At 38.5% G+C, this 144,179-nt stretch overlaps 5 protein-coding genes and 1 long non-coding RNA gene across 16 annotated transcripts in view; 2 read left to right on the top strand and 4 right to left on the bottom strand.

The window, feature by feature from the left end:
* The window catches only part of SLC16A8 (solute carrier family 16 member 8), a 12,107-nt gene extending 3,276 nt beyond the window's left edge, over positions 1 to 8,831 (bottom strand). The window contains exons 1-4 of one of the 2 annotated variants that reach the window (XM_026703408.2): positions 8,751 to 8,831; positions 4,566 to 4,816; positions 2,598 to 2,741; positions 380 to 1,246 (exon numbers count right to left, since the gene is read on the bottom strand). In XM_026703408.2, the coding sequence (XP_026559193.2) occupies positions 380 to 1,246; positions 2,598 to 2,741; positions 4,566 to 4,794 (1,240 nt within the window). In that variant the 5' untranslated portion in view covers positions 4,795 to 4,816; positions 8,751 to 8,831. Of the gene's footprint in view, positions 1 to 379; positions 1,247 to 2,597; positions 2,742 to 4,565; positions 4,817 to 6,718; positions 6,808 to 8,750 lie in introns of those variants that run through there. The other variant, XM_087934806.1, reaches the window with a different exon arrangement.
* An 11,289-nt stretch (positions 8,832 to 20,120) lies between these two features.
* On the bottom strand, positions 20,121 to 40,727 carry BAIAP2L2 (BAR/IMD domain containing adaptor protein 2 like 2). Of its 2 annotated transcripts, XM_026700987.2 has the most exons (14): positions 40,599 to 40,727; positions 38,064 to 38,139; positions 37,227 to 37,313; positions 35,863 to 35,924; positions 34,528 to 34,599; positions 34,079 to 34,195; positions 33,020 to 33,166; positions 31,902 to 32,042; positions 29,226 to 29,355; positions 28,310 to 28,547; positions 27,419 to 27,472; positions 26,651 to 26,837; positions 22,572 to 22,612; positions 20,121 to 20,334 (listed from the first exon to the last, which is right to left on the bottom strand). In XM_026700987.2, exons 1-14 carry the CDS (start codon positions 40,635 to 40,637, stop codon positions 20,262 to 20,264), a joined length of 1,464 nt encoding a protein of 487 aa, XP_026556772.1. In that variant the 5' UTR covers positions 40,638 to 40,727; the 3' UTR covers positions 20,121 to 20,261. The 2 variants fall into 2 exon arrangements, with proteins under 2 accessions (XP_026556772.1, XP_087790931.1); XM_087934805.1 differs by lacking the exons at positions 20,121 to 20,334; positions 22,572 to 22,612 and adding an exon at positions 24,831 to 25,000.
* A 2,366-nt stretch (positions 40,728 to 43,093) lies between these two features.
* Positions 43,094 to 68,515, bottom strand: PLA2G6 (phospholipase A2 group VI). 4 transcript variants are annotated; one of them, XM_026696142.2, is made up of 17 exons: positions 68,398 to 68,515; positions 65,374 to 65,621; positions 64,487 to 64,702; positions 62,450 to 62,633; positions 61,144 to 61,331; positions 55,934 to 56,030; positions 54,884 to 55,066; positions 53,905 to 54,013; positions 53,365 to 53,502; positions 52,616 to 52,706; positions 52,164 to 52,327; positions 50,556 to 50,706; positions 50,009 to 50,145; positions 48,775 to 48,929; positions 47,276 to 47,443; positions 45,686 to 45,759; positions 43,094 to 44,437 (listed from the first exon to the last, which is right to left on the bottom strand). In XM_026696142.2, the coding sequence occupies exons 2-17, from the start codon at positions 65,580 to 65,582 to the stop codon at positions 44,293 to 44,295; spliced, it is 2,409 nt and encodes an 802-aa protein (XP_026551927.1). In that variant the 5' UTR covers positions 65,583 to 65,621; positions 68,398 to 68,515; the 3' UTR covers positions 43,094 to 44,292. The 4 variants fall into 4 exon arrangements, with proteins under 4 accessions (XP_026551927.1, XP_087790927.1, XP_087790928.1 ...); XM_087934801.1 differs by lacking the exon at positions 68,398 to 68,515 and adding an exon at positions 65,861 to 65,910; XM_087934802.1 differs by lacking the exon at positions 68,398 to 68,515 and adding an exon at positions 65,757 to 65,776.
* LOC113433530 (uncharacterized) lies at positions 65,174 to 68,810 on the top strand. Its single transcript, XR_015743882.1, has 2 exons — positions 65,174 to 65,333; positions 68,284 to 68,810. It is a non-coding gene; the product is annotated as an uncharacterized LOC113433530 (long non-coding RNA).
* A 6,817-nt stretch (positions 68,811 to 75,627) lies between these two features.
* On the top strand, positions 75,628 to 95,161 carry MAFF (MAF bZIP transcription factor F). 4 transcript variants are annotated; one of them, XM_026696169.2, is made up of 4 exons: positions 75,628 to 75,812; positions 78,320 to 78,385; positions 89,233 to 89,304; positions 92,243 to 95,161. In XM_026696169.2, the coding sequence occupies exons 3-4, from the start codon at positions 89,269 to 89,271 to the stop codon at positions 92,654 to 92,656; spliced, it is 450 nt and encodes a 149-aa protein (XP_026551954.1). In that variant the 5' UTR covers positions 75,628 to 75,812; positions 78,320 to 78,385; positions 89,233 to 89,268; the 3' UTR covers positions 92,657 to 95,161. The 4 variants fall into 4 exon arrangements, with proteins under 4 accessions (XP_026551954.1, XP_026551943.1, XP_087790926.1 ...); XM_087934800.1 differs by lacking the exon at positions 75,628 to 75,812 and adding an exon at positions 76,213 to 76,548; XM_026696162.2 differs by lacking the exon at positions 75,628 to 75,812 and adding an exon at positions 76,213 to 77,169.
* Positions 95,162 to 108,135: 12,974 nt separating this feature from the next.
* On the bottom strand, positions 108,136 to 143,894 carry TMEM184B (transmembrane protein 184B). 3 transcript variants are annotated; one of them, XM_087934798.1, is made up of 10 exons: positions 143,571 to 143,888; positions 137,646 to 137,874; positions 132,648 to 132,813; positions 124,459 to 124,549; positions 123,843 to 123,918; positions 119,301 to 119,392; positions 117,725 to 117,894; positions 115,301 to 115,489; positions 113,134 to 113,157; positions 108,136 to 111,755 (listed from the first exon to the last, which is right to left on the bottom strand). In XM_087934798.1, the coding sequence occupies exons 2-10, from the start codon at positions 137,847 to 137,849 to the stop codon at positions 111,514 to 111,516; spliced, it is 1,254 nt and encodes a 417-aa protein (XP_087790924.1). In that variant the 5' UTR covers positions 137,850 to 137,874; positions 143,571 to 143,888; the 3' UTR covers positions 108,136 to 111,513. The 3 variants fall into 3 exon arrangements, with proteins under 3 accessions (XP_087790924.1, XP_087790925.1, XP_026552028.1); XM_087934799.1 differs by having other exon boundaries at positions 143,584 to 143,721; XM_026696243.2 differs by lacking the exon at positions 113,134 to 113,157 and having other exon boundaries at positions 143,571 to 143,894.
* Between the last annotated feature and the right edge of the window lie 285 nt (positions 143,895 to 144,179).

Raw genomic sequence — 144,179 nt, 5'->3', positions numbered from 1 at the left:
TAGACTTCCTGTCTCAGGAACTTCTCTGGAGTTTTCCCCCCCTCCTTTGCTAGTACTTTGCTTGTGTGGAGTGACCATTCAAAGTTACAATGGCACTGAAAAAAGTGACTTATGACCATTTTTCACACTTACGACTGTTGCAGCATCCCCACAGTCATGAGAGGCCAGGCGAGGAAATGCGTGCCTCGATGTGAGTGATATTGAGTTGGACACACCCAGCCAATAACATGACCACCAAGCCATGTCCACACAGTCACATGACCACCAAGCCACATCCACCACCTAAGCCACGCCCACAGAACCAGTTGTTAAAAATTTCAAATCCCATCCCTGCCCTACCTCAAAGGAAGCTCTACACAAGAAAGGTGGTTAAACTTACCTGCGGAAGGTGGTCCAATGAGAATAGCAACAGCCTCAATGAGTAAGTTAATCCCAATTGCACTGGAGAATTTCTGTGACCCAACAATAGTCATGAGGACTTCAAACTGCAGAGCTCCCACCATGCCATAGGAAACACCAAAGAAAATGCAGAAGATGACAAGGGAGGTGTAGGTGTTGGCCCTGGCACTAAAGATATCTGTCAGGCCATTGAACAGCATTGCAAAACTGAATAAGTAGGTTACATGGGGTCGTACCCTCTTCATCCCAGCAAGCATCCCACAGGACGGACGGGCGAAAATATCTATGAAGCCAATGATGGACAAAAGAAAGGCTGCCTCCTTGTCAGGTATTCCTGTATCTTTGGCATAGTTGACTAACAGAATTGTGGGCACAAAGAGGCCCAGAACCATGATGAACTTGGCGATGGTGTAAATGATAAAACCCCGGATTTTGAAGATCGAAAAATTTAATAAGCTTTTCGTTTTCTTGTCCTTTTTCTTCTTGAGTTTCTTGGGTTTCTTAACATTGTCCAAGGTGCCACCCGCCTCGTCCGCTCTCCCTCCCATTGGCAGCATCTCTTTAGTTTCATAATTGTCCATGACTTTCTCCCTCGTCTTCTTCATGCCAACTGCCAAGGGTCTCATGAGCGCCCCACATGTGCAGCAGTTCAGGAGGAGCCCCCCCATGATGAGGAATCCCCCTCGCCAGCCAAACTTTTCCAGGAGGATTTGACCCAGCGGAGAAAGTGCTGAGAGGAAGACCGGGCTCCCAGCTGCAGCTAGCCCATTGGCCAGTGGCCTGCGCTTGTCGAAGTAGGATCCTAACATAATCAAGGAAGGCTGGAAATTCAGAGCCATTCCTAAACCTGGAAAAAAAGATTGCAAGAGGAACAATTGATGGAAAGGCATCAGCTCTCAGCCGATGGAAAGGTCTAAAACTCACTGTATTTGAAGGAAAAGTTCCCCCCCACCCACAAAATATGCTATTTAATTTAACTTAATCAATGCAAGTTGTCCTGTATCATGCGGTGATCTAGAAGTGAAGCTCTCACCTCACAATCAGGAGGCTGTGAGTTCGATCCTAGGTAGAGGCAGACATTCTCTGGGCACAAGGAAAATATATCTGCTGAACAAAGCTCCACACTGGCGACAGGAAGAGCATCTGGCCAGTAAACACTCAGCTCCATTCAGTTGCCCAGACTCCACCCCCCGCAAGGGATTATGGGGCCATTAAAAGAAGATGATGAGAAAAGAAGATGACTGCAAGTTGTCTTTTAACACAAGGAATAAAAAACTACAGGTAGTCCTTGACTTATGACCATAATTGAGCCCAAAATTTTTGTTGCTAAATGAGACATTTTGTTAAGTAAATTTTGCACCATTTCATGACCTTTCTGGCCACCATTAAGTGAATCACTGCAGTTGTGAAGTTAGTAATATGGTTGGTAAATGAATCTGGCTTTCCCATTGACTTTCCTTGTCAGAAGGTTACAAAAGAGGATCATGTGACCTCAGGGCATGGCAGTTATCAGAATTATGAATCAGTTGCCAAGCATCTGAATTTTGAACATGTAACCATGGGGATGCTGCAGTAGTTGTACATGTGAAAACGGTCATCAGTCACTTTTTTCAGTGAGGTTGTAACTTTGAACAGTCACTAAGTGAAGTCAAGGACTATCTGCATAGCCCAGTGTATGTTGATGAATTCCAATTCTCAGAATCATTTTTCACTGATCATACTGAGTCTTCTGAGAACTGAGAACTAGAAATACCTAGGGAACCGTAAGGCCCCATGACTGCTTTCCACACTTATTTAAAGCAACATTTTCATTTTTAAATTTTGCCTTTTTTAAAATCAAATATTGGGAATAAAATGAATCAGCCTTTACAAATGTCTTCCTTGGGCAGTAAAATTCATACTCATCTTTGAAAATATATTGGTTGTCCAGACTACAAGTTCAATCTGGCTAATCTTTACAATAAATAGTAGCATATATGAGCTTCTCTCAAACATCGAACCTGAAGTGTAAATATTAAAGCAGAGGTCTCCAAACTTGGCAACTTTAAGACTTGTGGACTTCAACTCCCAGAATTCTCCAGCCGGCTATGCTGGTTGATGGCATACATCATCCTGACAATATTTCAACAATATCATGTTAATCTATCATTTTCTGAAGTAGACTTGCACAACGGGGCTTCTTTCCATGTTACACTCACCTGTCAGCACTCCAGCAGACAAATACAGTTCAATTATGTTGGTGGTGAAGGAGGCCAGGATCATTCCAGAGGAAGCAAGGAGCCCCCCAACAAGCATCACAGGCCGACATCCAAACTGGTTCACCATAATGCTGCTCAGAGGTCCTGCAGGACACCCAAGAAATCAAAAAAGGGCCAAGACCACAATAATATGAAAATAATGCAAAACCTCAGCAATTGCTTCATGCCAAACAGCAGAAGATCTTAAGCTGGCTTGGATTTGTTGAGTAGTGAATGTACCTTTGCCATTAGATGTTTTGGGTGGAGATTGAGAAATTTAAGCTTTGCGTATATAGTGTCAGGAGCGAGGGGGAATGACATAACTGTGGAACACATACAGATTTTTGCTTTCATGATTACCTTCTTACCTTCAATGATTGAAGGTAAGAGTTTTCCCCAGTCAGGTGTTGCTAGATGGATTCTAAGTCCCAGCTGCCTGGGCATTGCAGACTGGCATTATTATTGCAGGTCAGTCTGTTCAGGAAGAGTGAAAAACTGGAAGCCTTAAAATGTAGTTATAGCAATAGTACTTAGACTTATATACTGCTTTATAGTGCTTTACATCCCTCTCTAAGCGGTTTACAGAGTCAGCATCTTGCCCCCAACAATTCCGGTCCTCATTTTACCCACCTAGGAAGGATTGGAAGGCTGAGTCAACCTTGAACCTGGTGGGATTTGAACTGCCAAATTATAGGCAGCCAGCTGCAGAAGTAGCTTGCAGTACTACACTCTAACCACTGCACCACAGAGGCTCCTTATGCTAAAATATTAAAAAGTAAGATTTTTTGGAGAACTGCAAAATTGTCTAATTTATTGCAGAGCTTCCTGGAGTGTTAGATGGTATTTTATCCATCTTATTGGGTATATTTAAAGTGTAATAAAGATTGTTAATTTTGGTTGTCATGGACTGCATTCAAACAGGAAAAATTGTTGGGAGCTGTGTTGTGTGTAGCAATGGGTGCAGTCACCTAAACTCTTATGTCACACTTTTTCCCCCCCACTCTATTTTGCTGACATAGTCTTCCGTTTATTTTTTTTTCTACTTATACAGAAATCTGTGTAGGACTCTAGGGAAAGGACAATATGGTTTTGCTATAGCTTTGATTGTAGCGTTCATAAATAATTTTTTTTAATTAGGTAAAGCTTGCAAGCAAGGAAGATAAAGGCTCCAGCTTTAATGTTTGGCCTGGAATAAGGCTTTCTCTGCTCAACTTTTCAAAATTGCAAGGAAGCCCTGCAGGGTAATTATTAAGAACATAACATGACACGTCTAAGAGGCATGGTTAGGGAAGCTATTTTTAGTTTGTGGGGTTCATTATTTGTGTGTACTTGTGTGTGCACTGCACGCGCCGTAGAGAATGAATAGACTTGAACTTTTCAACTTTTTAAAAAAATATGTATTTGCATGTTGGTGGGTGTAGGGGTTTTCTTTCTGAATATTTCCCACATCTCCCCCCCCCCACAAAAATAAATCAATATTGGGATTGAAGACTTTTAAAAAGCTCAATGAATACCATAGGTCCCTGCCAAGCTTAAGTTAGTGAAAGCAATGGCTTGTGAATTGAAATGAAGGAAGACAGATGGAAAGGGCTGAGTTTTGCATAGCCATTCTCAATAAATAGCTATATCTTTGACATTATTGTGGCTGTATGCAGTTTTGCTCTAAAGATATGGGGATATTTTGCTGTCCGAATTCATGGAGGCCTAACCCTAACCTTAAGTGGCTTTACCTCCACTTTATCCCCTTTGGGATTTTTCCATGTATTACCAGGAAATGTAGATAAGGCTGACTCAAAATGTCAGTGCCCTCCTAAACATACACATGTGCTCCAAATTTGTTGGCAATGTCCATTTTGCTGTCCAAATTCAAGGAGGCCTAACCCCAAGTGCATTTACCCCCAATGGGATTTTCCCATGCGGAATTCTTACCCGTTCCATACAGCATGGCCAGCATGATGGATGAGATCCAAGCTGTGTCACTGTATCCCACATGGAAATCATGCATCAGGTCCTTGAAATAAATGCTCACTGCCTTGGGAAACCCGTAAGAAAAGCCAGTGATGACGAAGCAGCCCAGTAAGATGATCCAGCCCCAGCCACCATCAGGAGGCTTTGTTTTCTCAGGCAGTTGGCCTTGTTCCACGTCATCTCTGCCCATGGCCCAGACAAGCAGAAGGAGCCTGAAAGCAAGTGGAGCACAGATTGTAGCAAAGACAGAACAAGAATGGTCACAGGGGCAGAAGGCAGAGATGGCCAACAGTCCATCTGTTGCTATGGGCATCCTCCTTCTTTTTTTTGTCCATGTATATCATTTTCTTGCCCCTTAAATTTAGAAGGGTATTTTCCAACCTGGTGCTCACCAGAGATGTTGCATCATATTAGTATTATTAACTGATAACATAGTTGTTGTTTTAAAAAGCAGAGGATAAACAAAATATTTTCATTTCTAAATTGTGCTTTTTTAAAAACCAAATATTGGGAATAAAATGAATCAGCCTTTACAAATTCCTCAGTAAAATTCATACTCATCTTTGAAAATATACTGGTTCTTCCAAACTACTAGTTCAATCTGGCTAATCTTCATCATTATGGAGGACAAGAACCCACTGAGCTAAAATGATAGCCACCAAACAAGTTTTCTGGCCTTATCCTTCCATGCCGTAGCATGTGCAAATACAAGTTGTGGATGTGGCTGCAGGTTTTGGGTTTGGCTAGTCTAAAGAAAAGAAGAATTAGGGGTGAGATGATAGCAATATTCCAGGATTTGAGAAGCTGCCACAAAGAAGAGGGAGTCAAGCTATTCTCCAAAGCACCAGAAGGCAGGACAAGAAACAATGGTTGGAAACTAATCAAAGAGAGAAGCAACCTGGAATTAAGGAGAAACTTCTTAACAGAACAATTGGAACAGCTTGCCATCAGAAGTTGTGGGTGCTTCATCACTGAAGGTTTTTAAGAAGAGACTGGACAGCCACTTGTCTGAGATAGTATAGGTTTTCCTGCTTCAGCCAGTGGTGGACTAGAAGATCTCCAAGGTCACTTCCTGCTCTGTTCTATTCTGTTTTTTTAAAAAAAGGACCTTACCTGTAAAATATCATGTAAATGGAAGAGAGCAACCTCGAAGCTTTCTCTGCCACTATCACCAATGTAACAGCAGGCCCAGTCAATGGGCTTGAAGGCAAAGATATTTACCTTAATCCTTTTATTGTTCATGCTCTGGTTATCAATATGAAATTCCAAAATACTCCAGCTGAGGGGCTTTATATATGTGTCATTGCCCAAAACAAACCTCTTGGAGGTTTCAGAATCTTTTCTTCAGATTACCTGTCTCTACTTAGGCATGAAGACTAATGAGGGGTTCCGTGGACTGTATGACTCACAGAATGTTGACTTTGTGTCAGCCTTCCAGCGCCAAGTAGAGAGGCTTAAAAGTGACTTTAGCTTAGAGTGATTTTTCCATCTGAACGATCCACTTGGTCAACTGAACTTGACTGCTTGTTTTCTGCTGATCAGTTGACTTAGAAGAGACCCACAGATTACTCACCAGTCTTTTAAATAAACTGACATGGTCAATGTATTCCATATCTTAGAAATAAGGAAACCACTGGGAAAATTAACCCTCTGTATCTAGTTAAGTTATCATCACAAACCTTGCTGGCCACTATCAATATTATTCTACAGGTAGTCCTTGACTTAACAACTATTTGATTAGTGATTGTTCAAAGTTACTGTACAATGGTACTGAAAAAAAGTGGCTTCTGTTTTTTACACTCATGATGGTTGCAACGTCCCCATGGTCACATGATCAAAATTTGGACACTTGGCAACTGGCATGTATTTATGATGGTTGCAATGTCCCTGAGTTATGTCATCACCTTTTGTGATTTTCTGACAAGCAAAGTCAATGGGGAAGCCAGATTCACTTAATAGCCATGTTACTAACTTAACAATTGCAGTGATTCACTTAACAACCATGACAAAAAGGTTGTAAAATGGGGCAAAATTCACTTAATTGTCTTGCTTAGCAACATAAATTTTGGACTCAATTGTGGACATAAGTCGAGTGTTATCCATAGAACAGTTACCTGATAGTTTTGCTGTTGGGCTGTTGTTTTGCCTGCTTGCTTATTTTCTCTCTTTTTTATTGTGTTTTTTTTCTTTTTCCTGTCTAAATAAAGACCAACAGACTGAAAAAATACACATAAAAATCAAATTAGTAATGCTACCCATGGTAAAGATAGAAACTTCACAGTGATCGCCTGTCTCTCATGGAAATTGGCCTTGAGAAACGTTCCTGGCTCAGCTAATAGCTCTTTTAAACAGCCCTTGGGGTTTTTTCTTTTCTTTTCATGTTTGATGTTCAGATCTTCAAACTTGATTCCCAGCCACTTTGAAGTATTAAGTGGCTCCAATACTTATGGAGCTGAGCCTGAAGACAAAATGCTATCAGGGCATAGTCTTTTTTAAACAGGACAGTATCTGGAGAACAGATGCAGCAGATGCAGCAGCAATTAACCTCTGGGTTGGTTTGTTCGTTTGTTTGTTTGCCTTCTGTTGTGGATGCCTGCAATGAATTTCTATTCACCTTGATATTTTGTTTATCAAATTTATATAACCACTGATCTCACAGGCTTGACTCTGGGTGAATACACATTAAGCAAACAGTTGACTTCCCCATTGATTTTGCTTGTCAGAAGGTCCCAAAAGCTGATCACATGACTCCAGACATTGCAATGGTCATAAACATGAACCCATTGCAAAGCATCCAAATTTTGATCACATGATCATGGGGATGCTGCAATGGTCATAAATATGAAAAATGATCATAAGTATTTTTTTTCAGTGCCATTGTAACTTTGAATGGTCATTAAATGAACAGTTGTAAGTCAAGGAGTACTGAATAAATAATACCGTGGGAGATTGCTCTATATGCAGGAATGTACCTTGATTGTTAGCCATGCATTCTCAAAAAACCAGATCTCATTATACAAACCCATTTGTCCATCTATTTCTCAATAATCTTTTTCAATATTTACTGTCTGGGAATAGGTAGATATATGTTCCTTCCCTATATCATCTTTCCAAACAAGTATACACAAACACACACATCTGCTTCTTTTTCAGTTTGCAAGTTGTATATTTCAATAACTTTAAATATCAGCACACAGAGAGTTTTTTTTTCACTGTTAAACCTGTTACTGTATAAAACAAACTAAAGACAAATATCAGAAAAAATGATTATCCCTGAATAAGTAGATGAAGAAGATTCTTAGATTAGTGACATTAATTAATTCAGAACAACAGGATTAATTGATGGGCACAAAGCTATAGTTTTAGAGTATGCATGAAGTTTGCATGCCTTCTCTTTGCTGCTGGCATATATGTATGTATGTATGTATGTATGTGTGTATGTATATATGTATTTGTGTGTGTGTGTGTATACACAGTAGATATATATGTATGGCATTCGGCTTTGTTCGGGTATTTTCCCACGTCATTGTAGTTGTGCTTTTAAAGTTGTAGCAACGTTTCGGCAGAATCTCATCTGCCATCATCAGGCTTCTGGGAGGTGGCAGATGAGATTCTGATGGCAGATGAGATTCTGCCGAAACATTGCTACAACTTTAAAAGCACAACTACAATGACGTGGAAAATACTCCAACAAAGCGAATGCCATACATGTAAGTACCGATGAAAATATATATATATATATATATATATATATATATATATATATATATATATACACACACACACACACACACACACACACACACACCCTAGATAGATAGACAGACAGACAGACAGACAGATGATAGATAGATAGATAGATAGATAGATAGATAGATAGATAGATAGATAGATAGATAGATAGAGATAGAGATAGAGAAGGCTAAATGGTCTAAAATGAATGGATTCAAGAGTTAGAGAATTTATTCTCAGACCAATAAATCGTATATGTACACATTTCTATACACCAACAACAACTAGATTCAAAGCTTGACACCAACTTGATGACACATAATCATTTTTTTTAATCAAAATTTTAACGACAACAGATAAGTACATTCATCTTATATTGAAATAATGCAATTTTGCCAACATAAATATACAGACCTGGATACTCTGTGGCTTTCCTTTCCAAAGAGCCCAACACCTTCAAGAATCCTCTCTTTTGGCCAGGTATAGTTTGCCGGGGGGAGAAAGGGATATTTCTTTAACAGGCTTAGACCATGACAATATAACTCTCGGAAGAAGCCTTCTGTTTACAGTTTTCTAGCCAGCAAAACTTTTTCTTCAAGCTGGTATTTTAAAGTTTCAATGGCCAAAAGTAGTAATCATCTAAATGGCTTCTAACCTGCCTCCTCCAGATTGCCCTGGAGTTCAAGGACCAAGCTGTTCAGAGTGCATGGATGTGGGTAGGAAACTGCTTATGTTGGGAAAATGCTAAAGAAGCAGAAGTTGCTTTTAGCAGAAAGAAACTACTTCATTATTTTTAAGAGGATTTCCCAGCCAACGGGAACGAAAAGATTTAAAATTAGGCCAGAATCCTCTGAGGAATTCTGTTTTTCCCCAAAAAGAGGAAACAGGAGAAGGTGCAAGGACTCATTAAGGATTTCTGCTCTAGAAGATTTCCTACAATATTTGAGGAAGGGAATTGGTTAGTGTCGTATATCTCATACGAACAAAGGACGCGAGTCAGTGACTTGGTTCAGCTCATTTATTAGGGTAAAACACAAGTGGGGAAAGTGGGGAAGAAACGCGGCTTAAAAGCACTTTCTGCCGAGTGCTGCGGTTAATCGGGTCGCGTTTTGAATCGCCTGCGATCGGCTCAGCCAATCGCGGTCGATTCCAAACGACCAATCAGTGCCGCGCACTCAGCCAATCCGGTGGCCGTGCGCTTTAGCCAATCCGGGCTGCCGGATTTCGAGTATGCAAATGTCTGTACAGAACACCCCTCCTCTTGGTTTGGTCCCACGTGACGTAGTCCCGTAAGTAGGCGGGCCCGTATTTTCCGACTGGACTTGCGCTGGTCAGTTGTCTCCTGGCTGTCGGCCGGTTCGGGTGGGACTCCTGTCGCTCTCCGCCTCGTTGATGGAACCGCCTGGAAGGGTGAGTCAGGCCTCGCCGCGGCTCCCTCCTGGTCTCCCCGGGTTGGTCGAGCTGCTGGCTTCGCCGCTCCCGCTCGGCTTTTCCGGGCTGGTTGAGCTGGCTTGGCTGCTCCCGCTCGGGCTTCCGGGGCCGGTTGAGCTGGCTCGGCTGCTCCTTCCAGGTGAGGCTTCGAGTGGGTCGCCTCCGGTTCTTCAGGTGGTGAGTACTGCTGGTTTCTTTTTGGGTGGGTTTGTTCTTTTTGTTCTTTGGGGCCTTCCTCCCCTCTTGGTTGGTGTTTTGCCGGTTCCTTTCAGTGTCTGGTGTTTGCGTGTCGGTTGTATTTCCCGCGGTGGTTCTTGATCTCAATTGGTCGATGTGGCGTTTCCACGCTCGTCCGTTGGTAGTTTGAAGGCGGTACGAGTGTGGGCCTGTTGCTTGGGTGATCGTTGCCGGTATCCAGAGGGGGTCCCCGGTAAGGTTTTTGCGTGAGACCCTGTCTCCCGGTGCGTAATGTTCTGTGTTTGCTGGTGGAGTCAGGGGTCTTTCCGGGTTGTATGTGGGTGCAAGCGGTCGAGCGGTGATCGCAATTTCCTCCCCATTAGTAGCTCCGCTGGGCTCTTGTTCGTCGTAGTGCTCGGGTTATGTGCTGAATTAGTAGCATCCGGTTTATTTTGTCTTGTATGTCCCCGGTTTCGATTTTTTGGATGGTCTTTTTGTGAATTGACCATTTTCTCCGCCCTTCCGTTTGCCGCCGGGTGCGCCGGTGCTGTTAATGCGTGTCGGATCCCTCGTTCTGCCAAGAATTTCTCGAAGGGTAGTGCGGTGAACTGGGGCCCGTTGTCTGACACGATGACATCGGAAGGCCGTGGGTTGCGAAGAGCTTGCTGAGTTCTCTGATGACGGCGCCTGTGGTAGTTGTCTTCATGTTGCTTACCTCCAGCCAGTTGGAGTAAGCGTCTCACGGTTACCAGGAAGGTGTGTCCTCTGGTTGGTCCCGCGAAATCTACGTGGATCCGGGACCATGGCCCCGAGGGGTTTCCCATTCCAGGATCGGGCAGCGGGGGTTGGTCTTGATTCCTGGCACTGTTTGCAGGAGGCCACCCAGGCTTCGATCTCCTTGTCCATCCCCGGCCACCAGGCGTGACTTCTGGCCAGGGCTTTTGTCCTAACGATGCCGGGTGCCCTTCGTGCAGCATGTTCAGGACTTCTTTTTGCAATTTTTCTGGGACTATGACTCTGTCCCCCACAGTAGACAGCCTTTCTGCATTGATAGCTCAGTTTGTCGGTTCCGGTAAGCTTTGAACTCGTTGTCCACGTCCCTTCTCCTCGGCCACCCTTTTCCCACCCATCTTAGGACCTGCGCCAGGCATTTGTCTTTATTGGTTGCTAGGGCAATGTCTGACGCGGTCACGGGTAGGTTGGGTAAGGTCTCATGCTCAGGGTGGATGTGGTGGGTGCTGGGTCAGCGTCCAGGGTGGGCAATGGTGTGCGGCTGAGGGCATCCGTGTGCGGGATTGACTTACCGGGCGGTGGATTAGCCGGTAATTGTAGGCGGCGAGAAATTCGACCACCTTGTCATCCTTGGGGATAGTATGATTGGGGTGGCCCGGTCTCCTGCCAGTATTCCCAGCAGCGGTTTGTGGTCCGTGATTATGGAGAAGGTCCTGCCGTAAAGGTATTCGTGGAATTTCTTTACGGCTGCGACGTATTGCTAGAGCCTCTTTGTCCAATTGGCTGTAGTTTCTTTCGGGTTTTGAAAGGATCCTTGAGAAAAAGGCGATGGGTGCTTCTTTCCGGTCGGCGAGGTGTGGCTGAGGACGGCCCTACGCCCGAAGGGTGATGCGTCGCACGTTACCGTGATGGGGAGTGTCTCGCTGTACTGGATGAGGACAGCGCTGATGTGAAGGTCCTTGGTTTTGTTGAAAGCGTCCTCTTCTCGCCTCCCCACGTCCAGGTGGCTGCCTTGTCGAGCAGCCTATGCAACGGTTCCGCCACGGTCGCCTTTTGGGGCAGGAAAACATTGTAGAAATTAATCAACCCCAGGAATGCTTGTAACTCAGTTTTGTTTCTGGGTTTTGGGGCTTCTTTGACGGCTTTTATTTTGCCCTCGGTGGGGTGGATTCCGTGCTGGTCTAGTAGGTACCCAGAATTCAACCGTGCCGTGCGCAGTTGGCATTTCTCCTCTTAACTTTTAGTCCTGCACTTTGGAATCTTTGCAGTACTTCCCTTAGCGGCCCTCCAATTGTTTCTGGTCGGCCGTGGCTACCAGCACGTCGTCAAAATAGGGTACTACCCTTTTATGCCCCGGAGGAGCCTCTCCATTAGGCTTTGAAATACCCCGGGCTACACTGACTCAATTGGAGCCTCTTGCAGCGGAATGCCCCTCGTGTGTGTGACTATAGTCTGCGCTTCTGCGGTTTCCTCGCGACCGGCAGTTGCTGATAGGCTTGGGCCAGGTCGAGTTTGGCGAAACCCTGCCCCCCCAGTGAGTGTAGAAGGTGTTGCACTACTGGGACGGGTAGGCGCTTTGTTGTAGCGCACGGTTCAGGGTGGCCTTATAGTCCCCGCAGATTCTCACCGACCCATCTGGCTTTATCGGGTGACTATAGGGGTCTCCCATCGGGCATGGTCCGTTGGCTCGAGACTCCCTGCTTGATGAGCTTATTTAGTTGCTCATCGATTTTGGGGCGGAGGGCAAAAGGCACTCGCCGGGGTTTGAGGCGGATAGGGGCAATGGTGGGGTCAAGGCTGAATGATATTGGGGCCCCGCACTTGCCTAGGTTTCCATCGAAGACCTCTTGAACTCGCGACGAGCTGCTCCTCCCAGTCCGCCTCGGGCGACGTGGTTGGTGCCGGTCACTTAGTCCCAACGGCGCGAACCATTGAAGTCCCAGGAGGCTGGGGCGGTCTCTGCTCGACGATGGTTAGGGTAGTATTTCGTGCGCCTTTAAATGTGACCTTGAAGTGCCCGGTCCCTACCACGGGATGCGATTCCCCTGGTAGTCTTTGAGGATGAGCTTCTGGCTCTCCAGCTCGTGCCGCTTCATGGAGGGTACTAGCCGCTTAATTTCCCGCCACGCGACCATGGATAGGTAAGATCCGGAGTCGACTTCCATTTTGCAGGGGCGGTCTTCGATGGCGACCTCCATGTGGACCTTCCGGCCATCCCAGTTGGAGGAATGGCCAACGATGACCATCTGGTGTGTTTCCTCGCGCTGGCGGTTTTCGCTTGAAACGGCAGCTCTCGCTTCCCGGCCCAACGGCTCTCGCTATCCCGGCTCGCGGTTCCTTGGGGGTGTTGTTGCGTCTGGTATTGTCGCACCTCCGTGGGCTGCCGTCTCGGTGGCGGGGGCTGTGGTTCCGTTGAAACGGCAGACCTTGGCGATGTGGCCCCGCTTGTCGCAATGCCGGCATATGGCATCAAAGAACCGGCATTCCGACTGCTGGTGTTCGCCGCCGCAGCCGGCGCATTGGAACTTTGATTTTCGGTTCCGCTTGTTCGCGCGCCGGTCGCGTCCCGCCTGCAGTCGGTGGATGTCCTCCTCGTCATCTTCTGAGTCGGAGGGGGATTCGAGATCGCCGTGATGTGGAGGCGGCTGCTCGATGGTCGAATCTGACTGGTTCCTCGGGCGGTCGCTTCGTCATGGCGGGTCGCTCGGTTCCGCCTTGCCGCACTGGGCCACTGATTTTCGGGTCGCTTCTGCTGCGGTGGCTTCGCAAGGGCGTCGGCGAGGAGATGTCGCCCTTTGCCATGATCCAGCTCTGCAGGACGGGGTCCCGGAGGCCGAGGGACGCACGCGGTCCCGCAGGGCTTCATCGAGATCGGTGAACCCGCACAGGCCCCGAGGGTCTCTGAGGTCGGCCACAAAGTTGCTGACGCTGTCCCCTTGCTTCTGATTGCGGCGGTAGAATTCGTGCCGGGCGGATGAGGGTGGGCACGCGGGTGCGTAGTGGCTCCTCAGCAGCGGTTCGAGATCAGCCCAGTCCATGGCCTTTACGTTCGAGCGGCTTGGCGAGGGCTTTTGCCATTTTAAACACTGCGGGCCCGCGAGTGTGTGAGGAAGACGGCCCTTTTCCTCTGCCCGTTCGCGTCCTTGAGGTTGCTGCTCTCTAGGAACATGAGGAATCGGTCTATGCACGATTCCCAATCTTCCGTAGCTTGGTTGAAGGGAGCGGGGCACGTTGCCGCTGGCCATGCTGCCGGTTGCGTTCCGTGGCCACGTGCGGTGTGGGACTTGTTTTAAGATCCCACCTTCGCCGCCAGTGTCGTATATCTCATAATACGAACAAAGGACGCGAGTCAGTGACTTGGTTCAGCTCATTTATTAGGTAAAACACAAGTGGGGAAAGTGGGGAAGAAACGCGGCTTAAAAGCACTTTCTGCCGAGTGCTGCGGCCATGGAACGTTTTGAATCGCCCACGATCGGCTCAGCCAATCGCGTCGATTCCAAACGACCAATCAGTGCCGCGCACTCAGCCAATCCGGTGGCCGTGCGCTTTAGCCAATCCGGGCTGCCGGATTTCGAGTATGCAAATGTCTGTACAGAACAGTTAGGATAAATTAATAAAATATAATGAAGATGCACTAGTGCTGCTAATATGATACAGTAAAGTAGTATAGTCCTGAGAGGAAACAACAAGCTATAAATCCAGAGTAATAAAGGCAGGTTATAGGAAGCATCAGATAAGCACTCCAAGGCACAACTCCACTTCCATACCATTTTAACACTTGGATTAATTTCCTTCCTCCCCCACTCCTGCAAATAGAAGACAGATAAATAAAATAGTAATTCCAAACATTTTATCTGATTTTCCCTATTTAACTAAAGGCTAAAGCCAAGATAAGTAATGATTCTACCAACACATAAACTCTTTCATATTATTTGTCAGTGCACCTTGCTATGCTAGAATATTAAATGTGCTTAAGGATCCGATTAATAAAAGAAATTCATGAGAAATTTATAAGACTGATAAGAAATTTAGAAATTTAGAAAATTTTAAAATTTATTTAGCCTCAAGCATAGTAGTCATGCTTGACTTTTGAGGATTGCTGAACCTGAAATTTATTTTTTCCTTCCTTCCTTCCTTCCTTCCTTCCTTCCTTCCTTCCTTCCTTCCTTCCTTCCTTCCTTCCTTCCTTCCTTCTTTCTTTCTTTCTTTCTTTCTTCCTTCCATTATTTATATGATCATTAAGAGTTGATACCAATTCGATGATATATAATCAATTGATGCAACAGGAGGGAAAGCTCTATCCTTAAAGTAAATACTTCGGAAAGGATTCTGTGGCACAATATTAAAAGAGAAAAGTAGTTGAAAAGTAAGTGGAAGTGAGACTAGATCCCTCCTATAAACTGGCACTCCTGGCACCAGTGAGCCCAGAGACTTTTAATACCTACCCTCCCAGAAGTGAAAGGTCTTGGCTTTTAAGCTGCTAAGCTTCTTAACTTCATTCTCACCTTCACCCCCTTCCTTTATCCAAACATTCCTGTCATAGAAAAGGACTAAAGGCCCAGGTAGGGAAGGCAGCCTGAAAACTGGGCTTAATTTCTTTTAATAAGGCTAATCGGCTGAAAGAGCCACAACAGGTCTCTCTGCTTCCCCTCTTCCCTCCCACCAATGCAAGCTCCTGAAACAATGCCGCATTTATGTGGAGGCCCACATGAGGCCTTGAGATGTAGGCTTTTCTGGGGAAGGCAAAACAAGCTTTCCTGATCAAAACGAGCAACCTGACCATGAAAGCCAGGCATATTTTCAATTAAACTAGGTTTAAAGGGTGACTGACAGGTGTTTTACCCTACTCAACTGAAGTAGAAACCGAACTCCATACAGGTGGATGGACAAGGGACATGCTTGTGTGACAAGAGAGAGGGCAAAGGGAGGTAAATGCTATCTGTCTGTCTGTGTCTACCTGCCTGCCTCACCACCACCCCCACACACACACATCTATCTATCTGTCTGTCTGTTTATTTATCCATCTTTCTATCTGTCTATCTAACTAATCTATCTCAATTATTTATTTATCCATTATCTGTCTGTCTGTCTATCTATCTATCTATCTATCTATCTATCTATCTATCTATCTATCTATCATTGATCGATAGATCTATCATCTGTCTGTCTATCTAATCTACCTTAACCATCTATCTCTTCATTATTTATCTACTATCTACATCTGTCTGTCTATCTAATCTAGCTCAAGCATTTATCATCTATCTCTCTTTCTATCCATTATCTATCTATAATCTATCTATCATATATCTATCTAACCATTATCTATCATCTAGCTAGCTAGCTATCCTATCCATTTATCTATCTATCATCTATCTATATCTATCTAATCTATCTCTATTTATCATCTATATCAACTATCATCTATTTATTTACATATCTGGTTATTTTTCTCATTTTAATATAGCATTTTTGAGCATCAGCCTTTGAGAAATGGTGGCCTCTGAAATATTGGAAATAATATTTGGAATCATTGCTCTGTGGTTTCCAACTGTCTTTTCAGATTAAAATAGCTTTGGTGTCCCTATCACAGTCTCTTCTAATGTAGCATATTGGGAATATGTTTGGAGTATTCACCATCTGAACTGTCGATTTGGATATTGTGGTCCCACTACAGTGGAAGAATAGGAAAATACACTTCAGCTGACGCTGCTGGATCTTTTAGCAATTTCCAGTCCTTTCAGTTATTAAATACTTTTGAACTTTTCCTCCAGCTAGAACCTGGAGGGTGATGTTTCTAGTGATTCCTATTATTTCTGGAAGGGCAGCTTCGTGCAATGGGACTGGAGGGTTTCATGTGTCATGTCTCAAAGTTCCATCATGTCTTGCTTGCTTTAGTTTTAGTATCTATGATATTGCTTGGAAGACAAGCATAGCCCCTTCTCTGCTTGCAATTAATAGAGAACAGTGACAATTCTGTAGCAGGAGTTTGGATGGATCACAATTGGGACCAGAATTTCCATCACTAAGCAAGGCAGTTAAGTGAGTGATTTTATAACCTTTTTTGCTGTGCTTAAGTGAATCACTGCAGTTGATAATTAAACCACATGGACATTAAGTGGATCCAGCCTCCCCCATTGACTTTGTTTGTCAGAAGCTGGCTAGGAAGGTCACAAAAAGCAATTACATAACCCTGGCATGCTGCAACCATTGTAAATACATGCTGGTTGCCAATACTAATGCAATCCTATCATAACAGCACTTGGAAGAGAGACACTCCATCAGCCCTTTACTTTTTTCCCCCCAAATTTGTTGTCTCCGTGTGGCATTGTAGACACTTTAGTAAGAAAGACAAAATTATGAGGCTGTTATCTAGGCGAAAGGGACTGAAACATTTTTTAAGTCCAGAGCAATGAAATAACAGACGGAAGAGGCAGAATGTTTGTATCTCTCTCTCCTCTCTGAAGCTATTTCTGCCCAAGGTCTTCTCATATCTTTACTTAGTTCACATTATTTTAACTTGGGAGGTGCCCAACTGGATGTTTGAGCCTAGGAAACTCCAAGCAGAGGCCATAAAGTCAGACTCTCTTATTTCTTGCAACAGTGTTTTCCCTGCTGATGGTGCTGTGCTGATGCTGTGCTGAAGATGAATAGCAGCAAAACTGGAGGAGAAAATTCACCACCTCTCTTAACCAGTGGCACATGGCAACCATATGTGGCAATGATTTGGAGATAGGACAAGAATTAGCAAGAGATATAACAAATAGGTGAGGATTGTCTTGTGGACAGAAGATGCAATGGCACTTGTATATCAGAGAAAGGCCAATAGTTATTTTAACTCAAGAGTCTGACCTGACTCAAGGCAATATTCTAGGGCTAATCATATTACAGTTGCCAACTCATCCATTCCAACAATGGGCTCAGGCAGGATATTTACCAAAAAAATCCATGGCTTCAAGACCCTTTGACTGCTAGCCTCTGCTGCCACCTGGTGGCTGTTAGCTTATACACCAGACAAGGAACCTGGAAGTCAACTCTGCTAGGCCGTGGTGAGATATGGCACCTGTTTCCTAAAGATACACCAATATTATTGTCATTAAAATTATTATGACTGATTAAATTTTCAAATATTGGGTGACATTTTCAACAGTTCTTCCATGGAAAAATGCTCTCATTTTTCATATTCGTACAAACCTTGGAGTTGTACCACAATTACCTTTCCTTGTGTGTGTGGATGGTGTAATATTAGTTATAGTCACACAAGCATGGAAAATATGAATTGACAATACAGAATTAAATTATGGTGAAATGAAAATCACTAGTAAGATGTGTCTGTTGTTTTGGCAAATAGGTTTTTATCCCATGCATTTTGCACAATTTTGGTTCTCTGGGTATCTTTAAAACATAAATCAAATTATTTCCAGTCTTCAGAAGGGCCAAGCTTCCGCATAGCAACATATAGACAGGAAGTCCACAGCACCTTCTGGAAAGATTCATCACCAATCAGAAAGGACCATCTTCTGTAACGTCTTGGCAAGATCCATCCACATGGGGATTTAAGTGATCTCAAAAGTGCATCAGTCCATTGGATTCCCACATTAGCACCAGGTTGAGCAACCAAGTCAGGTTCCTTCAGCTTCACTAAACAAAGTTATAACAAAACATTTATTTTGCATTGGAGATGCAAGAGTTCCTTGAAACTTGGGTGTGGCCTAGTTTCTTGTTGATTAAAACTCTCACCAACCCATGTTTCCCAGTTCCTCAGCTCTCCTCCCACTCCTGGAGCTGGTTATCCTTTCATTAGTTTAGGATGGCTCCTGATCGCCTTTAAGGACAGGAGGTGGGAGCAGTGAGGGTGGGGATGAGTATTGGCTACTCACTCCTTGTTCAGCTGGAGGAACTGCTGCTTTGAGGTAACCGTGTTGCGTTGTAAAATTGAATCTAATGGGTTGGGAATGTAAACTGTGGTGTGTAAAATGCCTTCAGTTATTTCCCCTTGTACTAATCCTTAAGTAGATTTGCAAGTTGGAGTATCAAATTTGGGAAAGTGCCAGATTGGGAATGACTGAAGAAATTATATCAACATGGCCTGTTTTGTCTTGAAAGAAAAATGCAACTCAAAATAATAGAGGTAATGAAAAGAAGGGTTAGGGTGGATTGATCTGACAGTGTCTCCTGTTATATAGTTCTCATATCAGTTTTATGAAATATAGCTATTCAGCAACCAGTGTCCAGTATGATTTTTAAAAACTATGTCAATTTATTTTTACTGAAAAAAAACCCTCTTTGGTTGATATTTATCGATACAAACTGAAAAAAAATGCCTAATAATATTCCAGAATTATTCCTAGTTGTTATCAAGACAAATATTTGATTATGGCATTTAGATGAATGGATTGATAGATCCATAAAACATGGATACACATGCAATAGGACTTGAAACTGTATGGATTGCATGAAAGAGGGAAATGTTGCATAGACCAATGATTTCCTAGTGGCAAAACTATCCCCATATAGATTTGTTAGGAATAACATAGGTTACCTAACGTAGTTTGGGTAAAATAATATATATAAACTATGATTGTAAGTTTAAGTGTGTGTCACTTTAAACTGCAAAGCATGTAATTTTGGGTGCGGTGTGAAACCACCATAAGAGGGAGCAAGAGAACCTGACGATTCCCTGACAATTACTGGATTGCATGGATTGATGGTTTGTTAACTGCGTGTTTCCTACTGCTGAGTTGCTGAAGGAAGAAAGGAGTTTTTGACTTCTTCATATCTCTACTGCGAGGAGATATATTACTGGACTGATATTTGTAAGTTTACTGACCTCTCTTTTTCGACACTGGAATTTGCAACTGAATAATCCCTGGACGGACTGAATTAGTGAATGATATATGGACTGTTTGACTATGCTATAACTCTTACTGGAATAAACTATTTAATTAGCACTGTGTATCTGTTTTACTGAGTGTAAGCTACAAAAAAGTTTATCTCACATATTTTGCCTGCCTGCCTGACTGCCGTGCAGATTCTGCTAGGGTGTATCCCTAACAAGATTGTTTGTCATCACTGAGTAAATATGAACATTTCTTTAAAAAAAATAATTTGAACAGGTAATTTTACCTATAGCCATATTGTACTGTACTTGGCTTCTCTTAAGTCCTCAATTGTACCTATACCCGTTCTTCCTCCACACGAGGGTTCATCAGTAGGTAACAGAAGAGCTGCTTCCTATCTAATAATTCAGAGAATATCTTCACACATTACACAGCAACAAGCAAGTTTCCACCAAGTACAAGCTCAACAGAAAAGCCATAGGTAATATCAGCTTTTGGTTTAAGGTATCTTATATGTCATATACAGTAGATGTAAAAAGCCTGCACACCCTTGTTAAAATGCCACGTTTTTGAAATGTAAAAAGAAAATCAGACTAAGAGAAATCACTTCAGAATTTTTTTCATTTTTAATAAAAGATATAAGCTGTACAAGTCAACTGAAAAACACACTGGAATCTTTTAGAAGGGAAAAACAAACAATAAAAACATACAACAACATGGTTGAATAAGTGTTATGACATTATTTTCATCAGACGATTGGTGCTGATCGATCATTGGTCACGGTTGGACGTAGCTTGACAGTGGCAAATGGGTTGGTACCTCTAAATGGATGAAAATGAAATGAAATGAAAGAGTTCAATCATTGGAACAGAAGATAATGTTGTATCTTCAAGTTGTCAAGTTTGAAAAATGCTGCGCTGAAGTGTAAGAAATGTATCAGTGACCCAGTCCTCTGGGAGATCCCTGTGGCATTAAAGCCAGCTGGCTGTAAAATGCTCATAACTGTTCACTGTTTTTCTTGTGCATATTTAGAGTAAAATAACAGAGTTGAAAGCGACCTTGGAGGTCTTCTAGTCCAACCCCCTGCTCAAGCAGGACCTTATGCTATTTCAGGCAAACGTTGTCTTAAAAACTTCCAGGGATGGAGCCCCTATAACTCCTGAAGGCAAGCCATTCCACCAGTGATGGGATTAAAATTGTTTTACCACTGGTTCAGTGGGCGTGGCTTGGTGGGCGTGCTTTGCGTAATGCCAGTGCGCAGCTTTCCTCACACCAGCTGATACCTGCAGCGCCAATCAGCTGAGAGGTTAAAGAAGAGAAAAGTGCAGGGGCAGCTAGGAGGGCCGATCCTGCGCTTTTCTCTTCTTTTTCCTCTCACCTGATTGTGGAGGATTTTTTCCCTCCTCTCAGCTGATTGTCGGCTTTTTTTTTTTACTACCAGTTTGAACTTGTCCAAACCGGTAGCAAACCACCACTGCATTCCACTGATTAATTGTTCTCACTGATAGGAAATTTATCCTTATTTCTAGGTTGGATCTCTCTGGGTTAAGCTTCCATCTGCTGCTATCTGTTGTTTTGCCTTCAGGTGCTTTGGAGAATAGATGGACCCCCTCTTCTTTGTGGCAGCCTCTCTGCTATCGTGTCAACCATCTCTTTTTAACACCCTGAAGTTCTCAGATTAGGGAATGATCTAACAGCAACCGAGCAAGTCTCAAGTCATATAATAAATGACAATTGTTTAGAAAACAGGTGAAAGTGATTCTGCTCATTTGAAAAAAAAAAATCCCACAACATAAAATTATAGCACACATATACAAAACAATGGTACATTTGATCTTGCCTATTCTTTCAAGGGAGTGAAAAACATGAGATGTAAATATTTTACAATGCAATCCTACAGCCATGGTACAGTACCCTTCATCCAGCAGCTTCCAAGAGAGTGAACAAATATAATAATTATGCCAAGAAGCATTAATATCACAAGCAAAACCGCAACCTTAATAGGACAGAAGATAAAAATATACAGCAGGCTAAACCATTTAACCTGATTTAAAGAAACTAACTTTTTAAAAAAAGCCTTAATCCAATCCAAAAAGGCTGAAAGTGTGGCTAGGAGACTTATGTTTAAAGAGGGTGATCCCTAAATTAAATATTAAGCTAATTGGTTTGCTGCAGGGCACTTTCATTTTAGAAGGAACTTGGAGACGATCTTCAGTGGAAGAGGATGAACAGGGTGATACAGGGAGAGGGGCTCCATGAAGGAAATGGATCTTATGGAAAGTTAAGAGTGATAGTGTTATAAGGCTGGGACACAGCCAGCTCTCTCATTAGGTAAGTTAAGGAAGCTATTTCAATCAGCAGGATATAGGTGCTTCCAGCTACCAATGAGCTAGACAGCCACAAGGTGGCAGAAGAGAATTGCAGAAAAAGTTGGCTTCATTCTAATAGCCATCCAGATTTTAGCACTCCAGAGCAGCTGACCCTTACTTAAAAGACACAATTTTTGTGAGATTTTTATTTAAAATGTTGTTGCTAGATGAAGGGAGAAAGACATGTAGGAATTTTAATTTTAATTTTTATTTTTTACCTCTTGGCTGCTTCAGATCAAAACCCCATCTTTTGCTTCACCTTTAAATAGCAGAATGGCTTGGGCCTGTCAAGCACTGAAATAATTCATAGAAACTAACATAAAATTACTTTGCAAAATGAAGCTATGGTTGTTGTTTTTTTATTAAATGGACATTGGTGCAATTTGGGTGACCTGAACAAGTCTTCTGCGTGTATACTCTACCTCTCCATTCCTCCCTTTTTGAAACAAGCCAAGATATTAAACTGACTTTAAATTATTTAAATAAATGATAATTTAGAATGATCTAAATCCTGGTTTACTTCAAAGTGATTGCACTGGCAATAGTATGAAGGCAGAAATTTTAGCCATCATCAAACAAATATAAAAAGTGTATCTAGAAAGATGGTTTTTGTTATTTCAGAGTCTTAATAAAAGACTCAAGAAAAAATGGACAGCTTTGATTCAAGCTCAGATTTAAAGAAAATGTACCTGGGGAAGAGCTCTGGAGGATGATCCCATCTTGCTGGCTTCTGCAATAAATCAAAAGCATGTTAAAGCTGGAAGGAAATCCCCTTATAAATATTCAGAAAGGAAAAAGGCATGAACACAGCAAATAAATACACGCATATGACTCCAGAACTGTTTTTCTATGAGGCCAGTCTATTTTTGGCTCAAGGAATCCGCAATAGGACTTTGTCCCTGGCATGATTTAATCATGCACTTTACTCAAGCCCTCTTCATTCCCAGCTGTCTAGCAAATGAACACCCCACCTCTGCTTCATTTCACCGTATGCAGGTACAGGTAGTCCAGAGATACATCCCCAGTCCACCTTAAGCCCCAGCGGAAGGACCATATGACCTTTCTCAAGTAGAAAGGTGATCATTCTCATCTTTAGAAAGATGTAGAGCATTTTTTAAAGGAAGGAGGAAACTGGTCTTTAAATTTTCTAAGGCCACTTCTGTACCATTGTGGCTTGCATTCCTCAATCAGTGAAAAACAGTTTTGAAGATTGTTCTCAGTTTCCTTCAGAAGCAGTGAATTACAATCCTGCCCAAAGCTGCTGGAGGTTCTAGAGGAATAACATTTTCCCCACACTATGGAAGAAGGAAATAAAATGAATTGCTTGGACTCACATATCCCTGCCCGATCCATGTTCTTGTTTTGTGTACATCTGGCTGATCATGTGCAAAAACAAATGAAAAACCCAGCTGTTCTTACAACAGGAAGGAGCCTTTCTCCTTGAAAGATGTGAAGACAGGAGGATGGGACATAATAAAGCAGGAATTTCTGGACTGTGTGCAAAGTTTGTATGGGCTCAGCATTTTTAAAATGACATTGAATTAAGGATGGTTTCATATATGATACAGATGAGCCAGAAATATTGGCTTTTCGTGTGGAGAGATTTGGTTATTGTGAGCAACTTCCTTCTTGTTTCACTTTGTTGAGATGCATATACACACTTCAAAAAACACTCACTGCACCCAAGCATATGTTCACATGAACAGCACTGGATACTTTTGCAACGGCTATTCCAATATGTGCACTGGAGATTTTGGGCTTCTTTCAATTTTATACAATATACATAACGTATGTAATGTAATATTTTTTTTGTGCTTTTTGTGCTTTAGTATGTTATGGACCATTCCAGAAGAATGGGTGACTTTTTAATCAAGATTGCTCCTCCTTGGGGGACTGCTCTCCAAGTCTTACAGCTGCTGTGTTTTCCAGCTTTGCTGTTGGCATGTTTTTTAATAGATATGCCTTGGCTGGATAAAGAAAAATAAATCCTCTTTTCAGAACTTGCAAAGTTTTAAAATGTATTTGCTGTGATGTTTGCTGTGATGAGCAGAAAAGATGACATTTTCGTTTTTCAGAAAAAAGCACCTCTCTATGGAGAGTTCACATATGTTAAAGATGGAAACAGAAAACTTGGGTGTGTTCCTCCCCACCATACATGTTAGGTGAAGTTATCTGAAGAAATCACAGAATTCTTTTAATGAGCAGATGAGCATATTCGTGGGGTCAAATTGCACGTCTAAATGCATCACTTCAGATCCATGGATCAGTGTTGAATTCTAAACAGCAGGTGTGAAGATGGTGCAAACATGATGGGTGAGGCGTGGCCTTCCTTGTGATCCCAAGAAAAATTACCTACAAAAGCACTTTCAAGTCCTGGAGAAAAGCACAATGTGGGCAATGCAAACTCCTCTTTTAAATGAAAAAGTGAATCCCCAGACTGTGAGGAGCCAGGATGCATTTTAAGATCACATCCTAGGTGGAGTGTTTACTTTGCCTGTTTACAAAGTAGCCGTCAGTTGGGTCAGTCATAAACTGTTTTCCAGAAGGAAAAGCACTGAGGATACTTCCTGTCAATATCTCAGTTTTTCTCAACTTTGGCAATTTGAAGATGTATGGACTCCAATTCCCAGAATACTGGGAGTTGAAATCTCTACATCTTCAAGCTGCCTAAGCTGAGAAATATTACTCTAGTCCACCAACAAACTTTCTACTCTCTGTGGCTTTCAGAAACAAAGGAGTGTCAAATAGGTAATTCAAATGTCCTCATGCCAGAGTTAAAGAACATTGGAGCACATTTTTAAACCCTTCATGTGAACACAGCCTAATTCTCAATCCACAGCAAACAATAACAGCCTGTTTTTCACTTCTAGAGGCAGGTACCACCATAATACTAGCATTCTTTTATAAATCAAACCCCTTTGGAAGAGGTACTCCAAAGTGCCCAATCCAGAAAGAATCCCGAGGAAGGCATCTCCCCAGCTGACCCAATCCCATCATCACCATCCCAGTCCATGTGCACCACTCAAGGGTCCTACTGTTAGCAGAAAGAGCTGCTGCCCCGGAGCCACCAGAAATCAGGCTGGGATGTCATGGAGAAGAGGAGAGAACTGAAGGGACCCTAAGAAGGGAAAGAGAAGTGACTGAGACTCTCCTGGTGGGGCAGAAGAGCAGAGGACCAAAATTGATAGGGATGAGGGGGGACTGGAGAGAAGCAAGGGAGGACAGGTTGTTATGCTCTACACAAAAAAGGAAGGAGAATGACAGCTCCAAAAAAAGATTGAAAACTTCCTCATAGTAGGGACTGTAAATCAATACATCAAGAGGAATTGGAGAAGTTGTGGGAGACTATGGTGAGACTATGACAGACAGAGTTCACTGGGTATGAAAAGGGAAATTCCTTAACCATCTGGGGTCAAACTAGGTGTGATTTTGGGAACACAACTAACACACAAGATTTGTCCCTTTATGGAAACAGCTGCTTTAAGGGAGCGATTTTCATTTTAGGTCGTAGCAAGGAGTAACTAATGAACTCTACCTTCCTATCTCATGCAAGCCTGCTACATCTTGTGGGAAGGGTATGTGCGGGGGTCTTCTCCCTGCAAGTACTAATTGTGTTTTCAATAAGTGCCCATGTTTATTGTCTTCAGTGCAATGGGCATTTTATGCAATGGGTCCAATAAAAAGTTCATATTAAAGTATTATTTTAAGGCAGTTGCTCTCTTTGCCTCAACTGGTGGGGTTCACAATCTAATTGGCTATCATATAATGTATCCCATAGCAGTATCCCTCCCAAGCCTGATATTCAGTTTAATTGCAGGTATGCAACTGAGGAAATGATGTAACACTATTTTACAATCTTTGGGATATGATCAAGCATAACTTGCTGCACCCTCAAATTCTGGAAGTACCTTATCCTGAACTGGATGCTTAGTTACTGTCCCACTTTCACTCCAGGGCAGACTGGCATGCCACGTACAGTAGATGAGTAATTATTTTTGTACACCAAACTCTACTAAATGTGCAACTATATCCTTTGATACATGGCCTAATTGCTATTTGTGCACCTCTAATCTCTAATAAGAAACATCTAACATCTCCAATAAGAAAACTAATATGGTATGATCAGGAGATGTTAGATCTACCTTACCCACCAGCTTCTTCCTGTAGGTGAACACAAGGAAGGGCCACTAAAAACATTTCCTATCATAAGCTGTTTGTCCCCAGTGGGGGAGAACATTCTTGGTCACAAGGTCTCCCTCATAATCAGCATCAAGCTACCTGCAGAGGTATTTGCTGCTGGAGGGAGAAGTAAACAATAGGAGGCTAATTTTTACAATATAGTGGTTGCCAAAAAATGCCTACTCCTACTTAGACCAATTCAAAAATGTTGGCCAGACTGTGTTTGCTTTTATACTTTTGTGCTCTAATTAAAAAAAATATGGGTGACCATATGATTGTCCTTATTTACAATGCAACTGCGGCTAGATTGGTTCTAGCACATTTTTAGTAAACATAGGAAATCATATGATCTGAAGGCAAGCCAAACCTTCTACTGTACCAAACAATGTAAGAAAGGCATCTATAGAATAAGGTTCTCCAACCTGGTGTTGGGGCCCAAACTATCAGAGTTTCCAACCAGGATTACATTCCTAAGGCTGTGTTGAGGATGTCTGCTGCAAGCTATCATCCATCCAAATTTACTGATCTGTGAATAAATCTGGAATCCTGAAAAGATCTTCAAATACTACTAATTAATATACAACTTTACCTTGGTCCCCATGCTGGGAGTTGCAGAATTAGACATGCTGTTTGGAAGGGTGCCTGCTCCCACCGAAGATGGAGAAGAAACTGGAGACTGAGGCCTACTGGATTTCGGCCAATAATTATCTGGTGCTGAAGCAGTAGATTGACCTAGAAGATTGTCCACACTACGACTGCTTCTCAGGGGGAAACCTCTAAGAAAGAAAGAAGAAAAAAGGTGACCAGGAAATTAGTAAATATACTGTTTTCTATGGTCTTAATCTCCAAACGTCCTGCCATTAACTGTAGCATAAATATTTTTCTTCCCTCATTCCCTTGCTGTATCATCACAAAAATTTTGTACAAGTTAATATGCAGTAATTTGCAATTGGAAATAGTTTTAAGACCAAGGGGAGATTTGAACCTGAACACTCCCAGTATAGTGTTAGTCTATGATAATTCCATAATACTCTATGCTGGTCAAACCCTTTCCAGTTTACCCCCTTTCCCACACTACACTTTAGCCAAGATTTGAAGCTTACAGTCTTGTCTCATTCTAGAGTGAATGTCAGTTTGAATTTGCACAGGCTGGCATCTGAAATGGGCTTGGTTACAAATTCCATTTTGTGTCAAGTCAACACAATGGAAACTTCAGACTGAAATGGTACAGCAATACATGAGAGGAGATAAGATGGCTACACGTTCAAGTTCATTAGCCATGTTTTCTTAATCTAGAAATTAAATTAGTGTCTCCTAAACTTCGTCACATACACAATTCAGGTTTGGAGCACTGTACCTGGGGGGTGACTCCTCCAAAGTCTTTACAAAAGCTTCAGGAAACCAGCCACTCCTGAAATCAAAGACACAAGGCAGGAGTCACTTTTGATGTGGAACCAGGGAAAAATTTGGACATAAAGTTACATTTAATTAAAATTGAATTACAAAAACAAACAATATATATTCTTCTTTATGTCTTATACAATGCTGAAATAGCAAATCCTGTATTACCTATATGATTTTTAAAGCAAAATTTTGATTTAGGCTTTTCTTAACAGAGGGCAAGAGGAATAACTTTCGAGCAAAGCTTTTGAAAATTTTTATGATATAAAATTGCAGAATGTTTGAAAATATAATTTGAGTCACCATTGTTTTACATATAAAAACACTAATTGTTTTAATAAAGCAGAATAACAGAATAAGAGAATTGGAAGGGATCTTGGAGATCTCCACTGCTGAAGCAGGAAATCCTATACCATTTCAGACAAATGGTTTTCCAATCTCTTTTGAAACCTTCCAGTGCTGGAGCATCCCCAGCTTCTGGAGGCAAGTCATTCCACTGATTAATTGTTCTAAATGTTAGGAAATTTATCCTTAGTTCTAGGTTGGTTCTCACCTTGATTAGTTTCCATCCATTGCTTCCTGACCTGCCTAAAGGTGCCTTGGAGACTAGACTGAACCCCTCTTCTTTGTGGTAGCCCCTTGGATATTGGGACACTGCTATCAAATCACCCCTGATCCTTCTATTCATTAAGGAACAAATAAAATATAATATAATTATATTTAATAATTTCAGCCTTCTGTCCCATTATCGATTATTGCATTATGGGAAGATCTGGGAGTTGCATCAAAGTTTACAGGTCCACCATCTGCCATCCAACCCCATTTGACAGAAATAAATCTGACTTACATTGATGTGCCTTCTAACTTGCCATACAGCCAGCCATTCTGAGCTTCTGGTAGGAGGACAGTAACCACATCTCCAATGCCAAATGGCAAAAGAGTCTGGTTTGAACCCCTGACATGAGGCACAACTGCTTGCACTTTGAGCAGATGGCTGCTGTTCCCCTCTTTATTGCCAGCCTCTGCCCTCTGTGCTGCTTGTTCTCCGAAGGAGTTGGAGCGAGAAAGACCAGGAGAAGCAGAGCCTGTGATATATGAGAGACCAAAACTTTTCATGAACTTACACTGCTGTTCCAAAAGAGATCCAAACTCCATAATGGTTCATAAGATGTGCCACCTGAGGCAAAACTGTCTGGAGTCTGTCCTCCTTACTTTCTCTCCAGAAGTTAAATGAGTTCCATTTCTGTTAATGTCCAGGAAATTCTCAAGACTTGGTTATGCCAACAGACTTGGGGAATCCCAGAGAACCAGAGATATTTTAGGTGGCTCCCCTATTTTAAGTGATTTGTGGTTGTTATATTTACTCTCTGTCTCTCTTTGTAGTTTTTATACTCTATTTTTAAATGATAATGATTGTACATAATTTTATAATGATTGTTTTTGTGATTGATTTTATATTGTTGCTTTATTTGATTATTGTGTGACATCCAGAATCATCTGGTGAGATGGGTAACTACTGTATATAAATTTGATTAATAAGTACAATTCATTTGTTATAATTGCTTTCATTATATTCATTTTATGTAATCCCAAATTGCTTCATATGATCCTCACAATAATGTTTTAAAGTAATTTAAATCCCAACAGACTGGTTGAAATTAACAAAATGTCCATATTTCACTCACAACAGGGTTCTCTACCAAATGTGTCTTAGCAGAGATTCTCAATCTCTTAATCCCTACATTATCCCTGTACAATCTTACCAAGTGAAGGAGTTCTTGGCATTGTTTTCCTTTTTGTTTCTGGCTGAGAGGATGGCACCATCTGTCCAGTCTCCTGGGGGAAGCTCTGTCCTGCCATAATTGGACCAAAATCGCTTGGAAACCTTGGGAGCTATACAAAAAGAAGGGTGGCAAGAATGAATCCTTCAAGAAAAGTATTCAAGGAGGCAAGTTCCATTGAAGTGATTGAGATATTCTTACACCCAAAATTGCCATATCTTCTGTTGGTCCAGACTAGGAGGTTTAGGCCCACTATTTCCTTTATGTTCTTCAATTATTTTAAAGATATTTAAATTATAATTTAAAATTAAGTTATTATTAATTAATTTAATTATTATATAATTTAAATTAAATTATGCATATATTTCTCAATTAGTGCTGGAAAAATAAATTCCCTATTTTTTTTTAACAATTCTACAACTTAGACAAGTACCAAAATAGAAAATCAAGATGCAGAGTCATATACAACAAGCAAGGTTTAGAAAGTGGACCAATGAGGAAACCGGATATAAACATTATTATTTCTTTCAGTACAGGAAACTTGTAACTCTTCTAGGATATGGCCAAATCTAGCACAGTATCACCAAGTGACAAACTACAAAATGATTTTACTCACCCCTTTATTGCTACAGAAGCAGTTGTTACTTGGTTGTCTAAGTATCATCTAAGTAAGATGACCTTATACAATACTTATAAATTTATGATTTAATAATTACCATGGTTATGTATACAAAAAGGTACTATAATCCACTTGTATGTCTAAAAGCTATATTTTTAAATTATATGTTTTTGGGAATGAACCAAGAAGCCCAGGAGCATGAATAGAATAGAACAGAACAGAACAGAACAGAATAGAAACAGGAACAGGAACAGGAACAAGAATAGAATAGAATAGAATAGAATAGAATAGAATAGAATAGAATAGAATAGAATAGAATTTTTTATTGGCCAAGTGTGATTGGGAATCTGTCTTTGGTGCATATGCTCTCAGTGTACATAAAGAAAAAAATAAAATACATTCATCGAGAATCATAAAATACAACAATTGGTGATAGTCATAGGTTAAGATTTCTATGTGTGCATTATGTACCTCTCTCCCTATTATATACCAATGAAAGAAACTATAATGATCATTAAAATGTATATGTGATGAGAGCAATGGGCATATAACTCTTGCCTCATTAGTTTCTCTACATATTTCTGTCTCATTGTCAATTGAATTCTTCTGCAACAATCTGAGTGGTTAAAAAAAATACTGAAAAGCAGGAAAAGTTTCATTTCTCACCACCATCCCCATTTGCTTTGTATCTAATATCCTACAAAAATAATTTAGTGTTAGTAGAGTTCAGTTTTTCAGATGTTGCAGAGTTACCAGTATTATTCTTAACCATTTTTGGTTGAGGCTGAGAAAAGCAATAATCTAAGAAAAGAACCTACAATTAGATATAGATTCTTCAGGACAGCATAAATGAAGTTTTAAAGCTGGCTCCCTCCTTGCTGGATAAGAGGTGCATCCATAGCCCCCACCCTCAGAGAACCTTACTTCCCTGGACACCTGACATCCTGTTCCCCTTGAATCAACTGTCAATCAACTTATACTTTCAGGAGCAAAGGAGCAAAAATTCTGAATATCTACACCAACCATAACTTCACTTATCATGCTTTCCCCAAACCATCATTTCTATTTTCTATATCTGAAACATCCAAAGCATTTATATTAATCCAGTGAACATTTGGTTACTAAGTTTGTCTTCTTTCAAAAACTTTTTAAAATGTGCTAATAAAATTGCACATACTGTAATATCCTGAAGATTTTGATAGCTATAGCCTACTTTTTAATTCCGACCAATGCATGTCTCCAAATACAAAAGAGCTATACAATTCAGTTATCTTCAGAGATGATGATTCCTCGGCACTTCCACCACATGTGAATGTGCACAGTTTCTATATCCAAAGGCCCCTGATTTCTGACTGGGTTCGCCATCTCTTCTATTTCATAACTCATGCTTCTCTCAGTCCCAGCCTAACCTGGCAATAAGTCTTCAAGTAGCGTTGTAGTACTATGAAAGCCGCCATGCAACTTTTTGCAGGCATTGATGAACTTTTGCATCAGGAAATGAAGCAGATATAATTTCCCAAAACAATCTGCCTAACTGCACTCACAAAATGCATAAACATAGATATGCAGGATAAATTCAGAGATGCAAGACAGATGAATGCTTGAAGTTCTTTTTGCCTTTCCTTAAGCTTTGGGTTGTCTTTTTGTTATTTATCATTTCACAGAAAGTGGGGAGAACACTGACAAGCATCATATTTAAAAGAGAAAGAATGAGGACTGGTTGGCTGATTCTCCCATAGTTTCTCTGTCTTCTAGTGGCTAAATTGAACTGAGTATTAATTGGATGAGGGTGCTGTCTATGAATTGCAGCCATACTGGTACCTGGATAAAAAAAAGGTCCAGGTGCCCCCAAACTGCAGAAGGTGAAGAGAATTGGAGTGAAAGTTGATGCACAAAAAGTTGAGATATAGAGTTTTGGGAATCCATATTGATGTGGTAGAGGAGACTGATCTCCACTCCTTGCTAATTCTATTCTAAAAGTCATTCATTTGAAGCCTCCTCCCTTCCTGGAGCTTCTGTGTTCCTCCACTTTCTCTTACATTTTCAAGGTGAGTAGGAGTGAGGCGGCCAGAGGAGCGTCTCTGGCTGGGTGGGGAGTTGAGCACATTCTGCACAGGATTGTGAGAGGCCTCCAATTCCTCTTTCCACAGTGGCGCCTTGTTCAGGATGATGGTCCGAGCCTTCAGAAGCAAATTAATTAAAACATTAGTTCATCTGAAGAAAGGTAAGAGAAAGGAGTCACCAGTTGCACAGTTTTAGCAGGGCTAATAAAAAAAGAGATTTCATCCTCAATATTACTGTAAAAAGCTGTAGAAGATTTAAAATATTCCAAAATACTTTACTAAAAGAAAACACTTGAAATGCTCTCTTGTTCCCTTAAAGTGTGCAGAGATTCTCCAGGAAGGAGTAAAGGGAGATTAAAAGGTTGAGGGTTATGGCCCTCTTGATTTTTATTTTTTTTAATCTGTCTGCAGACCCCTTTCAAAGTGCTCCAGTCTTGAGTGCCCCAGGGAACAGAATGGCAGATATAAATACTCTCAAGTATAAAAATAAATAATATTAGACAATCAAGAATGTTAACCTTGTGGTTTGTAGGCATCTTTAGTTTTATTTTGCACTAGCAGTGTTTTTTCCTTCTTTTCTTTGCAATTCATTTACCAGGATTCAAAAAAAAAATTGATGTTACACAGGTTGAACCTCAACAATTCTGGTAAGGAACAAGCACCAAAAAGGGGCTGGAACTTTTTTGGGGAGGGGGGATTTTTTAAAAAAGTCTGCACTATTTGGCCATGGGGTTCTCTCCTTCAGTTTTTAAATCTTAAGCCATTTCACTCTTCCCTGACACGTTTCAAAGAGAACTAGAAGATCAACATCATTTAAATATATGGGCTTGAGGTTCTGTCCTGTTAAGGTATCATCATATCTTCATTCATGGTATAAACATTCCATGCTTGTATTTAACTTGTGGTGGTTGACAGAGAGAAGTAAACAGCATATATTAAGATCCTTGCTCCTTCTGTCTCCCTACCAGAAAATACCATACCCAGAACCTTGTAAGATCAAAATAAAGGTATCTCACATAAAAACCAAGCTATGCCAATGCACATATTGGTCTCCATCTCTTCCCCATGTTACATTTGCCTCTCCCACTCCTCACTTTGTTGTAGAACTGGAGAAGAGTATTGGACAATAACTGGTGCTTCTCAGCCAGAAAGCGATAGCGGCGTTTCTCCTCCACCTCAGCAGCCTGTTGGCTTTCACTGGCAAAAACTTGCAGCTCACTACGCAAGTGAATTATCTTCTCCTGGAGGTAAGGAAAAAGTGGGTGGGGAGAAAAAAAATTCCTGTCAACTAGATTCTCCAATAGGGAAGGTCATCTCAGGATCCCAGATGTTGAGTTTTTAGAATTGACTGGGCCTACACAGCAGTCATTGAATCATTGCAGTGCATGGTCCATTCCCTTCTGAGATACTTTATCCACCCCCATCCCTCCTTTGGACTCAGATTTATTTATCTGATCACTGTCTAGGCCACAGCTCTTCTTCCTGTCTCCCAAGGTTATTCTCACAGTCCATTACGTTGCCTGATGTTTGCTCCCTACAGAATAACTTTAGGATTACAGAATAGTAACATCCATAGTGAGTGTGTCCAAAGTCAAGATGATGATTATGAATAACACACCTGTAAAAGTGATAATACACTTGCAGTTGCCATTTTGATTTATTTTTTTAAGCTCTCCTTGGATCCTCTGGTAGGAATTATGTATGACCCATCTTTGTGGGAAACTGGAGACAGGTTTAGACCAGTGGTGGGATTCAAAATTTTTTACTCCGGTTCTGTGGGTGTGGCTGGTGGGAGTGGCAGGGGAAGGATACTGTAAAATCTCCAGGAAGAGGTGGTATTTGCTGTTTCTCTGAACAACTCACAATTTCCACTACCGGTTCTCCAGAACTGGTCAGAACAACTCAAGGCAACTAACATGATCCTTTATTTTTATTTTTTTATTTTGAAAAAGAACTCCTCTCAGGAAACAAATTTAGCTTTAAAAAAATCATTAAAGTTCCCTGTAAAGATACATCCATCCAGGACATTTTATGGATGTGGAGATTTAATCCAAAGTCTCTCCATTGTAATCCAACATTCCGGGATTACTCCACTGTTTTTCATCTCTAGTCTTCCTCCGCTTCCCACCGAACCCAGACAGCCTGCTGCCTACCTTCAGCTCCCAGACATTCTTATCTCGACGACCCTCCATTCTCCGCAGGTCCATCATGGATTTATCTATACTGGCTACTCTATGCCGGTATTCCTTCTCATATTGTTGGCAACTATCCTGCAAGTGAACATGTTTAAAATAAATAAAATCTTTACTCTGAATTCAAGGGGGGAAATGAACAAGTTAATATAAATATGGTGGTAGCTACAAAGACTGTAGGTATGGCTAGTTAGATTATCTGGGCATCTAACATCAAGTACGAGCCATTATGTACACAGCTGCGTGGTTCATGAACAATGAATTGTTTGCCCAGCCCAGCCCAACCATTAATATAGCACTTGTAAAAGACAAGCTTAATTCAAGGGACATAGCACCTACAGTGGTGGTTCAGTAGAGAATAAGGAGAGAAAGCTAAGAAGAAGCAGGCAAAGGATCAATCTGATTCTTACATTAATAAACTGTACATCCAGCTTGGTGTTTTTTTCCATGTGCTGCAACAAATCTACGTGGAAGGTCTCTGCCTATTCAAAAAAGAAGGCATTGTCAGAAATCATGTCTTACTCGTATAGTATACCTGAGCATTAAATGGGGATGAGACCATCATTCAATAGTAGAGGACATACTGTATCTTTTGTATCAGGCATCTCCAGCTCCTTAATTAGAGTCATATAGCAAGCATCTTTCTGCCTAATATTAATCAAGGCATAGAACAGCAGCAACCCAGGAACCACATTTGCAATTATGATCAAATAGCATATGTAGGGCACTGAAAAATCTTTGACTAATGTTGCCTACAAAAATCAGCAGTGTTGCATATGAATGTTCTGGATTTTTTGAGCAATCATCTCTTAAATTGCCTGCAGCCTCCTTGGCTTCCTATTTTCCAGTTAAATTTCAAGGAAAGGTACGGAGGCAGGGGGATTCTCATGGGCCTTTTTCAGTAATAGTGCTGTTATTACAATTCTATCGTTTAGAGAGTTTTTTTCTTCATTTTGAAAAATATGGAGAAATCATTCAATTTTTCATTTCAGTAGAGCAGAGGTCTCCAAACTTGGCAACTTTAAGACTTGTGGACTTCAACTCCCAGAATTCTCCAGCCAGCTATGATGTGGAGAATTCTGGGAAGAATAGCAATGATGAAATGATTGGAATGAAACTGAAGCGACGGAACATTCGGTAGTTCAACACTGAGTGGTAAGTAATATAAGGATATGTGCATTTTCCTTGATTATTGACTGCATTTATGGACAAATGAGTAAGGAATCCTTGCCGGGGTGTTAGAGGTATATTGGATGGAAACATGAATTTGAGTGTACTGTACTGTATTCAGGCAATGACATGTTGTTGGCTGAGAATCTCTGCATAACCATGTTCAGAACTTTGTGGAAATTAAAAAGCCTAAATATATTTAGTTAGGAATGGAAAGCATTTATTTTCCACTCTTCTTCATAAAAGGCTGCTAGACTGGCCTTTAAAATAATAAAGAAGAAGATAAGAATCAACCTTTCACACCTAATATTATTTCCTGTTTTTTTAAATTGTGTGTGTTGTATGTCTGTAAATTGTCAACCTTTGGCCATTAGTCATGCTAGATGGGGATTAAGTGATCTGAAATGCAACATATCTAGAGGCAAACAGGTTGAGAATACTGTACATAATGCAGGACACAGATATATGACCAAGCTATAATAGAGGTATACTACAACTGACAGAACTTTTTATCATAGTTCTCCTGACAAAGTAGCAATAGTAGCATATTAGTAGCATATCTCCAAGATACCTACAACTATTTCCAAGTTGCGGTTCAGGTGCATTTGGGTTTCCGACATCTGTATCAAAATTTCACCTTTAGGAGGTAAAGAAAAACCATTTAATTATTTTTCTTCTGGCAATGGCTGGGAATTCTAAAAGATGTAGCACTTCCAAACACATCCAGCATTATTGTTCATCAAGAATTGTGATTTATTGATTTATAGGGGGAGGAAATTGGAAAAGTGGTATTTTTCCAGATGTCAAGGAATGATCATCAGAATATGTGTGATGTGTTTGGAAAAAAGCAATACTGTACTTTCCACTAATGAAAGGATGCAGCAATGTGGCTATGATACTTACAATAATATCTCGCATTATTTATATTATAGTAGTGAATTCATTGTTAAACCAACTATTAAAAAATGTTTTTTCTGTATTTTTGTTTTCTCCTTTTAATGGTTTGAAAATTTTAAATGTTTTTAAGATTAAAGATTGTTTTGTTGCAAAGATATACATATTAAATAATAATTGTAAAAGAAGTTGTAAAAATAATTGTAAAAATATTACTAATTTGATCTGCATTACCTGAACAAGAGGTAAATTATCTAGATTTCATGCTTCTCCAAATGTCATAATAGCATAATAGCACTTAGATTTACAGCCCTCTCTAAGCAGTTTACAGAGTCAGCATAGTGCCCCCAACAATCTGGGTCCTCATTTTATCAACCTTGGACGGATGGAAGGCTGAGTCAACCTTGAGCTGGTCAAAATCGGATTTCTGGCAGTGAGCAGTAAATTAACCTACAGTACTGCATTCTTACCATTATGCCACTACGGCTCGCGCAGTTCTCAATTCAAAGTACACATCTGAATGCATTTGACCACAGATTTTAAGAAAAATAATTAAAAATGAATAAAAATTAAGAAATAAAATACATTATGTGTATTTTGTCAGACAAGTTTTTTTAAAAATAGGGACTTTAAAAACTTGCACATGAAAGCAGAACTGAGTCAGATGACCATGTTTGAACTGGTCCAAAATAGAAAGTAAATTGATCAGCCTATACAAATTCATAATTATGTTTTTACTTATACCTATTATCTTGTAAGCAACTGACAAAAATAAAAATAAACAAGTTCGCATTCTAGCTCAGCTACACAGTCCTTGCATAAGACTGAATTATATCAGTTTGAAACATGAGTGTACTGTGAAAAGGATGGATCAATGTCTAGATATAAACTCACAAAATATCTTTGCATGCTGAACCCAGTGGAATGATGAGCAAGCATAGTATAATTTAGCCCCTTATATTGCATAGTAATTTATGTTGTTGTTGTTGTTGTTGTTGTTACCAACTGACAATTGTATATCATCTCAGGGAAACCCATATCTTACCCAGAATTTGTGAAGTAGAACTCTGAAGAGCTTGTTCTCCAATCTTCTGAACTGCTGTAAAATATACATCTGCAGCCTCAGATAATGCTGCAGGGTTTTTTTAAAAGAAGAAAATTAGAATGCATTTCTGGCTGAGAATTTTCTTTCTCTTTTTAAAATTTATTTTTCTAAGAATTGTTCTTCAATTATTAAAACATTTTTAAATAATTCATTCCTTGGGTTTTCCTCTGCCAAAGATTCATGTCAGCTTCCAAACTGCCTCTCTGCAAATCTTTTACAGTTTGTGTTGGGCAAAGAAAAGAATAGGACTGCTTGGAATTTCCATTTGTTTCATGTTATCCACAAGTGGAGCATTGAAAGCTGTGCATTTCTTATACGTGTTATACAGTATGCACAGTACTGATTGTGGTGCATCTATTATACAGATGGATTTGTCTGCACACTGGTATTCTTCTCTATCAATGAATGGTGAGAAAGATCACCTCCTTTCTCAAGTATGTATGAAATTCTACCAAATTAAACACGAGTTAATGCAGTTGTTATTTGCTACATTATGTCTGCCCAACTCCAAATGATTATGGATAACTTATTTTATTTTAAAAGCCAGAAACAATAAGAAATAAGGAAACAAATCATGCAAGTGAAAAAGAGAGGACGTTATATAATATATAGCATCAAAAAAGAATAACTTAATGGGCTATCAAGCCTATTCCAAGTCCAAAAACAACCAGTTTTTCAAGGAATCTTGGATATCAGCAAGGTGTGCATGTGCTACACTGTCAGAAAGAATGGTCCAGACTGTAAGCAAGTAGACATATACCTAGCTGTGTTACTTACCATAAAAAGCCTGCAGATACTTGTTGCCCAGATATATCAGCTTCTCCAAAGCTGGATTAAACTGTTCCAGGATGCTCTGTTATCCATCCAGATGAAGAAAAAAATAAATAATAAAATCTTACATACAGCATCTGGGTCTCTTTAAAAAAAAAAAACTTACTGTAGACCAGGAATTATTGCTATCTATACTCTAGACAATCTATCAAGTGGGCCATCCATAAGGTTTAAAAGTATGTTATGCTGAAAATACCTTAACCATAGTTACTGGCCGAAATTTGGAAGACAATTGGTGCCAGACAATATAAAGTGGTGTTATGGACCCAATGTTGGGACCCAATGTTAACAGTGAGCAAAATGAGGGTAGATACAACACTTTCTTCCCTTCCCCCTCCCCCAGAGTTAATCAAGGTCATTAATTATGCTTAGTTAGCTATCTTCCATGGCTAGTAGTATGTATCATCTAGTAAAATTTATGTTTGGGTGCGTTTTTTCCTTAAGGATTGTTTATTGCGTTAATATGATCCCATTTTACACCATTTTTCTCCAACTTTGGTGATCTTCCCTTCACCTAGGAACTTTTTACCGTCTCAGCCATCCTGGATCAGGCTATTCTTCAGCAGCCAGAACTGCCTAAATACAACTTAGTTTGCCAACCATCTTCTATTCTGCTTTTCCAACTCCAATGCAACTCTGTCTTCCTGCAAATTCCTTAGCCAAATTCCTTTCTCACACACACACACACACACACACCAAACAAGAGTCTCTCTATATATGTGGAGGGGAAAAAACACCATTTCATCATTTATTCTTCTTACCTTCCAAGTTGCTATCTTCCATATGCTGTGGCCATTATCTGAAGGGCCCATAGCTATTGACCTCTGCTGTCCTGTGTGGCTTTTGTCAATTGAAGCTTGTACGTAACACTTTTGTATACTTTCTAGTCTAAAAGGTATAGCTTAGGTTGTCAGCCACAGTTATACCTCTCCATGTGCATATTCTGCCGAATGGTAACAATAGTACGAGTAGGTTTGGGTAGAGTTAACCATGTTGGATAAACACTGCCTTGTTAGGTTTACTTAGATAAGTAATAGAAATCAATGAGCTTGCTGTTGAGTAAGGGTGCAAAAGATGTCAACCTTTGTGTGTGCTGGACAGCCAACTATAGTTTCAATTTCATCTAGCAGTTAGTTTTCATTGCATATTGGATTACCTTCTTGGTACTTCTGAGTTGAACCTTTTGGCCTCTCAATAGTTTTTCAGCTTAGCTAGGCCAAGCATGAGGTTAAACCAGATGTCATCCAAGATTTACATTCTATAATTCTATGAAATGCAAAACTTTGGGGGAATCAAAGAATGGGAAAAATGGAAATCACATGCTTATTACAATTCCAGTTGGGAACAACCTACTAATTTCTACGTTTTGCCCTTACCTTCAACTATTTCATTTCTAATGCTCTTCAAACTTGTCAGTTGGTCCAAAATCAATATCCCTGCTTTCATCCAATTTTTCTACATCACTATTTTCCCTCAATTTTAAATGTTGAATTTCCCTGTAAAGTCAATTTAGCATTCAAAAAAGATCAAATCTATTTTTATGAGATGTTCCATTCCATAGCTTTCTAACAGATGCAATTATTTCCAGAGATACTAGAGTTCTGTTGTATTTGGATCCTAATTCTCTCCATCCAACTAAAGGTTCTATATACATATTACAAAATTGCCCAAATCAGAAAATTAAAACTAATTTATAAGGGTATGTATATCATTTATACAAAATACAATAGGCTAAAAGATATGGTATACATGTGCATTAGAAATGAATGTATGTGTGTGTATATAAAATGTATGTTTGTGTGTGTCTGTATGTTTGCATTAAATAATTATATAGAGAGTTATAACTGTTTACTGGATCATATTATACTTAATATTTTGGCTTTTTTCTATTGTATTTTTCATTTATTTTTGAGCACTCATTATGCATTTTTATATTTTTGGATTTCATACCTTTTGTTTTTTCTTTTTCTATTATTTTAAAAAGCAACAAAAATATTTTAAAAATACAAAAGGTCCTACCACGATATATGAATCTGGTCTTTATTGGGAACAATGGTGCCTCTACTACAAATGGCTGCACGATCTGATAATATAAAACAAACTATCTGGGTACAAACACAATTCTGGCATGTAATGTGAATAAATTATTTCCGTACTTTTAAATGTGTAACTAAAGCAGACTGAGATTCAAAAAATTAGGTTCCTTGGTTAGTCTAAGTATCTCACAACTTAAAACAGAGATTATTAAGTTATTCAAGTTTTTAAAGCTATAGCACTTAGAAGCTATACTATTAAGCAATCTGGATCACAGGTTTTAGTAATCAAACAGTTTTCCTCCATTTATATTTTAACAACTTCTTTCTACCTCCATTTTGTCTCTTGCAGAATCCATTATTAAGGAAAGTCCTCTTAAGCCACGTTTTTCTTGGCCAATCAAGAAAGGCTGTTACAATCCAGGGAACAAAGAAAACTAAGTCTCACCTTATAAATAGTGATTGTCGATCTGTAGGATTGCTCCATCCTCAAATATTTTAAGACCCAAGAACCCCTTCTCCAGGAATGGAAGTGAGAAGATATGCTGGCTTGTTTTGAAAAAGAAGAACACCACTGCCAGAGAGTTTAATAATTAATTCTCATATCGTGCTGTTGGAACTTGATCTTTAGGTGTAATCAGATATCAGGTAGGGCGGAATCTTGTGACAGTTATGGGGGTCATATGATCTTTACTCTTAATTATGTATTGCAGTTTCCATATATGGTTCTTTGTGGAACATTGTTCCATCAAACTATCTTGACTGAAATAATTATGATGAGTTGAGCACCTTGAACAACTTATCTCCCGTTTGGCTTAAAGGGCTTTTTCCACTTCTTCCTAACCAGGCAATACACACACAGGTTGTATCTTTTTTTCTGCTATGTCTTCATGACATGTTCTTTATCTTACCTTCAGTCCATGAGTGGAACAAGCTTATTGCCCTTAGTTGTCCCAGTGTTGAAGTAATGTTTTCCCTTTTATTCTAATACCACCACTTGGTCGGCCATGGATAGAAATATAAAGTTGGATATCATCAGCCTATGTCACTCCATGGCTTCATGTAGATGTTAAACAGGAGTGAAAAGACTGCCAAGCTCTATGAAACTCCATAAAAAGGGACCATGATTAGACCTTTCTCCCCTATCAATATTGACTGGAACAGCCCCAAAGTAAGAGAACCAGTGTAACATTATCTGCTTACTCTCAATCTCCAAGAAGACATTCCAAAGATACCATGATTAATGATACCAAAAGCCACTGAGTGGTCAAGAAGAGCAAAGATTGGAGCACAAACACCATCCCACTTCCACCAATGTAATCAATGCCATTTTATCCTGTACCCAGGTCATAATCCCTACTGAAAGAAACCCAGATAATCCAATTTCCCCAAGGTTTCTGGAGCTGCCATATAACCAGGTTGGATATTAGCTGAAATTTGTTCAGCATGGTTGGGGCCAGCAAGTGGTAGACAAAATATCACCTTTGTAAGGGACAGAGGAATCACCCCTTTCAAAGAATTCACCATCATCAGAACTTAGCCACATGTCACCTCCCACAACATCTTAGCAAACTGGAAGGGACATGGATCTAAAATATAGGTACTTGAATGTGTAGCCCCAAGGACCCTGTCTTTGTTATTAGGGCCAAATGGATCAAACTCTTCGCAGAGAACCAAGCCAGTCTAAGCCTTGATCACCTCCATAGGACCTGCAAGAGTTCAATTTGGAATGAATCTAAGTGACTTTATCTGATAGGTGCCTAGTGTCTCCCCACAGCAAGTAAACCTCTGAGTCAGCTCTTGTAAGAAGGGCTCAATTTACATTAACCAAAGCCACCAAGTGGTTACCCACAGACACATTCCAAACAGACACAGGATCACAGCCTGAAACAAACACACACACACCCTTATAAAGGCTCACCACTATTAATTATTAAGTACTGGTTGCCAGTGAAGTACGGCAGTCTTTCATAAAATTGCTCCCCATCTGCACAAACAGACAGCAACTGAAGGAAAAACCTTACTAAGAGGAGGCCTAATTAGGCACAATTGGGTTGACATTAGGCTTTAGTAAGTAAAAGGGTTTTAGTTAATGCAGCTAGGTTGAGAGTTTTATAGAAAGCACATGCCACATTTGGCACAAAAGGGAACTACTTCATCCAATGACCAAGGAAAAAATCAAGGATTTCTCTTTTAGATAAACACCATGCCCAAGTCATATAGAACAGTGTCACAGGTTACTTAGTTCCCTCTTCAGTTCCCATGTCATCAACGCGTGATCAGTATTGCTCCCAAATGAAAAGCAAGAACGTAAGTTTTTTTCTGTTTTATAATGATCTAAATAAGGCCCTGCTGTAATAATATTGATGTAATATTGGCATAGCTTACAGTGGCATGAAGTTTTGTTATAGATATTAAATGCCTCCAAAATGGAAGAGGGCCAGCATCTTTAGCTCCTTTTGACTATGACTGTTCTGATCACACCTGGTGGGATTTAGAAATATTCAGATATACTGCTTGTAGCTAATATAAAAAACGTTGAACGTTTATTTACTTCCACCGATCACCTCCTCCTTCTATCATTTACTTGCTGAATGCAAAATGATACACATGCATTCACTCACTCACAGGGACTTATTTGGGGGTAAACCCCACCACCACCCATCTTTCTTTAAGTTAAATACAGCAATTCTCACAGCACAAAATATTTTTAAAAATTTCACTTATGTCATACAGAGCAGCCTTTCTCTGTCAGGTGACTTCCAGATATTGGCTAAGAATTGCTAAAGTTGATCCTATGCATTTTGAATTTCCAGTTTTTAAGAGGTTACTTTTTAATAAGCTTCTCAGTTTGCAATAAAAGGAAGCTAAAATGCATCTCTGACATTGAAATTTGTATTAGGACATCTTAAATGAAAAGAATCAAGACAGAGAAAGGTCAGATTTCAGAAAATAGTGGTCTTTATTTAATGCTCACTTTTGGGGGGGAAAGGGACTTTTTAACATCAACATAATTTTCATCGGAATTTGAAATAGCTTATGAAAATAATGGGAGAGTGGAGTATTTCCTGTTAGTTTCACTTTATCAGTTTTTCAACAATTCCAGTGCATCCTATTAAGTCAGTTAAAACTTAGAAAAATAGTATGTTTTTGTTAAACATCAGTACACCTCATATTTTTTGTTTAAACCAAACAGCAAATACAGCATTCATGAGTAGAAAAATTAATGAAGTAAGGAAGATAGTATGAGAAAGCAGAAAAACCAAACATAAAACCATGGGCCCGTCTACTGACTTGGTCAATCAATGGTCTCCTTATTTGATGTGTGCCCATTCCTACATTTTTCACCCTTATTCAGAAATGTCTTTGTTTGGGCACTATTTGAAGAACTATTGTCCAAGGCTACCTCCTGAAAGAAAGTACTATCCTCCATTCTTCCAGGACTCTTTTGTGCCACTCATAGCAAAGTGGGTGAGAGGACTCAGAGAAAAGGAGTCTGAAGTAAGGAAGCAAGCATTTAGGAAGGGCTTTGGTCAAGAACAGGGGTCTCCAACCTTAGCAACTTTAAGCCTGGTGGACTTCAACTTCAGTTGAAGTCCACCAGGCTTAAAGTTGCCAAGGCTGGAGACCCCTGCTCTAGAATGAGCAAAGGAGTTTGCCTAGTACCAATAATGTTGAAAGGGAATGGTAGGTTTTCTCATGTGGAAAAAAAATCTCCTTCCACATATAAGAAGAAACTCGAGAAATGACTTGTAAACAAGGAGAAAAGAGCAATTTCAGTTGTTCAAGTCCTCATGTACAAGTCCTCTTAGATACAAAGATATAAGTAATTAGTTCACAGCACACAACCAGTCTTAGATTCCACTTAGGAATAATCTCTGATCAATAAGCAAAGTGAAATGACTTAAACCCTGAAGGTTATTGGTATAGCAGCACATTGAGGTGGGGAGGGAGGCAGTCACAGGACCTAGAACAGCTGATGGATGTTTTGATAGAAGCAATCCTCACATTCTTCCACTTGATTTTTCTGGTACGAAGATAAGGGGCAAGCCACTGGCCAGCAGAAACTGCTACTTCTCACTGATAATCCAAGCTGCAGCTCAAGGCAGGCATTATTTGTACCAAAAATCCTCACAAAAGCTCTATTTGATTAGGAGTTGCTCTACCAGCTGCTCAAATTTATCCCAGTGTTGATAAATGTAGATCTGAGTGTCCCAGAGCATGTTTACCAGGATTGTATTGCTCACTTCATCCAGCATGATGTCTGTCTCCAAAGAGGGATTGAATCTGTGGGCATCATGAAGATGTTAACAACAACAGCAGTTTTGTGCATAGGCTGCAACTGAAGATATGAATGTAGGGCAAAGAAGTGTTCAACAGAGGAGAGCACAACAGAGAAAACAAAATGCAAGGGGAGCAATGTGGTGCAACAGGAGCATCCTAGGACCTTCACTTTTAGTTTCCAAAAGCCCAGCCCACAAATGTTTTCTAAATATTGCTGATAGAACCTGGTGACAGAAAAAAGCCAACACAAATAGTGCACATTGTGTGGACTACAATTTTATTTTGCCTTATTTTGCATCATTGATGCAGCCATTAGGTATGTTGCACCCAGTTTGACAACTTTTTGCTGTGGTTGTTAAGTGAATCACATAACTATTGTGAAAATCCAGTTTCCCTCATTAATTTTGCTTGTTGGAAGATCACAAATGGCCATCATGTGATCTCCAGGATGCTGCAACTGTTGTAAATACATGTTGGTTGCCAAGCACGTGAATGTTTATTACATGACCATGGGAACATTGCGGTGGTTGTAAGCATATGGACCTATCATAAGTCACATTTTCCAGCACCGTTGTAACTTTAAACAGTTGTTTGGACATAAAGTCAAGGACATAAGTCAAGGACTATCTCTACGGTTTTCATCTTCCATATAAATCTTTGAGCTCTTCCCTACTTTTGAGTCTACAAAAGTTCTCTACAGCAAGGACTGAGCCATTGCCTCATCTAAGCTTTGTTTCCTGTTCTTGCATCATCCTGTGTTACAGTCCTGTCTTCTTAGATAAAACTAATCTGGCTTCATATTAAAACATTCTGTCTGTAGCTCAGACATTGGGTAATTGGTTAATATTTCCCTACTTCTCTGCTGAATCCCACCCCATTATAATGTTGTGAGGGCCTCTTATATAAAATACCTGAAAAGCAGAAAGTAACCTAGAAAATGACTATTTATCAGGATGGCAAACTTGTGACCTTGAAATGTTGCTAAACTCAGCAGCCACCGCAAACATGACCAACGATGCTGGAAACTCAGCAACATATTGAGATTTAGAGCTTGCTCAACTCTGCCAACAAAAGCTGCCAAAACACATAATAATCTTCAGCTATAAATCCGCTTTGCTCTCAAGTAAAGTGACTGATAGAGCCCCTGTATGGTGATCCTTGTTTACTATATAAGTTCATATTCTGAAATCACATTCACAAGTTCAAGCTCTGATTTCTCTGACACAGTATTCTAGTAGCCATGGCTTATACCTGAAATAATGGGCATCTATCATCTCGCACCAGGCGGCTGCACGGTCAACACATGGTCCATCTGGATCTGTGCACTGCAAAAATAAAACAAATGAATTTAACGTTATTCAAGGCATGCCAGTTTTTCTACAGAACAAATTTCCAGTACAAATTAAGAAAACCTCAAAAGAAAAATAAATAAGAAGGTTATTAATGTGGACAAGCACACATTAGATTATTTAATTTTAAGGACGACATAAACATGGAACATAACAATGCAGAGTTTTTCTGAGAATGAGACCAAATTTTAAGACCTCTTTTTGAGTAACAAAGCAACTGTTAATAGTTATTCTGTGTTACCAGTGGGCTAAACGGATGACAGTACATTATTGGCATTTGGGATTTGCTCGTGTCCTTTATAGCTTTATAAGAAAGAATCAAGTAGCTGAAAGTCATATTAAAGTTGCTTGAAAATATGCTATCATATATGCATTTGTGTAGGGGGAAGCTAGAATAAAAGTAAGGTGATATTTTGCCCTTAACTTTTTACCAATTCCTGCAAGTGAAAACTACTAACCATCTAGTTCTATACCTGGACTTATTTGCATATTGGATTCAAGTAGAATATAAATAGTCTTAATTTTGAAAATGCCCAGGAAAATCCAGTATGACAAAGGAGGCACAGTTTGTTATTGTGGATAGGTGGGGATGTTGAACAGTAGATTGAATGTGACACTAAAGATTGGCTACCTGATTACTGGAGTTTGGCTACTTGATTACTGGAGTCTGAGAAAGTTGGAGAAATAAAAAAATTTATAGCAGTCTTGAAGTAAAAAAGATTTCCCTACTAAATAAGATAAAAAAGAAATGAAAAGGGGGAAAAATTATACATAATAAAGGAGAGTATTTGGTTCTTGATAAAAATGGTCACTTCTGTAAGACACAGTACATAAATCAAACTAAAAAGACTAAAACACCTCCCACCAGCAGCTAACACCCAGATGATTGAAGATTAACACCAAGATTAATACCAGATCATCAATCAAGAAGTAAGTAATACCCTCATCAAGGAACTGTCAAACAAGCTAACAATAAATAGGCCAAAGAAAGAACCTCTAAAACCACTCCTACCAACATTGACAGGGCAAGCCACTAGAATATAAAATGAGAGCAAATCCCACTCCTTACTAGCACTGATGATGTTGCCTACTTTGGGTGATGAAACATCTGCAAGAAAACAACCAAGCCCAGAGAGCACCAAGGACCCTTCATTTCAAACCCGGGCTGCAAATAATCTCCTCAGTACATCTAATCACAGAAGCAAAGAAGTAGCTCAGAAAGCAGCAATGTTAATTTTAAACAACAGTAAGATATGGGCAAGAGTGGATTAGGCAAAAATATTGAAGCATACGTATGAAAGAAACTTAGATAAGCATCTCATTTCCCTCAACATTTGCTAGTATCTCCCTGGGGAAAGTATTTTCTTCACCTTTATTGGGCTTTTGAATTGCTATATTCTAAACTATCCAAAACATTCCTTTTATACGCCAAATGCAGAAATCTTCACCTTGGATCAGGTATCATGATGCCTACTTTCTATCTCATACTCACACAGTCCACCACCAGCTTGCCTAGTTCTTTAGCCCCATAGACAGTCTTGGCCAGTTCCCATGGGTTAGAGGGACGAAAGACATCCACAGAGCTCACAGGCACTTTTGGTGCTCTGCCAGTTCCAAGAGAGACGACAAGTCCCAACTTCTTCACTTTGTCACCTTGCCCCTGGAGAGATGGGAAGAAAATTAAGCAAGGACTTCATGCTTTCAAGGATGAAGGGGATAGGAGTCTTACCAACATCTTCATATATGTTGCTTGAATTTAGCACAAAAGAAGCATGTTCACAGTCCACATGAAATAGGTTTTTGGAATATTATTCTGGTTTACTTTTTTCCATTCTTCGAAGAGGTATGGAGATTTAGCAAGCAAGTTGTTTTAAATTTGTTCACAAAACTGATTGGTAGCTCTTTAAGTCCTTGATGTCTTACACATTTATTCTGACATAAATTTACACAAAGCTTGAAAGCTTATTTAGTTACAAATCAGGGTTTGATACTTGCGTTGCCTTGGCATTATGAAAAGAAAAGTTATGGTGCAAATCCCACTAAACTTTCAGGAAACCTTTTCTTTCCCTGTATCATATGATGGTACTTGCTAGTCCATTTTGGGGGTAAATTCTTGCTTTTGGCAATCTTTAGTTTAGTCAGTTTGCTTTAATTAGTTTAGCTGAACAGCTTAATGCAAAATGCTCTGGCTAGTTTTGCAGACATTTTTGAAACTCCAGCTGCTCCAAAGTACCACAATCAAAGTTTCATGCCATGTATCACAAATCAAAGCACATAACTTTTCTTACAATGTGGAAAAAGCCCTAAGAAGCTTAGGAACATATATTCTTAGGAATTGTTTGTTTTCATGCAAAAGTTCTATCAGAGCAAAATACAAGAGGTACGCTGGTACTTGATTATGTTTCCAATTAGAACATGTCACTCTCTCCATAATGTTTTGCCAGAAATTGACCTGCAGGCTTTTAATTTTGCATACTTATTTTTTCCTTTTGCCTAATTACCATCTTTCTTTACTTGAATCAAAGTTTAAAACAAAAGATAAATAACAACAAAAAAGAGAGCAGTGAAACTAAAGTGCCGGCTATATGATGTGCCTTCTGTTAGAAATTGGCTGATGCAGCTTGCTCTGGGGGGCTTTGATGAAAATGTTTATTGATTATGTTGTTTGCCAGATACTTTTAGATCCCATTAATGAATTTGAGCACCCACAAATTACATTGCCAAATTGGTAGCAAAACACCTAATTTCCAGCAGTGCTCCTTTATGCTCTTCTTGCCCCACAGCTAAACAAAACCAACTGAAACATTTCACGTTTTAGTCACCCAGGGACATTCATTAGGTTCTGAATTCCTTCAAAATCTGTTTTTTTTTAAAGAAAAAAATACTATCTCTGTGGAGGGATAAATGGTTCAACCTTAAGACATTTTAGAAAATTGCATGTGCAGATTAGAATGTGTCTTTAATGAGTATTCTTGCAGAATAAAGCCATACTTTCTGGATTAAAGACTTATTATATTCATTGATCTCGGTTATGGCATCCAAAGTGGGGTTGTTGGCTAGCAGCCCTCCATCCAGAAACCGCCCTACAGGTCGAAAATATGTTGGAGCAGCTCCACTGGAACGGGCAGCCTGCCATACCAGTTGATCTATAAGGAGCAAACAAAAAGCAGTGACTTATCAGCAAGAATGTATATCAATATTATAATACACTACAAAGCAAGACTATCGGGCTATCTGCCTTTCAGGGAAATGGAAATAAACACAAGAAAATTCAAATCAAGGAAAAATTTGGAGGTAGTAGGGAAGCCAAAAGAAGATCTCCTTACATTATTTTGATTACACTTTAATTCTGAAGAAGAAAAAATATAATGCTGCCTTTGGAGATTGTGGAGGCTGGTAGCAGCGATGAAGAGGTCCATGAGGAGCCCACACGTGTGCTGGGATGCTCGAAGGAAAGAGCAGCTGCAGCAGCATGGGTGACTCGGGCGTAAGGTTGCAAGGTAGTGGCCCCTCCCTGAGGTGATAAAAGCCAGCTGAGAAACCGCAGTTCTTTGCAGAAGGCAAAGAAGTTTTACATTTGAGCCTGGTAGATGTTAGGAATATCTGAGTTGGTGTATGGAGACTCTTTGTGTTAGAGTTATTGCTTAGTAATTTTATCTGGTGTTCTTGGCAGCCTTGCAAAACCTTGACAAGGCTCTTTCTTATCGGAGCTAATTGGTTTGAAGCAGCTTTTTACCCGTAAAGGAACGGGATTCATTAAGAAACATTATAAGGTTGTGCTGTCTCATGTTTGCTTCCTTGGAACCAGGTTTGGGTCAGAACAAGTGTATGATTATTTTGTTTCATCCAATTCTCCACAAGGGGGTGAATGAGGCAGAGTTATGTATTCCTTACACGGTCCTCCCACCACTCCCGCCTCCCACTGCAACTTATATCCCTGGTCTGTGGGAATAGGTAGAGATAATCCTCAACTTACAACAGTTCATTTAGTGACTGTTCAAAGTTACAACAGCATTAAAGAGTGACTTATGACTATTTTTCACACTTATGATCTTCGCAGCTATAGTCACGTGATCAAAATTCGGATGCTTGACAACTGATTCATATTTATGATGATTGCAGTGTCCCAGGGTTACATCATCACCTTTTGCAACCTTCTGATAAGCAGGACAAAAGAAATTTTGAGCTCAATTGTGGACCTAAGTCAAGAACTACCTGTATTTACCTTCCGGCTTGGTCATTGGTTGAAATGAGCCCATCATTCTGAAACGGGATTTGTTTCTTCCTTCTGGCGGATTGTAATTCCTGAACAAATGGAGTTCAGCAGGCTGTCGGTCACATAATGTTGCTGTCAACATGACTCTGCAAAAGGTTGAACAAGACAAAATTTCAACTTGATTGTAAGGCATAGACCACAGCGCAGTACCAATACTTTATGCTCTCCAGACAGAAAGTAAATGACTCAAACTGCTAGTTAAAGGAGATCAGGTAATCCTTGATGAAAAAACTGTTTTTTTAATGAAAAATACTTTTACTAGAAAGAAGTAAGAAAAATGGATCATTCCCCTGACCAGGACAGCTTAGTGTGTGTTATCATTCTTCTATGGGTCATAAAGTGGTATTATAACTTTGCTAGGCAATTTACTATTTAGGTACTGATGAGATGCCAAAACTACTTTGAATAAGGGAAGGTATATTAATGACCAGCAGAGTTAATTAAGGGAGAATAGAGGGTTCAGGAAGCCACCCTAATGGTTTTTATTTTGGCTTACTTGGGACTCTTGATATCTGTCATTTTGGTATGTTCTCCAAACTCCTTTTTCAGGAAATTCTCAAGAGGCTCCGATTCATAGGGCCGTGACCCTCGAAAGACCTCATCTTTCATGCGGAAGTACACACAGCGCATGTAGTCCATGGGCTTCCCTAAGAAGAACAGCAGCGTTATTGGTTTCCCAGAGAATGGGCCACACCGTTTATGGATTGTAATCTTAGTATAGTTAGACCATGTATAATTGGCAGACTGGATTTTATTATAGGTTTTAGTTGTTGTTTATTGTTTTATACTAGAATTTTTAATTGTACATTTACTGAGCGTTTTTATTTGTTCTGGTCTGTGGTCTAAGACTGTAATAAACTGATGGATTGATTGACGGTTTCCTGGAGAACACCTTTGGTTCCAATCCAGCTGATAGAAACAGGCAGGAAGTTATCTAAACATCTTGATGAAAGTATGGAAATCCATGTTTTGTGCAATGAGTGAAATCACCAAATGTGTAACAGAAGTTCAATAGCGGGAAAGAATACATAAGACTACGTCAGATACAAGAATGCAATGTAGATGAGCCATTCTGTGTAAAGGATCCATATACTGCATGCTTTGGATGCAATGGATCCCTCATTCAATCTCTTGCTATCTGTTCTCAAAGAGAGACTGGCTGAAAAACTAGAAAAACACGTGGTCATTTTAAATATAGACCAGGGTGTCAAACTCTATTTCTTTGAGGGTCGCATCGGGGTTGTATTTGACCTCATGGGGCAGGGGTGAGTGTGGCCAGCTTGATGTCACTCATGTCGGGGGCGCCTGTGGCAGCCTGAGTGCTCTGCCAGCAAAAACGGGCTCTCCTTTTGCTGGCAGAGGGTTGCAGGAGATCGCTGCAGCCAGAAATGGAGCTTGGAAGCCCATTTTTGCTGGCAAAGGGCCAGTCCTTCATTGTTTTCAGGGTAGCCCCACAAGCCAGATCCAAGTATCCTATGGGCCAGATCTGGCCTGCAGGTTTTGAGTTTGACACTCCTGATATAGACCATGAGGACTAATGATTACATGATAAAATATGGCAGCTTCTGATGAATAGTGGTAAAGAACAATTGAAGAATTGTTTGACGGGCAGATACAAAATATATCTGGATGAGACATTACCTACAGTAATGGGGGTGATACAATATAAACTAGGGTTGTCTTCTACCTATCTCCAGCAATGGAAGCATTAAACTGAATCTCCATTTCTGGATCAGGAACCCTTAGTTCTTTCACCTAATCAATAAAAAAGCTTTTTATAGCCCTCTTCTAGACTGAATGCATGTTTATTGCTTAAAGATTAGAAATAAAAATTAACTAGAAAGGAACTGAGCTTATGAGCTTACCGATTTACAGATGTAGCAAAAAATAAAAATAAAAATGGCAAAGCCAACACAGCAATGTGAATGATTTGGGCACAACGAGCTATATAATGTGGCAGTTTGACAAGAAATCGGGAACCCAATTCAGGTTTTAAAGAGCAACCCCACCACCACCACCATTTTCTTCCCAATTCAGTGACCATTCCCATCCCACACTGAGTCATTTCCACATGGGATTACTTGCTATTCACATCACTTCTTACCATGTATAATAGCCAGGGCCAGAATTCCCCCTGTACTAGTCCCCGCCACCCAGTCAAAGAGCTCTTTGACGGGACGCCCTGCAGCTTTCTCTATAGCGATGAGAAACTGGATGAGTACAATGCCCCGGACACCCCCACCGTCCAGACTCAGGAGGCGGTCCTGGCTAGAGAAGGGGAACAGAGAAAACAAGGGAAGTGTCAGCCCCAGAAGTAACTCGCCTTGTTCTTCACATTCAGATGACTCAGGGAGATAGTTAAATGTTTATATGCATTATATAATACATCTAATGTACCAAAGTAATTGTTCCTAAGAGTACAACTGAGCCACAGAAAAGAGAAACAGTAGGCAAGGAAGCCTTTCTTTCCAGGAATTTAATGCATCTTTACTACATCTTCCCCACGCAAGGACATCTAAAGCACCTATGTCACTCTCACCGACCCTACTTGCTTACTTTCTCCTCTTCTCAGGGGCAGAGTCCACCACATCTGGTGTCTTCAGCAAGTTGCCAAGAGCTGCTGAAACATGGATGATGTCTTGGTAGTCTAGAAAAACACAGAGCAATGAACATAACATAAAATTTCTCATTTTCTGGACAGCGCAGGCACGGGTTAAAACTGAGAGTTTAAGATGTATTTCTTCAGTCACTGTGGTATCCAGATTCAATAGAATCTGAGGTTTCTATTTCTCAAGGCATTGCTCAGAAGGAAATGATGGGATAGGCATATCTGTCCAGAGTCACCATAATCAGTGACAGTAAATCATGCCTGTTAACTCACTTCCCTGTATGCAATGCTTATAAGAGCCCTGTCTACAGTGAATATAGCAAGCTTATCTGCTAATTTAAGAGCTACTTATTAATCTGTCTCTTTTAAAATATTATATTATTATAGCTGTAAGAATATGAAGGAAAAGTCATTGGGATTATAATAGGGTAAATTACAATAGAACGTGGTAGAAAGTCACAAGACTGGTTGTCCTGATTGCTCCGATGCAATGATCACTTTTCTAGCACATCCACACAGTATTGGAAATCTGTAACCAACAGAACTGATTAGAGTAGCAATATGGATGTGTACACTGGCATTCATTTTAACATAAGATTTCTTATTCTAAGCGCAACCCCATCTTGGAAATCTTCAGATGTGAAAGTGGTCCAAGAGAGTGAAAAGAAGAAAGGCGCAGAGCTAGGTAGTAGGTTACCTAAGCCAGAACTCCGTGGGGCTGATGATCTTTCTGGGAGGGCGGAAGTGGATGTTGATGAGGTAGATATGCCAGGTGGAAGGAAGCGCTCAATCCCTATAATTTTCAGCAGATCTAAAAGAACCTTCCGGTTGGCACCTTGCATAAGTGAGGCAGGAATCACATGCATTAAACAGAAAATTATTAAAACAAATAAAAAAAACAGTCACTATTGAAAGCTCTGAGCCAACTTATTTCTTGTACCCGGGAAGAGCTTGTATCTGAAAGTGAACATGCTTGTCAAGAGCAATGGAGAGAAATTTTAATGAGGTAGCTCTAGGGCCTAATTCTTAATGCTCCCCTCCATTGTTGGTTATTTATCTGATTCTAAATTTCTATTCCATAGCAGACCTTCACTGGGAAGTACTGATTTACGCCCTAAACCTCAAGATCCAGGGCTTAAGTACACATGGATTCTGTTCACAGTGTAAACAGAACCCAGCTGGGTAGACCAAGATCAACCCTCCCACCATCCTGCTTCTATTCAAAAGTTCTTCCTACCTTTGCTTGTTCTGGCTGCCACCAATCCAGGTGTCTCCCCTAAATCATTGGGGATATCCACATCTGCTCCAAACACAATAAGGGCCTTGATCATTTCTATGTGGTCTTGCTATTGGGAAGAAAGGAAGTTGTTAATGGAAACTTATTGTCCTAGTTCTCTCCATCTATCTAGTCTATTTTGGAATACCCACCCATTTTACCGTCTGTTTTGTGTATCTATGCCACTAGGTTTTCTGTAGAACTAAAGCTGCTTAAAGAATATCAAACCTTGGGTTAAAAACACTGCATCATTCTGATCAACATCACATGGCAATGCCATTCCTCGAGGGTAGGCTAAACTTCCACCTCCTCAAAAGCCCTCTTGAATAACGAGATCTTTATGGATCTCCAGAAGCCCAATAAAGTGGAGAGGCCTAGGTATAGATTTTTCACAATACAAACTGCCAGTTGGCTTATCAGATCAGGATCTCCAACCTTCTTTTGGTAGAATAGCTGGTTTATCTAGATTAGAATGGTGGTGGTGATGAGATAAATAAATATAAAAACGTATTGGATCAAGTGACGGGTGATATATATAATAAAATTGGAAAGTATGCTCACTGCAAAGATGAGCATAGCTTATATTTGTTGGCTCTATCTTCTTTTTTACAAAAACACTGAACTCTGCCGACTGGAAATTGGTATAAAAGACATACAGACAGGTTTAAAGAAGCTTGAAACCAAAGATAGGTTTTAAGTTATGAGAATGTAATTTACTTTTTCTTTCACACATGCAAAGCAAGCTTCCTTTGTTAAAGCCAAGGAGGACACATTGTTAGTTCTGTTGCTAGAAAACTTTAGTGAAAAATTTAGGTTGCTTGCTGCAAAAGAGTCAAAGGTCTTGCAGAAGTACCTTGTGTCCACCCTCTGCTCTGTGCATTTTAGAAAGAAAGCACCTCTCTCATCTGCTAGAAAAACATCCAAATGATGAAAGGCCCACCTGCATGGCCAGATGAAGTGGTGTGTTGCCATTCTTCTCTTTAGTGTTTGGCATAGCTCCATGCGTCAACAACACCATTGTGCAATCAAAACGCCCACGCCGCACAGCGATATGAAGGGCTGATTCCCCTGATGCACTGAGGGCATTCACTTCACAGCCATACTCAATAAGCATCCGAGTCATCTAGAGTCAGAGAGGGAGAAACCACAAATAGGAATTGCAGCATGTGCCCTTTTCTTCCAAGAGCTTCTTCTATGATTATTTTTCATGATTTAAATATTTGCAGCTCTTTAAAAACAATTTTATTTTAGTTACGAAACCATTCTCCTTTACAGATAGTCCTCAAGTTATGACCATTCATTCAGCAACCATTCAGTTATGACTGCACTAAACAAATGGTAGTTGTACCTGGTCCCCAAAGTTATGGCTGCTGCAGCTGCTCCTCTGCAGTCACATATCAACATTTGAACAAGACAACTACTATCTAGACTGGCTGGAGAATTCTGGGAGTTGAAGTCCACAAGTCTTAAAGTTGGCAAGTTTGGAAACCTCTGATCTAGACTTATTTACGTAACAAGAAAGCACCTCAAAATGTATTTCAGTCAATCTACAAAATACAATTCTTCTTGAAGGTTCCAATAACCTTTTCTCTCATACTTTGTTTTCTAGGGTTTAGTGTGTAAAAATGAAAAACAGAGCTGACCATAACAGCAGCTTTTTAAAATATTCTGAGAGAGGCCCAACCTTTATTTTTGCCATTTTCTGACAACAAGAACCAAAGACACTGCTCTTATACCTTCAATAACTAAATTAACTAGGGGTTTTAATTTTGTTTTTTTAACCAGAATTCTAATACTACCCTTTTGAATTATGGCACCAAAGACATACCTTTAATGAATTCTATGCCTTTTTGTCTTGGTTCATAGACAATGAAATGTTAGCAATGGATTGGGGAAAAGAATTATTCCCAGGAGAATAAGGCTCCTGGGTAGTAAAAACAAAATTAAAAATAAATGATTTATCATCTCTAATGATATTGTACATTTTCACCTCTGCATTTCTGGCCCAATGAAGGGGTGTAGCACCATATCGTGGGTCCAGAAACTGAATCTGGTTGATTTCTTTATCAAGTAGGATTTCTGCACATCTGGAAGAAAAAGGAAGGAGAAATAAACAAAAGATCCCATACAGATGCCCTAGTCAGCTTTATAAATATTTGCATTTTCACTAAGAATGGAATCATTTTTCAGTGGTCCAACAGCAAGCACATAAAGTATGTATGTTATAAGCCTTAAGATTCCTATTGGGAATGCAGAAAGCCAATTTCAAAATATAATTAAGCAACTTTGAAATACCTTTGAATTATTCTATCCTCAGATTTCATTGCATTATCACTCGTGTTCACTCATGTGTCCCCTCTTGCCCTTCCTGCCTTTCTTATACTGTCTGCTGCACGGTTATCTTGACTGTGGAACTTCCCGGCTTTTGCCAGCCTTCGCCTTCTGCCACAATCTGCTGGAGTCCACTGAGCATCTTACAAGAGTTTTATTAAAACCTTTGGACCGGAGGTATATTTCAGTATGCTTTCTATGGAGGCAATTCTTCCCACTAACATACACATACTCCTGTAACCCAACTGATGGGACTATAGATAACAGAATTATTTATTTTATTTTTATTTATTTGATTTGTCAATTGCTTACAAGATAATAAGTATAAGTATAAACACAGTTATGAATACATGAAATGGATACATGTAAGAAAAATAAAAGAAACAATAGGACAGGGACGGTAGGCACCTTGGTGCACTTATGCACGCCCCCTACAGACCTCTTAGGAAAGGGGTGAGGTCAATAGTAGACAGTCTAAGGCAGAGGTGGGCAACTATGGCCCCTTTATAACTTGTGGACTTCAACTCCCAAAATTCCTGAGCTAGCATGGCTTGCTCAGGAATTCTGGGAGTTGAAGTCCATAATTCATAAAAGGGCCATAGTTGCCCACCCCTGGTCTAAGGTTAAAGTTTTTGGGGTTTGGGGAGAAACCACAGAGTCAGGTAGAATATTCCAGACATTGACCACTTTGTTGCTGAAGTCGTATTTCCTGCAATCAAGTTTGGTGCGGTTAACCTTGAGTTTGTATCTATTGTGTGCTCTTGTGTTGTTATGGTTGAAGCTGAAGTATTCATTAACAGGTAGGACATTGCAATGTATGATTTTATATACCATACTTAAGATCGGACCGAAGATGGTGTAATTCAAGGTTTTCTAGGTCTAGAATTTCAAGTCTGGTGGCATAAGGTATTTTACGAGTAGAGGAGTGGAGAACTCTTCTTGTGAAATATTTCTGGACTTTCTCAACTGTATTAATATCCGATATGTAATGTGGGTTCCAGATTGATGAGCTGTATTCGAGTATTGGTCTAGCAAATGTTTTGTATGCTTTAGTTAGTAGTGTGATATTACCAGAGAAAAAGCTACGTAGGATTAGGTTAACAACTCTTAATGCCTTTTAGGCTATGTAGTTACAGTGGGCTCTAGCACTTTGATCATTAGAGATGAGTATTCCAAGGTCCTTTACAGAGCTTGGATCATCAACAAGATCTTGACTATTCAGCTTGTATTTTATTTTCTGATTTTTTTGCCAATATATAAGACAGAGCATTTATTTGTTGAGATTTGAAGTTGCCATTTGTTTGACCATTCTGATACATAGTCAAGATCTTTTTTGAAGGGTAGCAGTATTGTCTGTGGTACTGAACAGCTTTACATCATCAGCGAAAAGAACGCAGTTGCTCTTAATATGATCACAGAGGTCATTTATGTAGAGTATGAAGAGAGTTGGTCCTAGAACATTGCCTTGGGGGACACCACTATTGACAGGTACAGAATTTGATAGGACACTCCCAATTTTGACCATTTGTTGTCTGTTCGACAGGAATGCTTCTATCCAGTTATGCAGTTGTCCAGAGATACCATAAGATTTTAGCTTTAGGAGTAGTTTGCCGTGTACCACTGAATCAAAGGCTTTACAGAAGTCTATGTAGATTGCATCTATTGCTTTGCCCTGATCGAGTTGTGTAGTCCATATGTGTTTGCAGTGTAAGAGTTGCAGATTACAGGATAGCTTTTTCCTGAAACCAAATTGTTTATTAGAGAGTAGGTTGTTTGTCTCTAAGTGGAGGATAATGGATTGGTTAATAATTGATTCCATGACTTTACAGGTGACGCAGCATAAAGAGATTGGTCTGTAATTTTCAAATAGGCTGGGGTCTCCCTTTTTGAAGATGGGGATGACCGTGGCTTGTGACCATAGGTTAGGCAAGGAGCTGGTCCTGAAAGATTTTTCAAAGATTATGCTTAGAGGTTCGGCTATGGCAGTGGATAGCTTTTTAAAGAAGTAGGCACATATTCCATCCGGTCCAACAGATAGAGATGGTTTTAGATTGCGTAGTGCTTTTTCAACATTGTCTTCTGTAAAATCAATAAGTATTAGATCATTGTAGTTGTCTGTGGTTCGGCTAGGAAATACTGGGCATGATCCATTGCTGTTTACAAATACACCTGTCCAGGGTGACTTTCAGCTCCTAAGAGCCTCAGGGCTTTCTCCTCCCTCGTTTCTCCCTGCCAGCTGTCCGATGTGGCTCCGGGGAAACTGTATGGGGGATATTAATGGAAACACATTGTCTGGCGTGGAAGATACTTCTATCAGGTGTGTGAGGGATTTAAATGAAGGTACGTTGTTTGCACTCCGCTGGCTCCAAGTGATTCAGTTCAAGAGCTCCACCAGTGTGGTTAATAGGGCTCGATGGAAAGAGCTTCACTTCTCTGGAGAAGGAGAGGAAGGCTCCGGATCAGTTAGCAGGAGTCTGCCAGCATTATTAGGGCTCCACGGCTTCAGAATCTAGCGTTTTTGGGCTTGTTTTGGGGGCTCTGGTTTAATCATGGTTACTGGTGCAGGCAGCAGCTTTAAAAGTGATTTCTGGTTTTGGCACGCCTCTCTCCTCCCCCCACCCCACCCCTGTTCAAGCTGGTATGTTATACAGCAGTCTTTTAGAACAATCATGGAATTTCCCCACTTACTTAATTGTGAAGGGATACTCCCAGCACTCTTGTGTGTTCTGCCATCTTGTAGCCACATTCAGCACAAAAGTGGGTATGAGATCAGCATTCTACAAAGCACCACTTTTAATTCAGACAAGCAAATTACTGCCAGTTTGGTGGGAGTGAAAGATGCGTACTTTGAGGAAACTTCCATGCAAGAATTTTGGGTACCACTAAGCGTAGTACACAAAATTATCTGCTACAATGTCCTACCAGTCAATGACTACTTCAACTGCAACTGCAACAATACAAGAGCACACAACAGATCCAAAGTCAATGTAAACCACTCCAAACTTGATTGCAGAAAATACGACTTCAGCAACAGAGTGGTCAATGCCTGGAATGCACTACCTGACTCTGTTGTTACATCCTCTAACCCCCACTCCTTTAACCTCAAACTAACCACTATTGACCTCACCCCACTCCTAAGAGATCTGTAAGGGGCGTGCATAAGTGCACAATCATGCCTACCATCTATGTCCTATTGTCTCAATTTACTCATACCTATTTCCTGTATTCATACTCATGTTTATTCTTATACCTATTATCTTGTAAGCGATCAACAATCAAATAAATAAAGAACCTTTCCCAGTTTGAAATCATGTTTGGAAGCATGCATGACTTAGGTTTGATTGAAGAGCTTTGGATTTTTCATATCTTTGAAACCGGAGAAAATCTCTTTTCTAGGCGAGGGTGTCCCTCTGCTGACTTTGTAGACAGCTCATTTCCCCATTTGTAACTCTTATCTCAGCCTGCATCTTGCCTTTGGGATTTCAGTTGGCCTACCAGATATTTCAACAGAAAAGGTGGTCGGATGGTTTTGAGGCTTTCAATGAATCACTCAGGGGTTGGGAGAAATGCTCTCAGCAGCAAATAAAGACATGGATTTGAAGCTGGAGAGGGAAAACAGTCAAACATTTTACTTCCATTTCATATTGAGTGGGAAAGAGAAATAATTTTTCTTTCATCAGGACCCACGGAGTAAAGTGTGCAGTGGCCCTCTGTTCCTTGTTTTTAGCATGGCATTTCTTTTCTAAGGTCTTAGTTGATGGAAACTGAAGGTAACAGTATAACAGGGTTGGAAGAGACCTTAGACAACAACCTGCTCAAACAAGAGGTCCTATACCTGGGGTCCCCAAACCTCAGTCTGTGGACTGGCATTGGGCCGCAGCAGCATGGTATGCCAGAAACCGGGCCATGCAAACAAGTAAAGCCCCATCTGCAGAATGCAAGTGGCAGAAACCTCTGTCCATGGAACCAGTCCCTGGTGCCCAAAAGATTGGAGGCTGCTGCCCTGTACCATTTTGGACAACTGGCTATCCAATCACTTTTTTTAAAAAACCCAGTGATGGATCATCCACAACTTCTGGAGGGAAGCCATTCCACTGATTAATTGTTCTCACTGTCAGGAAATTTCCCCTTAGTTCTAAGTTGGAACTGTCTTCTGTAAGTTTCCATCCGTTACTTCTTGTCTGCCCTCAGGAACTTTGGAGATTAGGTTGATTCCCCTCCTTTTTGTGGCAGCAAATACTGGAAGATTATCAAGTCATCCTTAGTCCTTCCCTTCGTTAGACTAGACATGCCCAGCTTCAGCAACCATTCATTGTATGTTTTATCCTCCAGTCTCCTAATAATCTTTGTAGCGCTTCTCTGCAATCTTTCTAGAGTCTCAACATCTTTTTTGTAACGTGCTCACCAAAACTGGACACAGTATTCCAAGTGTGGTCTTATCAGTGCAGTATAAGGCAGTACTAAGACTTCATGTGATCTTGATACTATCCTTCTGTTGATGCAACTTGGGACTGCATTGGCTTTTTTGGCAGTTGCAGTACACTGGTGTCTCATATTTAAGTGGCTGTCCAATGAGTGACCAGCCAGGTAGATGATGAATAAGTATAAATGATATTTGAAATAATCATTCTTCTCAATATACAGTCCATATTGGGGAATCTAATTAAGATCAGCCTCAAAAAATATCGAGGTACGCATGATCTGGAAGGAATATCACATAGATGAGTTACGTTACTTGAATACAGATATACCTGGTTTGACCATAAAATAAAGGGGAACAAGTGCATTCAGTACAGTTGGTTAACATATAGGATTTTCTATTTACAGAATTCCTTATATTCTGGTCTCAACAAAGCTAGGCAAAGTTACCTTTTCTGAGAATGCTTCATAGCAGTGTGGATGGGATAACCCAATGCGCCCAAGTTATTGCACTTGGCATGAACCTTAAGAAGAGAGTAGACTGCATCTTCTTTGCCCAACTGGCAGGCCAGGTGCAATGGACTCTGCCCCTCATCATTCAGATGGTCCAAAGCAACAGTTGCTTTCTTGCCTAGGAGCTGAACAATGAAACAAGTTCACTTGTGACTTTCAATTCCTCCTTCAAGATGTGTTCTCCCCAGTTTCCCAGTCAATATTTTATTTTTATATAAGGAAATGCTTTAGCATTTCTCAGACTCATTTCAAACCTCTTGATATGTATATAAAAGAGAATTTATTTAGATATGGATGTTGCCAATTTTTAAGAAGAGAAATGAATCAACTAATGTGCATTCTTTACAGTAGGATATACTTCTGTGTTTACAGTTCTTGAAACAGTCTGGTGGTATATTCTTCTTAGGTATGTAGAGCATTATTATCCTTTCCATGTTTTATTTTTGCTCATTAATCTATATGTATGTTATAAATCCCTTCATTGAATAATTCAAAATGATACAGATGATTGCTATTCTAAGAACATTTGTAATTATCAAATGGTAGACTGATTTCTCCTTCAAGGTTTATGTTAATACTTCATTTTTCAGATTTCCACTTTAATGCTAAATATTTTTTACTGTGTATTCTATTATCCATCAAAAATAGGGTAGAAGGTCTCTTAAAGTCTTATATGATTATAAAAGTATTATTAGTTCTTCATCTGTAAATAAATTAATTTTGAAAATAATTTTCATTTTCATTTATTCTGCCCTGTGACTTGGAAAGATTTTTTGGTAGTTGCAAATATTGATGGACAACTTTGGTTCAAATATATTTAATACCTGGTTTTAACCACTTTAGCTTCAAATGAACTGTGTTTTTTCAACCATATCAAAGACCTAAATGTTCATGTTATATCCAAAAAGAAAATAATCTGCAAATAATCAAATTCCTATCATCATCCAAACAGTTGCTACTTACTTTTCTTCAGTGTTCAAATTGACACATTATTTCTGCAAAGAGGCCCTCAAAACCATTGTGGGAATTTGGGGGAGAAGGAAATTGATGGACAGAAGGATACGTTAGATACATGAGGGAAGCATTAAACATTTTCTCTAAAGAGTGCATATATGTGCCCATATCTAGAGAATGCATATATAGATAGATGCATGGATGCAAACTTCTGCTTCTCCTGTACTCCTAGGAAGAGTTAAGAGACAAAGAGACTTTATTACAAGTGGGAGACTCCTTAAAGCCTCACCTCTATAATCTTTGGGTTGCTCCCTCGAACAGCATAGTGAAAGACAGTTTCTCCATTTTTGTCTGTCAGGTCAACACGGGCATGGCACTCCTCCATCAGCTCCTTCAGACATTCAAAATCACCTTTTTGGCAGGCTAAGTGAAGTGGGGTGCATTCATTGTCAGAACTGTTGCTATTTATGCAGCTAAAACAAAGATAGAGTAATGCTAGGTATGCAGTCTTATGTACAAGCTGGCCTACCCAACAGATTTTTTTTTTCAAAAGTTGCGGCATTATCTGATTTTTTTCAATTCTGCTGGCTCTTCTATTTATTGTGATTCAGGCCACATTGCAAAATTACTTGTTATACATTTGTAAAGTATTTTGTTTCCACTACAATTTTCAGTAAGTTAGAAAAATCCTTTAAAAATTACAGCCTTTTTATTTAAGAGCTAAAACACAAGAGTCTAGATCTTTGTTGCTGAAATACCTTGAACCACACATAAGTGGAAGACACATTGTTATTTAGCAGTAAGCTTCTGAATAATCTGCAATAGGTCAAAAATTGGAAATTTGCGATTTCTCTCAGCAATTTTTAGATCTTAATTCTATTGTGTTCTATAATAATTCAGATTTGTCTTCTGATAATAGTATAAGGTACTGTTTTAATAAACCAGTATAAAGTATTAGGTTATGGATTCAAACACATAACTAGTTTGCTATGTTTTGTGGGCTAGCTTATTTCATTAAAGAAAAAAAAAAGATCTTTAAAGTCTATCTGAAACAACTGGGTTCACACTTCATGCTAAACTACTCTTTATTAAAAGCACAGCCAACTGGTTCATACAATAGACTGAGCCAAAGAAAAACAAGGGACCTACTAGGTCAAGTCAATAGTCCATCCAGTCCAGCATTCTCTGTCACATGCTGCCTAAGCATATTCATTCACTAAGTTAAGAGACATGCGCAGGAGGAGGTTGGAAGCCTTTTCCACCATTGCTTCTTAGCAGTTGGCACTGAAGGTAACCACGCTGTCCATGGTTATGAAGATAGTAAACAGCCATCAAACCTACTACTGTAATCACCGAAAGCCCATTCTTGCCTGTCCCCTCCCTTGTTAAAACCACCTGAATTGGTGGCCATCAGTACAACTCGTAGCAGCAAATTCCATATTTTAATTATAATTATTAAGTCAATTCATAATACTTTTGATTAGGCTTGAATCTCCATATATTTAACTTAATGAATGAGCCTGAGTTTTAAGGTTAAAAGGGAGGGAGAAAAATATTTCTTTCTCCAAGCATAGTTTTATAGAATTCTGTGAGGACTCTGCTGACCTATCTTTGCTTAAGGAGGAAAAAAAATTCAAACTCTGTGGCTTTTTCTTGGAGAGGAGCTACTCTAACTACTTATATTTTAGGGTTTTGTTTTGTTTTTTTGCAGATTTATATATTGGCTGTTTTATTTTCAGTTCCCTTACCAATGATTCCAACATGAATATCTTTTGTTTTCCCAGTACAGGTAGTCACTAAACATACAGGTACGTTTAGTGACTGTTCAAAGTTACAATGGCCCTGAAAAAAGTGACTTATGACACTTTTTCATACTTACATCCCCTGCAGCATCTCCATGGTTACACGATCAAAATTCAGACATTAGCAACTGATTCATATTTATGATGGTTGCAATGTTCTGGGCTCATGGGATCCCCTTTTGCAACCTTCTAACAAGCCAAGTCAATGCGGAAGCCAGATTTACTTAACAGCCATGTTACTAACTTAACAACTTCAGCAATTCACTTAACAATTGTGGCAAGAAAGGTCATAAAATGGGACAAAATTCACCAATGCCTCACTTAGCAACAGAAATGTTGGGCTCAATTGTGGTTATAAGTTGAGGACTACCTGTAGTTGTGTGCTCATTGACATTATCACCATGTTATAAACCAAGATCTCTCCTGATCTCTCCAGCTCAGATTTGATTACGCCACAGGTGATGCTTGGTGGGGTTGTGCCCATGTCAATCAATGAGGTACAAAAGATCCATTCCACATCATACCTTAGAATGAGATTGTGTCGGAAGCTTCCCAAAAGTCCAGACTCTACAGCTATGTGTGCTATTGACCAGCTGGGGTGGCTTCGCAAACAGTCCGTCAGCTGTTGCACAGTTTCCAGAGGCAAAGGATCACGATAGCTCTCATAGAAGGGACGCAACTGCTTTGCGTACAGATCAAAATATTCACGTGCACTTGGTTCACTGTCAACTTGAAAAAGCCTACAAAGGAAATGGTTTTAGAACTTTTATAACATTTTATAACCTTTCTATGGTTTTAATAAACTGGAAGTCAATGCATCTGCTACAAAACAAGAAGAAAATCACCCCAAATCTTGAAATTTGAGAGAACAGAAATCGGGGCACCTCACAATCTTTTTCATATAGACTTTATTACAAAGAGATGATTATAAGCATAAAGAATACAGGGAAGCTGAACAATCATTCACAAATATAAAGAGAAAATTACATGCCAACAGAAGTTTAAATGTTTTCTTTTTTTATTCTTTCACAACATATAGCCCTACTAAAGGATAGAAAAAAAAGTTTTCTATATACATAATCCCAAAGTTATTGGGCTGCAAATTTATGTAATACCTCACTAAGAAACTAGTAGTGTGAAGCACATATTAATTTCTTTGTAAGTTTGCAAAGAACAAACCACCTTTTATCAAACAGGTAAGAACAAATCCAGTTCTTTTTGTTTCTGCGCCAGCTGCAGACAAAGCCAATTCCCTCACTCACTTACAGCAACCAGAAACAGGAAGCAAGCATATTTCTGTTCCTTTACATGCCTTCCAAGCCATCATTCACATCATTGTTCAGAGGACTTGAGAACTTCCATACTTCTCAGGTAAAATATTTTTTAAAAAAAATAAAAAACTGTTACTTACCGTAAGGCAGAACTTTGATTCTGAGGATTAATAAGCAGACAGTCCCAGGATCGAGCTGAACTGTTTTCATACAGGATTATCCTATCGTCTTGTTTAACCATGTTCCGAGAAGTATATTCTGTCAGAGATACCTCCTTTACTCGGTAAGGGTTTGTGAACAAGTTGGTGACATTGTTCAGAGTATGGACAAGTCGTCCAAAGAACTGCATGCCTCAAAAATATATCCTAAACAATCTTGTTTCAATACTCTGGTAACAAAGAAAAAAATCTTTACTCCTACAATATCATGGACATTCACTAACTCTGATCTAGTATAACCATTTCCTTATTCTCTCTCCATCAGTTACTGCAGTGTGTAATGATGGGAAATGGATCAACCTTACTTGTCTGGAGCCCACTACTTATGTTCACTGGATTGGGGAGCCAGCCTGGTTTAGTGGTTAAGTCACCAGGCTAGAAGCCAGGAAACTGTGAGTTCTAATCCTACCATAGGCAAGAAAGCCAGCTGAGTGACTTTGGGCCAGTCACTCTCTCTTAGCCCAACTCAACTCACAGGGTTGTTGTTGTGGGGAAAATAGGAGAAAAAGGAGTACTGTGTGTGTTCATCACCTTGAGTTATTTACAAAAAGTAAACAGATAAAATAAATAGGCAAACAAACAAGCAGACTCTGGTTAGAAATATCTACTATGAAATCCATCTAATGTTGAAGCAACTAAATAGCCAAAACAAGAGGACCAGAAATCAATAGGCTGAAAAATGGTCTTTTATCACTAGTCTTCTTAAATGAACACGATACTTTGGCTTGTAACTCTATTTCCACATTACAAGTCTACACTGAATAGAATTTACTTGAAAAGAAAACTTTACTTAATACCTATGCATGTGTTACAGATTTAAGAGTTTGGTTCCAAAGGCAAACTCCTATTAAGACAGGGTTAATAGATTGATTTTAAAATGGAAAATATTGAATACAATGTAAGTAATCCGTAATTCAAACTACATTGGATAGATTTAATATTTTCCAGTTACAAGTGATTTATTGCACTGGCTAGTTGCGATGAAAACATCAGTACTGAGATTTGAGGGCTGTTTTAGCTTTGGAGGATTTAGTTCATAGAAAACATGTCTGTTCTACTTGCATTATACACTACAGAATCATTCTGCCATTCAACTGGTGAAGGTCTTCCTTTCTCACTTCCATGCAGGCAGCTTTCCACAAAATTAACTCTCCAGTGCAATGATTTTTATCAGTGCATTTTGTGGCATGGCACAGTTCTTCATTAAGGAAAGGTAGAAAGTATACGGTAGATTCTACTATTTAAGAGACATAATTTGAGTCCTTTCTTAAAATAAATTTTGAACCAAAAACATTCTACAGATTATATTCTATCTGAAATAATGTCAGATAGATTAGGTTGCAGTAGTTTCTATTTGTATAATTATGTTCTACTTCTATTAATTTTCATAAATATTTTTGTAAGAAAAAATGGCAAATAATGTTGATTTATATATAATTACATTTCCTTGGCATGCAAAAATTGGGAAGCCATATACAATCTCTAGTATATTTGAACAAATTCAGCACTGTATATTTATTTGCAATGTACAACATAACATATTCTATGCTGGACTTGTATGCTTTTTTAATGATTCTATGTCAAGGATTCATACTACAGATTTGCTTTGAGTATACAAATCAATGACAAAAACAAATGTGCCTATTTTTTATTCAGACTTCTTTATTTTTATGGCTTTACTTTCACAAGACCAAGAAAAAATATAGCAGTCTTCTATTCACTCTATAAAAATATACATGGGAAAAGGAGAAGTGAAATCTAATTCAACAATATTTAAAAAAACAGCAGTCTTTGAAAGCTAGGAATTTTTAGAGTAGCATTTGTTGTTTCTTTATTAATCAATCTTGCATCTTTCTAGGGGAAGATTATTATTGCATCACAATGGAACAAGAGAAAGCATTTAAGGAACATTATGATAAAGCATTTTTGACATCACAAATATTTCCATTTGTCTTTATTTCCATGTTTTTGAATTATATCCATGCTTTTATTATGGTAACTCAGAAAATTGCTCTTCATGTTAAAAGGATTACCATGGAACAAACAGAAAACTTTCCACATCAGGATAGCTATATTTCCTTACTATTGAATTTAGTGGTACTCTGTACCATTATGCAAAATCTTTTTTTTTTTTCAAATTAAGGCTAAAGCTCTTTCAGAACCAGTTGCTTTTCAAAAAGAAAGTTCTTATAAATTTCCTCAAGATGATATAAATTATCTAACTCTTGTTTAATGTAGCAAATGCACACGTTCCTAAATTTTGAAAAGTGGTATTATCAGTGTAAAAATTTAATTATTCTGTCAGGTGCTTTTTACAATACTTTTTGCCTTTTAAACAAAGGAACGGGAAATACTAAGCTTTGTTTTCCTCTAATTAAGTGACCTGTGCTTAACGTTGAAATGATTGAAGTCACTTAAAAGCTCTTGAAAGAATGTGTTGTTTATTCAAAAAACAATTAAACTCATGTACCTCACCAAGCCAACCAAATAAACTAATTTCTAGCTAACCACAATATAATGCAATCGTTGCAGTTTTATGTAGGAACCATCCTTTTTCTTGGCATGATTCCTTTTCCTTTAAGATTTTGCAGGAGATAAAAAATTTGCACTTCAAAAGCTTTCGTTGTGGTTAAACTGGAAGTCCCCATCTCCAGAGTGGCTGCCGATTGTAACATAACAAAGAAGCAACCCTGTAGGAAATTAAGGATTATATCGAAGTATTATAATTCTCCAACCCCAGAATCAAATAACGGATTGGAGGTATATCGGAATCTATAGAGGCATCTTTAGATAATCTGCAATAGATTAACACAATTTTCTTTTTCTTAACAGCAAAAGGCCTTCTCTGGAGGATTTTAAAAAGGAAAGTTGGAAGGAAAACCATGAATAATATGCGAAAACTCGTCTGAGTTCCTACTTTGCGCTGCAGGGTTCAGAGATACTCACCTCCCACTTAGCTATTATTCACCCAGCTATTTCCGCCAACAAAGTCCCAGTTGCTTCACGTGGTCGCACCTCTACCAATCACGAACTGCCGCCTCATTGTTGACTCACAGGATCTTCTTAAGAGGGCGACGTGATTACGCGCGAACGACCATTACGCTTCGACATAGAAGGAGGCAGATCAACCATCTTTCTGCCGGGCGGATGTTAGTTTAATACTGTAGAACCGAAGCCGCCATGTTTGTAAAGGTGGGGGGTGGGGTTAGGGCGTAGAGTACTGCTTCCATCTTATCGGGTGTTCGTGTTTGTTGAGTCGACAGCAAATAATAAGCGCATTCAGGACTAGAAGCATGGGAGAAAATGTATACAGAGGATCACAATGGGAGGATGCAAAATAAAGACTCAGAATGAAAGACGGGATATAGATAAAAAAAAATAAGTTTTCTGATTTGGTGCGAACGTTGCAAAGCCTAAATTCCACTGAATGCAATACCTGCTAGCACTTCTAAGGGGAGACTGACACACAGGCTAAAATTGATTTCGGTTTAAAGGCATTGTAGGCTCTTTTATGTGTAGTACAGATAGTCCTCGACTTACAAGTTTATTTAGTGACCTTTCAAAGTTACAACGCACTGAAAAAAGTGACATGATGATTTTTCACACTTAAGACTTGCAGCATCCTCACGAACAACTGTGGCAAGAAAGGTCATAAAATGGCTATAATGTTTTACTCAGCAACAAAAAAATTGGGTTCTAAGTCAAGGATAACCTGTAAAAAAATAACTGACAAAAAACGCTTCTAAATGCTGCAGAGCAAAATATATGGATAGAAGTTGAGCCAAATCCAAGGGTTTGTTCAGTTTTGATAAATGGATACCCTCCTGAAAATAATTTATCCACAGTCAAATGAAGTATCAGTTACTAATGGCCATATACTGTTGAGTATGGTGTGCTCAAAAGGAGGCTTTTGAATTTATAATCTTTTATTAAGTTTTCTGAAAGCATCTTGTGTTGCTGGTAGGGAAGAAAATGGTTGTCTTGATTAAATTTTAGTCTAATCAATTGGGGGACTTTTAATCACACTATTGCTGAACTATTACAGCCATACTTCAGAAATATTGCAGATTTTGTTTCAGACTCCTACAATAAAGTCAATATCATAATAAAGTCATGCTATCTTTTTATTTTCCAGTGCATATAAAGGTGATATCTATATTATTGAGTCTATAAAGTGTTCACTATAAAAAAGATGTAGATTTCGTAATTTAAAATATTGCTAATAAATGGTAATCATCAGCTGAGCCTTCAGTGAGTTATAATCTTTTTGCTGTTGGAAGGTCTTGTAAAAAAAATCTGCAAAGTGCATTAAAATGAAGTGTAGTAAAACATTTGTAAATTAACTTTTAGTAGATTTCTTTTTCAAAAACCTGATCTGAAGAGCACCTGAGTTTATACTTCTAATTGTCTTGATGTGATAAAGATTGGAAAATTAAAAATAAGTGTACAGTATTTTGCCTTCTCTGCATCATGAAACTGGTATATTGGAGGATAAACAAAGTATCTTTAAACTATCTCATTACATTAACTCATGAATAGCTGCACTTGCAATTGAATATTGCAAAAAAAAAAACCTAATGAAAGTCTGTGATTGATATTGGTAAGAACCTCACATTTATTAAGGGTACGATTATCAAATGTGCCTATATATTTCTAAAATCAAAGGTTATATTTTAGAACACATTAATGCACGATAATGAAGTCATAGTTCGTTGAACTGATTAGTTTGGTTGAGGTCTCTTGATAAAATATCCAATCACCTTTCAGAGTAGAATGTTTTGTAAACCCAGTTCCAATTGTTAAGATTGTTGAACAAGAATCTAATTCCCACAGGAATTGGTTGTCTACTGTAGTAGGTAAACCATTGTCACCAATTTAGCAGAGATGTCATTATATCCTTATCACTGTAATTATCAATGATTGTGTTTAAATTCTACAATTTTGAATACTTTGTTACAAAAACATTAATCCAGCAACATTGTTAAAGATTTAGCTTGGGTTCACTCAGTATAGTATGATACAACTTAATTTGTGTTGTGTTATGCACCCAAACATTGTGATATAATGTATGTGTATATATAAATATTACATGATGTCTCGATGTAGCTTTACATTTGTGTTTTAACAAACTGTGTTTAAAAATCATGCAGTATATATTTAATATTTTATTCAATTTAGTACCAATGGGCACCATTTAGGTACCCTTAGTTTGTTCTGTTAATCAGTGTGATAAAAGGTGTGATAAAAATAAGTGTGATAAAACATGAATTTCCTACACACGGATGATTCTGTATTGCATAAGTATATATGGTATGGTGATTCTTACTCATTTTAGTGACTATTGTTAGTCATGAAAATTACAGCATCTCCAGCTTTTAATACATTACAGCTAAAGAGTTGTAACCTCGCCTTCATCCTTTTAAAAAGTCAGAGTTTCCTTGCACATATTCCTATCTTTAACTTTATGTTGCTGTTATGTAAGGATGAAGCTGAGCATTTGAAAAACAAAACAAAGTTGTTTGGTTTGGTATGAAGAAATAGAACCTGTTGGTTGAGTTTAAATAGCAACATTTTCTTAGCCATGTCTAGAGGTGAGTCAGGTCTGGGTGCAAATTTGGAATGTTAGATGTTTACCTACACAATATTCCTGTTCTTGCTTTGTGACATTGAATGTTGTTTCTGAGGCTATGAAAGACAACGGACCTTTTAAAGGAAATTGTAAAGCATTGCATGATGGGCATGCTAGCTACAGATATACTGTACTCCAACACTAGAAAAGATAAACTCAAACAGATCTATCCAAGTGCCAAGCCTTGAGCTATTCAAACATTTTTAGAGGAAGCAATATAAGCCCTGTAGAAGTAAATTGCAGTGCTTTGGAAAACAGCCCATTCATTCTGAAAACATGTGATTGTTGAAACAGTTTCCCATAACCTGCTTTAAAAGATGAAGTTCCAACACTGCAATCTGATATATTTTGGAATTTAGTAGTAATACAAATCTAATCTATCTATATGCTACCAGAATTCTCATCATGACGTTTAACTGGGTGAAATGGAGCACCAGAAGGCAACTGTTGAAATAAGATTATCTAAAATGGATTAATTTACAGAAAGTGTCTAAATTCTGGGATCCATGATTCCTGAGAGAATGAAATTTGGGGAAATTGTGGCTTCTTCAATGCTACTGGCTGCTGTTGCAGTCAGGTCATCTTTGTTTTCAGGGTTCTATAACAGTTTTCCAGCAAGTCTTCCAATCCCTTGCACTTTCCTCCATCTCCAGCAGACCCTTAGCTGCCTGCTAGAAAGGGAAGATTTCTGATGCTCCCTGCAGAATTCCCATGAAGAAACTCAGTGGGGAAGCTGGCAGGAAATCACACCTGCTCCCACTTCTTTTTTTGCCTATCCTTGGTCATCCCATGCCTCTGTTTAGGAAATTCTGTATCTCTTAAATGGTGACCCAGTAGGGTAGTTGTCATACCAATATTAATTGATTATAATTATTTGGTTATATTATATAATTATATTATTCAATTATAATTAATTGATTATAAGTAAAGGTACTCCATTTTATACTGTAGAAATATTTGTTCTGAAGCAAGACATTTGAAGCTATACTTATTGTTTTGAGATAAACATTGGTCCAGTCTTTTGCTGCTGTAGACTTCGTTACATTACTTTGGGATTTTATTTTCTCTAGGGTGCTGGATACAGTTTGGTGTAATGATTTTGGCCTTTAAAACCATTAGCATTTTGGCCCTACCATGTCCTTGTCATCTTTCAGCTATCATGAAGCTATGAACTACAGACATGACTTCTTCATTTTTAAGTAGTAACTTCTTGTTAGAATACTCAGATACCTTACTTCACCAAAAGACTTTGATGTGCCTCAGAAGAATCTCTCCATCTTCTAGGACTGCTGAACTCAAATCTCGTTCAAAGAAAATCAGGTGAAGAGCAAGGACTTTTCATTGTATTGAACAGATGATACAACAACAGCCCCTGGACATACACAAATTAACTGATACAACATTCACCTCATTACAGCTTTCTCTGTTGTAGTCAGACATACTACAGTATATTACTATTGAAATAGTAATTGTATATATTATTTTTATTTGGTTACTTATTAGATTAATTTGTTATTAAATGTAACTTCTGAGCTTTTGTGAACATTAGAGGTGACATTTTAAATGTATGTATAGATTATATTATACATTCCACCTTTCTTCCTTGAGCTCTCAAAGCACTTCAGCCCCTGTGAATGCACCTGAAATCTGTTTTTATTTTCTACTCACAACCACTGTGCAAGTACTTGAACTGAGGGATGAACTTAGTAAGTTTTCATGACTGAGAGTGAAAAGTGGAATTTCCCAGCCCTAGTCCAATGCTGTTGCACACTGCATCATGCTCACGTGCATTTTTAATTAAAAATCTGTATTAGAATTTTATTATGCATTCCTCCCCCACCCGATCCCCGTTCCGTTTTTTTGTTTTGCTGATGCTCACATGGCCACTTTAACTGTGAATAGTTAGATCAGCAAAAAGTATATAACAAATTGTTCTTGAAAATTAAAGGACAATCGCCTCTATTAATTCATGGAAGTGTGAACAGAATTCAGGGAAGCCAGTAAAACTTCTTTTCCAAATGGGCATGCTATGCAAATTGCATTGTGCAGATGTGACCTTAATCTAAAAAGTTTTTCATCTGCATTGTGTGCATTCTTTCACTATCATTATTGTAATTTCAACTCCACAGGATGTTTGACAAGGTAGTCTTAAGCATATTTATACAGTCTAAAATCTATTTTCTTTTAGTAATTTTGAATTCATCTATACATATCCATTCAAATGGCTGTATCTTTTTAACAAGAATTAAAAATGTTTCAAATAATTGTAGAGATTCTGTTTCAGGCCTCAGTATTAATGTGGTGAATGAATGCTGTAGTTTCTACGTCCAATGAATTTCAGAATTCACATAACATTCTCATCTTACTCTTCAGCTTTTTCTAGTTTACTTTCAAGCACATTAGGTTTCATATATCTGGTATTGTTTTTTTCAGTTCACACCAGTCAGACACAGCAAATTACCCCCGGCCACCCAGAGATCTGGAAATTGATTTTCTTGCTTTCTCAGAACAGTGATAGTGCCTCTAGCAAATGCTAATTGAATACAGGGAGTCCTTAACCAAGATCACAATTGGAATCAGAATTTTCACTGTTAAACAAGACAGTTGTTAAGTGAATCAAGCCTGATTTTATTATCTTTTTTGCCACAATTGTTAAACGAATAACTGCATATGTTAAGTGAATCACATGGTCATTATGTGAATCCAACTTCCTTCATTGACTTTGCTTGTTGGAAGCTGGCCGGGAAGGTCACAAATGGTGATCATGTGACCGCAGGGCACTGCAACTATTCTAAATTCATGCCTGTTGCCAAACACTCAAGTTTTGATCATGTGATTGTGGGGAATCCTGCAATGGTCCTAAGTGCAAGAACTGATCATAAATTCCTTTTTCCCCCCAGTGCCATTGTAACTTCAAACAGTCATTAAACAAATGGTTGTAAGTCAAGGACTACCTGTATAATGAAAGCAAATATAACAGATCTTCACTGAGTCTTATATATAGGTAGTCCTTGACTTCATTCAGCAACCATTCAGTGTTACAACAACACTAAATGAAGGGACTTACAACTTGCCCAATGTTACAATGGTACAGCCCACTTGCACTTACAACCACAGGGGTGTTTCAACACTCCCATCTGCCTATCCTGCCTCACAGGGGCATTTCAATTCTTCCACCTGCCTTTTGGGGGCCCTGCACTCTGCCACCATTGTTGCCCTCACTCAACTTCACTGCTTTCTTCCTTCTGGACCAGAATCCAGGAGCTGGGTGACAGCCCAATCCTGGGATGCATATAGTGAGTATATTAGCATACCAGTCTCTGATCTGGAGCTTGCCAGGCCTGGCCAGGAAAAGGTTCCAGGATGGTGAGGTGTGGTACTCTCAATCGCTGGATGAGGCCAGGGAGCCAATGCTGGCTTCCCAGGCAAATGTGGAGACTGTGTGGGAGATGCTGTTTGGGGTGGCAGCAGAGATGTCTGGGATGACGCAGCCTTCCCGGAGGCACAGTGTGCACTCTGCAGTTTGTGTTCGAAGTGTACCTGCAAAGCCTCACAAACTGTTCCTGAGGCTTTGCAGGAAGCCCTTTCAGGGGTGAGGCTGTGCACTACACTGCGGTTCTAGAGCTGCTTTTTGCTTCCCCCCCTCCCCCACACACCCTTTGGAGGACATGGCAAGCAAAGCTAGAACTGTGCAGTTCTTGGACTGCTTGCCTTCCTGCAAGGCAGCCAAAAGGACAGAAATACAGATCAGGCGGGGTGGGCAAGATGGGCAGGTTGGAGGAGTGGGAGGTAGTTCTTTAGTGAAGCTTGGGGTGGCTTTTTTTTGCCCAGTAATGGTTTTGGAAGATTTAACATTAAAAATGATGAAGGCAGATGCATGAGCCTACATTGTGTATGTGACTTGAACCAGAAAGTTCCAGTATGCATCAGTCTTCTGAAGCAGGAGTCTCCAACCATGGCGACTTTAAGCCTGGCGGACTTCAACTCCCAGAATTCCCCAAAGCTTTGCTGGCTGGGGAATTCTGGGAGTTGAAGTCCACCAGGCTTAAAGTCGCCACAGTTGGAGATCCCTATCCGGAAGGGTTTTTGTATGCTATGTGGCAGGTTCCTTGCTCTGCAGTGGGATGTAGGGCAAATGATTATGTAGGGCAAAATATTCGCCATGGGCGAATAGGCGGCAATATAAATTCAATAAATAAATAAATTAGTGATCATGTAAATTGACACCTCTCGATATAAACAAAATGTATATAGTTTTTGGTAGTAGCCTAGGTTAGCATTTTTATCTACTCATTTTTCAGTGTTTTCTTTTTGCACAGAAATAGTATCTATTTGTATCAAAGCATTTGATTCTGAAGGCTAGCGACCAACTGCAAAGCATTTGGTATGGTCCCTTTAAAAATAAATGCCCAGTACCAAGATGGCAGCTTCCTTTCACCATTCTTCAGTCTGTGCCCTTTACCAAGATGGGGAGGGAGGGGAAAGAATGATGTCATTGTATGACTGTGTTTTTATGAATGAAAAGAATCCTGTGAGTGAGTAATTGCAGGAAACTCATATTACAACTCAGCAGATCGCAGCGCAGCGCCCAGCTCAGCCCTTCGCTTCGGAAAACAACAACTTCATTTGGGGAAATAAACAAGGCGATTTGAAAGCTTAATTGTCAAGAAAACGCGGCCCCTCCGATTGCATAAAGAGGAAAACGGCAAACAAAAGGACGAGTTGGTAGGCAGTAAGTAGAATGTTTCGTTTATAATCTAGTTTACAGGCGTCAGGAACGGATGGCGGCTTGCACTCTGCCAAAGTGAGGCTTTTAACGTCGGGCGCAGAGAGGTGAAAGCGATGGAGAAAACCGTAGCAGTGTGGTTCATTGTGGATTGTTTCCGTGTGGTGAGGAGGGACTGTCTGGGGTTGATTTTCTACAGAGCTAGACAGTAATAGCTGTTTCTCGGGAGATGTTTCAATTTAGCTCAGGTTCAGCGTGTAGCTCTGTCTTAAAGAAAGAATCTGTAGAAGACATCCGGATTTGGAGCAAAGCCGTTTTTTTTTTTTTTTTTTTTAAAGAAGTTGTGTTGCTTTGCCTTCGTTTCACAATTGCGAGGCAGTTATAAGAGACAGGAAATCGCTTAATAAATAGAAGGTGCTCGTTACATTATTAGCCCTGTGTTTGCACGTGCTGAGGCCTCGGTCACATGTAAGAAGCCGTTTGCCACCAATGCGAGTTCCGATGTGCGGGTGGGGTGTGGATTCCATTGGAAAATCATGTGGATCGGTATAAATCCGCCCTTTCCTTTCCCTTCCTATCCCGCCAATAATAGGCGAGTTTTACAATGGTTCGGTTTTAACGACGGTGTGGTGGCTTTGGAGGGATATTCAGGTGGATTCGGGAGTTCCCGGCGAAATAGGCTGAACCTCCAGAATGGTGCTGAATGCCTGATGACGCAGGGAAAGTGAAGAGCAAACGAAGGGTGACTTGGGAGTTTGGGGAACCAACCGTGTACATATCCTGCATCAGCATTTAAAAACCTAAACAAATCAAAACAAAACTTGGCCTGAACTTGTGGGATCGCTTTCATGCATAGGGGTCCTAATTAATCCCGCACCCCCGTCCTGTTAAGCTCCTTAAAGATCATGAAGGCTGTTGTTGTTGTTGTTGTTGTTGTTGTTGTTGTTTTTATGCACATCTAGAAGGATGTCTTCAATTTTAATTTGGGGTTGTTTCCTCTTTGGTGCGCCTCATTTAGATGCACAATCCTACTTTGTTTTCAATTTTGGATTAAAAGGATCTCCGGATTGTTTTGGGTTTAATTCTTTCAACAGTGTTGTTGTTTTTTAAAGTCACCAGTATAAATGACAAAGTTGATCAAGGGGGGAAAAAGCAGAAGTAGAACAGCCATCTTTTGGTAGGGTGCTTTTAAAGCAAAATCAAAAAGTACTGTAAAGTGCTAAAAGCAACCAGAATAGGAGCAGGTGGATTTCACCTGGAGAGAGTGAAACACAGGTATGGAAATGCTGCAGAGAAGAGCTTGGGTTACCCAAGGCTGGTATTGCTAACCTAAGAGACACTCAGTCAAGATTGGCATCAACAGGTATTGTTATTTCAGTCTATAGTTATTAATTCACAAAAGAGCATGCATTTTGGATAAAGTGTTTCATATTCTTTTTTTATATAAAGATGGCCAGTCTCTTTTCCCTGAATCTTTGTAGCCTCTTAATACACCTTTTTAATCCAGTGTTCCCCAAAATACATTTGGCTATAATCCTCTCGTTCTCAGTCAATGTAGTCACAAATATATCTCAAGATCTGCAGAATAGAGAAGAAACTTTTTTTCTTGAAAGGATACCTGTCTCTGCTACATGTTGATTGGAAGTTCACTGAGGACAAGTTCCTAGAGTTGCATCTTATATTTTGTGATACTCATGCTGCTGTAACCACAATTAAGTGATTATTAAGCTATTGAATTCTTTGGATATTTTGTTTAATAACTCTGCTTCTGTGCTTTACAAAAGTTCTGGTATGCCAGTTCTCTTGAAAGCATTATATTTAAACTGTGGGACAGGTGGTTTGTAGTTAACCATTAAAGAGAAAGGAGAGAATTATAAATTGCAGATGGTAAAACAAAGAAAACCAAGGCAAAATGTATCTCATAAATGTTTATTTAGGAAAAGGATTTAATCTGATCTCAAAGTTGCCTTCACTTGTGAGTAAAACAACTTTATAAGCCTTGTATTATTGAGTTTTTGTTATGTGCAATTCAGCAGCAATAAGGATTCCTTTCCATCTAAACACCAGAATTACAACTTCAATTATTCTGTCTAGTTTAAATTAATGTAGCCTAAGAATCAAAAGGGAACTACTGTAATAAGGTAGTTCTGCATTAATTCAGCTTGCTCCAATTTATAGACTCAACAATTTCTAGCCCATGTATTTGTAAGCTTTCTTTTCTGTAAAAGTGCATAGAAATTTTTTGAAAGAATTTTCATTTTTTCTAACTTTTAAGGATTCTAAAATGTGTGTCTGCATAGTATCACATTTTTGAAAATATAGGTTCCTCAAGATATATGTACTGTTAGATTTCATGGTTCCCGTAATGACACACACATTCCTTTTATAAACTACAACTAATATTTGTTTATAGATTCTAAGGAACATGTACTGGTGATGTGCTTCATCCTTTAATTATTGCTCTGATTAAGCCTATATTTAGTAACACCTTGTGTGTCTATCTTTTTTTGAAGATGCATTAACTCTCCCCAGGTTGGCGCCTACCAGATGTATACAATCGTATCTTTCATAATTCCCAGGTAACTTGGCTTTTATAACCATAAACAGTCTGCATTTAGGCTTACAACTGAATAGATATCTATAGGATTCTACCTGGAAGACTTGATCAAGAAAAGCAATAGTTAAAAGTGCAAATTTCTGACTCTCCTTATCTATATAAGTAACCATCTAGTATTTAACAACTTGCTTGGTTGCCAGAGTCAACTTGCAGCTCTGTGCAGGTAAGTAAGCAGAGAGGTGGGAGATTCTCCTTTTGGTAACTAGCAAGGAGCAGTCATTTTCCTGAAAAAAAACCTTTTAACCAAGGTTATTAACTTACTAACAGGTATGTAGTTTCCATTTCCACGTTCAATTCAGAGAAGGCAGCTTCTCCTTTTTTGAAACCTGACTGGTAACGTAGGTTGCTTTTTTTAGCAGGCAAGTTAAAAATATACCAACCTGCAACTTTTGTTAGCTTGTTTACAAGGCTGTTATCTTTGTGACACAACACTGGGGATGAGAATGTTGTAGATTCTGAATTTACAGGTACATTAGTGAAGATTTCTAGTAACAAAATTAAATCCATTCTTCCTATCCAAATTATATGACAGGCACCAGTGAAGGAAGTTTGAGGATAATTAAGAGTTATTGCAGAGAAGATCTTTGAGCTTTGCTTGTACCTGATATAATTGCCAGGAATGGGGATATCTTAATTTACATGCAAGTCTCTTACACCAGATTGCGTTCAGTAGACTTTGGGATTATAGCAAAACTGAGAAGTTCCTATAATTGAAGGTTACTTTGTTTTATTTAGAATGAACTGGAAGGGTTTTTTTTTTCCCCACCAGAGAATCTGTGGAAAGAGTTTGAGAGCTTAAATGAATTAAAGCTACCTGTGATGAGGTGTTTCATATGATCATTTCTGTCTAGGGTTGGATATTCAGACACCTTTTCAATTCTCATCCTTTGCATCTTAACCCTTCTGGTGAGAAATTTTGAAAATTAGTCTAATACTGGACTACAGTGATTAGAGAAGACTCTTACATAAACCTGTGAAACTCCTTTTATTGAAAGAGTGGACAAATCATGCTAAGATGTGGTTCATTTGACTGCATCTTACAAAATAAAATGTAACTGGCTGGGGTGAGAGTATACTATGTTGTAACTATGATTTATAACAGTAGTGGCTGAGTTTACACAATATATTAAGCCAGTTCTAGAAATGAGGCTTCCTTGTTATGCCTATAGATTCTAAAAAGTCTTCATCCTGAATCCCTTTACTATAATTAGAATTTGCAACAATCTCAAAGATGCCATTCTGGTTAAAGATCCCAAAAATGTGGTTAAAGATCCCAGATGTTTATGATTTGATTGTCACATGAAATCTGAAACATCTGTTGAAGAGGTGAACAGGGGGAGGATTGTAAAAAAATGCCACTGTGAATATGGTTACTAGTTAGAGTTTTTTGCTGAACATTTCATGGGAATTATATCAAATCCTAGGTTTGGGTTTCTTGATAATTTTTGCATAGCTGCAACTCTTGAAGTTTTCTTTTACAATGAGAAAGCTTCTAATCAAAGTCATCTGGGATTAAATTTCTTGGTATATAATGCCTGTTATGGTGAGGAAACAGTTGTGCCCGAAGTATATTTTAAGGGTCTTTAAAATGACCACCAGTTACTTGTTTGCATGACTACAAATCTCTAGAATGAAGAACATACTGTATATATAATGTATAACATATTGACAGGATCACTTTACATTTTGCTTTATCATAATTTGATCAAGAAAGGGAAGAGATGGGTGGGGAGAGAACAATCAAAGTGTGCTGAAAATATTTTACAGATAAGGTGCATATTCTATATGTCATTTTTATTGACCACTCATTTGCACAGTACTGTGCTGGATCACAAGTAAAATAATAAAACATATTTTTTAATAAAGAAAGAATATCTAAAAGAAAATCCACATTGGTGCTGAAAATATACACCATATATGGACAATTGAATGCAAATAGGTTTTCCTGGGCTTTATGTTGGAAATTGCTCCACATGGATGCTTTATTGAAATAATAAGTCAGTGTATGGATGCTAAATACACAGTGTATGGATGCTAAATATGCCTGGATTTAGGCATATTTCCTCAGGAATAAATCCCTTTGATCTTGGTGGAAGAAAATTTCTGAGTTAAATTTGCAAGTGTGCATTTAAGAATATTCATTTCATTACAATCAGAATTTTACCAAGACAAATTTGTGTATTAAAATTTATAGGTATTTTTTTTCCTCCTCTAAACAATTCTGTGCCAAGCCTGAAATTCCTGGAGGGCATTTTATCAGGGAATATGCTATTGTCAATCATGACTGTTGATTTTTTTTTCCTTTCAGTTTATCAGTGTTTTCCTTTCAGTTTACCAGTGTTTATCAGTCAATAGCTACAGTATGTTAGCTCAATTCCCATACTTTCAAGCTATATGTGTATCAATAGCAGAATAGAAGCAACAACTACCAGACTCTATACTCAAGGATTTGATATCTGTGTAAAATTCAGTTCTGAAAATGGAATAATTGTTCCTTTGCTCATTTTTGTCATACCTAAGAATTGTTGAACTATAAGAGCTATGAATTTGGAAACTGTTGAATAGATGGGTTGAGCCAGAACATGAAAAGTTGTACATGCATCTTTGTTTTGAAAATAGTGAACCTGCTTGGAGATAGGTTCATTATTTTCAAAACAAAGATGTGTTTGTTTCCTTGCTGTTTCCATGTTGTCTTGGATATTTGATACCATATATGAGAAGTCCATTGAATACAGATGTGTATGCACATCCAAATGCACATCTTGGCATCAGAAAAGTTAGCGTACCATTTTGGGGAAAAGCTGTTAGTTTTGCAATAGTTTTGTACACTAGCAAAACAATCAACTTCTTAGATGCTGGATGCCAAATCCATAAAAACTGCATACACTATGCAAACAGCTGCTATATATTGACAGAGTTACAATAAATTTTGCTAGCAAATAAATTATCCAAATATTGATCTTCTTATACTTGTGAAACAAGTGGGAGTGTCTTTGCATTACTCTCATCCTCTGAAAATTGAACAGGCAAATTGCAAAAGTCTTTTAACATGCTAGAACACTCCAGGAGGAACTGTGTCAGACTCAGGGAATCGTATTTAGAATGGGAATACTATTTTTATTTGCAGTTTTGCTTATAGGTGTTATACGGTATATCATGACAGAGGCAAAAGTTCTTAGCATTTGATTCTTAAGCAATGGGTTGTGAGAGGTCCACTATTTCCCTTATCTAGCAAACATGTTCCATTTGCTTTGTGGAATGTGGTTACACAAGTAACATGGAGACTTATTGGACATTCCCTCTGATGCAATTAGTGATGTCTGGGACAAGTTGCTACCCTCCTCCTCATATAATAGTTTGCAGCACTCTGTGAACTTCCTTTTAAAATATATTGAAAAGGGTCACAGAAGGGTAAGAATGTGTGTGTACCAAAAGAAGAATTAGTTTTGCCCTTTATTATATTTGAACTACCCATTTTGAAAGAATTTGGTACATTATTTAATTTTATAAATATACAGAAATGTACCCGGCATCTCCATTCTGCCCTGATTCTGCACAGAAATTTCAAACAACATTCTAGAAATATATTTGGGGAATATATATACCAACGTACTTTCTTTGCTGGGGTATATAATTATATTACTAAATACCAGTAGTCATTATATACAGCAGTGTGCAGCAGCAGCCAAAAAAGCCAAGACAATGCTACCTTGCATTAGAATCAAAACCACATGAAGTATTAATACCACTTTATAAGGCTTTAGTAAGACCACACTTGGAATACTGCATCCAGTTTTGATCACCATATTATAAAAAAGATGTAGAGACTCTGGAAAGAGTGCAGAAAAGAGCAATAAAGATTACTACAAGGGTGGAGGGGGCTAAAACATATGAAGAACGGTTGTAGGAATTGGGTTTGTCTAGTGAAAACAAGGACTGGGGTGATATGTTAGCAGTGTTCCAATATTTGAGGGGGTGCCGGAAAAAAGAGGGGGTCAATTCCAAAGCACCAGAAGGCAAGATAAGAAACAATGGATGGAAACTAATCGAGGAGAGAAGCAACCTAGAACTAAGGAGAAATTTCCTAAAAGTGAGAAAAATTAACCATTGGAATGACTTGTCTTCAGAATTTGTGGGTGTTCCATCACAGGAGGCTTTTAAGAAGAAAGTGGACATCCACTTGTCTGGAATGGTACAGGGTGTCCTGCTTGAGCAGTGCATTTTACTGAAGACCTCTATGCCCCTTCCAACTCTGTTATTCTGTTAAAAAATTACAAGTTTAGAATAGTGAGAGAAATCTACAAGGAATTCCTCCCAACAGCAAGAATTGTGCACCCTGTGAAATTTATTCTGTATCTCCACCCATAGAAATGGCATATGGAGCTACTGGTGCTGAATTAAGCATATAGGAATGACAAAGAATGATATGGAGCTATAGCAAGTTTTCATTGCACAGAAAATGGACAGAATGGCTTTGGTGAAGACAATTCTTGGCATCTTATAGTGCTTGAATATACAAGGACAGTGCTTTGAGCTGTTTGAATAATTCTCATAATCATTCTGCTGTCTCTAAACTAAAGATGTTACTGTACTATCGGCATTGTTTCCCCTTCCTACCCCCATTCGTATTGGAAGTAAGTTTCACTTTTATTCTATGTTAAAGTGCTTAAAAATCATGTGTTTAAGACTTGCGGCTTCAGAAAAGTGGCTGCACCTTAATGTTTTTAGTCTTGATTTTACAAGTTTAGGCCTTGTGATTTGTTAAACCCTGTTTTATGGTTTATTGGGTTCTAACTAATTATGATTTCCTTAGCATTATTTAAGCAATAAGTGACCTGGTCTAAACTGTAAACTAGTTCCAATCTTACTAAGACAACTAAAAAGTAAAGAGACATAGGTAAACTTTGGATCAGTGCTCCTATCAGGAATTGAATGGTTGCACATTTCTTTAGGTTGACACTTAAGAGACTGGCATTCCATTGTACTATCTTCCAGAAATAATATACTACAGGCACCAGAGTTTCCAGCTGATGGATTTATATTTTAAGCCCCAACTTCTTGATTCCTAGTTTGTTAGCTCTTAGGAGGATAGTTGTTCTCAATGCCTATTTAGTTTTGCCTTTGCCTCTTTTAGTGATGAGACTGTCTCACGATTAAGGAGTATTTGTTTCCCAAGTTTTTTGAATTAGCATTGAGAAAACATCATTGCTTCATATTGATTACACACAGAAATTTATCTTTGCATTGATGGGTTATGGCAAGCTTCTTACCCTAGACTATCTGATTTTACTTCAAGAGACTCTTCACCCAAGATGATGTGGTGCAATATTGCTTTGAGGATAAGCAAAGGATAAAAGCTTGATGGTCTTCAGAAATGCTGTCAGTATTACAGTCCAATGTGTGCTCTCCAGACTACACATTTTGGAATCTCTTCAGAGTCATTCATGCAATTTTAAGCCATCCATGTTTCTGTAGCAACCCACTTTCTCATCATTTTCTTTACCTATCCTGTTATTAAATAGAAGAGAAGCGAAGAGTTCAGTTGGAAGGGACCTTGGAGGTCTTCTAGTCCAACCCCCTCCTCAGACAGGAAACCCTATACCATTTCAAACAAATGATTGTCCAATCTCTTCTTGAAAACTTCCAGTGTTGGAGCATTCACAATTTCTGGAGGCAGTTATTCCACTGGTTAATTGTTCTAACTCTCAGGAAATTTCTTCTTAATTCTAGATTGCTTCTCTCCTTGATTCATTGCTTCTTATCCTGCCCTCAGGTGCTTTGGAGAATAGCTTGACTCCCTCTGCTTTGTGGCAACCCACTACTATGATATCACCCGTAGTCCTTCTTTTCATTAAAGTAGGCATACCCAATTCAACATCTTTTTTACGTTGTGGTGACCAAAATAGTATTCCAAGTGTGGCCTTACCAAGGCATTATAAAGTGGTATTAACACTTCACGTGCTCTCCCTCTGTTAATGCAGCCTACAACTCTGTTGGCTTTTTTGGCAGCTGTAGTACATTGCTGGCTCATATTTAAGTGATTGTCCACTAGGACTTCAAGATCTCTCTCACAGTTACTACTATTGAGTAAAGTACCACCCATACTCTACCTGTGAATTTGGCTTTTCTTGCTTAAAGGTAGAACCTTGCTTTTTTCATCATTGAATTTCATGGTGGGAATTTCTTGCAATTTGTCTTATCAGTTCTACAAGATTTTTGGATAACAAGGCCTGCATATCTGCCTGAATACTTCACAACCTGGATTCCACTTCTAGTAATGACAAAAGGCACAGTAGAGATGTTAACATGTTTCTGTTTCTGCTGATTTACAATGAAATAGTTAATTTTTCTCCTTCATTGACCACAAGGCTTTAGAAACACATTGAAAGGAATAGCCCATTCTATCCTTATGGTATGAGAAGACTGAGAAATTATATATACGTATATAAAATTAAATTGGTTCAAGACTAGAAATAAGAAACCTTATTCCTTGGTTGTAGTTAACTATGGAAAAATCAGTAAATTCATCTGTAAGACATTTGAGTCTATGGGAAAGAAGAAGAAAAATTCTTTGGACTAGATTTAAAAATAGGTCTTCTGCAAGGTCTTGCTTAATTAACTATTGTTAATTAAACCATGTTTTTCTAGCGATGAAAAAGGGTGATTATACTCTTAAGGTGTGTTTTAATAGGTTAGATATTTGTTTCTATTGCAATTTATCATCCCTAATATTGCTTTGCAAATAGGGGAATTTATCAGATAGTTTAAAAATGGGAAGTATAATATTAAATTAAGTCACTTGTATTTCAGCCAGGTAGTTTTATTAAGAATACAATAGCTTTATTAGCTCTGCCGTCATAAGCTCTTTCTCTGAAAGAGGGGGCCAAAAGAATATTCATGATTTCCAGTGGGGCAACCATGTAAATCTATTACAGTAACTAAACCTCATCCCATAACAAATATCATCCTTTAAGATTGCTGAAGGATTGTTTTTGTTTCTATATAATAGTACTGCCAATTTCAAGAGGAAAAATTAAGCTTCCCTGTGAGACAAGTGTATAAATGTGATCTCAGCAATAACTATTTAGATTTGTAGCCAAATGACTAATGGCACTTAAACACTTAATTTTGACCAGAGGATGAAATAAAAAAAAATACTACTTAAATTCTGAATGTTTTTCAAAGAAAGCACAACTTTCCTTGATGTGCTCATAGTCTCAGGGGATATATTCTCTGGACATCTCTCATATTGTGAACCATGAACGCTATGCTTTACTCTGAAATCTATAAGTGTGGTAACCTAACTCTAGAAATCACTGTGGGTGATTGAAAATTATACATATGATCTTGTGCTTCAGATTTTATCTCTGGTACTCCAGAAAGTCTGTGAAGTGAATGAGAAGTTTAGAAATCCTGACTTCAGAGATTGAAGTTGAGATATCAAGTTTTTGTACTTTCTGAGAGATTAAAAAAATACCCTAAATCTCCCTTAAACATTTCAGTGCTGCTTATCTATTCCATATAATATGTTTGGAATAAGATAAGTATATAATAGAATTTTGGAATTACTGCTTACTTATTCTGTATTTTTCCATTTACATTCACATCCTCAAATCCTGGACTGAGAATAAATATCACATCAATATCTGAAAGTAAACGTTAAACATTTTAGTGACAATTGGATTTCATTAGTGTGAAGGAATTGAGATTCTGGAGGAGTAGATAAAAGTACAAAAGAAGTATCTATTTGGATTTGTTTCATTTATTTAAAATATTTATATAGCCACCTATCTTATAACCAACTCTGGGCAGCTCCCACTCAAAGTTTCCTAAAAGAGTTAAATAGATAATTAACAAAGGAACAGAGATATCTAACCACCCCCATGACTCTGAAAGAATTTCCTGCTCGCATCTAGCCACATCATAATATTTAAAACAATACAATAATTTAAGGCAAAATATCACATTTAACATCACTTCAAATTTTGGAAGAATTAGTCTGGAACAACAAGTGTTCCAAAATCATCAAGAGCGCACCAGATATATCAGTTTGGGCTGATCTTTGCAAACTAATACTCTGGGCTTTACATTTGGGTACCTTCAAATCCCATAAATGAATAGTTTATGCAAATTGAAATTTAGCCTTCTACCTACTAGATTACATTTCCCATAGCATAAATGTGAACGTTAATCCAACACTTTTGGATTGGAAACTTCAAAGAAAATTGACAATACTAGAACTACTTGCGTGAAATCATACTATTATAAAGTAAAATTCATTTGTGCTATCCATATTCTTAAGAGCTCAGCGACATGGAGGGCATAATCCTTAAAACAAAGCTATACATTTGAACAAACTTATTCTGAGAACAAAGATGGCTATATGATGCCACTAGATACCAATACATACATGATGAAACTAAGTATTAGGGCAGTGCTTCTCAACTGAGGAATTCTGAGAGTTGTAGTCCACACATCTTAAAGTTGTTAAGATTAAGAAACTCTGTATTAGGAGAATAGAATCTCCTTGCTGTCTGCCATTGCTGAACTACAATTCCCAGGGATCTCAGGGACAGTTCTGAAGAATGCTATAAAGCAGGGGTCCCCAACCACCAAGCCCCGGACCGGTACTGGTCCGTGGATCATTTTGTACCGGGCCGCCTACTTTGCTTGGGCGCCGCCATCTTGTTTCGACGGCGCTTGAGAAAGTGCTTCCGGGTGAGCTTGTAGATCGTCGGTTGGATGGAAAGCGGCGTTTGGGTGCTGAAGGAATCCTCGCGCCTTAGTTTTGTCGAAGGGGGGTGGGCGGCTTCGAACGAAGAGCCGTCCCGATGGCGGTGGAGTCTTGCGTTACTCAGGAGGAGATTAAGAAAGAGCCCGAAAAGCCCATCAGCCGCGAGAAGGTACAAAGGAGGAGTTGAAGGAGGCGGGGAGAAGCGGGGGACGGCTGGCTGGCCGGTTGCTCGGCTTGCCTTGCCTTGGTCATGCGTGCTGATGCCAGTACCGGTCCATGGATCATTTTGTGATGCCGGCACCAGTCTGTGGTACAAAAAAGGTTGGGGGCCACTGCTATAAAGTACAATTCAGGGACATCTTTAGAACAACAAATTCTCAGCTCTTGCAGCTGAAGTGAAATAATAATTTGATAAAGTATAAAGGACTTATTGTAGTCTGAGCTTCCCATATTATTTCCAGAAGACTTCCAAGAATAAAATACAGTGTTGTGACTGCTAATTGCCAAAAGCTCTACATAATACAGTTGTATAATTGGAGGTCAGTTTTCCAAAGAAGAATGACAAAGAGGCAAATGTCAGCAAGATGTCCCTTCATTGATCACCTATCAGAAAAATGCCAGGATTGTTAAAGAAAAGAAGAGAAAGCATGGTAGGAAAGGATGGAAAGTTGTATATATATTTGTCCTCGCTTTTATATACTACTTCTACTTAAGCTGCTTTGGAAGGTCTCCATCTAAACATTAATATATTTGTAGATTGTTGCTGGACCATCCTGGGACACAGCTCCTCTGGTATAATTTTTTAAAACATGCATTGTATGTTGTGTCATATGTTGAATTCCAGGATTTAATTCAAAGACTCTTTTAATGGCCTGCTGTCCTCACAGTACCATTGTGCAAAATGACAAGAGCAATTAGATTCAGCCACCAGGTATTTCCAGGATGCCAGGTCTAGGGTGGTGGTGGTGGTGGGAATAAATACTGTAATTATGGGCCATAATCTTCCTAGATATCAGATGCTGCCATTGGCCTTACTATATAACAGGTGTCCCCAAACTTGGCAACTTTAAGGCTTGTGGACTTCAACTCCTAGAATTCACTGGCTAAGGAATTCTGCGAGTTGAAGTCCACAAGTCTTAAAGTTGCCAAGTTTGGAGACTTCTGCTATATAAGAATCCTTTTTGAATCACGCAAATGGCTGTGTAAAAAGGAGATAAATTGAGGATAATCCCATTGTTTGAGGAGAACAGTTGATCCACAGATTGTATAGACATATCTGACTGCAGACACAACTCTCTAATGCAGTGTTTTCCAAGCACTGTTCTAATGCATAATTCTTAGTAGTGACGGTTGACATACATCTGCCCTTTGGGAGGCAAGGGTTTGGCTTATTAGTCACTCTCAGGGTTTTTTCCCCACCAGTGGACTGAAGTTCTTGTGCTGCCAAAAACCAAATTGTATTGCTCTTATTCCCTCCCTCGTGTCTCCATTTAGGCCCTGCCATTTCAGAGACACACCCATCAGCTGGCTCTCCACTGCTCAGTTTCCTTCTCAGGAAATGTTTGCCCTTCTGTGTTTCCGGCAACTGCAGAGCATGTCCATTATAGAGTCACTGTGCAGTGGAGGAGAGGATGTACTGGAGATACATCATATTTTGCTTGGGTGGCTAGGTAGGCTGTTCTGTGCAAAAACTTGCATTTTGGGCTTAGAATTCTGGGTGATGACAGCCACACATCTTAAAGTTGCCAAATTTGAAAAACATTGCTTTGGGGGAAATTAAAAGTATTAAAATATATATTATTTTTTTTAAAAAAACACAAAATCATTTAGATGCTGGGTCAGCACTTTTGGATCTCTGCTGCTCCTGCTGAAGTAAGGAACTGATTCCAGGGTTCGTTTGCTTTTTAAGCCGGCTGGGCAGGACGGATAGTAGGAAAGTGAGACTGGAAGACCTGAACAAATGAAAAGGAAGGGAAATTCTGTGAAAGACACAATCTATGGACAAGCTTTAAATAACAACAATTTCTCTCTCTCTCCCCCCTCCCTCCTTCCCTCCCCCTCCCCCCCAATTACAGGGTGTTTCTGGGGGACTGTCAGGAGCGCCCAAGAAAATGTCAGCTGACAGCTTGTCAACCAAAGCCCTAAAGGTAAGGACATAGCTATTTGAAAAAACACATTTCTCTCTGTCATTTTTTTTGCCAAGATAGGGGGTCTCCTAGAGATTTCACATCCCTTCCATAAAACTCTGGTATTTTGCTACAACAGATCAACCATCATGACTTAAATCAGTAATTATTATCTGGCATTAAAAAAAAAAAACAGCATCCAGAGTTCTTACTGGAAGAAAAGTAAACCTTACAAGTTCTACAGAATTTCTGCACAATTTGTGTACATCTCCTTTCCCCTGATCTTCTCTGCAATTATTCTAGCCCCACCTTTCACTTTCCCTCTTCTCTGTGCCCTTACTTCCTTGTTCTCTGTACCCTCCATTTCTCCATTTTTTTCTTCCTGCTTGTGTAGCTGTTCACTTTCTCCTTTGGCCTGGTGAACACGTGTGTGGAAATTCGTATGGAACTAAATTATTTTCAATAAGTTGATGCAGGACTTCTTTTTAAATAATAGCCAGTCTGTAATCCACATACTTGCTGAAGCACATACGGACACATATTTGCAAATGGTTCTAGCAGCATTGAGCCAAAAAGGGAAGGATGTTCTGTGTCTTTCCTAATGTAATTTTTCTCTCTGAGAGTTATTGCACTGATGTGGCTTTGTTAATGTGAACTATAAATTCTTGCCATACATATGCATACACAAACACATTTTAGTAAGCTGGGCCCCTATTACTTTTCTCAGAAATATTTGAAGAACGACACTTGCTTCTCCATATAAGTATTTTCCCTGCTTGAATCCAAGAAAAGAAACAACAAAAAAATGACACTATTGCCTCCTCATTCTTAAGATCATCACATTGTTTGTTTAATAGCAATAGCACTTAGATTTATATACCGCTTCACAGAGCTTTATAGCCCTCTGTAAGCTGTTTATAGAGTCAGCATATTGCCCCCCAAAATTTGGCTCCTCATTTTATTGATCTCAGAAGGATGGAAAGTTCAGTCAACCTTGAGCTGGTCTGAATCCAACTCCTGGAGTGTGAGCAGTGAGTTAGCCTGCAGTACTGCATTCTAACCACTGCACCACCACAACTCTTCAAACACAAACCTGGAGGACAGAGGCAACCATTATTGTGTGCAGGTAAAGTAAGGACTGGTGGAGGTGTGTCCTGCAGAGAAGTCACAGAAATTGTCAGGAAAAGCCAGCCCCTCCTTTATATTAGAGTAAATAAATCCATTCTTCATTGTCAGCTGTAAGTTTTTCCAAACAAAAATCCAGGGCAGTAATTTTGGGAACTGTATTTATCTGCTTCACCTTTCTAGAAGAGGAAACCAGCATGTTAATTTAGAACAGATTTTGTATGAAACAGCCAGGGGTAGGTATGCTCACCCCAAGGTTTTTTAGGGAGCCAACAATTATTGTCCGGAAGCTGGTGAATTTTGTCAAAAGGCCTGCAACTAAGCAAGTATTAGGAAATTATGATAATATCATAATGACAATATTCAATTATAACTTTGTTTTTAGCAATGCATGATCTGCAAAGGAACATTGTGCTCTTATTTACATGTCTTTGTTTTTGTGACACTATTAGAAATTGTATACTGATTAAACAAAATAGTTTCAAGCAATATTTAGTAGTTTAAGTGTGGAAACTCAGACTAGGTTTGATTATTTAGCGAAATGGCCACTTCTAATTATTTATTGCCTCAAAGCAATTTGAATAGGAATGGCTATTCCTGCTTTGTTCCTATAAGCTGGAAAAGTCAGGACAATCAAGTGTTGATTTAACTTTTGCTTAGAAACATCTGAAGGCAGAGAAATTGCAAATTCGGTTCAAAAAGAGGTATTTAGAAATTGATATGGAATGCAGCCAGTAGCATCTGAACTGTAGCAGGAAAATATCACATGTGTCTTACACCAATATTGAGCAATACTTAGTCACTGTTATACGATAACTTTGATGTTCTCAAAAGCTAATGTCTCAAATACAGTATATAGTTATTTTCTCCATTGAGAGTTTGGAAACATAATTTTTCTTCTCTTACTACATAGTCTGCATAGGATTACACTGTAAATGTTCTATGATCCCATACATAAAGGATCATATCGAACCAATTTTAAGATTTGCATCCTGGATCCTGTTTTTTAATTCCCCCTGAATCAGATTTGTCTGATTAATCCCAGAAATGGAGTATCTTCTGCAATGATATCTGGATTTCGGCACTTCTTTCCCAAAGAGCTACTTGAGATCCAATACTAGATATATTTGTGTTGCTCTAGATTTTTTTCCTCTGAATCTAAAGAACATTCCATCTTTCAAAAATGCTTTATAAGAGAAAAAAATGAAATTGACATAGAATGCAATTTCTGTAAACTAATTGATGAACTGGATCAAAGAGTTAAAACAATGAAGTTATTGGGGGAATTACATAAAAGAAACATAAAATTTTATATTTGGTTGCAATTTCTGCTGCTGTGAAATAATAACACTGATAAGATGGAAGATTAAAGAAGTCTTTAAAGAAACAAAGTGATGGGAATAAATCCAGACTGAGCGAGTCATACTTTGATCCTACTTATTTAGTTGATGGGTAACTTGTATTGATTCAGTTGACACTGATTTAAGTACACAACCCTTCTACTGAGAAGTAAATTCTGTTAAGTTCATTGGCGTCTAGTCCTGGCTAAATAATTTAAAGATCTTAGTCAAATCTTCAAACTTCAAGACCTTATTATAAAATCAATTAATTTTATTAGGAGGAATTTATAATATAATTATTACCATGTAAGGAAAAAAACCTTAATTTAAAAAACATTGCAGAAAATGTATACAAATAACAATGCCTACATACTATTGCTACAAACTGTTCCCCTGTTGTTGTTTTATTCTTCTAGGTTCCCACTGCTCTTTCCAGTTGTTGTTTTTCCCATACTTCTGCTGATTCTCAACTATTCGATCCTTTTCTTAAACAGATCAAACGGGAGATGGGTGAGAACACACCACACCTTTCAGACGAGGAGCTTATGGGATTGTCAGTGCGGGAACTTAACCACCATCTGAGAGGCCTGTCCAAAGAAGAGGTAGCAAGATTGAAGCAACGTCGGCGCACTCTGAAGAATCGTGGCTATGCGGCCAGCTGCCGAGTAAAGAGAGTGTGTCAGAAGGAGGAGCTGCAGAAGCAAAAGACAGAGTTAGAAAGGGAAGTTGATAAGCTAGCGCGGGAGAATGCTGCCATGCGCCTTGAGCTGGACGCCCTGCGTGGCAAGTATGAAGCGCTGCAGGGCTTTGCCCGTACAGTCACTGCTCATGGCACTGCTGCAAAGGTGGCAACTGCCAGCGTTATCACCATTGTCAAATCTGGTTCCAACCAGGCCACCTACTCCTAGTGCCTACAAGCTGAGCCATGAACTAAGTCCTGTTGCCATGCCTCTGCACAGCTCTTACCTAAAGCAGCTGTAGCTGCACTGGCTCTTTCCTTCTCCCACTTTTGTTCTACCCACTGGAGGAGACACAGTTGACTTGAAGACCAAATGGCTAAATGTTGAACTTTGTCCTTAGTCCTTGCCTTCATTGAGATTGTGGGAAAGTGGTGCCCAACTTGTGTAATTTTAGCTGTCAGTTACTTGTGAATTGGATTACAGTGGCCAGTTATTTTTCTTTTCCATTTTATATTTGTTAGGTTTTCTTCTCTGCTGCTTCATACCTTACAACTGATTAAATGTAAAACAGAGAGATTTGAAGATGAGATACCTTAGTTGGAAATGCTGCTTCAGAGAAGTTTTGACAGCAATTATAGAGAAAGGTAGATAGCTTCTATCTGATGGGGAAAAGGGGGGATGCCAAGATTGAAGTCTCCTTTTAATGTCTAAAACATAGTGATTATAATAATCCAGAAGTTATCAGAGGATATCAATTTCCCAGTTTCTTGGTTCGTTGTTCAGACACAAGTCTAGGTATTCATGTATAACTCTGTCTGCTTTTTGTTGTAAACCATAGTTCCCAGTTAACCTACTGTTTAATTCAGAGCCACTTGATTGCTTCAGCATGAAATTGTTATTTTACAAGAATCAGTCTGAGCCTTTGATGAATAAACATTTTAAAATAGTCAAGAAAAGTGTTATTGCTTGGTGACTGCAAAGATGATAGAAAAACGGATCAGAAAGGGACGTGTCAAGAAAAGAGCTAGTTGCTGCTAACCACACTAGGAAGAAATAATGGAATTATGCCCATTGCAGTGATTGGAGAAACAATCTTTCTGCAACTGTGTGTGGATGCAGCTGTACTCCAAATACTGTTTTGATTGTAAAAGTGCTCTTTTGCTGAGGTTATAAGATTTATGGACAAAATAGAAGCAGTTTTCTAAAGACAGAGAGAGAGAGAGAGAAGGAAATAGGAAAAGTAAAGAGGGAGTGTATTAAATGAGGCAGGAGTGGATAAAGCAAGTGAGACTGATGGATAGTGAAGAGGCATCAGAATTGCAAGTGAAGTTCTAGAGAAGACACTGAGGTCTAAAACAATTAGTTCCACGAGGGGTACAAATAGCAACAAACAGAATGTAATGAAGAGAACCTTTTGTATTTTCTTTCTGTTTTTGCATTGGCAAAAGACTAGAAATAGAAACTCAGGAAAGAAATATACACAACTATTACAGAGATTAAGACATTTTATGTTCAAGAGAAGCTATATGAAGGTTGGCCCACCCCAAGAAGCAGTACAGGCAATTGGGTGTGGGATTCTAAGGGGTTCAGAATCAGTCCTAAACATAGCGATGGGATGTAACCTAGCATAGCTCTTCCAGTTTCTTTTTTCTCCTCAAAAACAAGTTGAGAAAGATCCAATCACTTACATAGAAGAAGGAAAAGAGGCTTCAGTTGGAAATACATTGGTGAGGAATATAGTTCCTCTGTGCTGTTTTGTGGCCTATTTTTTTGCCTCATTCAGCTGTGTAAAATGCAAGATGCATTTCTATTTAGGAAAGTGTAGTAGATGAAATTCAAAATGTTTTTCTTCTTTATATCTGAAGGATGCATTTTCACAAGAGCAGCAAAATAGTTTAAATCATAGCCAAAAATAACTTCTGTCATGAAAATAAAACTTAGTTTGGTCTAAGCTAGCACAATGGCAGACTTAGGTTCTCCTGGGTGCCATTGTGTTTGTCCCTTGTTCTTTTAAGATAATATTCTCATATGCACTTAGTAGTATTTACTGTAAAAACCACACTGTTCAATTTTTAAAAATGTTTACAATCACAATCTTGCCCCTTTCATTGTAGTAACTTTTATACCGTCCAGTGGTTTTCCAGATGTATTCTGCCATGTTGGCTGGAAATGTGAATTGTAGAGAACACAAATTGTAGAGAATTGTAGAGAGAAAAAACTGATACCATTCAAAGCCTAACTTAGTAAACACAAACTTAAACAGTGTATTGTTTCCCTTTCTCTGCCATGCTGTCATGAATCCCATATGCCATTTAAACCAAGCTGCCTGCATGTACACACAGAATATTACTAGCACTGGACTTGTAGAATCAGCTATTGATATACTTCCTATCTGTATGCCTTTTTGGCCAAGCAGTTTTAGCCCATTGCCTTCTCATTTTAAAGTGGGTATGAAGTTTTATGCCAAGCATGGATGATATGAGAATAGCTCATCTGTACCAAGAGACACTGGCAGCTCCATTGCTTAAGAAACTGGGAAGTTTATACACCTGGGAGACATGGATACAGTAATTCTGTAGAAAGCATGGAGAAGGGTTAGATTAGAAGACTTAGGAAAGTACCTTCTTCCATTAAATATATGTTGCTAACATAAGAACCAGTGAGTATTTGTGGGTAATCATTTCCAGGCATGTGCCAGTGACTTATTTAAGTGGCAAATATGATCCATTTTTTTTTAAAAAAAGACATATGGTTGGATTTACCCATCCTGCAGCTTAACGTGACTTCTACCCCTAAGATGGAATCAGCTTCCAAACCAGTGTTGTCCATCCTTCCTCTCCATCCTTTTGATCCTTAGTGGGGATTTCCTCTTTAACGTTTCTACCCTTGTCACCCTATTTTTCCTTATTCCTACCCTGTGATTTATTTATTGCACGAATATAAGTTATTTTCACATTCTTTATGCCGTTCTGCCTTGTGGCACGGCCGGGATGTTGGTACAGAGCTGTACTTTATATTTTATATATGCAAATCACATTTTATCTTCTATAGAGCAAGAAAAAAAGTACTTATTTATTTTCTGACTTACAGTAAGTGTCCTGCCAGACTCCTCTGTATTTTGTAGAATTTACAAATAAAGCCAGATTTTTTTTCCAAAATGGAGAAACTGAAAAAAAGTGATATGTGCTCTTTTTTTGTGAAAATGAAAGGGATTGTGCTGAAGATCTAGGGATCAATTCTGGGAATTTCATTGAAAATGAATAATATACAGCATTAATTTTATGTCTGCTGGTCATTTGCACACATAGTAGAGAATCTGCCATGCACTTTTAGCATCTTTCAACATCAGGTAAGGTTGGGGGGATAAAAATCTGCTTCTGAGTTATTGGAAGCCACTATTGGGAGTATTTTTCCAGCTTTTAAGGATGATGGATGTATCTCTTATTTAAACGCACCACAAAGTGCTATTGTGATTTGGCCAATCACAAAACACATTTTTGTGAGAAAGCCAATAAGATTAAAATACTGTACAAATCATTAATCCAATCTTAATAAAACATGAAACAGGTCTAAATTTAGGAATACATAATTATTTAAACAATGGTACAATTTTCAATTCTTAGAAATACTTCTGAGGCTAAAGAAAAATAATTTGCTTGCCATTATTTTGTGGCCAAGGTGAAATCTGAGATCCAAAATGCAAACCCAAAATCTTGAAGTTATTTTTCTATCCTTCATTCTGTATTCTTCTTTCACAATTGCACAATCCAAATGCAGCATGCAAGAGTCCCTCATCCAACTTAGCCATTTCTCTTTCAGGCTATCTTTAAGCCTTTATGGGTTTTCATCCATTGGGATCACACTCAACCCCATGCTCCCTCAGTCATACCTGAGTATAAATACAAACACTTCAATATATATGGACTGCAAATATTCAAGGAATGATTAGATGCCATCTAATCTTCTGGTATTAAAAAGCCCTTCTCATGGTTACTATGCAGAGTTGTCAATACTTCTCACTTTCTGGATACTGAGAGTAAAGTCGGAATCGTTTACTTTTCTTTCTTCTTTTCTTAGAGATAACAGAGCCCCAAAGTCCTGGGGAATAATTGTGGCAATGACCTGGTTTACACATTTTTCAGACCACTTTCTAACTATAAATATGTGGAGCATTTTATCTGCATAAAACAAGAGGATTACAAATAAGTTTTTTAATCTAGCACAAGTAGTTTCATGGTAGATGCACTGCTTTGCTCATTGTTTCAAAATGAAGCATTTGTAGCTTTGCTTTGTCCTATCAAAACAAATACCAATTCACTGTAAACACAGATTGAGTTTTGAATCAAGCCAGTACAGAAGCTGTAAGGACTGAGGAGCCACAGTTCCCAGACTAAAGAGACCTTTGGATATTAATATATCTCAGTAACCTCCTAAGGGTATCAAGAAAGCAACCAATTAACTCCTAGCTTCAAAGGGCAGACAGAAAAAGTTCAGAGTTTAAACTCTGGAGCATTATATATTTATGAAGGCTCTGACTTCTTGACTGTGTGGTGGATAATCAGCTGTTGTGTTCAGGCCTCCTTGTCGGCAATAATAATTCAGCCTTAGCTGAATTAAGCGTCTTCTACCTAGTGCTGAATAAGATATTAAAAGGTTGAAGAGCAGTGATTTACTGCTGAAGCATGGTGTGAAGTGTGAAGACGTACTGTAAATTGGCTTTCTTACAAAACAAACAGGTAAATTCTTGCATACAAATCTCATTGTATATTAAAACATAGTAAGAATAGAACCATATAAACAGCCTCATCCAGAGCATTTGTATTTTGAGATGCATTTATTTTAGTTCAGCCCTTTAGCTTGGTAAATGCCACATGTCCTCAAAGAAAATGAGATCATTTTGGAAGGATAAATCAGATCTCACTGATACTGAAGAATGACCATGCATTAATAGACAGGAAGTTTCCTGACTAAACAAAACTATAGCAGTTGCAGCTGTGCACATCTAACCAAAAAAGCAGCAGAAGAAACAAAACTACAACTGCCACGTGCACAAAAGTATTAAAATAGTGACATGAGGACTCTTGTCACAGGCAGAACAATAAGTAATCTCTGCCAGATAAAAGCAGCTCTAAAATGAGACAACTATGAAGCAAAGCAGCTAGAAAGAAACATATCTTGGAATGTGGCCTACAGGTCACAGTTTGGCAACTGGACTTGCCTATTCCACATTCCATAGACTTGTCATCATTATAAAAAGTTTCCTATTTACATATAGGGGAAAAGCACACACACACAAATATACACACACAGAGGTTACTTAAGGGACTGGTTCTATCAGCAGCTCAAAATGTTTCTAAGTAAATTACACTTGGCCCATATAAATGAAACATGACTACAGTAGTCAGAGTTTTCAAAATACTCTGTGGGACATGAGTGGGAAGGTTTAACAAATTATTTTCTTGGCAAAACCATGTTAAGTAGTATTTACATGTTACCTGGAGCAGTATTTCCTCCACTATCAATATAATGTTTTCTGTTTAGGAGTTAAAGACAACTTGCAATCTTCGTTTTCCATATAACATATAATAATGAATGCCAGGCTAAATATCAAAAATTCATGAAAAGCTGTAAATGGATCCTAGTTGATGCATGACTATAGTGGAATGCAATTCTAATAAGAGAATAGAAAAAGTCACCAATTTTCTCTAGGGTTAGGATCCCACAGATGAAGGAGGCCATCTTCATGGAAAAATAGATTAAGGATGACAAGCAGTTTATACATTTAGTTAACTGATTTATTACAGTTCAAATGCAAGTCTCGGGCCAGTTTGTAAAGAACAAAAATGGTACCCACAGTGAAAACCATGTTGCAGCTATACAGATTCCTATGAAATGAAACTGAAAATCCTTTCCCTTTGAGACTTGGCTTCCTGATGTTTTTCCACCACACTTTGATTTCAGTAGCCTACAAGATGGCATAATTGGAAGCAATTGTTCAGTGCAACATTGCTACTCAACTGATGGCAAATGGAAGAATCCAAATGTGTATCCTCATTTCTGCCATGAACCGAAAGGAATAAACAGCAAATCTTTGCTGCTGCAGGTAAGAATGTTTCTCTTTGAAAAAAAAAATCTTTTGTATCCCCCAAACCCATGATCCATACAAAAGCTTCTCACATACAAAAGCCTGAAGCTATATAAAAAGTGGATGAAAACAAATGACTGAATTGTGAGACAAGAGAAATGAAACTATTACAGACAGGCAGATTGTATTTTGCAGAAGGGTTTATCCTAAAAATTACAGATGGAAACTGCTTTCACTATAGAAGGGCAGTGGACATGATAATAACCTTTGAACCATCAAGGACATTCAAAGAAAGCTATAGAGTAGGGGAGTCAAACTCATGTTGTCACGGCTGTGTCATGTGACATATGGGGACTTCCCCCCCCCCTTTGCTAAACCGGCCCGTGGGCATCCGGCCCGTGGGCTGTGAGTTTGACAGTCCTGCTATAAAGAAATGGAAAAAGGCCCATCAAACCAGCTTTGCTCCATGATCAAGGGCATATTTTAATATTGTGAGCTGCCCAGAGTTAACATATGGTAAGAAGGGCAGCCAATAAATTGTATAAATAAATAAAATAAATCTACACTAATACTGCTGAAGGAATCTCATTTTGGGAAAGTCAAGTCACAGAAGCCAGAAATGTTCTTCTGAGAAACTTGTTTGTCATAAATAGAATATTTTGCAGCTATCTATACGGAGCTGAAGTGGTAGGACAAAATTAAAATCTGATACCATAAAGCACTTCCTTTGAGGAGCAGTTGTATATCCTTAGTTTTTCTGCCAGACTATGGAAAGTAGACTATGGAATGTTTTATTTCCAACTGGAACCCCAGTTGAAAACCTCATATTGCCTTGATTATTTTATAGTTAGTTTCAAAATCAGAGGAACAAAATCTAAAATGTATGTACTTTGCGGTCAGATTTTTGGACAGGAATATTATCTGAGTTAAGCATTGGCTTAATTAGCTAATTAATTCCTCAGTTGGCTGAGGAATTCTGGGAGTAGAAGTCCACATATTTTAAAGTTGCTGAGGTTGAGAACTACTGGTATACCTAATACTCATTTCTACGCCAAGAAGCTAATGGTCAATGTGTACGTGAAGATTTCATTACAGAGTCTGACAAAGAAGTAGAAAACTTAAAGATTCCCCCCATGCAAGTACTTTAAAAAAGGACCCATTCCATATACAGTTCATAGAGCCACAATGTTATACTGCTGCCCAAGGTACAAAATAGAACCAGAGGATAATCCAATGTGAAAGGACTGAAGTAATCAATTAATCAACACCTCATTGGTACTCAAGCAAAATGGAAGTGTTTGTAGTTGCGTTCCTGAAAGCAATAGCATCTTTTTTGCAGGTTTGCAAAGAATTCTGAAAAAATGGCCCTCCTTATAAATACAGTAAATAGCAGAGAAGTGTTTGCACGAGGACCAAAGCACTTTTTCTGAATAATTTCAAATCACGATTACACAGAATTCAGACCAGAAAGAGCAAAACAAGTTTGTCAAAAAAGAAATGCAGATCCTTTTCTTTACAGCTGATGGTCTTCCACAGTTTGCAGGTGTTTGGATACTCTCAGTGCTTGATGCAGCTAGTGGGTTTTGGCAGATACAGTTACACTCGACAATGCCAAATTAACCATGTTTATTAGGCCATTTGGTACATTTTTCTGTAAAAGATCACCACTTGGGCTTTTTAGCACTTTTGAGTTCTTCCAGAGGGAAATGTGCATTCCTGCAACATCTGGAGGCTGTTTTGGTTTTTATAATCTTGAAACTATTTGGGATTAAAGTCATAGTAGGTATGAGCATGATCAGTGACAATTTTAAATCTTATAAAATTCATATGCTACAAGCTGAACTAAAGTAAATGAAGCTTATGACTGAAAAAAAATCACAATTCTGAGACATTACATAAATGAAATCAACTTGAGTTCCAAAGGAAGTGGAACTATTTTAGGAAATAACCTTGCGGAACATAGATTTTATCAAGGAGATTTGGAAACAAAGACTGTTACAAGATGTAAAAGAAAGAGGAGGTCTGGGTTTACCGGATTTGAGATTTATTTTGCAACTTGTGGTTGGTCTGGATGAAAGAACGGATGCTGCTGAGAAACAAGTGATATTTAGAGTTGAGGATCATCACCTGAGGCTTGGATAGCATGGATACTTATGGTATGATAAGTGAAAATGTTGATTTTAAAAACAATTTCATTAGTTGTACTATATTGAAAATATGATATAAAGCCAAGTAATGCCCCCAAATACTTCTGTGGATCTCAGCTCAAGAAGTATGCCACAAAAGAGAAACAGCAGACAAAGACAAATGGTTCACATATCAGGAATTATTGGAAAACCATCAAAGGAAACTTAAAATTAAATCAAAAGAGCAATGAATAGCAGAAAGAAATAGTTATTAATGGTTTTCTTGTTTACAGTTATCAGAAAGATCCAAAATGGACAAAAAGACTTATAGTATGTATCAAATGGAATTTGAGGCAGAATTGACCATGAAAAACTTGTAATTGCTAAAATGTATAAACTTTTGTTGAAAATTGGAAAACAGGGAAACTAGGTTAAAGAATGTATGATAAAGTGGGATAAGAAGTTTGGCTCTAACATAGACATGGATCAATGCGTGACTAAAATGTCTGAAAGTTACACTGAAAGTTACATTCTTTATTATCTTAAAGAGAATTTTTATAAAATGATATACATGATGCCAGAGAAATTATCTAGAACAAGGGTGTCAAACTCAAGGCCCATGGGCCGGATCTGACCAACGGGTGCTTAGATGTGGCCCATGGGGCCAGCTTAGAAATATCAAAGGACTGGCCAGTGGTGCCTCTGCCAGCGTGACAACCCCCCCCCCCACAGCCTGTTTTCAGCCTGCAGAATGCTGCAGAGGAGGCGGGGGGGTAAAATTGCCCCCCTCCCCACAGTTTTCAGCCTCCACTGGTCCTTTGATATTTCCAGGCCAGCCCCATGGGCGGGGGGCAGAGTGCAGCAGGAGGCAGCACCTTCTTCGCCTTCTATTTAGCAGCATCTGCCAACTGGAACTAGGTACCCTCTAAGATCTAGATGGCTGTTGTTTAGAAGAGCCAAAAACATCTGTCTCTTCACCCAGGCTTTTAATGAAAGAGAATGAGCCCCCTCGTATCACTGAGTTTGTCATCTTTTATCTTTTACCTGTGATTGGTTTAAGTGTAAAAATTTTTTATTGTTGTGAGCCACCCAGGGTCATTGAGAATTGGGTGTTATATCAATTTTGTAATTACTAATATTAAATCCTCCTCTATGGCTGTGTCAGAGGTAGCAACGAAGATTGATAGATGGTTGGACAGTTTTTAGAAACATCTGGAGAAATTGACAGTTCATTTATGCTCTGCTCCTATACAAAGAGTGAAGCCTCATAGCAGCTGGAGACTCTACATGTCTTTAATTTCTACATTATGGTATTGAGACTATTTGTGCCAGAAAGTAAATCTCCCTTTCTCTGGAGTAGCTGTTTTGGATGCAAAGGGAGGAACAATCTATCTTGAGCCTGTGACAAACGCCCACCATGACCATGCCCACCCCCGGCCCTCCGAGGTCAAACACAACCCTGATGCGGCCCTCAATGAAATCAAGTTTGACACCCCTGATCTAGAATATATAAAAGCACTTCAGCTATATGTGGAATATGAACATGAATGGACATTCTGATATTCTTGGTGAACATCTAATAAAGCTAAAAATGGATTTAAATACATACATTAACATAGATTAATCTTAAAGATTAATATTAAAATGAAACCAGAACTTTTCCTTTTAAGATTGATAGATACGCAGAAAAGTCATGCAAGATGTGATTACTCAATCAATATGTGATTATTGTGGCAAGATTGATATAGGCGGTTCTTGATGTAAGACCAGTTGCTAAATAACTGTTCAAATTATGATGGACCCAAAGTTATTTATGACTTGCCCTTAAAGTTTCAACTGCCTGCAGTCATGTGATTGCATTTTGGGTGCTTGCAATTACTTGTCAGCACAAGCAACCAGAGCCACTTATTAATAACTAAAGTATACAAAATTATATTATTTTCTACCTATATTACAAGAATCTCCACAGGCAGCTTTCCCTCCCTAGGAACAGCCAAATAAGACTTCAGAGACTTTGGGGGAGCTCAAGCTTATACCTTTCACAGCTGTGCAACAGTGGAGGGATTCAAATATTTTTGCCACTGATTTGGTGGACGTGGCTTGGAGGGCGCACTTTGTGCACTTTTTGTGCATGCATGTGCCAAACGCACACTTTGCACAGGTGCAGAGGCATTTGCGCAGGTGCAGAGGCATTTTAACTCACCTGCTGCAAGCCTGCACGATCCCAGTCACTTCAAAAGCTGTTGCACGGCGCTGTTCTATGCCGTGCAAAGCAGCTGAGCTTCAAATTCAGCGGATAAAGGTGAGTATGGGAGCCTTGGTGGGCCCAAGAGCAGGTGGGCCCAAGAGCAGAGCAGCAGAGAGAACCAGTTTGGAGAGAACGGCTGTAAAAATTGGGTATGCCTAGTTTAGTGAAAAGAAGTCCTAGAGTGACATGATAGCAGTGTTCCAATATCTAAGGGGCTGCCACAAAGAAAAGGAGATCAACTTGTTCTCCAAAGCATCTAAAAGAAGAACAAGAAAGAGTGGTGGAAACTGATCAAGGAGAGAACTAACCAAGTACTAAGGAGAAATCTGGCAATGAGAACAATTGATCAATGGAATGGTTTGCCTTCAGAAGTTGTGGGTGCTCCATCATTGGAGGTTTTAAGAAGAATTGCACAGCCATTTATTTGAAATTGTATAGGGCAGCGGTGTCAAACTGGTGGCCCACAGGCCAGATGTGTCACATGCAGGCCACACCCACCCCACCTCTGCAAACGGGAAACCATCACGAAATGTCACGTGACAGCAACGTGATGCGGCAAGCTTGACACCCATGGTTTAGGGTCTCCTGCTTGAGCAGGGGGGATTGGACTAGAAGATCTCCAAGATCCCTTCCAACTCTGTTATTCTCTTAAAAATATCCATTGGATAAAATGGGTATGCACTTACAACCATCTAGCTCACTTAATGACTGGTTGGTTTGCTTAATTCCTATGTGACTTACTTAACAGCCATTTTAAAAGCAATTGTTTAGTCAAGTGATGTCTCAGCTTACCATCACAACAAAATTCTGGTGTCAATTGTGCTTGTAAGCCAAAATGTAAGATGGAAAGATTCAACATTGTCCACAATGGAGGAATGGCTGGTGAAATTGACAGATCTTGCTCAGATAAACTAATGTCTTTGATTAGAATGATAGCTGCAGTTACTGCTGAATAGAAATTTCGTATGGAATTTTTGTGTAAAAATAAAAATGAACTCTTGATTTCTGGTTTTGATTGGGCAGGATACTCTATGGAAAGAAGACAAACATGAAATAAATTTAGAGGATGTAGGATTTGCAGAACATGGGGACGAGGTAGATCACAGCCTACTTTTTGGTAAAACAGAAAACTGTGGGATAGATAGCATCACCACCAGATGGATTTGTTGACCAACTGCACTCAGTGTGTTGTCTTCATTGGATCTACTTAATATAAATAGAGGAAAGCATGCTGTGGAGTACCTCAAGGTTCTGCCTTAGGCCCAGTACTTTTAAATATCTTTATAAATGATATAAAGAAGGGAATAGAAAGGGATCTAATCAAATTTGCAGACAATACCAAGCTGGGAGAAATAGTCAACACTTCAGAAGAGACTCAATATATAGAAGGCTCTTGATAGACTTGAACATTGAGCCTCATCCAACAAAACACAATTCAGTCTGATAAAAGTAAAGTCTTACATTTAGTCAAGAAAAATCAAATGCACAGTATAGAATAGGCTGTACCTGACTCAACAGTTGTGACTGTGAGAGAGATCTAAGTGTCCTAGTGGATAACCACTTAAGTATGAGCCAGCTGTGTGTTGCAGTTGTCAAAAAAACAAACAAACCCAATAAAGTCCTAGAGATGGCAACAGGATCACATGATAGTACTGCACTGGTAAGACCAAAACTAGAATACTTCATCCAAGTATGGTCACCACGATACAAAAAAGACACTGAGGCCCTAAAACGTGTGCAGAGAAGTGCAGTAAAGATATTAGGGATCTGGAGGCTAAACATGCAATGATCTGTTGCAGGAATTAGGTATGTCTAGTCTACCGAAAGGACGTTGTGACTCAGTGGCTAAGACGTTAAGCTTGTCCATCAGAAAAGTCAGCAGTTCGGTGGCACTGCATAATGGAGTGAGCTCCTGTTACTTGTCCCAGCTTCAGCCAACCTAGCAGTTCAAAAGCATGTAAAAAATGCAAGTAGAAAAATAGGGACCACTTTGGTGGGAAGGTAATAGCATTCCATGCACCTTTGACATTTAGTCATGTTGGCCACATGACCACAGAGACGTCTTCGGACAGCGCTGGCTCTTTGGCTTTGTAACGGAGATGAGCACTGCCCCCTAGAGCTGGAAACAACTAGCATGTATGTGTGAAGGGATCTTTAGTCTATGGAAAAGGAATAGGGGTGACATCATAGCATGTACTTGAGTGGCTGTCCTGGAAGGGGGTCAATCTAGCCTCCAAAGCAGCTGAGGACAGACAAGAAGTAACAGGTGGAAGATCATTAAAGAGAGATCCAACCTAAGGAGAAATTTCCCGATAGAACAATTAAACAATGGAACAGCTTGGCTCCAAAAGTTGTGGGTGGTCAGTCACTGGAGTTTTCAAGAAGAGATTGGAAAGCCATTTGTTTTGAATGGTTAAGCAGGGGGTTGGACTAGATCACAGGGGTGTCAAATTGGCAGCCTGAGACCCAGATGCATCATGTGCAAATCACGCCCACCAGTGGTGGGATTCAAATTTTTTTACTGCCAGTTCTGTGGGCATGGCTTGGTGGGCATGGCAGGGGAAGGATACTGTAAAATCTCCAGAGGTGGTATTTGCTGGTTCTCCAAACTACTCAAAATTTCTGCTACTGGTTCTCCAGAAGTGATCAGAACCTGCTGAATATCACCTGACGCTCACCCTAGATCCATGAAGGGGGAAAATGTTGCAATATGTCACATGACAGCAACATGATGCCATGAGTTGGACACCCGTAGACTAGATCTCCAAGGTCCCTGTTACTCTTATGTTCGCTGATACATCTTTTTATAAAACTTGTCTTTGAGATGATAACATGTAATCTTTCTTGTTTTATTTTTTTCTATTTTAGATCTTCCTGTTGCACTTTCAGCTTTTTCACTTTTTCTGTTCTAATTTAGTTTGTTATAGTTCTTAAAATTTGTAATAAATTTTGTATTAAAATATGTATCATATTACTTCAATTTTAATTACATTACATGATGTCAAATTTAGTTTCTTGGTCGAAAGAAAAAGAACACTGACAATATATTTCATGTTTGTCAACAATGTGACAAATAGCATGCCACAAGTCAGCCATTGATACCAAGTTTTGGGGAAGTGAAAGTGTAGTCTCATCATTAGGTGTCAGTCGCCAGAAATAGTCATAGTCCTTCTAGGGACCTGGGGAAGTTTACATATATTTATATCATTGTCACTTTTGCGTGGAAAAAGGGTTGGGGCGAAGCCAAACATACTGAGATCATGAGATGTAACACAAGTTCTTGCTAAAGGAATATAGATAAAGGGAACTTCCACAATATTACCATTTCCACTTTCCAAAGTACTTTGAAATCAACCCCAAATCATTTTTACTTCTGCTGGCCTTGAAACACAGAGTAGGCAGAGAGAAGCCTAACTCAATTAGTGGAACCTGTGATTGATCAGTAGGAGAGGGCATAGAACATAATTCAGTCAGCACCTTGCTTGAAGTTGCCACTATTAACAAAAATTATCATTCCTCGCTCTAGCCAAAGAGGTATTGGTACTCCTTCCACATATTCCATTCATATTCTGTCCATTCTTTTATGTGCTGGAAAAAATAATCCAGTGGCTTAGATGCATTGAATCCTTTAGTACTGAAGCCTCTAGTCAATTACACAATCTGTTAACATTTTTGTCCAGTTTAGTTTCTTCTGTTTATATAAATAACCAGAATGCTTGCCTCACTCAATTAGCAAATTATTTTTTCCCTTCTGGATGGACTGTAACCAAGTGGGTTTGTTTTTGGTTTAACAACAATCTAAGACAGCTTTTAAAGGGGTGAAAATAAGGTGAAAAACTGCTATGTGCCTTAATGTGGTGGAAATAGAACAAGAAATGGAAAAATCTTGAAATTTTGCCTCTGAGGGGAGGAAATAAGAGAAGAATGGGGAAAAATGGTTCTCCTGTATTGCCTTCAGAGTCTGAGGAAGCACTGAGACAAGGAGGAAGAATATGCATAAGCATCTTCTTCTCCTAAGGCAGTGATGGCCTTTCCATGTTGCATGCCAAAAGTGTGTGCATGCATGCTTGCAGGCCTGCAGGCCTGCACCCATCACGCACTGCATGTGATTCCCCGGCCCCATGCGCATGCACACGCAGCCCCCCGCATTGCATGCCTCTGCTCATGCAACCCCCTATATCTCCTTTTTGTAGTTACCCGACAATCAGCTGGCTGGCGGGGTGTACGCGTGTATGCGCAGTGGGGCTCTTCCAGACAACCTTTCACGTGCCGGCAAAAGTGGCTCTGTGTGCCACAGGTTCGCCATCACAGTCCTAAGTATATGGGAAAGGTCTAAAGGTCTACCAGTGGTTGATACTTGATATCTTCCATCAGTACATTCTCTTCCCCACTCTTTACATGTTGGAGATGACTGAATTGAACAGGCACACAACTTCCTCATTTGTATGACTTAGACACGAAACAAGTCTAAGCATATAAAATTGTAATTCAAATGAAGGCATACAAAGGTTAAAATTGATACCCCTGCTCTGCCAAAATAACTGGCTAATCAGCACTTTCCAGACCAAAACACTTTATCATTTGAACCAAGTTTATCCATTTGACTAACTAGCTGTATGTAACCATACCCACCACTAGACTGTCACTGCTAGTTCTGGAAAAACGTGTTGTTTAGCTGACTTCTGACCTAGATAAACAAAATGTCTATGTGTTGGTTGGGTGTGGGAGGGCAAGGAAGCAGGAAATAAGATTCTTGGGATCAGTAAAGTTACACAAGCAAGCTATGAAAGGTTACCAGGTTACTCCTTTAGTGCCCTTTCCTGTTCTGAGTCGCCAATTCAAATCATTTTGCTCAGCTTTTTGCTGTTAATGAGCCATTAACTGAAAAGAATGATTGTATTTCTTATGTCAATATTTTAGTTCCAATAGAAGACAAAAGAATTCCCAAAATTTGAACTGAGTATTATTTCAGGCAAAGGAAATGATCTTTACTGGATTTTGAGTCCCCTTCACATTGAATCCATTATGTTAGTATAACTCTGTGTGAAGTGATTCTGTATCAAGTGGAAAATTTCATTGGCTGGAGGTACCTGCTGTTTTCAAGTGTCTTTCCCATTTGTCATGTAACCCTTTGTCTTAAAACAATTGTCTGCAACCTTTGCAAGGTGTAGAATAAAATAGAAATCACTACCTTTTTAAAAAGTAATTCCAGAAAGAAAATGAACAGAAACAGCAGAAACATATTAAATACAATCTATATTATCTCTATATCTTTATTTATCATATTTGCTTGTTTCCGCAAAGCAGTATAACATCACAAATAACAAAACAGAGACAACAGCTTGTCTCTGAACTCACATCAGTTATTATTACATGATAGGTACAAAACTAAGTAACTCTGTCTTATTATACAGTTTTTTTCCCCCCCCATTTATATACAAATATCTAAACTATATGGAAAAATAGTAAAAACAAAACTCGCAGTATGCTGCATGGCAAAAAAAAAAAAAAAACCCAAGGAGAGAGAGGAAAGGAGCTGATAGTACTGCAGTGCCAATATTATTTTGATGGGACACATGTATAAGCACATGTATTAAATGGTTGGTCTCCCAGGAACCCTAACTGGGATGGGCAATCATTGACCAGTCATCCCTTTCATCTCTTTCCTGTATGGATATACAATAAACTCTTCCCATCACGCAGCACTGTGGCTTTCATATGGCTCTATTTTTTTAAAAGTCACACTATTATTGGACCCATGGTATTTGCTTTGTGGGTATCACAACTGCTTATAGGTTGCTTCCGCGTAATCAGCTTGTACACATAGTATACATATATGTGGTACACATTAATACAAATAAAAAATAGAGCTCTCCCCAACACTGAAATATCTGCAAGTCAGTCACATTATTCACCCATTCTATTTAAAAAGGAGGCTTATGATGAAAACTTTTCACACGTGCAAGTGTTAGCAAGGTATTCTGAGAACGAGGATAGTTAGGAAAATTATTTGGAAGCAAAGTAGCGCTGAAATAAATAGAGAGACTGTGCATGCTTCAAACATTATTTGGAAGTGCATGAGAGGTTCTGCAATTCAATAAAGGAGCCTGACCTTGTTCAAGTTTCTTCAGATGCCTGACAAAAATGTTGTTGCTTTGTAAGAATCACTTTAACTTCAATGAGTGTAATTCCTTAAAGCAATAGCAACACTTTTCTTGGCTTCTACACAAGATAAAAGCTGGAAAAAGGTCCAGCTTCTTTAATAAATAGCAGAAAAATGCTAATTTCAACATCTCTTTAAAATATTGAGGTTGTATGTCATCCTATTCAATAAAAAATCCCTACTATTCCATATACATGGAATATATATATATATATATATATATATGGAGGAAGTTTTCATCATATTTTTGCTGCCATTAGTCTGTTATTTTAATTGGACATCAATTATCTAAGTTTGTGGAATTCTGGGTGCCCAGAACCAATGACAGGATTTTAAAAGTTAGCCCATATGAATATGTTGTACAAGTCAAATGAAGCAAGGCAGATGATTGTGGTGCTTACAGAGACATGTTCCTGTTCTGTCTTCCTTTCTTCATATCTCAAGTTCTCTAACTATTTCAGGCAGAAAATGTGAATGCAGCGTTTGTCCTCCATTGTTCAAATTTTCTCCAATATCTTCTGGAAAAAGGGAACTGCATTTTATGATGACAGCAGCCACAACCTCACTATCTCTCCAGGAAAAAGAATAAACAAATTTCGGCAAACTTCCCAAGTCCACACAAACACATTTTGCCAAACAAGTACAATTTGGAGAAAGGATGCTAATAATTGCTATACAAATCTGTCTTTGCTATAATGTGGCATGTGTGTGGGGGGGTCTCAGGTGAGAATATTAAGGCACAGAGAAAAGGAGCAATAGAGTCAACCCCCCCCTGAGATCCTCATATTTAGACTCTCCAGTGAAGGGGTTACAGGCACCATATGAAAAAGTGCCAAATAACCACAACACGATGTGGGAGAGCCAGCAGCTTAGAACAGAGCCAGCATTGCTGATTTCATAATCTATGCAGGAGACTCAGGAAGGGCCTAATGTTACCCCCCTTTTATGCAGCAATGTGTTAAAACAGGCACAGTTACCACACCCACAACAGCAACAAAGACGTGCAATATATTACAATTAATCTGATTGCCCTTTTCAGTTTTAAAATGTATCTGGCAAATCCAGTGGCAGCAGATTTTACTGCTTGCATAGGGGAGCTTGTGATTCTTAGACAAAAGATACATCATGCCTAATGAGATCAACATGTTTTAATCTCATGGTTTGTAGACAATAATGGCAAAGAAAATACCTACACATCCCACAGATATGTTTAGATATCTTGGCCAGACTGGAACAGAACAAGAGGAAGGGAAGGGAAAATGGAATGTTCTCCATCTTAGGCGAATTCCATCCCACTGCATTTAAAATTAACTATTAACATAGGTAAAATATTTACAGCAGAAAGGACAAATGGTAACTTGCCATAAATGTTATAGAATTTAAAGTCCAGGAGATGCAGAGTTCAAAAACAGACAGTGCAAAAGAGATTTCTGTATCACTGCGTGTACAATTGCTCCTCCAGAAGAAAACACAAATGACAAAAGGCAACCAGATTCTAACAGTGCGTACAATCACAAATTAAATTAATGGAGGAAAGCAATCTTGCACATTTGGATTTGGTATCTAGGAAGATCAGACGAGGCCTAAAGAAAAATAATTCAACATGACCCTCATCCATAATGAAACCTATATTATATGGGATACGTGCTTCTATTTATTGAGCAACTTTCCTGGGACTATGCATCCAGATTTGTATCATGGGAAGCTTTCCCTGAAATTCTGGATCATTCTTACAGAGATGTCTTTCTCTACAGATGGGAGAAACCTTGTTTTGCAGAAAATATCTTGCAGATTCTTTTGAAATACTGGGCAACCAAAAATACCCACAAATGCTATATTTCACTTCTGCATAGGGAAAAAGAATTTCTTGTCTTCCCCCATTCGCACTCTGGATCTTTTGCAAAGACTAATTGCATATATCGCACTATTAATTAAAATAAATCCTGCCCACAATGAAAAACTTAATAGAACGAATTAACGGGGCAATAGCTAAGGATGACTGTTTATCTTCAATCAGAATTATGAGGGTAGAGATACCTTTTCATAATAGAGTACAGAAAGGAAATTTTCTGCTAGTTTCATTTCAAATAATTTAGCAAATGAATAAAGATACAGCCTCATTTATTGGGAAACATTTGTCTGATTTTTGTATTACCAGCCCTTTGCCTTACCAATAACATAAAAACTATTAAAATGTGTTTTACTCATCTTACACCTCTGTTCTAGGCTACAATTTAGTATTCTTTTATTTTTATTTTTCTTTATTAAGTGAAATGTGGACTAGGTAAGCTTTTAGAAAAGAAAGTCCATACCACCCGCATTAGCCACAATGGTCCTTGCTTACAATTGGCATCAGAAGGTGCCCAATCCTGACTCGAGCACCATGTAAAAAAGGAATATAACCTGTTTTCTAGTTCAATAAATAAAAGAAAGTTCCAGGCTATGGCATGGTCCACCAACCCCTTAAAACTCATCATCCGAGCTCAAAAGCAGGGTCTTCTCATTGTCACGGACACCAGAGGTGCTATGAGAACGTGAAATGATGTGACTGCCATTCCGCCATGCTGGTCCATGTTCCAGGGTGGACTGCTGTGTGTATTGCTGGTAGGCTGGGGAGAAGTTATGGATAGCATCCTGGACAATATCGTGGGGGTTCATGGTCTCCTTAAGGCTGCTAGAGATGCTCTTCATTGGGGCACACCGTCCTAGAAAGAAACACCGCATATGAAAAACCGAAGTTTTTCTCCAGCTATCCCATAAACCTTTTCAAAAACTACCTACAGAAGTTTTTCCTAGTGCCCATATATTAACAAGGGCATGAATTAGGCAGGAATTAATTTTGACAACTAAAGAATTTGGATACTACCTCAAATTTGGAGTAAATGTATTTTAAGTATATTTTGGGTTTTTTTTTTTTCAGTTCTTTCATAAAAAATATTGACTCCAACTCTAAATCTTATCTTTGTAAGCTGCCCAGAGTAAATTTTCTTAAATAAATACATAAAACTATAAAACTTTATTTCTTTAGCATATAATTTGAAGTAAGTGGGTCATTTTATTGTTGCTCCTGTTAAAAAGCTCCTGTAAGTTGTGAATCATCTAGAGATCTATCATAAATTAGAAAATCTATATTATGCCTACCAATGGTGTAGATCCGGGGTCCTCAACTCCGAGGCCATAGACCAGCCCTGGTCTGCAGCACGCCAGGAACCAGGCCATGCAGATGAGCAAAGCCCCATCTGGGCACGTGCGGGATGTAGGTAGTGTGCAAAACCAACCCCCCCCCCCATCCGCAAAAAATTCTCTATAGAACCAGTCCCTGGTGTCCAAAAAACTTAGGGGCCGCTAGTGTAGATCACATAGTTACCGGGGTGGGATGGGGGAGAATAATGCCTTTGCTACTTTTATTCACAATATGTCTACTATGATTGAACTAAAACAGTGAAGTAAAAAAGATCATCAGGATATTTTGGATAGTACACTATTGCAATTAAAGAAACAAAAGCTGTTATAATCTTCAGTATAGATATTTTCCAGAGGTGTGGGCATATTCCAAATGGTCCTTGCTTAGCACCAGAAACTCTCTATAAAAAGGAAACAGCAACTGACTGCCAACATACGATTTTACCTTGGTGTTCTCCCTTAACTCCATGGGAAGTATACAAATGGCAATCATGTGACTGCAGAACGCTGGGATGATCATAAATTGATAAATTAATGGTCACTAAATGAGGCAGTTAGTAAGTGAGGACTACCTGTCATCTACTGCAGCAAAAGCCATAGTGTTTCATATCATTTTATCTACTAATACTTCACTACTAAAGGCATACTGAGTCATATTGCATACAAACCCATTAGAGACGATCTTCAGCTGTAGGTTTTTTTAAAGTTTTAATTACAACTGTTCCTATCAGGCAGAACTTTTGTAGTGTTCAGGAAATATGTTTAATGAGGCCTTTCGCTATTTCCCCAAAGTACAAGTATTCGCTGCTTCTAAAATATGATTTAGGAGAAATAGTGCAGGAAGCTGAAGTATCTCAACAATAAAGAAACAAACAAATGCAGAGAGAGCTTGGCACCTACCATATGGACCATATGATGGAACAGCTGCGCCAGATACCAGAGCCCAAAGCAAAGGAAAAGAGAAAAAGGAGGAGAGAAAAAAAGAGGAAGATATGGGAAACAACAGTCTGAAATGGCAAGCAATTCTCAGGTTGTATAGCAAGTTGAAATCTTTACTCTCACCCTCCACCCAATTTCACCAAAGCTCTTGACCCGGAAGTCTTACTCAAGCAATACATGTAAAAAAAAATTCTATACAATCAATGCTGAACAGCACAATTGAAATACTAATAAAGGAGAATATTTGTAGCTCAGGGTTGAAATAAGAGGGGGTCCTTGGTGTTCTCTGAGCTTGGTTATTTTCTTGCAGCTGTTTCATTTCCCAAACATCAACAATGCTAGTAAGGAGTGGGGTTTCTCCTCAATATAAATTCCAGTTGAGATGTTTCTTCTCAATATAAATTCCAGTGGCTTGCCCTGTCAGTGTTGGTGGGAGTGGTTTTAGTTATTCTTTGATTGGCCTGTTTACTATTAGCTTCTTCGGCGGTTCCTCGATTGGGGTACCGTTTACTTCTTTGACACCAAGACAGGGATGGGATTCAAATTTTTTAACAACAGGTTCTGTGAGCATGGCTTAGTTGGTGGGTGTAGCTTGGTGGTCATGTTATTGCCTGGACATGGCCAACTCAATATCACTCACATCAAGGCACGCATCTCCTTGCCTGGCCTCTCATGACTGTGGGGATGCTGCAGCAGTCATAAGTGTGAAAAATGGTCATAAGTCACTTTTTTCAGTGCCATTGTAACTTTGAATGGTCACTTCACACAAGCAAAGTACCAGCAAAGGAGGAAAAAAAACTCCAGAGATGTTCCTGAGACAGGAAATCTACTCCTGCCAAGAATGTAATAAGGGTTAACGGAGAGGCAGTTTCTGTAAGCAACACCAGAATGTTTCCTTCCTGCCTTCCTTACAGGATTAGGCCAGTAATTTCTTCTAACAACTGGTTCTCTGAACTGCTTAGAATGTTAACAACCGGTTCTAGTGAATAGGTGTGAACCTGTAGAATCCCACCCCTGCACCAAGGTTAATATCAGACCAACAATCAAAAAGTAAACATATTGCAATCAAGGAATTGACAAACATGCTAGCAGCAAATAGGCTAATCAAAGAATCCCCAAGACCACTCCCACCAACACTGACTGGACAAGCCATTAGGACCATGATGGTGAACCTATGGCATGTGTGCCAGAAGTGGCATGCAGAGCTATTTCTGCGGAACGTGAGCTGTCACCCGAAACAGATCCACTGCGCATGCCCATGCACCTCCCGCCAGCCAGCTGATTGTTGAGTATCTGCCGTGCATGCGTGGGGCACGCATGGGAGATGCATGCGCAGAGGCACATGGCGGGGTCGCACATACATGCACATACGTGCATGGTGTGCAGGGGTCATGTGCACATGTGCAGAAGCACGCGGTGCACATGGGGGTTGCGCACGCATGCACAGGGGTTGCGTGATCATTGCATTACGATGACGAAAAGGTTAGCTATCACTGAACTAGAACACAAACTAAGAGGAAACCTCACTCCCTGCTAGCACTGATGATGTTACCTAGTTTGGATAATTAAACTGCTGCAAGAAAACAGCCAAGCACAATGAGCATCAAGGACCCCTTATAATAGAAATAAAAGCACTCACCCCACTTTTAGTATTAAAAAAGAAAGTGAACATCAGACTTTAATGCTGACTGTCTGTATTTAAATCTTTGGAGATGTGTTCTAATGGTCAAAATACAACTTGGCTTTCCTGTGCCTTCAATATTTCTACTCTCTTCATTTTAAGACTGTTATTCCAAAACGACTTTTCTTATTTTCACATAGATGCACAATTCAACAGGGATATGCCTTCTAGTTGCCTTTTGCTCATTTCATAATCTATGCAGGGGAATCCTTGTTAAGTCTATAAAACTGCTGGTGGAACTCACAGGACAGTGACCTATAATCCTACATCCTACATAAAATGGTCTTTCACTTCTATGTAGTGATGTTCAGAGAAATGAAAACCAGATCTGGTACAAATCTATGATCAAATACAACAGAAGGAAAACACATTCTATTTTTCAAATGAAGTATTCAGAAATTGAATTAAGTCAGCTTTTTATTGCAAATTCAGTAATGACCTCCATACCTTGTGCATCAAGATGCTTGTCTGCATAGACCTTGTAAGTGAATGCATACCGCAGAGCAATAGCTGCAAAGAACATTTCCACGCAGATGATGAAATCCTGATAGCCAGCCGCTACGGTCCCCACAGATACATTGGCCGAGCGGATCTTAGGGATTGCACCACACTTCTCCAAAATGGCCAATAGCATCCCTGAAATGAAAGGAATATTCTGAAGTCCCTTTCCCCAGCGTATTCATTTTTGCATGTTTTACTGTGGATTATTATTCATTGCTGATATCTTAGTACAAACATTTCTCATTACGATTATCACTGATTTTGGTTCATGTTCTCATTCATTTTAGTTGTTAAATCTTTTTGCTTAATGTATTTTGTTTCATTCTATTCCCTCTCCCTCTCTTTCCCTCCCTCCCTCCCTTCACCCTCTCTCTCTCTTTTTGGGGGGAGGGGGAAGGTCATACTGTTTCTTTCATCAGGGAGCAATGGTTTTAAGTTAAAGAAAAATAGATTCACACTGAAAAGTAAAAGATAAGAATGGTTTAACAATGAAGCCAATTATCTAGAAAGTTAACCTTCATTGCGGCATTCACAACTACATTGTGTAGATGATTTCATTTCAATTACTATGCGAAGCAAGGAGTTGGACTCTATGATTTAAATGTTCCTGTGTTTTTATTCTACTACAGTTTATTCCAAATCTCAAAATAGAATATAACAATATAAAAGAGAGTGTATAATATACTTAATGTTCAACTTTGTTTTTAACTTCAGGGTGCAATTAGTAGCAAAACCAAAAATGAAAACAAATGAACTAGTTAACTGTTAAGTGTTTGGGGAAGGAGATGTATTTTTACTTCTTCCTAAACGATAGGAGCCAAATGCAGCTCCTTAGGGCAGTCACTGCATACAATCAGCTAAAAGAAAGTTGCAGTCGATATATTAGTCCGAACTGTGCAAAAGTGCTCTTCACCTCAGTTGCAAAATCAGTGATAGTTGAGGGTCATGGAGGACTCCCAAACTGTAAACCAGGGGTGTTAAATTGAAGGCCCAGGGTGCTTAGATCTGGCCCATGGGGCCATCCTGGAAACAGCAAGGGACCAGTTTACAGTGCCTCTGCCAATGAAAGAAGAGCTGGGGGGGGTCTGCACGTGGTCCTTGCAAGCTCAGTTTTCACTGGCAGAGGGTTGCAGGAAGCTATCGCGGCCAAAAATGGAGCTTGGCAGGCCGTTTTTGCTGGTACTCGGGCCCCCAAAGGTGCCCCCTGACATGAGTGACTTCGAGCTGGCCACGCCCACTACGGCTCCCAAGGTCAAACACAACACTGATGTGGCCCTCAATGAAATAGAGTTTCACACCCCTGCTGTAAACCTACTTTTTCTGGGGGACTCCAACCCAATCCAGAGATAATCTCAACCCCAGAGTTCAACTTTCTTTTCTCCTTACCAAGAGACCTCTGTTTTCTCTGAATTTAATATCAGCATTTTTTTCAACATACAGCTCATTATTGAGATTTAGTCTGTGTTAAAAGGTAACTATTTCTTCTTTGGAGTTAGAACATAGGGAGCAGTTGAGCTGAATAGCATCCTATTCCAAAGAACCAAATGACCTCTCCCAGTAGTTTCACGTAGCATAGGAAATAAGACAGAACCCGTGGCCTATGTTATTAAACCATACTTCTCTAGAAGTATGACACCACCTGACACCTCTTTCTATACTTCAGATAAGATGAAGGATCTGAACCACTGTAAACAACAGTCCATGTCTGACGGCCTAAAAGAGTAAACTTCAAAAAAACCCAGTTCAGATCAGAATCTGTTTAGGAAAGACAGTGCTGATGATATATCTTTAAAAAGTTTTTAAAAACCCTTCTATGTCTGTTTATGCCATCCAAAAACTGGAGTGATGACTAATCACTCAGAAAAGTAATTATTTATATTATACAAGACATGATGTCAGGTTTTCACTCGCCAATCCAGGCTTTCATTTGTTATGGTTTTATGTTAATTTGAATGTAAAACATAGATATGGTAACCAGTGGTTGATTATGTATATTGTGTACCAATCCAGAAAGGATGCTAAATTCAAATGGGGGATTTATTGCACAAAGTACAATGAATAAACTTAAGTATATATTCTAAAAACTGCTGCAGGATTGATTTGTTTATTTAGCACCTTCTATTCATGAAAATTGGAAATAATCTGATTCTCAAACTTCCTGGCTTGACTGAATGGATTGCCTTAATACACCAGAGTGGAAGGATTAAATAAGAGGTCTGAATTATAACTGATTTATAAATGAAGTCAACATACAAAAATGGCACTGGAAATAAAAAAAGTCAAATGTAACATTATTCAATTATAAGGAGCTACTAAATGTTCCCAATTATTTGTGCCTGCGAGTTGTAAGCATGTATATTAATATCTCACCTTGCCAAAAGGACAGGAAAATAACAGACTTGACCATGAAAAATTTTAGGACAGGACTATAAGGACTGAGAAGTTCACGGGTGGCAAAATAGAAGAGGAAGAGGGCATACAAAGCCAAGCTGACTGAAATATTGTAAATGATTGTCACATAGAGATATCCACTTGTGACACTGGAAAGGAAAAAAAAGAACATGTCAATGTTTTTAGTACTGTTTATCTTAAGAAAAGTTACAGTGTAGACTTTCTCTTAGCCAAATATAACCTCCAATCACTAAAAAATGGGCCATTGCCAAGAGGCACACACAGGTTAATTGTTTCTATAATATTATGGTAAGCCCAATTAAAAATATATTGAATTGTCCTAAAAAGAGTAACAGTGATGTTTTACTGAACAGTGAAACCAGTGAAAATGAAAATTGGGGAAATGGCCTTATGACTGAATCTGCACATAACTGCTCCATATTCCAAGAGGCTGTATTATGGCAGCTACATTCAACTCAATGGCTACTGGGTTATGCCAAAAGTTTTTTTGTCCAACTCATTAGTTACATCTATATGAACTGGGTGATTCCATCATGCCTTAGGATTTGGATGACATCAGGGTGCTAATAATGCTTAGCTGTTATTTTTCCCTGATGCCAGAATCAGGTAGAACTGTACAGATGCTGGGACAATGTCTAGAGACCACAAGAAGTCTACAGAATTATCACAGAATGGACAGCTAGGTTGTTGGAAGAAATATGATTTAGGAATTATATTATACTGGTTTTAAAGAAGTAATATTGATAGGCAACGTGTATTCAATCCAAAATCAAGATGTTGGTAATAATGCTCAAATCTGTAATGCTATGAAGCTTTGGTATCTGATGAAGTATTAGATTCTGTATGCACTTGATTTATTAAGCTCTAAATGGTTTTGCTCTGTTTATCGTTGGGTGCAGTACAATGTGTGAAGTTCTGGCTGTGGCACTCCAATTATGGAATGTAATTCCCCTTTCCAGAATTTAAGTCACTGCCAACACTTCTTTTGTTCTGAAGTCAAATGAAGATCATATGATACTAATCTAAGGTTTTGTATTTAAGATCAGCTCCATTTATAATCTGGTTTATTGTCTTTTTGTTTTGTTCTATCTGAAGTCCACTAATATAAGGCACTTATATTCACATAAATATATATAATACATAAATATAGGGCCTGAAAGTATCTGAAGAAATACTAATTACAGGCAGAAAAACATCCATGCTTGATCATGTACAAAATCAATATACTGTTTTCCCCCTATCTTCTGCCCATCCGGTCTGCAATAATATAAAATACAATGCCAAAATAATTATTTGGCTCTGATCTTTCACCTCTAATACTATTGTTATTATTATGCTACTCTCTCTTATGCACATAGTCTTCTTTTGTTCTCACAGTTCTTATGGCAAAAGCATTCACTGTTTACTAAAACTAATTCCCATTCAAAGCTTTATTTTGTTGGCCAGTGATTGCAATAAAGACTTGATTTGTTTTCACATGTCAGGTATGTGTTATTTAACAAAGAATTAAATTACAATTAAACTATTTACTTACTCAAAGTCTCCATCCTGGTACTTTCCAAATGCCTGAAGAACAACTGTAATAATTGCCATGAGGGGCTTTACCACACAGAATTGCAGTGTGGCCTGGAGAAAAGGAAAACAGAAAGGCAGACAAAAATGAGGATAAGAATATACAGAGGTAGACTTCTTTAATCTTCTCCTTTATGCGTAATTCCCAATATTGTTGTCAAGGTTGACGCGCAAAACACTTCTTTCTGCTTGTAGCTTGAAATATGGAAGGGGGGAGGGGTATGATTGGAATGTGTGGGAAGTTGGGAGGGAGAGAAGGAATTTAAGTTAGCCATTTGCAGCTTGACAAAATTGTACAACCCCAAGGTTATGAGCTGAAGACTTTTGAAAGGTGCAGACTGTTTTCCCAAAATAAAATGCTTGACCTGGATTGGTGGACAATGAACACTGGGCAGCGGGAAATCATAATGCTGCGCTTTGCACCAAAACTTTAGAACTGGCTTTTCTTCTTCTGTGCCTGTATGGATCTATCAGTAAAGTTTTACTCTTGGTAATAAAAATGTCCCAGGAGTTTGCTGTGCATGCCAGAGGGACAGTTGACCATTGCTCACCAGCAGGATTGGGAATTGTGAAACTGTTGTCCCAATGCATCTCAATCATCCAAACCTGGGTTCTTTAACTCTGATCACCTACTTTCTTTCATTCTTCTGTTTAAGCAGATGGTTTGAATACTAATTAACTGTACTTAAGGTAAAAAAAAATATGGCTGATGTGACTTCTCTGACTTAAATTCTATAAGACAGAGTCAGACTTTGCTCTATACTTGATTCCCAAAGTGGAAAAGCGTCCATCTTGGAGGAACAGAACTATAGGTTATGAGGCAGTTCAAGAAATGTAGCACATATACAAGTTATTCGAAGCTGAGTTCAATTTAAAGGCAAATTTTGTGAATAAAGTACACAAAAAACTTCCTTGAATTCAAAGAACCTTTGCCTACACAAAAAATTAGATACTTCACAGCAATCTAGACTCTCAGATCATTATTTTACAAACATAGATTAATACAAATAAAATTAATACAGTACTTAAAAATAGCAGACCGAAATTCACATAGATCAAGGAAAAAACCCTGTCAGATTCATACATAACTTCATACTCCTGTACTATTTATTGGCAGATACATAAACCTAGCAATAGGCAGATCATATACTATATAGATTTTATTGGATTTCTTGTATTTGTTTCTTTTGTTAAGATTTTTTTAAAAAAAATTTAAAATTGCTAACGATCATTATTGTCAAGGGTGTTCTAACCCTCATTTATTTATTAAATTTGTTTTCCACTGCTTATTAAAATAAAGCAGTGATTTTGTTTATTGTTGGAAGGGAGGGAACAATACTAGCGAATATTGGTCTAAGTGACTGCCTAAATAGCACTTTAGAAATGTTTTAGCTATGTACCATGCTATCTTAGACTAGGGTACTAGATCTTTGAGAAGCCTGTGAAATGATTCAAGTATGGGAAATGTTAGCTATATGTCTTGGATGCAGCTGAATGTAAACTAGACCTAACAATCACAGAGGAATTCAAAAATGAGTAGGACTATCATATCTAGGCTGCAAAACACAGGCAACCTCTCAATGGTATCTCAGAGATACAGAAATGTTTACTTTATCTCAGAGATACAGAAATGTTTGCCATTTTATGTCATCCTGATGTTTTGCAGCCCAGATATAATCTACCTAGTGAAACTGTAAGATAGTTTCAAAGGAAATACTTTTTATAATATACACACTAGAAGCTGCCTATTCAGTCAGACAGAAAAGAAAGTCAAAAAAAAGGTTTGTTTTTGATAATTCTTGAATGATGATCATAAGACTTGACGAGATTAAAATTTAAGCACAATCCAAACAGTGAGTCATAATCAACTTGTGAACTGGAACATGTCAAGCTAATTGTTAAACTGTGCATTTGAGCTTCTTCTTCTTCAGTCTGGGTGCTGTTTAATCATTTTCCTGTAGTCCAATACCACAAGTGTTTATTTTTAAGCACTTCCTCGTGAAAAAAGTATTAAGACATAGTGGAAGAACAAGTGGAAGCAAATGACCTACACAACTACCCAGTCATCAGGCAGATGTCTGAGAAAGTGACAAATCAAAGCCTATGATGGCTCTTCAGAATCTCTTCACCTATCACTTTCTGAGACCTAAGAATGCCATTTTTGCCCGAGGCAAACAGAATGTCAGGAGAAAGCATACAGCAGCTCCTTGTTCCTAGAAATGAATGGATTGATGATCCAGTCAAACCTGTAGTTTCAACCGTTGTTTTCAAAGAAACTCTTTGTTATCCATGTAAGCAATGTACATAATTTCTTCAAGCCAAACTTTTGAGTTGTAAACAAAAATTAAAGGATCACAGCCTTTTCGTTATGACCTGTCTTCTTACGCATATACTGTTCAGCATACATAAACATTAAACATGTTCATTTTAGTATTCACAAATTACTACTTAAACTATTAAATTCTTCAACAATTTGTCAGTAGTAGGTAGATGTGAAAGAAGAGCGAACTCAAAATAATTACAGCAGTAAAAGCAATAAGCCATACTAAAAGTTATGCATGGTTAAATCATACAATGTTTCTATGTTCCCATGAAATGGATATGACTGTCGAATATCAATTGGTTAAAATGAACAATTACTTCAGAACAACCATCCTGATATTCAGTTATCTTCCTGTTCCTGCACAAGTCTCCTTATTTTTTCAGTGAAGTAGCATGTCAGTTTCTTCTATTGCTGGAAGCTTCCAGAAGAGGTACAGCTAACTGAAGATGTCTCTGCAAAAGTGACACCAACAATTGCAGAAAAGTCCAAGGAAGTGGTGAATAGACCTGTTCATTGAAACATCTCCAGATAAGGAGACAACAGGTGGTCACCATATATGCTTTCACCCATGCAGAGATTTCAGGATGATTTTTTAATGGACTTGTGTGTCAGGAGATGGTGGGATTAGCCATCTTGCTCACAAGTCCAGCAGAGACTTTCAAAGGACACTAAGTTTGTAAACTTCATTTTCTAATCACTTTTAAAAATAACTGATTAACTACTTCTTAGTGACTTTCAGAATGAAAAGTTTGAAAATGTCAGGTGAGTTTATGTTTAATCCTGAATGAAAAAAACCTTTAATTATAGCCTTAAGAAACCAAAGAGTCTGAAATAAACAACAAAAACCTAAATTTGTATCTTAGAAATATATAAATGGACCAAGGGTCCAGATAAATTTGGAACATTTAAACTTTTACAAAATGATTTTGGAAATAATTATAAAGTACAAGCTGCTCCTCATGAGAAATATGTTGTTTTGTTTTGATTGTTTTGATTTTTATAAGATATAGGCATAGACAAACAATTTCATGATTTCAAAAACAGGAAGAGTCAAAAATGAGAAGAGTCTAAAGATTTCAGGTAGAGGAAAGATATATAGGCCTGAAATATTGTTATGAAGAGATTTCTGAAGAATGAAATCCAAAAATAGTAGCTGCAATATCAATAATGTCAATAATGATGTCTCTTCTATGGGTGGATTATGTCCAAAAATATTATTGAAGAAACGTCAGATGTAAAACAAATTTTATCTGACAAAACAAGAGATGGTATCAATACTGGATGACAGGCAAAGAAAATTATTTAGAAAAGGATGTTTCATGGGACATACAAAAGAAACTAAAAAATTATGTGCAATGGGATAAATAAGAAATGAAAAGGAATCAAATCCTACAATAAAGTTTGAATTAAAGATTAAGACTGCTAAAAGCAAAAGAAACAGAATGTTGCTTTGTTGATCAAAAAATAAGATATGCTGTTACTTCTGGCTATTTTTTTGGACTTTCTGCTGACACCAATACTGAAGGTGATAAATATTTATAACTTTAGAGAAGGCAAAAAGTTACTAAGTTACTAATTTGTTATACATTTGTTGTTATTGGAAATCACTTCTCTTATTTTCTTAGTTATATTCTTATTTTCCCCTTTCTTCTCCCACTCTTTTTCTCTTTCCTTGCACTTTCTATTTTCTTGTCTTTAAGTCTAGTTTGGATTAGTTTTTATTACTATAATAAATTTTTAAATAAAATTATATACCAAAAAGTTTCTTCAATTGCAAGGCTCTTGGCTGAAAACTGAAGTGACAAATCATGTTAGTGCAGCTAGTGAATTTCAATTCATAATTTTCTGTTCCATAACTTGCACTTCATTGCCACAAACTCATGGCTTAAACGGGAACTTAATAATTTTGTTTTTTTCCTAGTTCTAATTTTTAAAGTTATCACAAACAGAGGACTAAATTTCCATAACTACTTGTATGATTTGAAATTAAAATATTATGAGAAGAAGGAAAGAATTTCCTGGATACATCACTCATATCAATCAACACTGAAGTCAAACCTCAAGCAATGAGATAAATCTTGAAGAATCTCAAGAGTTCCCCCTTGAAATATGCCATGGATGAGAAAAGAAAAACACTGTGATAGTACTTGAGTTTTTCAGTTTGATACTGTTAATCCATACCTGTTTACAAAATCTCAGAAAACCAATCGAGTATGTCTTTCCCCATAAGCAACAAGTCCCATACATGCAGCTGGACCTAAAAGCAACAAAACAGTCTGTCAAATTAGAATAAAATAAATTTTTATGAGGAACTAGATTAATAAAAATAAATATATGTTTATGCATATAACAAAGGAATGACAATATGGTACCTCTTTTAAGTAAAATCAATCAAAGAAGCAAATAAATAAATAGGCACACAAATATTTCTTTCACTCATGCCAAATTAAATCTGGAAGATTCAATACTCCTTTCACTGCTCTAAGACAAAACTCTCACTAATTTTAACAGAGCTACACTACATTATTTGTATTTCCAAAGTATTGCAAATTCCACAAGTTCCCAATGTGGAACACATTAATTTCAATGTTAATTTGAAATAGGAACAGAGACAGAAATGGTGTTGGACAATGTGAATGCTTAAAATTAAATTCTGGATGGATTAAGAGCAAAAAGGCTCCTAACATTACAATCCAATCCAATTAATCAACCAGCTGAAAGCACCTCTTTCAAATCTCCTGCAGTCCTAAAATATATAAAATATGCATATGTATATATTTAGATACCAAATACTCACTCTATAGGCTTTCCTCTAATCTCAGACATGATGGAACTCTCTCCACCTAGGTACTCATAGCAGAGGCTAAGAAAGTTATAGATGACAAAAGCTGCAAAAAGGAAAGTGGGGGGCGGGGAGGAAGGAAGGAAAATAGAAAAACATAGATTAAACTAGTAAAATATCACTCACTGTAAGCAAAATATCACTGTAAGAATGAGTGTTTGAAAAATGCCCTCCATTTTTGCATGTGCTTGTCATTTTTAAAAATCTGTTGTTTTAATAATGGGATGTGCTCTTTTAAATGGCTCATTAAAAAAAAGTTTTAGAGATATGGTGGATGCTGCTAAACACTATAATACAAAAAGGCTATTATTGGCAGCTACAGCAAATAAATAGCTGAAGATAAAATTATTTGCTTGTTGCCAGAGCTAGCAGAGTAAACAGAAATAGTGGGGAGAAAGCAATAAGGAAATCTATACAGCATTTCATAATATATACATCCATGTATGTAATTATCATTAAATGAAATTAGAAAACAATCAATTAATGTTTCCACTAGACAAAATTTATCTCAAAATTATTCTGACTGAAGCACCTTGAGCAAGCAAGTCGGATTCTACAATGATCTCTATGTTCTCTAAAAAGAAATCCAGATCAGAATTTTAGATAATTGATAATTTACTATTCAAGCAAGGATGTACATAAAATTCACGATCCACCGTTATACTGTCAAACCAGCCATTTTGAAAGTAGTTATGAATTCTGAGCATTGATTTGTTCTTTTAGAAAGTGCTCTGCAACCAAAAGAAAAACTGCAGCATTCAATAAGTAACATGTTCAGATGTCTTTTTCACTGCAACATAAACATATTTTTAGAATCATAGTGCTCCCTAGTGTCTGTGACATTGTTAGTATGTTTAATGAAGAAGTGACTTAACAAGGTTTCTTATCCAAATACTAGTCAGCTATTACATGCTAAGCCTGTTCATAAAAATAAAAATCTACCCTTTAGGATAAAATAGCATATTTTAGCCTGATTATCACATTTGAACATTAACCCAGCATTTAAAGGTTCTTATAAAAAGAACAGTCTATGTTTCTGCCCACCTAGAATAATAGTAGTTTCTCAGAACTCATAATATAATTTGGTGAGTTCCTAATTCAAATCGGTCTCTCATCCAAAGCGAGCAGATGCCACCACCAGCCCATTGTAACAGTTTACGTGTCTATTTTCAAAAATTATTGAGAATATATACATGAGGCCTTTCAACAACTGAAATGTCACATACTCCTATCAACGGTATAATTAGCTTTAGTCTTAGTTAACTGAATAAACCATTATGAAATAATAAACTTCTAACAATATATGCTTATTTTAACACAGCATATCTTCTCAACAGAAAGAAAGTGTCATTCCTTTTTTGGACCCTATTTTATTTGTCCAGTATTTAAGCTATGGTATATTTTCCCAATTTATGTTTTGCCAATTTACTGACTTGCCAATGGATTGTTGCTGGATGTTTCAACTATCATATGACACACCGAATTGCAGATATGAGGGTCTTAATTCTTTTATCCTGTAATTATGGGCCTACTGTAGATGCCACTATGATTCAATTCCATATTATTTACATGCAACTGACATGACATGTGCAGGATGTTGGCTCTTATACACTTCCTTCTTTGATAAGAATAAATAGTAAGAATGACATGAAGGAAGGTAGGAATGAGTGCCTTCCTGAAAGTATTTGGGTGACTATCAGAGGAAAACTAAATGACATTGCCATAGGCATGTGCTATAGAACACCCAACCAAGCAGAGGAAATAGATGGGACTCTTTGCTAATCAGTTAGCCAAGGTGTGCAAAAAACACACTATAGTAATGAGAAGTTAATTATCTTTACATCAACTTGGAAAAAAACTCTGCAGTGAGTAGATCAAACAGATTTCTTCTTATGAGCCTAGCTGACAACTATGTCACCTGAAAGGTGGAGGTGGAAACTAGACTAGAGGATCAGCTATACTGGATTTAATCCTAAACTAATAGGGATGGAATGATTGAAGGAGTGGAAGTTGTAGGAATTTCGGGGAAGAATGAATGTAGGAGATAACTGGGCTGAGCCTGAGGGAGGGGTCAAATGCGTCCTCAATCATGAGTCCCTTTGTGCCCACCTTCAACCCACTTTGAATTTCATTAACTTTTATCTACTGCCAACTCGCTTTGATAGGTAGTACTTCAGATTCTTATGGAAGCTTCAGTGTACAATAAACCTATATTTTCATTTGAAACTGCCTGGATTCCTGATATCCTGCGTTTGACAGTGACCAGGTTATACTAGAATGTGCCACAATATAGGCATGGATGACTGAACAAAATCAGACCTGTGTTTTAGACATTAAAAGAGCTGACTTCAACAAACTAAGGAAGAGATTAGGAAGGATTCCATGGGTGGAAATCCTAGAAGAAAAAACAGTTCAGAATGCATGGGAAACTCTGAAAACTGAAAATACGAAAAGCCCAAAAGAAAAACAAAAGATGCTAGATGAGACCAGCATGGTTGCACAAAGAGCTCTCTGACAAACTGAGTCAAAGGAAGGACGGGTATAAAAAATGGAAAGAGTGACACATAACTAAAACAAAATTAATAGGTCAAATCTATAAGGATGAAGTCAGGAGGACTGAGGCTCTGAATGAACTAAATCTTGCAGGGAAAAAAATGCCAAAGGTAACAAAAACAATTTATTTCAATATGTAAGGAACAAGAAGAAAAGTCAAGAAGAAAAGTCAGTCCACTAATGGGAGAAGATGGTAAGAAGGTGACTGGCTGCAGGGAGAAAGTGCATCAGCTTAATTCCTTCTTTTCACCAACTTTTACGCAAAAGGGGGAAATAGCCCAACTTATCAATAGTAGTACTGTGGCAGACAGAAGAGGGATGCAGGTCAAAGTAGGTAAGAAATCATGATGTCCAGGAGGCAATCGCCTTTATCCTCCTAGAAAGTAGAGATTATTTACAATAATTTCTTTCTTTCTTTCTTTCTTTCTTTCTTTCTTTCTTTCTTTCTTTCTTTCTTTCTTTCTTTCTTTCTTTCTTTCTTTCTTTCTTTCTTTATAAATAACAAACAATGTAAAAGCAGTAGTCTATCACAAGATGTTTTCAACAGGATAGAACAGTCTTATGTCCATTTCACCCAGGAAGGAATTAACTTCCAAGAAGATATATATAAGATTGCATGGAAATATCTGCAAATAGTTTGGCCACAATGTTTTGATTATCAAATATGCTTATTATTTACAATTTAAAATTCTAGAACTAATGTTTGTCATCAGACCATGTTAAGAAATTTAAGAAACAAACAAAAAGGTGATGTGGGGAAGGTGGAAGGAAGAATGGAATACATTTGGTTCGCATATAACACAATGTGTTCATTAACATTTGCATAAGGCAGTCTTTCCCTAGCAAAAAAAAAAATCTCCCTTAAAATGAAGGCAGATTCTTCTCCTTGTCTGCTCTTGCTTTTTCTAGAAATAGTTCTAAACAGTTCATGAGCAGAAACACAGAAAATGAGGGGAAATAAAACACCATTAATACACAGGATATTGAACTGGACAAAGTGGCAAATTTTAGAATGTGAGCTGACCCTCCAAGCAGATGTTATGATGTTTGCAATCTCCCTAAGTGAAGCAAAGGGAATAACAGCTGTTGCTAGGAGATGAGATCTACAGAACAACAGGCTTCTTCCTATGACTTTGTATTTATACATACACAGTAACAGATAGGAATGGGGACACTCAACCAAACAAAAATAATTTCTGACTGTGCAATTGCTTGATTTTTATCCTGTCTTTTTGCAGGAGGCTTAGGACAGCTTACCAAAAAAATCCTGTATTTATTTTATTTGAAAAACATAACACTGTGAAGTAGGTTGGACAGAAAATATGTCACTGGCTCAAAGTTACCAGGTGAGTATACAGTATATTTCTGCCACTGGGTATCATACTCCAATGAACTGTTATCTCTATGAAGGATTCCACATTTCTCTAAAAGAAAGAATTTGGGGATTTTCATAACCTCTTGTGAAACCCAAATGGTCCCAGTGGTCCAAGCAAAACAGCATACCCACAAACCCTGAAAATGAAGGAATATGGCATAACTAGAGAAAGGAGAAAACTGTACAAAATAAGCAGACTCTAAAGGTTCAAGCCATACTTCAGAAATCCAGATGAATGAATTGACTTCAAGTCCTGGAGGATTAGAAGCAAGGCTACAAAAATATTATTTTTAACTATCAGCAGATTTCAAGGGAGAATGTTTTATACTAGTGCTCTCATACCTTCACCACAGCTGGTGGGCAGATGTTTTACTCAGAAAACAAAAGTAAAAGTAATCATTTTCACAAAGGCCTTTCCTACTGTCATGTATTTCTGTACATTTCCATTCTTTGATATTTGACTGTATTCTGCTTGGGCCTCTCTTGAAGCTGGAAAGAATCTGCATAGTGTTATAAGAAACAAACCTCAAACTTGGGGATTGGTTCTTTGCAAATCCTTATGTTTGGGCCTAGCTCTGTGGATATCCTGGTTTAGCCACCTTCCAGTCATCCTCTTACTCTTAGTCACCTAAGGAGGGCATGACATCAATTCCCTTAAAGAGCTTGTCTCAGAACAAAAAAGATGTCATGCCAAAATGTTTTTAAGATAATCATGTTCTGGGAATGAGAATATCTATTCTCTTGAATTGTGTGATCAAACTAACCACAGCATAAAAAAAAACCCAGAAGCGACATTTTTCTGCTGAAGATAACGAATACAAGTGCATTATTTTTAGATTGATGGTTTCTGTGTCACTTTCCTGCTCCAGGGGTAAAAGAAAGGCCCAACAGGATTCTTGGCCTAAAACTAATCAATAAAGAAGAGCTAGTTAAGGAAACTTGAGTTGGGTACACTCCAGGGAAAGTCATCATAGAATGATTTTGACTTTAAGAGAAACTAAAACTGACCACCATCTAATATGTATCTTGGTCTTCCAAAAAGTGAATTTTATTTAGTACTGAGAAATGAAAAGTAGGACCATATGATAGGAGAAGCTGGTGGGAAAAGGGTCCTACAATGGGTAGAAATTCCTAAAGAAAGAGGCATTAGAAACACAATTATAAATAACTCAAATAACAGAGGAGAACATGAAAAAGCTGGAATAGTTGTAGAAATGTTTGCGGCAGACTTGAAAGCAAAAAAACAAACAAAAAACCCCACAATCCACAAGAGACTGAAAAGAGGATGACATTTGTGTGGTCATAAAAGAAGATAGGAAACCTGGAATTGTAGAGCTGGAAAGAGAATGCTCATAATGAGCTCAGCTTAGCAAAGGAGGCAATGAATATAAAAAAGGTGAACATTTTTAGGTATGTTCAAAATAAAACAAAAATGAATTAGTATACTAGTTGCTTAATGATGCTGGCAAAAAGTTAAAGAAACGTAGAGCTTTTGGTTGCTATTTGGTTGTTTTCTACAAACAAATCATACATGCTCTACTATGATATTACAACAAAGAGAAAAGGCAGGCCTGAAGCTTGAGCTAATACAAACAAAGTCAGGAAATGTTTATTTATTTTCAATTACTTTAAATTTCCAGATCCTGGTTATTAGTTCCCTGAAATACGGAAAAAAAACTAACTGATGTCCTGGTTCAATGTTTTATATAAAGTGTTGTTTTTGTCGCAATACTGAACTTAGAAAAAAAATATCCATCCTTAAAATGTATATAAATAATTGCAATTTTTGTCCTTTGACTACAGTGTTGCACATAGGGTGACCTTATAATTAAAAATATATATTTTAAGGCAAAAGCTTATTTGTAATCTTGCACATGCAGAACGTAACAAAACTAAACCACTGGTGTTTTGGGCCAGCTACTCCCTTTCAGCCCACCTAATTCACAGGGTTACTCTTGTGAAGAAACCTGGGAGCTGCTGAAATGAGCTTCTGAATGAATGGCAGGATGTAAACCAAATAAATAAATACAGTGTTAATGGAGAAAATGCTCATAACATCTGCAGATAGTGTACAATGTGATGGGATATCTAAAACCCTATTACTGTTGCCCTGTGAGTGAGTTGGCCTCTAAATTTGATAAATAAATAATTCATACATTCATTGGAGAAATGTCCTAAAAAGCACAAAATTTTGTAAAAATTTTCAGTTAGGAAACAAACATTAAATGTTTGGGTTATCTTGCTAATATTGGTACTTATGAAAAAGATTTTGGAATATAAGCCAGCAGTATGTTAAGATTACAAAGATGGAAAAAATTCACTTTTATACTGCATCAATATATTTTTAAATTAGAAAACAATTGTTTTCCTTGATTCTGCTCTAATTTGACCCATACTTTTAAATCTCTTTGGAACAAATTCTTAGAAATGCAGTGAGAATGACTGGGGACTAGAGCTAGGGTCCACAAAGAGAACTGGAAAGAGTTGGATAGTTTTAGTTTCAAGAAAAGATGATTAAAGGAGTATGATCGCATTCTTCGAGTACTTAAAAGAACGTTACATACAAGACCATTCATTCAATGATAATTCAAAATTACAGTGGCGCTGAATGAAGAGACTTATAACTGTGCCCAAAGTTATTGCTGTTGCAGCGCCCTCAGTTATGTGATTGTGATCGAAATGCTTGGCAACTATTTTGCATTTACAATGGATTGCCAAGTACCCCACAATCATGTAATTGCCATTTGAAATCTTACCTGATGGCTTCCCCCAAAAGTCAATGGGGAAGCTAGCAGGGAAGTCCCAAGTTGCTACTGCCTGCTGACAGGACTCCAGGGGTGGGATTCTACCAGCTCGGACCAGTTCTATAGAATCGATTATGATTCTGTGCAGTTCGGAGAACTGTCAAATTCTCCGAATTTGGAATGATTTTGACTTTAAGATTTTGACTTTTAGCTGTGCTGCATGACAAATTGTGCCACTGGCTGGCCCCACCCTGCCCCATCACTCCTTATCTCACATGCACACCATCCAACTTGCCTGCGTTGTGCCTTGGCCTAATTTTTGGTAAGTTGCTATTTTTCCTTTTTCCCCCGATGATCAGATGTTCCAACGATTAGCTGTGCTGCATGATTTAGATTAGCTAGAAAGCAGGAAATTGTCAGATTTCTTGCTTTCTAACTAATCTAAATCGCTGTTTTACTGCTTCACCTTCACACAGGAGGCTTCCCTTAGGCCCAGTCAGAGATGGTATTTAGGGGGTTGGGGGGGCGGGGGGGGGGCAGAAAAGTGGCCTGAGAGCAGAGTTCAGAAACCTTCCTTAGGACTGAAGCTTCTATTTTTCAGTGCAGACTCAGGGAGCAGATTGCAGAAAGGTAGATCTGTGAGTGACTGTGATTCTGTGAGCAACTCAATCTGCCTGCCTGCTTTGCCTGATTTTGGGTAAAAGTTGTTCTTTTTCATAAAACAAAAACCAATATTTACATACAAGCCATGCCCACCCAGTCACATGACCACCAACCACACACACACAAGTTAGGCCATGCCCACAGAACCAGTTGTTAAGAAATTTGAATCCCACTCCTGGAGAAGAACTCCCTCTGATTTCTGAGGACTGGTTGGAAAAGGTCTGTGTTGAAAACCAAGCAGAATTTTGACACAAACTGTTTGTAGCATAGTGTTTGCAGCCAGACCCCAGAGACAACAGGACTCTTTTTAGTTTCTACAGGCTAGCTGAAAAAAGTTCATCCTGAAATCCAAGCAGGATTTTGGCAAGAAATGTTTGCTGCATGGGGTGTTTGCAGACAGACCCCAGAAACAAGTGCCTTTCAGCTGCATGTACAATGGGGTTCTGTCCTGCACCCAGAGAATCTAGAATACCTGTCAGTTTATACGTAGCTTCCTTTTCTACATAATAAGCAATATTTACTTACATCTCTTTGTCTCTATTGTACAATACCACAAACTTTATCTGTAAAAAAAGACCTTTTCACCCAATATCCCAATTGGCTACTTCAGATAACTTCAACTTTGGAACCCAGAAATGAATTGTCAGTAAGCAATATACTGAGGGAGGGATTATGGATGTCTTATTATCTTGGTCAGAAACTGCATGTATTTTCACAGAATCAAATGTAAGAGAAACAACGTCATATCATTTTTAATATGGTTACCATCCTTTCCTTTTCCCCACTTCCCAAGCTTTCAAACACCTTACCTTCATAACAATCCCGTATTGTCCCAAAGTAAACATAGTACTGGTCATTGGTGAAGAAAAGGAGACTGAGCCATGAGTCAACAGCATAAATGGGAACAATGAAAAGAATCCTGACAATATAGCGTTGCTCATTGGGGCAACTGTAGCAGCGAAGGTGCATGTAGATCTAAATAAGAGAAAATGGAAGCTGTGATCAGAAACCAATCATGAAGTAAAGAAAACCAATGCAAAACTCAAACAACTGGACACCCCAAACTAGAGTATTTTTCCCTAGCTTTCTTATATTGAATGATAATATGTGTTCACTGGAAGTTGTGTCTTTATTGATTATAGTTAGATTCTCCTTTTTCTCCAGGAACTGAACTTGATATAGATCATATTACCCTTCTAATGTTATTCTAGAAAATAACCCGTGAGATTGACTTACAAAACTAATTAGTAAACATACAACATGCTCCAAAATCATTTCAATTATATTCTCCATAATACCTTTAATCTAATAAAAAAGCAATTATCCTGCAGTTCATATAAGATGAAGATGTAATTGTTTTCAGTGAAATTCCAATGATATCACAAAACATGTTACAAAAGCAACACTGGGAATTATAATGACATTCTTTTCTATTGGGGTTAATTTTAATTTCAAAGTATACCCTCTCATGCTTGTATTTTGATCTAACAGGGTGCAATCTATGATTAGTCACAAAATTCTGTCTTCTAGTAAAAGATAAAGATAGGAAAGCCAAACAGCTTCACTATCAGACTAATTAAATACAGCTTATAACCTGATCAGTCACCTATCTAAAACACAATTTCAATATAGTACTAAAAAACAGTTTCAATATAGTACTAAAACACAAATGCACATTACATACAGCAGATTATCCCATCTTTGTGTTGTGGCAATGCATTTTATCATGTGATTACTATTATAATTCTATTGTATTTTTGAAAACCAGAAGCAGGAAACACTATTGAACACATTTAAATTTGCAACAGGCATTAATGTACATCATGCTTTCAAAAGCCAAAAAGTTCAATTTTTACAATAATTTAAAAAATATATAATAAATAATTCTGAAATAGGCTTTTTCCAGGCTAAATGTTTTTCTAGATAGCAAAATACCAAGTATTTCAATACAGGAACCACTGAAAAAAGAAAAAGAGGTTTCTTTGTACACAAACAAGTTGATCTGAATCATTCTGTGAAACTTCATGTTACATTCCATTAAAAGTACAAAACTAGTTTGAGGGTGAAATTGGTCATTGGGAGCATGTCGTGTTTCATATTCAAAATAGGAACGTGTTCAAGATGAAATGTTCCATTATTGCTTCAAACAGTTCAAATCAAACCTTTGATATAACCTTTTAATTAGAATATAGTTAATATAACAATACCATGCAAAATAACTGCATAGGAAATTTGTTTTGGTTGATTAAAAGTTTCATCTTGTTTTCATGGATAGCCAACAAAATACTTTGGAAGACTTACAAACTGGAAGCAAATAGTTTTTTTGTTTATTCCTAGCATCTGGCAATTAGAAAATACAACACTCATTTAACTATAAAATCACATCTGTAATCTATAGACAATCCATGGATGTCTTTAAAAACTGTTAGATCAGTACCCATGACAATCTTTTGTACCAATTCTAGAACAGTAAATAGATAATGGAACATGAATTCTCCTTTCCTGTACTCTAGAATTAAATTAAGAGTCATGTATACCTAATCCAAGGACCAGGTCACATTTTGAAGTAGAATTAACAAGATCAATTACTTCTGCCTCAATAAATGAAGATAAGAGTACTTTTTATTAATAAAAAGATGTGATGGAATTTAGTAAAGAGATGGATCCTCAGAAGTGAAGGAGTATATTCCAGGGGAGTAAATGGTAATTTTAGATATCATTCAGTAAGAGCCCCCTAATAGTTCACATATACATGTTCATGGTGAAGTCAGTCTGGCAAGTCTGGCAAGATGTTGTGTATAGGTGTGAAACAACAATTCATATTGGAAGAATTACCAAAGTTATTCTTGGTCTGGGGCAGTGACAGTAAACCACTTCTAAATCCTAATCCACTAACAGCATGCAGAAATTGTATAACTGATAGTCACTATCTAACAATTAAAAAGCGCTCAACAAGATTGATAAATGGCAGAGTCTACCTATGTAAGTATAATATTGCAAAAGAGAAAGTCGTATTTGTTTTGCAGTGGTATCTATAAAAGTCAGCAGCTAGACTAGTGGTATAAAGGCTAACGTGGGAGAAAAGTGGATTTATCTCTTCTTCTCACTGCAGTGAAATTAGTCATAAGGATGATGACAGATAGAATGGGAAGAAAGAATCAAACATTGCTATTTATTCCATGTACTAAGACCAACAGAGGTACAAAGCGGGAAGATAATGCCAAAGGGTTGTTAAACCTTATGAATCACAGCTTTTCATCATCTCATCTTCCCACCTATCCCTATATAATTAAATGTACAACATTCCTAAATTAGCCAAATATATTATCATGAGTGATGTGCTTTACTTATATACCACAAATGATGAAGAGTTCAAGAATAGAATAGACTCTTTTTTCTGCTATATATTCAAAATAGAATGTGATTAACATATACGTGTGTGTGTGTGTGTATTGAAAGTGGAAATTACAATTTCATTTTTTAATGTGTGCCAGTGTGTTCACAGAAAAAAGTGACAATAAAGGTCCTATCTTATCCTATCCCATCACACCCTACCTTATCTAAATGTCTCCTTATCTAAATGTCTCCAGGCCTAAAATGACCATTTGCCTCATTGTTTTAAAAACTAAAAGAGATATTTGATTTTCATAAATTTCACACTCCTCCACTTTTTCCTATAAATTACTATCTAGATTCCTTTTTTGAAAAGAAGGGGGCATAATAAATTAAAAAGCAAGTTGAAAAAAAATACACATACCAGTAGCTTCCTAGTCATTTCAATTTCCATTGGCATATCTGCAAAATTTTGAATCTTATTTCTCTTATACACTATTGATTTACATTTGTCTTTTTCAGTAACCTTGTTTTTAAGGAATTATCATCAATAATCATTTGTATTGCAACTAAAGGGGAAAAAAGCCCCATGCACTTTTTTTCGATTGTCCCAAAACAAGGTATCAAAACATGATCACATCTGTACATTAAGGAAAACAATGCTGGAGAAAGGACCAGTTTAAAAAATTTGGAGACTGAATGCATATCAGGTTTGTAGCCTCTCCACCTCTAAATTTAATGTTGCAGAAGGGTTACTATAAAATAAATTAAAAGTATGTATTTAAATTATGCATTCAATCAATAGAATACTCACAAAACTTGAACTAAAAATTATCCATATATCTCAGAGTAACCTCCTAGGTATAAAATCAAAATATAAACAGTTTTCATTTTAAAACATTGAAATTCTTCTTTAAAGAATCATACTTCCATTGGCAGAAAAAAGCTGTTTATTCAAAAAAACAAATTGTCCTACAATTATTGCCATGAGTTTATCAGTGCTCAAAGTCAAGTTATATCACTCTGAATTACAGTGACCTACTTTCTCTTAAAAGTGCAGAGGATTTGGAACGACATAGAAGCAGTAACCCTTCCATACTGCCAGGAAAGCTGTTCAACCAAAATATAATTCAAAATCCAAGTCATATAAAATATATGAAGCAATGCCTTTGCTCTAAATTGCAGATAGGACAGCTTGAAAAAAAATGCAAAACAAGAAAACACGGTAGAGGAAGAGAAGGAAAGAGAAACAGCATGCTTTGTAGCCCTTTGTTCTGACAAGAGATCTGTGAGTACAATAAAACCAGTCACTATGCAGTAAAATCTTGCTTAGAAGATTGATCTATTGGCTTCATCTTCCTTGTTGTAAAATGGAACCTGTTATCCGGAGAGTGGACAAGGACCTTTAAAAATCCTGTCAGCCCAATGTAACAATTGGATAACACAGAACTGTGCTAACCACTAGGTAGATGGGCCTGCCTTAAATCCATACTGGCTACAAGGTGCCTTCTTGTGGACAGACCAACAGAGGCAACTAATGATTGGTATAGAGTCTCCCATTTTAGCAGGGGGTTGGACTAGAAGACCTCCAAGGTCCCTTCCAGCTCTATGCTGTATGTAAGAAATATGTAATTTCACACCCTCAGACTGTTTGCACACAGAAGTAGTCCTTGATTTATGATCAATCATTTAATGAGAGTTACAAAGTTATGATGGCCTTGGAAAAAGTGACTTTCAACCTATACTTGTATGTAGGATTGCTGCATCACTTCCCACGACTGAAATTTGGGCACTTGGCAACCATCTCACACTTAAAACTGCCTACAGTATCCAGTGATCACAATTTGCAAGCTTTTTGGCCTATTTCTGGCAAAATATGTCCATTGGGGAAGCCGATTCTTTTAATGACTATGATGAGTTGCTTAATGGCTGTTATAAAATTGTCATAAAATTGGGTCCAACTTGACTCACTATTACAACAACTTACAACACAAATTCTGGTCCCAATTGTGATTGTATGTACACAATGTAGTTGTAACCTGAAGTCATGTTACCAGGTACTCTGTTAATCCCTGGCCTCCATTTTTTATTTGGAGCTTAATGCAATTACATATATTGTACCCCCTTATAAAAGTCTCAGTTGAGGATTGCTTATATCAGGGGTATCAAACTGGCGGCCCACAGGCCGGATGCATTATGCACAGGCACGCCCACCCCAGCTCCACAAAGGGAAAAAATGTCACATGATGACAACATGACACTACGAGTTTGACACCCCTGACAATCCTGAACTAAAACTGTTGAGGATCAGCTTATACATACTGCAGGATATTACATCATGCAAAACAAAAGTGCTTATAGCTGAACGGAGACTGAGATATATTTATGGAATAACAACACCTTGGAAAACAAGCTCCTTCTCTCTAGATGAAGTTGATGGAGAGCAATTCAAAATGTTAACTTGTTTGTTTTACCTGGTGGCAGGTGATCAGCACAGCTGTCCACACAAAGAAACCTGAGATGGCCTGGGCAGCTGTTGTCATTAGGAATATTGGCTGCTCCACTGCAGTGAGGCTGCCATCCTCAGGCATCCTGGATAAATTAGGGGCTGTGGCAGGAGTGCTGGCAGGGAATTCTGACTCAGGCACTGACATGGCTCCAGTTACTACAATCATCATTTTTTTTTTTTTTGGTTGTTCAAACCTACAGGAAAATTAAAAGAGGAAAAAATCAGCAGAATGACTTGAAATAACATAAGACATAATCCAAAAATGCTAGGACAAAACTACATGCATTTTGGGGAGAAAATTGCTTTCAATGCTAAACATAGAGAGGAAATAATTGATACAACCCATTTATGCATTTATAATATATACAGCATGGTTATCCGTGAGTTTAAAAAACACAGAAGAAAGAACAAATGTAGAAATGTTACTGTAGTTACTGTATTTTCTTCAACAACATTGGCCTGTTGATTTTTATTCTGGACAAAATAATGTCAAAATCCTGAAATTATACTCTACAATACTGATAGTTCTTGACTTACAATCACAATTGGTCATGAAACTTCTGTCACTAAGTTCTGTGGTTGTTAAGTGAGTCACACCCAATTTTACAACCTTTTCCCCCCCACAACGATTAAACAAATCATTAAGAGAATCTTGCTTCTTCCATTGACTTGTTTGTCAGAAGCTAGTTGGGAAGGTCACAAATGACAATGACTTGCCGCCAGGATGCTCCAGCCATCATAAATACATGCTGGGTGCCAAGTGCCTGAATCCCATGACTGCAGAAATGCTGCAACAGTGCGAGGAGTGGTTGGAAATAACTCTTTTCATCACTGTCGTATCTTTAAACTCTCATCAAACAAATGGTTTCAGGAGCTACCTGTCTACTTATGATCATACTTGGTACACTAAGTGATGCAATCATTAAGTGAAACTTGCCCAATTTTATCACCTTTTTTTGCCGTGGTCATATCAAACAGCGGTTAAGCAATCTGAATCCCCCCCCCCCGAGTGTGCTTGTGGGAAGCCCCCTGGGAATCTGCAAAGATGTGACTCCTGCAACTATTGTAATTACATACCAGTTTGCCAAGTGCTGAAATTTTAAGCACATGATTGTAGGACAATGTGAAGTTTGTAAAACAGTTGATAAAGGGAAAATATATGAATAATGGTGAAGTTAGTTTAGAACTATTTATTTTAGAACAGATATTGGAGGGCGTCTTCTTTGGAAAATATATTTTACTTTCACCTAAATGCAAAAAAACCCAAAATAAAACAGTCTTGCTGAATAAAGGAATCTTTCTGCTAATTTTCCTAAATGATGCTCTGAACTTTGTCCCAGAGTTGTACCTGGGCTTTCTTCACTGATCCTACATATGTCAAAGACAGAAAACCTGAATGGAATAGTAGTGCAAATTCTGACCTTTTTTTTTTTTTTGAGCTTTCAGTATTTAGTAACAGAAATCAGGAAAACAGAAATATTTTTTCTGTTTGTTACTAGGATATTTGTTACTAGGATCAAAGAAGCATTATAGGTAGTCCTCGACTTATAACCACAATTGAGCCTAAAATTTTTGTTACTAAGAGAGATGATTGTTAGAGTGAGTTTTGTCCCATTTTGCGACCTTTCTTGCCACAGTTGTTAAGTGAATCACTGCAGTTGTTAAATTAGTAATATGGTTAAGTGAATCTGGCTTCCCCATTGACTTTGGTTGTCAGAAGGTGGACAAAGGGAATCACATAACCCTGGGACATTACAACCATCATAAATAGAAAACAGCTAACATCCAAATTTTGATCACATGACCCTGGGGAGGCTGCAACAGTTGGGTAGAAAAACAACCATAAGTCACTGTTTTCAGTGTTGTAACTTCAGTCACTAAACAAATGATTATAAGTTGAGGACTACCTGTATAGAATTTCTATTGTTGTAGATGTAGTAGTTGTTTTTGAGTGAGTGGTGCTATGTAGTACTGAATAGCTAATAGAACTGACTTTTCTTCTCCATCTGGACAGGTAGGAGGTTTAAAGCTTCTAGTCTTGCTTGTATAACTGAAGACATAATAAATATCTTAAGCCCCACAAACTAACTACCACAACATGTTTTATTGTTGATAAATAATCTGTGTAACTAGAACTAGATAATTTGATTATTCAAAACAACCTTAGATGCAAATCCACTTAGTTGATCCATCTCAAAAATAACTGGATATTATTTTGAAGAATTAGGGGGAAAAAACTATGCCCATTTCTATTCTAACTTGAACGGTTTATGAAAACAAATATCTCCTTGCAGCATTCAGTTTTTGTTTTGTTTCTTAATACTGTGAATATAGATTGCCATAATGATGCTAGGAAATAGACACACCCTACAGTAGCCTTTGTCTGATACATTCAAAGGAAAAGTAGTAAGTTGTAACTAGACTACTCCCTTTTGATTAATTTCCTGTCTCTTTTCAAAAAAAGAATGTCCTGACTATACCACATACATATATTTTACAAACCCCTCCCCAACACATGCACCAAAGGAAAATAGAAGTTAATAGAGGAGAAAAACTCTCTGGAAAAAGAATTTCTTGATAAAAAAAGGCTTTCACTGTTCATCTGCATAACTTATTTAACATAGAAGGAAGATAAATAATGTAAAATAACTTGATCGCTTGCATATGGAACAGTGCAAGAAAGTTAAAAAAGAGAAATAACTAATATGGGTGGAACGGGCTAACTCTAATAAAAGAAAGTTAGACAGGTGTGAATGTGAGCAAATATAAGTTGAAAAGTAATGTCATATGTTTAAATTTTCAATATGTACAGTACTTAATTAAAGATCTTTATATATAAGATGAGCCTTCTATGCAAGAAAATATATGACTGCTGCAGAACATAATAGCTGGAAACATGCCTTAGAGCAGAGGTGTCAAACTCAAGCCCTAGGGGCCAGAACTGGCCTGCAGGGCTGCCCTGGAAATATAAAGGACCGGCTCGCAGTGCCTCTGCCAGCGAAAACAGAGTTCCATTTTTGGTGGCAGAGGATTGCAGGATGCCGTTGCAGCCAAAAATGGAGCTTGGGAGTGTGTTTTCACTGGCCAAGCGCTTGGGCCACCACAGGTGCCCCCAACACGAGTGATGTTGAGCTGGCCATGCCCACCCTGTCCCCCTGAGGTCAAACATAACCCTGATGTGGCCCTCAATGAAATTAAGTTTGACATCCCTGCCTTAGAGTATTTCAGGTAATCTCAATTTATGACTTATCACTTAACAACAGTTTGAACTTATGACGGCTTCAGAAAAGTGACAGCCTGTACTTGACTTGCACTTGTATTGCTGTCACACTACCAGTTAGCATTTACCACAGCTACAGCATCTTGTGGTCATGTGATCACAATTTAAAACCTTCCTAGTTGGCTTCCAACAAGTCAACTGAGGAAGCCAGGTTTGATGCAGTAAAAATGGTCATAAATCCAGCTCCAATCATGATGCCTTGCTTCACAACTTCATTTAGTGACTGATATTCTGGTCCCAATTGTGGTTGTAAATTGAGATTTACCTGTACAACTTCTGCAATTTCATATACAATAGTTTTCAACATAAATGCTCTTAATCTGCAAAATATGATCAAGGCTAAATGTTACTGTATAACATAACATGAGCAACAATATTAATATAGGGTATATGTTTAAAAGCATATTGTGCAGCAGATAGAATTTTAATTCACCCCTCCTCTATTTGTTTCCAGTAAATTGCATCCCACAGGGATGATTAAAATGATCACCATGCTGCATTACATGTTCAAGTCTTCATGTTCATACTCCCTGGACACAAACTAATCCATTGCCTTCTCATTCAGTATTTGCATTGACAAACAAAACTAACCTGCAGTGAATACTTTTGCTTGTTGCTAGTTTGTCTTTATTAAAAATGAAACTCCAAGTCAGAAAAGCTTGAGTCAAATTACATCAGACACTAATATTCTAATTAAAACATACAACTTTGATAAGTTGACAACATGAATGCAAAATGGCGTTATTCTTTCAGAAAGTAATCTGCCATGTATTGAAAATTGTGATTTGCAAGTTCCATCCCATCTTAAAGTTGCTTTGTTTTTTTTTAACCATTGTGAGTTGGTTTTTAAAAACACTCCCAAAGGATTAAACAGGATTAAGTATCTTGATAGAAATCTAAGTGTAATTCTAAATGTAATTTTTCAAGAACAAATTAGGTAGGTATAAAGTAATTTTAAATAAGTTAATGTATACTGTCTTCATTAGTTCATTATTGCCCTCTTTCGCCTTGGCATCTATGATAACTTGGCAGCAATTTTAAGGAATTGCTGCTGTTGATCATTAGAGTTTGTTTCTAAGATATAAAAAGTAATTGACCACTATATACAGTAACATACAATAATATCTATTTATTCTTTTCAGAAGACTGACTTACATTTAGCGGATAATGAAAATTAGAAAAAAATGAAGATAGGCTGCTGCGCTATGAAATACTGTGTACATAATACTTTACATAATCAATAGATTTCTACTTAGTAAGAATAATAGGCATTTCTGTATTTTGAAATATGGGGTTTTCAATTTAAAGTATGTCATGATTTCCATTGTCAAGCGACAGGAAATAATCAATAGCACTGAAACTGGATGAAAAAGGTAGGAGATTCAACTAGTGGAAAGACTGGAGGAAGAGATTTTCTAAATTAGCACGCTTAACTTATATAAACATTCTCCATTTTTTTAAAAAAATGATGACCCTTCAAATTTTAGTATTTGCATGCAAGTTCTCAGATGGAAAGAACAAAGTATGTCCTAGAAAAGTGTACATAATTAGTCAGGTAATCACACAAGCCATTGAGTAATGTGGCACTAAATGTGCCATTTCTCCTACAACCACTCCTATCAAAACTTATTTTTGTTTCACTGTGCACAGTACCCATATTTAACCCCACACAATGTACTTAAGAACCATGCTGCACCTACGGACAAACCATGGGGTTATCATTCTGTACTATAAATGTTTAAATTGCTTTAACTTCACTTGAAAAAAAGCTGAGCTGTCAATTTATATAGGTACAGGTAGTCCTCAACTTACAACAGTTCACTTAGTGATCTTCGAAGTTACAACAGCACTGAAAAGTGACTTATGACCATTTTTCACACTTACGACTGTTGCAGCATCCCCACGGTCACATGATTTACATTCAGATGCTTGGCACCTGACTCACATTTATGATGGTTATAGTGTGTGTGGGGAGGTGTCATGTGATCACCTTTTGACCAGCAGAATTAATGGGCAAACTAGATTCACTTAACAACCATGTTATTAATTTAACAACTGCAGTGATTCACTTAACAAATAGGCAAGCAAAGTCGAAAAATGGGACTTAACAAATTTCTCACTTAGCAACATAAACTCTGGGCTCAATTGTGGTTGTAAGTTGAGGACTACCTGTAAAACTCATACTCTTATTATCACAAATTGAGTCCAGATACTGTTGCTGATAGGCAACTCCAAACCCACTTTCAGTGGTGCCACGTTGATCTGCTTAGACCTCCTAGGCAGTGCCTACTCACCACCCACTGCTATTTCTACTGCCGCTCCACACAAGTGGGCAACACCAAAGCGTATCCCAGGACCTCCCATCCTCCTGCGCCATCAATCCCGGGCAGGAGTTTGCTGCCGTTCGCTTTTCCACATCTTTCTTACACTCAACTCACTCTGAGCATTATCGCGGCCGGATGCCCGTCAACACCGCTCCAAGTGCCAGGCAATAAACTCCTCACCCCACCCGGGGAAGTCAGGCCACCGCTCTCAGCCTTTGCCGCTATGCCCATCATCTCAGCACCGATCCCTCCTCCCCATCCCTCCACCTTCCCACTGTGCCCTCACCGCCACGAGGCACTGCCAAACACCAGCCGCCCTGCCGCCGCCGCTGCCGCCGCTCCCCTTCCCTTCTCTTGCTAGGGAACCCGACTCTCCGGGGCTCAAGGGAACGGGGAGAGGGAAAGGCCCTCAGGACCCCATGGCCGGGCCGAGGCTTCCCCGGTCAACTCCCTGGTTTAGCAGCTCTTCTCCGTCCCGTCGCGGAGCCACTCGTAAATCCTCCACTGGGGCTCACCGACGCGGCCCTAACGGGCTTGGAAGAAGAAAGGGGGAGGGTGGAAGAACGAGAAATTGTACAGACGAAGCCGAGAAATTCTACTGCGCAGGCGCAACGCCTCTGGCTGCCCTTTTCGAGCACCTCCTCGCTCACTGCTCCCCTCCCGCCTGAGAGGGAGAGGGAGGAGCCACAAGCGGGTGACATAACCAGTGGCCTCTCAGGAGGTGGCGCCGTCTTCTCCTCTTTTCCTAGCCTCGCTTCCCATTTCCCACCCGCCTTCGGAGAGAGGTTCTCCGATGGGCCTCAGAGCGGGGGACGTGGCGTCGTGTTTTTCTCGCTCTCCATCTTTCAACAGTTAATGTTCTTGGAGCGAAAGTCCAAGAACAGTTTCAATTATT

The sequence above is a fragment of the Pseudonaja textilis genome, chromosome 5 (genome assembly GCF_049901715.1).
Source record: "Pseudonaja textilis isolate UNSWEBS1 chromosome 5, rPseTex1.2, whole genome shotgun sequence".
Lineage (NCBI taxonomy): Eukaryota > Metazoa > Chordata > Lepidosauria > Squamata > Elapidae > Pseudonaja > Pseudonaja textilis.
This window is presented reverse-complemented; position numbering and strand designations above follow the sequence as displayed.

Excerpts from the sequence above, each read along its gene's own strand:
- BAIAP2L2 (XM_026700987.2), bottom strand. The coding sequence starts at position 40,637 with ATGGAGCAATCCTACAGATCGACAATCACTATTTATAAG. Across the intron at positions 35,925-37,226 it reads TTCTACTTCACAAATTCTGG|GTGAAATTTTGATACAGATG; the intron begins GTAAGATATGGG and ends TACCTCCTAAAG. Across the intron at positions 34,196-34,527 it reads TGGATGTACAGTTTATTAAT|GATAGTTGCCAACAATATGA; the intron begins GTAAGAATCAGA and ends GTTCACTTGCAG.
- PLA2G6 (XM_026696142.2), bottom strand. The coding sequence starts at position 65,582 with ATGCAGTTCTTTGGACGACTTGTCCATACTCTGAACAATGTCACCAAC. Across the intron at positions 62,634-64,486 it reads CGACACAATCTCATTCTAAG|CTGCATAAATAGCAACAGTT; the intron begins GTATGATGTGGA and ends TCTTTGTTTTAG. Across the intron at positions 53,503-53,904 it reads GGCAGCCAGAACAAGCAAAG|GTGCCAACCGGAAGGTTCTT; the intron begins GTAGGAAGAACT and ends CACTTATGCAAG.
- MAFF (XM_026696158.2), top strand. The coding sequence starts at position 89,269 with ATGTCAGCTGACAGCTTGTCAACCAAAGCCCTAAAG. Across the intron at positions 89,305-92,242 it reads TGTCAACCAAAGCCCTAAAG|ATCAAACGGGAGATGGGTGA; the intron begins GTAAGGACATAG and ends TTTCTTAAACAG.
- TMEM184B (XM_087934798.1), bottom strand. The coding sequence starts at position 137,849 with ATGATGATTGTAGTAACTGGAGCCATGTCAGTGCCTGAGTCAGAATTC. Across the intron at positions 115,490-117,724 it reads TTTCCTGTCCTTTTGGCAAG|GGATGCTATTGGCCATTTTG; the intron begins GTGAGATATTAA and ends CTTTCATTTCAG. Across the intron at positions 111,756-113,133 it reads TCCATCATATGGTCCATATG|GACGGTGTGCCCCAATGAAG; the intron begins GTAGGTGCCAAG and ends GTTTCTTTCTAG.